This window comes from Clarias gariepinus, chromosome 11 (assembly GCF_024256425.1).
Source record: "Clarias gariepinus isolate MV-2021 ecotype Netherlands chromosome 11, CGAR_prim_01v2, whole genome shotgun sequence".
Taxonomy (NCBI): Eukaryota; Metazoa; Chordata; class Actinopteri; order Siluriformes; family Clariidae; genus Clarias; species Clarias gariepinus.
Window position 1 is genome coordinate 8,925,534 of NC_071110.1, and position 144,179 is coordinate 9,069,712.

The window sequence follows — 144,179 nt, forward strand, 5'->3', positions numbered from 1 at the left end:
TTGACTGCCTTTATAATCAAACCACTTTGCTGCTTAGACTGATTTTTTTTTTCTTCTGAGAACCAGCCCTTCTTTATGGAAAAGTGTCGAACTGTTTCAGCAAAATTATTGACAGCAATTTCAATATACTGGATTACAAACTAGAGGTTGATTACACTCCTTCAGATTTATTGACGCCTATTAAGTTCTATATTTTCCTGGTTTATCTAATTATGTCTCATGATCTAAATGGTCTACATTCTTTCAAGTCTCTGAAACTCATTTTGAAAGCCATGTTCAGCTAAGGTGGGCCATCAAGGAAGAGAAAGATGCATAGATGTACCGCATATACCCTGGTGATTCAGTACACGAAGGTCATCAGCTGAATTCATTTATTGCCAGATAATGCTAAGCTTAGACCTGACCAACTGTAGCAACCCCAGATCATAACACTGCTTCCAGAGACTTGTACAGTGGGCACTATGCATTAGGAATGCACTGCTTCATGCGCTCCCCTTCTTACCCGAATGGCCACACAAACACACAGTTGTTTAGTCCTATGAGTTCTTGTCTCTTTATTTTGTCTATTAAACATGGCTGTAATTTTTTACTCTCAGTTGTTTTGTTTGATCGCTCTCATTTTTTTTTCTTGTTTTCTAAACGCATTTCTCCTATTTAGTTAATGATACAGCACTATCCATCTATAGGAAGTGTGCTTGATGTAGGCCAAAAATCTGACACTTCCAGAACTCTTTCTTTTTTCGTTTTTTTTTTTTTTTGGCCAGGCGGTTTATTTTAAACAAATGGTATGAAAATGCTACATAAATAAAGAATTATTATTATTATTATTATTATTATTATTATTATTATATCCCAGAACCATATTCTCACTTGAAAAAAAAAAAAAATTCATTTTAGTTGTTCAACAATTTACCTTTAATCTACCTTATGTTTATAGTCATGGTTCATAAAATTTGAATATTACAAAAACAAAAACTAAACAAACAAACTAACACATCAAAAAAATATTGTGTTTATATATTAAATAATAAATAAGATCAAAGATCTCAAAGAATTCGTAACAAATTTGCATGTCCATTTCAATGAATCTCGTCTATAATGCTAAGTATTAAAATAAAGATAAAATATCCTAATTAATAAGACATTAGTTGCTAAGTAGTGACCACATGTGCTCAACTTTGATTGATGGGACTCTGAGGCTGGCTCATTCAGAAGTCAGAGTGTGTGTGGCTCTAGGTTTTCCAAGTAGTCCTACTTAGCCTCTGAAAGAATTTCTGATTAAAGAGCGCCGAGGTTCTGTCCAAGCCATCAATACTGCCCGAACCCCCATCTCTGCCGTCACTCTTGCCCTGAAGGCTGATTCTTCAGCCTGTGTGAGTTAGCACTGCTTCTTGGTTTTGGTCTTTGCCGCAGTTATTTATTTAGCTCTGAGTGAACAGCAGGGCCTCATGGTAGCTGAGTTTTTCTCCAGACGTGCTAAAGGTGGAGCAGTATCGCCATCCCAGACCCCCCACACATCCTGCTCCGGCCAGCTGTTCTTCATCAATTTTTCTCACCAGCGCAGCTGCAAATGTGAATAATCCATGATGTCTTCTGTTGAAAGGGTGTGCCTGGGCTCTGTCTCCTCAGCCTCGGGCGGAATTTCACCAGACTTCACTCAGTGTTTAACAAGCCGGCTTTTCTGTAGACGCAACACTCAGAGATCGTGTCCAGATGAGTGCATCACCATGACAGGGTCAACGTATGAGGAACAGGCCCTGCAGCAATCAGGCACGAGGAATCAAATGCAGGACCGGAGCTGCTACACACATCAAAGCACTTACCAAACAAGAGCACGGAACTTAGTGATCCGAAACAAAGCCATGAAAAACAAAATAAAGAAAGAAAAAGAAAAGCAATGTTGTCTTACTTTGCTGTCACAGTCGGAAAATCCATTAATGAGTTAAAGGAGAACTGACAGCTGAACTGGAGAGAAGGTGTGTGATGAATTTGAGCAGAACCTGAGACAAAGGTGTAAGATTGTGAGAAAGATTGAAGGAGAAAGAGAAGGTCCTAATAATGCCCAAGCCAGGGCTTGATGCAAGATGTAAAGTGACAGTGGACAAGTCATTCATTATTTATAACCCTCAAGCTAGAGGATTCTTTTTTTTTTTCCAGAGCAGGTGAGTGCTGAGGAATCGTGGCACAAAACAAGCAGCCAGTCACTGCCCATTCTCATGATTGTCAGCTAGCCCAGTTGCTAATGCTAACGTTAGCAAGACCCATGCAAGTGGGCGACAGCCGCTGTCTGTCTGTCTCCTCTCAATTATGACGCCTGGGGACAAAACCCCCGAAACCATGCCAAAAAATAACAAGACTAGCTGTTCATAAAAACACCTGGAGATAGAAGGAAACACAAGGAGGCTATTGCTGGCAGCTTGGTAGACACATCAGGCCTTGGGGATGCAAACAATAGAGAGTGCTTTTTCTTTAGACTCACTCTCCTGAAAGCTAGTGCAAGTATTTTCAGGAAGGCTTTTGAGAATGAACTTCAGAAAGCCTGGAAGAGTTTTTTTCCCCCCTTTATCAAAAGAGGAGGAAGATCTTAGCTATTTGCAGGCTGACAGTCCATCAGGGCAAGGAAGTAAACATGACATAGTAACAGGTAAAAGTGTAGGTTTTGTTGTTTTGTTGTTGTTCATTCCAGGAAAAAGAAGCAGCAAGATTTGACAGAGATGAATTTTTATGTTGTATACACTGTATATATCCCATGATGTCCAGAAGCAAGCGTAAATGCAGCGGCGAGGAAGTAGAGGTACTGTGATGGGGCTGGTACTGCTAAGGAGCGCAAAGCAACGATAATGGAGACATAAGTGAAAATAAATAAGAGGATGGACCAAGGTCAGAAGTTGGCAGGACAAGACAATGGACCATGTTTATACTGTGTATAGTTAATTGTGGATTTATGAACAAATTGGACTTACAAACAAGCTCTCGGAATGGAACACGTTTGTATGTTAAGGACTTACTGTAGTTGTAATGAAGTTGGGATCTCACCTATCCAAACACAACAATTGTACAATGATGTTTATTAATGTTAGCATGACATGAATAAAATGACATTGGGATAAAGCTGAATCACTGAGCTTAACATTAATACAACCTCGAAACAACAGAACATCAAACTTTATTTATAACTTATTTATATAGAAATATATTTAACATGAAATGTCTAGTACATTAGGTGGTACAGACCGATACAACCCTGTTATTCTCATCCTGCCAGTGCTTTATTATTATTTTTTTACCTGCTTCCTGATTTTAAGTTTAGCCAAATTGTAGTTGTAGTCTTGGACTTGGAGGAGTTATTTTGTGGAGCTCCACATTCAGGTTCTATCCTGAGCTTTGGTTACTCTTAGTATTAAGTCTGCATTTCCTCAGAATTCTTAGCTTTCCTTCCATCTTCCACCCATATACACTACCAGTAGGTGGATAGACAACCTTAAATTGCCCCTAGCTATGAAAGAGTGCATGAATATTTACCCTATAGTGGTACTGCATCCAATCCAGGATATATTCCTGCTTTACTTCCAGTGATCCAGGGATTAACTGTCCAACATAACACATACACACTGAAGATATAACAAAAATAATGAAGTCTAAAAGTCTTTTGGGAGGTAAGAAGAAGCCAGACATAACTGGCTTCTTCTTATTGTCCAGGTGCTGTGCCTGGACAATAGGTGCCTGGACAACACGGATCAAACTCTCAATTTTAGAACAATGTATATAATTTACCTTAAACAGTTTTTCAGGGCATGAGAAGGAACCACTTTAATAACACACTGTAACATACATTATGTTGTGGTGTTTCCATGATCAATACCATGATCAAACTCCCTGCTCTTCTTCTGAAATGCTGGCCTCCCAGGAACACCTTCAAGGTCTAAAACATTGACTGTACAGAGCATTCAAGTTCCTTTGATGTGCAAGTGGTTTGTGAGAGTACAGTTCCCGAGGACAGATGCGGCTCTTCCACAAGCTGGTGACAAGTTATTTCTTCAAGCGTTTTACTGTGGTCTCATTACCATACTGTGCTTTTACACCTTCATTCACCGGAAACTGCATAGCAAGTCTCAGTTTGATTTGACTGTGCCTCCCAACGCTGGACATCCCACGGGGTGGAGCGTCACAATTTCTGGTTCAGTTTCATCTGGATAATTAAGTAGCCATGCGATCGCCAGGGAATTCCCAGCTGTGGTTCCCTGCTGTTTTGGCCCACAGTAGCTTTAATTACTTAAGCAAACAATCTGCCGTTATCCCGAGTAACGCCTGATTTAAGCCACTCTCAACAGGACAGGTTGCTGAATGAACAGGTGTTACGGCAGCTCTTCAAAGAAAATGGGAGGCCAATTATTTTACTAGCATTAATGATTTGTAGAGACTTAATAGAATAGCGATTTAGAAGAGATGCTATTTGCGAAATACAAGGCAAGAAAAATTCAAAAAGTTATATAAGAAACTAAGTTGCAATCGTAGGTATAAGAGTTTGTGAAAGCTGTGAGGTGTATTCATGTTTTTATTTTAAAGCATAAACACTGTTGTTAATGACATTATCAGTGGATATTGTCTTTTTTAAAAAAAAAAAAAAAAAAAAAAGGTATGGCTGATCAGAATAAATTAAAAAGAAAGAAGGAAAGCCAATTTCACTGGATGCACCGAAAACTGAAACACACAAGGGTGAGTCAAAAATGATCTGCTTTCTGTCTGTAGAATTTATTTAATTTTACTTTTAGAAAAGACAAATACTATCTTTTTTGACATATTGTATTTACAAAAAAATACTTTTATAATATTTATATTTATTTATATTTATATTTATTTATAAATATTATTGTTACAAGCGCTATACAAATAAAATTAAAGTGAAGTAAATTGAATCTTTTTTCCGCATAATCTTCTCGCTTTTCAATAAACTTTATCCAGCTGTTAATAGGCTTTCGTATTCTCTCATTAAAAAATGTTTTTTTAAAGCCACGAATGCACCGCTGTCTTCACTTCTTCATCAGAAGTGAATCATTGTCTTCGACCAAACAGGTAAAAGTCCTCTTGGAGCAAGATCAGGACTATAGGGAGAATACTTTCACCTCCAAAAAACTTTTGCAGAGTGTAGACAGGGAGGGCAGAAATGTGCTAAGGTGCATTATCATGCAAGATCACGACGCCCTCGTATAGCAGTTCAACTGATTGTTGAACCATTTTTCTGATAATGATCCAATACTAGCCTTAGAGAATCACTAGGGGGGCACTCGTGTTTGCTTTCACTGCAGTTACAAATGAACTGATGTAACATGTTTACACTTGCACAGCAGTGACTGGGGAGATGGAAGCCTTGAACGGAAATCATAGCGGAGATCAATAAGACAAAAGTTAAAATATAACCGGAGTGCGGATCATTTTTGACTTGGTACAATTCAATAAAGGGCCCGAGGAGAATCAAGCAAGCCAAGCAAGCTGTCAGTGAATATACTGTAGCTTAAAAAAAAAACTCTGTATAATCTTCGCAGTAATGTTAATGCAAGGTTGTGACTTCCTGTGGTTTACGATTAAATCACAGTCATACAGATAAACATTCGGAATAACAACACTCTTGCTCAGCGATATTGTGAAGTACCCATCCATCATCTATACTTATCTTGCATCAGGTTATGGGGCCTGGATCCTATCCCAGGGAAATTAGGGCAGAAGACAGGGCACACCCTCACACCAAGTGAGAAGTTTGAAAATGCCTATCAACCTAGACACAATCGTGGGAGGAAACCCAAGAAGAATGAGGAGAACATGCAAACTACACGCACACAGAGCAGAAACCAACCAACCCTGGAGTCCCAATGTGACAGTGCTACCCACTCGATCATCGTGCCAACATTGCAAAAGTAGATTTGACACTATTCCTGTTTGCTATTCAACTTTTATTCGTCCAGCTAGAATGAAGTGGCTAATAAATCACTAACATAATACCTGTTTTGCTGTAATTATCTAAGAAGCATTAACAAGAGGGCTTGTAGGCTAGGAGGCATCCCTGAATTACATTACAAAGAGAAATAAAAAAAATCTACAATGTTTTATTATAACAGAGACAGCCCCAGGGTGCCAGATCAATCCTGAATTGGAGATACTCTCTGTAAAAAACAAAAAACAAAAAAAAAAAACAAGAAATACCTGGTTGTGTTTGCTCTGGGTACTCAGATTTCCTCCCACTGGCCAAAAAACATGGTAGTTCATCCCTGCATTAGACAATCCCATATTCCTGGGTTGATCCTCTTATCCCAAAGATTGCTTCAATTTTGACTGAAGCTGAGCAGATAAATAAATGATACATGCCAAAAAGCTAACGTCTAGATGATGTATGATCATGATGTCAGCACTATAATTATGATGTAATATATGACCTAAAATGTTCTTTTTAGAAGTACAGCATAAAAAAATATACAGTATATATACTAAACCTGATGCAGGTGGTTCACCACTGAACGAAATTCAGCATGCAGCATTCGGGCTCCCCTCTGCTTTTAAAACACACCATTAAATATGACTTCATCTCTATTTAGAAATAAAACATCTAACATTCAGTTCTTGTTAAAAAAAAAAAAGGATGCATTAGAACACAGTGAATGCGACATTCCCGAACAGCACATCAGTATATGATATTGGAATTGCATCTTAGTATAATATCTAAGTGCTTCCCTTATTTAAAAGGAAACAAACAAAAAAAAAAGATTTATTTATAAATGACAGCCTTGTTTCCCCCCCGGAAACATTCAGATCCTCTTGTTAAATTACAGGCACCTTAGGAAGAGAACATCACAGTGCTACATAAGTGCTATGAGATTACTGAACTGTTCAGGCAGCACCATGAGACTGATGCATCATCTTCCAAATCAGTTCAAACCTGTCATCTGGTGACAGTGACAATATGTCATGCCTCGAATATAACTTTAGTAGTGCAATCAATACAATTTGGTGGAGATCTGTGAGACTAGGAGGTCTACAGACGCTGACGAGCGAGTCTGAGCGGCTGATCTAAATCTGGCAGGCCATCTGGGAGAGCTCGCTCTGGGATTAGAGAAGGACACACCGCGCTGGACAGAGAGACCTGCTGTGTCTTCATGATGACGCCAGACCGGGACCAACAGCTGGTCTGTGATTCCATAGACAGTCACGATTTATATGAGGTGAAAACAAAAAGCATTGTTATGTGCCTGTACTCCATATGGACTCGACAAGACTCTTAAAATAAATTCATAACAGCATGCAAATGCTACCTCTGATTAATAGCGCCGTTCTGACATTTTCGAAATTGGCATCTACTTTCACTGTCAAATTTTCGAGCCGATGTTTCCAACTTATTTGGTTGCCGAGGCATCGCTCGTTGTGTATTTTCCAACAATGTGCATAAAGTCACATGGATTGAACAGGTCAAGGATTCCCAAATCTGCTCCTCGGGCAGTCCAGCAACCTTACTTTTGTTTATTATTCAGTTCCAACACCAAGAAGCCAAACCAGAGAAAGATGAATTTATACTGCTCTCAGGTGTCATAGAAGTTTGAGAAGAAGCTGGAGAGAAAAAAATGCAAGCGGTTGGACTGAGAAGAATCGGAATCTTTCATTGCTTATCTATATGCTGGGTAGGGTAGGGTGGGTTTGGAGCCCTATTCCAGATAACTTATGGCACAAGTTGGGGTGCACCCTGAATGAGCACACATTATGTCACGATCACACGTGCATGGCTTTGGACTGTAAGATAAAACCAAAGTACCTGGATTAAACCAACCAAGCACAGGGCGAACATGAAGACACCATGCACACACTACCAGAGGTGAGACTCGAACCATCAGTCCTGGAAGAACGTTAACCACTAAGCAACTCTGCCGTCGGAATCAGAATTTTTTTTACGGGAAGCATACAGAAAACCATTTTTAAACCACTTCTTCGGAAATAGCCCCTTAGAAGTCTATAAAATAAAATATTTACAATAAAAGTACACCAGTGACTGTTGCCGCTTCAGTGGAAATAAAATATAGGCTTTCGGTTTTGCTGGATGGCTCCAACGTGCAGAAGCATTATCAAAAAATGATGGCACACCAGTGTATTTTGCCACCGCAATGACATACTCCTTCAATAAAAAGACATTACAGTGGTGCTGTCCTCTGTATCATGATGATACAGAGGACAGCTTTGCAACTGTTTTCCACTTACTAACACAGTAACACGCCATGATATCCTGTTGATAAAAACATCATAGACTTTATAATCGGTTTATTAACTAAAAAATCTCTATGCAAATGTACTGCATATACATTCTATAGCCAAAAGTTTGTGGACACCTGAACCTAACTTTAATGCATAATCATAGGTGCTTGATGTGTTACATCAACATCATATCAAAGATTTAGTCCCCTTTTTTATTGTTATGTATGTTTATTGTATTTCTACTAGATCTGTAGGCATTTGTGATCATTCAGCTACAAAGTGCATTAGTGAGGTCAAGCAGTGATGCTTAGGTGAAAAGGCCTGAGGTGCAGTTAGTGTTCCGATTCATCTCAAAGGTGTTCATTGGGGTTGAGGCCAGATCAGGTCAGGTCAGGTCAGATCAGGTCAGGTCAGGTCAGGACACTTCTACATCAACCTCAGCAAACCATGTTTTCATTGCCTTACAGAGAGGCAAACAGGGTTGAGCCGCATAGCTCCACAGCACACAAGGACATCCTATAGATACGAGTGTGATGGTCAGGTGTCCATATAGCTTCATCCATACTGTGTACTGTGCAACCAGGATTTTAAATCTTTTTGAAGTTCAGTTAAGTGATCCGTTCAGTACAAACACATTAAGCAGTGTGAAATAATTGATTACGAATGACGTTTCTATTTAGTTTTAGTTTTAATATTCAAGTGCAATGAAGCACTGGAAATCTCCAACTCAGAAAGTGAATCATGTTTGAGATTCTTTTATTGGCATTTTATGGTATTGTGCAATGTTTTGTATTAATTAAATGATGTAGGTTAAATTGAAGAAATGTTTTACTGTGGCAGGTTGTAAACTGCCTAAAGATACCATAAATAAATTGGTTGTTTATGCAACAGCATCAGCAGCAACCTTATTTCCCCCCTCGTCTGTTCCAACCACTCGCCATTTAGTATCATTAGTATACTAATCACGGGCCTGAACATCTGTCATCACATTTTTCTCGCTGGTTCATGCTTTAATTTAAATGTTTTCTCATGCCTAAATGATTCATAGGTCACCATGTGGCCTAACGAATTAAAAATGTTCAATGTGCAAAATATAAAGAAATGAATGGGTGGTGCATGACTTTTACACGATACTGCACCTCCACCAATGGTTGCACACTGAAAGCCTGGAAATCTGTGGGTAGGTGGAAATGCCAGCACTGTCAGCATGGTGTGTGAATTCTGGCTCTGACAGTTATTCAGTCTCAGCTGCATCACTCAAATCTGAGCAAAATATGACTTTTGCACAGTACATGATTTCTGACTCAATGTGAGAATGATTCAGACTTTAAAACGATAGAGATCCCACCCTCTTCTGAGTGACTGTCTAATGAGTGCAGTTGTAAAACCCATCAGCAGCAACCATACTGAAGGCATGACCAGTGTATATGGCAGTTTAGTTACGGCGATACCGTTCAGTTAACTGATGTGCCTCATGCAAAAAAAAAATACTACTGAATATTTACCTGTTGAGTTACAGTAGGTGCACAATCTCAAATGCCAAGCTTGCAAGAAAAGCAGACTGGTGGCTTAGTGGTTAGTCCTGTGGCCTCCAACATCCAGGGTCGAGAGTTCGATTCCTGTTCCTCGGGTCTGTTTGCATGGAGTTTGCATGTTCTCCACGTGCTTAGTGGGTTTCATCCGGTCTCCTCCCACAGTCCAACGACATGCAGATTCGGCTAAGTGGCATTTGCCCAAAATGTGTGAGTGAGTGAATGAGTTTGTGTGTGTGCTTGCTCCTGGGTCCTGCTATAGATTGGCACCCTGTCCTATGTGGTAGGCTCCAGGGCTCCAGCAACCCTGTACAAGTATGAATAGAGAACGAATGAGTGCTTGAGTACTAAGCTTTGTTTACATGTGAATGATGTACGATATGTAAATATTTCACAAATGTCCATATGCGTATCTATTACACACTATATGAGAGATGTTTTACAAATGCTAATAAGATGTTTCTCCCCGTGTTTTTTTGCAACACTAAGCCAATCTTGTAGACTGAAATGAGAAACATCAGTATCTAATACACTGTAATGTGACAGGTGCTCAGCCATGCCACAGAAACTGCCTCCTATGCAAGAAGCGCTTTGGCTGTTTGTTTGCTCATGCTTCAGGTTGCCTTGCCCCTGCAATTAGGCAGCAATCTGGAGAAAACATACAGGCTTCACTTTAACTTTGCATCAGCCTTGCAAATTACACAGGAGAGGAAGCTCCCGTTTTAATTTGGGACCGGCGCCTTCGCCGCCGTTGACGTTTCTTTTTTAATTGACCCCGAGGTCAAACGGAGACTGAGATAATATTTTGCTAAAATATTCTCATTTCCTGGGGAGTCACATTTCCATAGCGCTTCGCCTCATGCTTAATTTATTACGTTTCTTACATTTACCTTGGAAGGGACATCCATACTGTCTGCCTCTTCTTTCACAGGTCAGTTTAGTAAATATCAAATCATATCTATTATTAATAAACCTCTACCAAAATCTTGCCTTTCTTTTTTTTTTAAGATCAATAATTCATGCATTTAAAAGACTTGAGATATTATAAATGCTGTTCAATCTGAAAAAATATGATTTTTAATTTTTTTACCTGTTGATATTAAAGAATCAGAATGAACATTGAAAACAAATCATAGAAATTATGTGATTTAAACAACAAATATTCATTTAACATAAGAGTTTAAACATTTTACCCCTAAAGTTAAAATAATGAAAAACGAAATCCAGTTTTTAGCCTTTTTTATGTAAATATAATAGGTAGTTATAACCAAATGTAAAACGGCAGTCCAGCGAGTGCATAATAAGATTTAAGGTTTGTGGACATCTTCATCATCACATCACACCAAAATGTAAGCCGTCTCCAAACTATTACAACATAGTTGGAAGCAATGAATTCTATAGAATTAGTTTGGACTTTACCCAGCATGGCAATGCCCCTGTGCACAAAGCAATAGCGGCAGTGGTAGCTCAGAGGGCTAGGGTACTGAGTTACTGATCAGAAGATCAGCTGTTCAAGCCCAAGCTGCAGAAGGTTGCCATTGTTGACCCCTTGAGCAAGGCCCTTAACCCTTTCTGCTCCAGCAGCGCTGTCTCATGGCTGACCCTGTAAAATATATATTGCATTGCACCGCAAAAAGGAATATTACCTTATATAACTTCTTATAGGTCATAAGCGATACTAATCAGATGCTTTATTTAGCTGGTTGTTTACAAATCTTCATTGTGAAATAATAATGTTAAGTAGGGATGTTAGATATTATCATGTTGTAACTAATACGCTGGTAACTCGGTCCATCCAACCAATAAAAAGACATTTTTTGTTTACTTTTCCAATACCACCTAAGTCCAATATTTACTGAGAAGGTTAGTGTGGAGCTCTGATATTTGTAGACCATTTTACACTGCATGAACCCTAACCTTCTATCAGGTCTTCTCTTTTTCCAATATAGATCTCCAATCATCCTGTTCTCCTCTTGCAATTTAGCGCTTAGTCACCTTCTTCTGTTGTCTTTCCCCTGTCTCCAACGTGTCCATCACATTATCCTTTTTCGACAGTTTTGGCCCCTTTACCCTCTTACCAAAAACATACCAATTGGTGGATTGTCTTTGCTAAATTATAAATTGTTGTAAATATGTGTGTTTGTGTGCCATGAGCTGGACCAGTTGGTTTTCCCCTATCCTCCATTGATCCCAGGATAGGCTTGAGATTTACTTTTTGTATTTTTTTTTTGAGTGATAGACCACATTTTTAAAATATTAATTGAAAAGGTTTAATTGTATCATGTTCTCCAAAAAGCCTCGAACAACCTATTAGTCAATTTCCAATTACAGCTTCCCCATTTCCCATAATCCTCCTCTCTACTTCTTGTCTTCTAATATATATGCTCCATCACTTACAGTATTTCTCTCCTCTTTTTCCAATATACAGTCTATTTTCATTCACCCAATCATCCAGTCCTCTCTTGTCTCTTCGAGTATCACCAAGTCCACCATCATCGTCTTTTCCCATCATCAGCTTTTCTCTACTCTTCTATTTCTACAGGTGTATTCACAAACTCATTCTTTTCTTCTCTTCTGTCTTCCTCATCCTCTTTAACACCTCTAGCTCTAGTACTCCATAATCCTCCTTTCTCTTCTTTTCCTCGACTACAGATGCCCCAACATTTTCATTTCCTTTTCCCCCAGCGTAGGGCTGATATCTTTTTCTCTTTCATTTACCTACATTAGTGGCATCCCATTGTCCTCCTGTCTTTTTCTCATCACATTATCCATCTTTTTTATTCCATTTTATCAAAGCAGGTATCCCATTTTCCTCCTCTTCTCACCCTTCTCTTCATTTACTAAAAAATAATATTTCTTCAAATCTAATGGTGGTAGTGATGCTAACAAGAAAGGTCTAGCATGCAGAGAAAGAAAAAAAAAAGAAACACAAAAATGGATTTTTTTTTTTTACACAGAAAAAATTATGGTAGTGGATGAACTAAGTATTTTTCTTTATCATTTTTTAAAATGTGAACCAAGCAAGGTTAAGAAAACTTTACAAGCAAAAGTCTGGTATAAATGCTATTTAATACATAGTTTTTTTTTTACTTACCAAAGAAACCACAGTCCCGCCCACTTAGTTTCTTTTGGCTCACAAGACCGCGGCTCATGAATCCGCAGGACAAAGTTCATTCAGATAAAGTTGGCATGAAGTAAAAGTAACCACTATCAGATGAAGTGGTGTGCCTTTTACTTTAAATTTTTGCATTTCTTTTTTTCCCATTTTGATGTTTTCTTTCCCCACTGGGTGAATTTTACCTTTAAAAGTAGAAATGCATAGCCTTTATACTGCATGTCTTCGATATCACTGCGCCAAACAATCAAAAATAGGTTTGAATAAACTGTAGTTGTCAATACCTCTGCACATCTCTTATCTTCTTTCCATGCTACTCTCTTTCTCCTGTGCTGGTCATATCCCCCTCCACCTCCCTCCAGAAGCAGGAAACCACCTGCCTCCAATAATAAATGATGGTTGTGTTGCCCTACTAGCCTTCTTCACATAATTTTTGATTCATTATCACGCTGAGACAACACCATGCTGAACAACTAGAGTCCCATCAATAATAAATTTCCAACCTCGACGATAAAGGAGAAATGGTCTTGGCGAAAATGACTTACCACTTTACTCTATAGAGACCCACAATATCTAAGATTGGCAGGTTGCTGCGAGCAAACAATTTGACAAGTGCTTGGATCAAGCCCAAATAGCCCCCTACTGGGGATATAGTGCACTTCATAGGGTGTACAAGCTGTTATTTCCTTACCTATGTAATGTAGAGAGTCATAATTCATTTGGGATTCAGTGCTTGTACCCAAAAGCTTCATCGTGTGTTTTAATATCCAAGCCACCTGCCACAGCGGTGATGTGTTTCACACCTGGGTGAACTTCATTGATCTTCTATCACACCACTGATTGCAATCAACAACAGACAGAGCAGATAAAGGGACATCACTGTTCAGGACCAAACAGTTAATGCAAGGCATTTAAATGTATTTAGTACACAATCACGCGTTTGATAATTTTAATCACCTAGTGGGTTTTAGAAACCAGCTAGACCGAGTAGTGATGGATTACATTTTTATCTCGATTACATAATCGGATTTCCGGATTATAGGTATTTACTTATTTATTTATGTATGTATTTTTTATTTACCTGTCTATCAAGTTTAAAAGAATTTCCACTTTATATAAAAATAAAAAAATCACAGTTAATTTTTTAAAATCGTACATGTTTCATATGAGAAATGACTACACTTTCCCGGTCAATGAATCATTGTCTATTGATCTGACAAAGATTTCAACAATGCCCATGTTTAAAGTGCAAAGGAATTCAATATGCATATCCTTAGGAATGTACAAAACAATTAAAAATGTCTTATCATAATTTTTTTTATGGAAAGACATAAATAATAGTTTTTCAGAATTGCATAATATGTAATACCATAAAACATATGCAATGCAACCTTTGTTTAGATATATTCCACAAATAAGTTAAGTCTATTTTAAGAAAAATAAAACCTTTCCTTTTTTACTTAAATCTGCTCTGTCTATTTTCTTCCCACAACATTTACGCTGACTCCAGGAAACTCCCTAGTGTTAAATAGCACTACAGTATTCATTTGTGTTCAGCTGGAGCACTGGAGGTGTTAATTCAACACTAGGGATTTCAGTGTTTAACCAAGCACCCCCTACTGTTCTAGCGTTAAAGCATCTTAGGCCTCACCCCAACCACCCGCCCTTTTCCTTTTCTTCTTCTTTAACTAATCACAGGTCCTTAGGGGCTGCAGCCCACTGGAGTGTGCATGAGTGGGTGTTCTAGTTCCCAAACAAGAAATATCATTTATTATTTATGCCTGGGAAGAAGGATAGAACCGAAGCCAAAACATACCCTATGACCGATTCATAGGCGAAACCAAAAAAAAAAACAAGTCTGAGAGCACAGAGTGGCATAAAAGCATCTACGAAAGTGTATCGAGCTTGATATTGCATAGTCCTCAGAGTGTAGAGGATCAGACAGATGTGTGTGGAGTCTAAAACATGCCCCATGCTGAGGAGTGTAAGGACAATTTGTAGAGTGAAGGAGCATATAGAGCTGTCTAAAAGAGAGCAAAAAAAAAGAGCAGAATGAGAGACCATAGTGATGAGACAAATGTGAGTATACAGTATGTAGCATGAGAGGCTCTAAAGGATGTGTGAAGGAGGCGAAAGAGCACAACATGGGTGTTCTTTGAGAGCTCATAGGAGGATGAAAGCTGAGATGCTTGAATGTTAAAACATGCACAGAGGAGCGAAGGAGCTTAAAAACTTAAGAAAATTTTAGAAAGTATGTATAAAGTGGGGGTTAAAACGTATGAGCGAGTGTGTTGTACAGAGACGGCTGAGATTGCTCCAAAAGCACACGCTCACAAACAGGATTGTGGCCTTGTGGTTGTTTTACATATTGATATTTTAATAAAACAAGGTTTTGGCATGTAAATATATTTAATTCGATTTAATTAGTTTGCACTAACTCTTCTTCATTACTAAATTCTGACTTGTCTATACTGTTTTATCCTGTACATGGTCGTAGGGGGCATGAAGCACATCGCAGGAGACATAGGGCATGGGGCGGGGTACACCTTGGACAGATTTATTCATTTCGAATGCCCATTAGCCTAATCTGCATGGATGAATGGGAGGAAACTGGAGCACCCGGAGGAAACCCACCAAGCACAGGGGGAACATGCAACCTCCAGACACAATAATTTATTGTCTTGTACTTATTTATACAATAAATTATCCGTCGCCTGCAAATATTGTCATTAATTGCTATTAAATATTGATAAATTATTATTTTTTTTCAGTCCATAGGAGCATCTCTTGGAGCTCTCTAAACAGTGGGGAAAGGATGAAAGAAAGCACCCACAAAAGATGATTGCTGGCTGTCCAAGCACATGGAAGGAGTGTGAAAGTGCGCACAGGAGTGTGAGAACATGTCCAGCTGTGTAAAGAGTGCACACGCGTGTGAAACATTTCAGCGAGTGAGAGGAGTCCAGAGCAAAACAGAGGTGTCTGTGAGCTCGTAGGGGAGTGTGAGAGAGGAGTGTGATGTCGCGCACAGGCGCGGGGGGAGCAGGAGGAGGAGGAGGAGGATACGGAGGGGGTGTGGATGGATACGAGTGGTGCTTTCAGCAGAGGCTGGTGCTGAAACGCGTTCAGCTGCGGAGGAGAAGAGAGCGGAGCTTCATTCAGCATCGGCACAGCCAAGAGACACACACGCACACACACACACACACACTCCTGAATGGACAATCCAGCGCATAGATGAACCGAGCTGACTCGGAATAAAAGAAAGAAATTTAAAAGAAACGGAGATTTTAGGAGATTTCGTGCGAAATTCAGACAAAGCGTCCGGGCAGAAAGTTGGACAGGAGACGGACAACACTGATCCGAACCCGGGATTCTGGGGGACATCTCTCGGACCATCGCAGAGACACTGAGGACGGTGTAAACGGCTGTTGGTTTTGAGTGAACTCTTTGGTGTTTGGTCCCCCTTTGGAGAGGTGGTGCAGGAAGATTTTAGCCATCGGCACCGGTGCGTCGAGAGCGCGCAGCTTTGAAACCAGCGCACGAAGACTGAAGCAAGATGCTGCAGTTCTGCATCGCTCTTATCCTTTTAGGAGCCGGTAAGAGCTCGGGGGTTTCTTTATTATTATTATTATTATTATTATTTTATTTTTATTTTTTTACTCTCCTCTCCCTACTGCTCACACTGTATCATGGATCATATGATTCACTCGCTTGCTTTTCCTCTCTCTGTCTCTCTGTCTTTCTCCCTGACTTCCCTGGACGCGCTGCGTCAAACCAGTAACACCAGCACTGGTTACAGCAATGTGTGTGTGTTTTTTTTTTCCCAGTTCTTGTACTGGACAGAGACCTTGCACCCTTTATTTTAGCTTTATATATCATCCTTGGTTTATTTCGAAGTATTTAAATCAGGAAAAAAACGACAGTGAAGATGCGAGCGAGTTGTGCGCGCATTTTCATGTCTGGTTATTGTAATGTGATGTGTGTGTGTGGTGTAGTGTAGTGTAGAGTGTGTGTAGTCCACGTTATTAATGGGTTCCGAGTGAATGAATGAATGGTGTGACTGAAAAAGGAAAAAAAAAAAACTTTGCTTAGTGCGTTGTTGGGTATTTTATTCATTTGGATTAGATGGTGAATAGGCGGCTTGTGTGTGTGTGTGTGTGTGTGGTGCGTGTGTTTTCAAACTGCTTATAAGATAGTGAAGCTTAGACATCACACGTGTGCCACTGCAGTGGAGGATTTATCTAGATAGATAGATAGATAGATAGATAGATAGATAGGTGTGTGTGTGTGTGTGTGTGTGCTTAACAAACGAGCTCTCACCGAGTTACAGTGCACAAACCGAACAGATCATTTAGGTCATGATAAACTTTAGAGCCCTCAGGCTGTTCATTTAACATCCTCGCATCTGTGTCCCAGTATTGCAGAGACTGACAGAGCGGGAACTCGGAGCAAAATGTAGATTATATATAAAATGTATCCACGGAGGAAATAAAGCGCGTTTAAACTTAACGCCGGAGGGTTTTTATTCGCGCACAGTGCCGCGTAAAGGACAGAGAGAGAGAGAGAGAGAGAGAGAGAGAGAGGCACGCGGGTCTTCATAATTTCATAAGCATTGCCAGGAATGGATAATACAGTATCTCTTTCAAACGGAATAATGCAGCGACATTAAATAAATATTGAGCAGTAAGTGCGGGAGTGGAGGTGGCACACTTCTCAGTGTATTCAGGGCGACATCCTAAGGGAGAGAAAAGGGAAATGACTTTTTTTTTTTTTTAATTCGGATTATTAAAGTGGAATATTGATTAATTCATTGTTTGAGTTAATAGATCTGGGGTAACAGGGCAGGGTGACTTCATCTGAAAAGACTTTCTTTAACTGTCGAAGAGTTTAACTCGTGCGCTTTACTCTTCGCCGACTTTTAACGACTTTATCAGCAGAAAGTACCTACATTGCAACGAACTGACAGACTTTTTGAGCAGATGTTAAGTACTTTTCTGTGCTTGTCTCAGCGCAATAGTTCCCCTTAACAGCTGCTGCTGCGTGTGTGGGTTCAGAGAGAGAGCGAGCGCAGGTTCCTGACCAGTGGGCAACAGGCAAGCGCGAGCCCAGTAACAACCAATCACTGATCAGCACTGGTTGAGCAACCACCAATCAATGATCAGCAGAGGTTAGCAACCAATCATTGATCGGAACTGCCCAGCAACTGCCAATCACTGATCAGCATTTCTTACCGACCAATCACTGATCACCACTTTTTAACGACGAATCACTGATCACCACTTCTTAACGACCAATCACTGATCACCAGAGGTTAGCAACCAATCATTGATCGAAACTGCCCAGCAACCACCAATCACTGATCACCACTTCTTAACGACCAATCACTGATCACCACTTCTAAACAACCAATCACTGATCACCACTTCTTAACGACCAATCACTGATCACCACTTCCTAACGACCAATCACTGTTCACCACTTCTTACCGACCAACCACTGATCACCACTGTCCAGCAACCACCAATCACTGATCAGCACTTCTTACCCACCAATCACTGATCACCACTTTTTAACGACCAATCACTGATCAGCACTGGTTGAGCAACCACCAATCAATGATCAGTAGAGGTTAGCAACCAATCATTGATCGAAACTGCCCAGCAACCACCAATCACTGATCACCACTTCTTAACGACCAATCACTGATCACCACTTCTAAACAACCAATCACTGATCACCACTTCTAAACAACCAATCACTGTTCACCACTTCTTACCGACCAACCACTGATCACCACTGTCCAGCAACCACCAATCACTGATCAGCACTTCTTACCCACCAATCACTGATCACCACTTTTTAATGACCAATCACTGATCACCACTTCTTAATGACCAATCACTGATCACCACGTTTTAGCGACTAATTACTTTTAACTGCTTCTTACCGACCAATCACTGATAACTGCTTCTTACCGACCAATCACTGATCACCACTGTCCAGCAACCACCAATCACTGATCAGCAAATCCTGACATCACCGCTTAAGAGCTAATCATTGAACACAATTATTTAGCAATCACCAATCACTGATTACCACAGATTAGTGGTTAATCACTGATTAGCGCGATCATTAACTTTTCAGCACTGCTTAGCGACCAATCTGTGATCAATATTGCCTAGCAACCACCAATCACTAATCAGCGCTACTTACCGACCAATCACTAATCACTGCTTGGCAACCACAGATCTTTACTGCTCACTAACCAATGACTGGTCAGCTTTCCCAATGCTTAGCACCCAATCACTGATAACCACTGCCTAGCAACCACTAGGCATTAATCAACGCTGCTTATAAACCAATCCCTAATCACTGCTTTGCAACCAATTATCACCAACATTTAATTACCACTGTGAGTGACCAATCATCACCACCACTTACTAATCAATCATTATTTACCACTGTAAAGCAACTACCAATCATTGCTTATTGAACAATCATCAACCCAAATGTGCACCACTAACAATGACCGATCCCCACCAACGCCTGTGCATCACCCACCAAGTCACGTTCCAGCAACAGGAAATTTCCTTTGTGCTTTCTTTTTAAATTAAAGTTTTAGATTGATTATAATAATAAAGCAACCAGTAGAAAGAGCACATGTTTTGTTTGTAACCCATTTTTTTATGCAAAGAACTAATGGTATGAATATTCAAATTAGCGTCTGGTGTCACTTAGTAAGGTTTTCCTTAGTTTTGTCTCATATGTCATATAGTGTTAATGTTGTTATCACTCATGTGCCTTGTACTGCAATTTCCCACCTGTTGGCGTCTAAGAGTTATGCCATCACTCTGGTTATTGATTTTTACTTTTTATGTACTAGGCTTTGTGAGCAGATTAGCAAAGCAAACTGGGTGTACTATGTACGTATGCTGTTCGAGGCCATTAGGCACTGCTGTGATTTGAATATAGCTAATTGTCCGATGCATCGAACACCACAGATGCAAACTGGGAGTAAACTTTCAGAGCACTTGTTACTGTGGATGTAAAGAACAATAAACTATCAAAGAGCATTTATAACATTTATAAAAAGGTTTTGACATTTGCATCACACATGAATATATGATAATAATAACATGATAATGATGATGATGCAATACAACTGCACAAAGTTTGAAAGAAATTAAGTTCGTAAAGTGAAGGCTACAATTGTGTTGAGAATTCTGTTTCACACATGCTCACCCTGAGTCCCTTTGTGCCACCAAAAAAAACTCGACAAGAGTGTGTTGAAAACCCCCTGAGGAAACCGCCTTTGACCATGCGCTCGCTACTTTCCCTTTGAAAATATTTGGCGAGTATGAGGTATGAGGAATTACGGCAGAAAGCTCACGAGCAGGTTTAATCAGGTGTCTGAGCAGGACGTCACCGGTCTGTATGCTGTTTTTACTTGTTTAGACTGTAAATTAAGTGAATCAATCACACCCGATTCTTCTGGAACCATAAGATTGAATACCGGCTGATGTTCACACCCCTAAGAATAAGATGGTTTAGGACACATCAATCTTTGCAGAGCTTTATTTTTTTGTTCCTGCCTCATGCGTTTGTTTCCCTACCTTTCCAAACCAAATGTTTTATTCATCGGCCGTATTATTAACGGCGGCATTGATTCGACTCGAGATAAAGGCTTCAAATCCCCTCAATCACTCCCAAAAGTGCAACCAATTAAAATGCTTTCGGCCAACGCTCTGGTAAATGAATATGAAAAAAGAAAAGGGAAAAACACAGAAAAAAACAAATGTTTACTGGCTGTTAAGCTGCACTTTCTCTCCATCTCTCAGTGTCTTTTTGATAAATGAGAGCAGAGTATTGACACGGATGGAGGCTGTAATTAAATTTAAATGTGAAATCAGGATGTGCGCCGACAGACTGCGAGGCAACACAAAAAAAATATTAGCGGGGAATGTTAATAAAAAGCCTGCCTGACCAAACTGACAAATAGAATTTAGATGAAGCAAAGTACCAGTGATGAAGATGTTTACAAGCAGTACCTGCTCATTCGCTTTCTGTAAAAACCCAGCGTGACAAAGTGCATAAAAGAAAGAAAGAAAAAAAAAACAATGAACAAAAGTGCACTTGCATCTCACATGTGGTTTTCCAGGCAAATGACACCATGTGTGTGTGTGTGTGCGCGCAAGCTGGTAGCAGACCGACAGTGTTCGCTGACAGACTGGCAGCAGCTGCTCTAGGAGGAGCGCTGAGGTTCTCACACGCTCCCAGATGGCCACTACTCATCTCACCTGACATCTACACAGTGCCGCGTTCCTTACTGTGCGTAGGTGACAGCTATCACGCTGTTGACTCACCACGCCGCGCAATCCCCGCTAATGGACACACACCAAGGCGTACACTAATGCCTGGAGTTCTTAGTTTCTCACACTTACATACAAACACAAAGCCGAGCTCCTACACTCCACTTTCTTCTTTCTACTTGCATATGCAAGCGCGGCACACACACACACACACACACACACACACACATGCACACACACTTGGGGGAGTAAGTGACAGCGCTGGAGCTTAGAACTCGAACTAGCAGGGAGTGAGGCAGAACATGACAGAGGCTTGGAGAAAAACAAGCTGTTCACACACACTGCCTCCATGGCAAAAATTCATATGTATGCCCCCACCAAAGCATCAAGAAGTTTCTTTCTCGGAATGTCCCTCTCCAATCCTGGTGGAATTCTACCCAGTATTCCGAGTTATCTTGGACATTTTTTTTTTTTTTTTGGAACCTTAAGTTAGAAATGTGTCTCAGAGGGGTTAAGTTCAAAGGAAGTGCATGGAGATCACACAGATCTTTCCTCTTCCTGCCCATCCCTGTCACCACCCACTTAAGAACCGTGGAACTGTAAAGAGAGATCTCATCCAGCACTTCTACTCCCTTTTCCTGCTCTCTGCTCAGATTTGGTCTACGTGCTCTTATTAGCTGTACGAGAACATCATATTGGCATTAGGTTATGACAGATGAAAAAATGTCCACTCAAACATGCTCGAATAAACATACAGTGTGGCTCATAAGCAAACGAACAAACAAACGCTGTAGGATCTTATGATCTCCATGTTGTCCTGTGTACGTGAGAAAAAAAAAGAAAAAGTTCTATTTCATCTCCTGTGGTTAGTTCCAAAGACATCCTGAATCTCAAACCTAAAGAATTGAAGAGAATGCAGGCTTTTGAGCCACAATGTATATTTTGTCAGGCTGAGTGAAGGTTTAATCCCACTCATTCCTCCTCCTTTTTCTCCTGATGAAGACAACACCCCCATGGCTTCGTGGCAGCTTGGCTAGGGAGCCACATGCATGTTTTTAGTCTCTATGAAGGGATTTAGGTGTGGGTGTGTGCATGTGTGTGGTGCTTATTGTGATGGACAATAGCATGTGTAATGAAAGACACCGTGGAATCTGTCACTTTCTCTATGCTCTATGTTTCCTGTACTTCGCTCCCAATCACCTGAGAGAGCCAGACGAATTAAGGGGAGGAAATCGAAGGACGATTATGTGTGTGTGAGTTATCATGACATGCAGGTCCTACGATAGCGCCGATGTAGCAGAATTCTTAATGCATTATTTAGGAGATCCGTACATGCCCGAGACATGGATGCGCTTTGGCCTACATTGATTGGCTCACCATCCACCAGACATGATGGACACATATACCCTGCTTACAGATCTAAACCCTTTACTGATTTGCCTCCACACTATATAGGGTGTATATATATATTTCATGCATTCGATTCTGCGCTCTCTGTTCTACTCCAGATATGAAGAGATCAGCTCCGTTCTTATTTTGGCATGTTGGAAATAAAGCCCTCTTATCTCCTTCCAACAACAGTGACGATAAACGGAGAGGAAAGGATCTAATTTGGGGCAAGCGGACGTGTTGAAGCCCGCAGTCAAACCTACTTCATGTTATGTCTCATTTAGCATACGCGGACATGCACAGGAGATGAGATTCCCAGTGTCAGGAAACAGCTCTCCTCTGAGTATTTCCTAACCCCCTGTGGAGCAGATGCTCCAGAATCATTTATCCACTCCCCTACTGTTATTCCAGGCTCTTGTTAGCCTGACTTAACGTTTAGATAACGGTGCTAGCACATACAGTACAGCGGACATTACAACAAAAGCGCACGATAGGAAGGACAAACTGCATTCCATTGTTGTATTACTCGTCAAAGTAAGATAATGAACTCAGAGAGTCCATGTTTGTCGACTCCACCACCACCACCACCTCCACTACCACCAGCACTATGCATACAGGGGGTCACTGCTGGAAATAAATGGAGAGCAAGACAATTAGACAGGAAGCTAATCAGTTGACCCAAGCAGAGCCTCAGAGATAAAGAGCCTGGCATTGTTTGCAGAGGCTCTTGGGTTAATAGCTACTGGTGACTGTAGGACACGTGGCTAACGGCTAAGTCCAGTTGAACCACAGGAACTTGGATTTCCTGTCTTCCATCCTTTTTTTTTTCAAATCCTCTGGTCTTGTCTCCATTCTCGTACATCCTCCCTTCCTGGCGCTCAGGCAGAGAGACAAAGCCGAATTGTGCTCAGTTCCTTATTCAAGTCCAGGGCAATTATGTCATTCTGGCTCAGTATTCAGCTTGATAAAAATGGAGAGTTTGTTCCTCCATGATGTCCTGGTGGTTCATAAAAAGCAGACTTCTTAGAATCTTGATCCTTCTGTTCCCAAAGCCAAGACACTCAGAAGAAAGATTAGTTTAGTGTGTTCTGGGTTAGACTGAGATTAGAGGTTTGCTCCACCGGTAATTAGAGATATTCTGATTTAAATGTGAACAGAAGTCATGGCTAAGCTTGCCCGGATTGTTCCTCGATTTGGTTAAATATTTTAGAGTTTGGAGAAATACTAAACATTTCTGCACTAATAAAAATATATATTTTTTGTAAATAGTGTAAAAGTAATAGTAAAGCTCTGCAAAATATTTTCTATAATATCTCTAAGAGTAATTGCAACATCCTTGTACAGTCCTGACCTCGCTTAAAGCCATTTTCACATATTTTGGCCATTAACGGAGTTCCTGGGGGGCCAGCATTTCAGACGTAAAAAGAGCAGCGCGATCTTGGCTGTGGTGTACTGAGAATACTTTTTACCTTGATGGTATTCAAGCTAGTGAAATGCTAGAATAAGTGCATTAGTGTAGCAAGGGATTATATAGAGAAATGAATTCTTATTCCTATAACTGCTTCTTCAACTGGGCACAATCAAAAGTCTTGACTTAATCACCCTTTGTTTAACAGGTAAAGAGATAAGATGGAGAGTAAAATACGCAAGCATAAGAGTTTGGACAAAGTTATCTCCCAAAATTTGCATCCAATGCAGAGAGTGTTTGCTTTTTGATTTACACCCCAGCCCACAGGGGGGGGGGGGGGGTGCATTTTATTTCATTACAGTGTAAATATGGCAGGGCTATATACCGGTTTTCTGTTTCACAATCAAGACAAGACAAGAGTTTCATATCTGTTGTGGGGACACAGAAAATTTGTCTTCTGTGTGTGTATATAATTTTTCGGTCGCAGCCTTTGAACCCGGTATTAAAGATAAAACCATGTGAGTAGGATATTCAACTCTTAAAGAAAACCACTGTTTATATAGCCATAACTTAACTATTAAATAAAGCTACTCCATCAGCGGAGGCTGTCATGTTTCCATAGAACCGAAACACCATTGGTTTATTACCGGCTGAAACTGTAGTCATCGATGAATATTCATACGTGAATCATGCACAGATGACTGGCTCTGAGTGATTGTTTTGGCTTCAATGCGATGCAAGCACACGGGGCTAAGCTAAGACGCATGTTTCCCATGGCTACGGCAATGTGCCCTTTACAGAGTGATTAGTCAAAGCTTGGCTGCCTCGTTAACAATTGCAGAGTGTCGCAAGCCTTCATACGACTCAGACAAACAAAGGAAACACAAAATATTAAGTTTGACGTGTTGATTGTGCTCAAATATTGCAGCTTCGAACTTTTTAGCACCCTCTCAGATCAGCTCGTACAATTCGGCCTTGTCCTTGACTGTTGAGTATCTTTTTCGGCCGACAGTGAAAACATCCTAGACCTTTTTTCACGAGTCACCAAGGCGCTGAATGACTCTTAGACTGAGAGGAGAAGAACCTCATTATCATCGTCTCAAGTCCCTCTCTCTTTACAAAGCAAGAGCTCTACACCCTGAAGGCTTGGGTGGAATGTGAGCGCAAATATTATTGCAGTGATTTAACCGTTAAGCATAACACATGGAACTGGAGACAAACGCTGGATGAGGCCGCTTTGTTGGGCAGAGGTTAACAGGTCCTCTTTTTTGTTGTCACACAGCTGGATTTCAGGCCAGGGAAAGGGTCCATAATGTCTAGTTTCTTTCTGCTCTTTTCTTTTTCTTTATTTCTCTGAGCCAGATTTGGAAGGCTGGAAGGAAAGGTGTGTCAGTCAAAGCTCATCGATCAAGCCCAGCTGACTCTTAGTCCAAACATGGTAATCATATTGAACACTGCGGAGATATGAAAAATGGTGAAAGGATAATGTCTGTGTATGTGTGTGGTGGAGTATCAAATTTTCTACCAGCCAAGCCATTTCAACAAAACTGAGAAAGAAGTCAACAAAGGAAAGACAGCAAAGGCAGGAAGAAAGAGAACAAAAACAAAATGCACTTAGCAAAAAGATACAGGAGGCTTTGGAGCCTGAAAGAGTAGTGTGCCATCGCAGACTAAAAAGGAGGCTCAAAGAGATTAACTTCCAGCGGCTTAGCGCAGAAGGTAATGGATACCCTTGTACCAAAGTGAAGCAACCCCAGCATTTGTGTTCTCTTTTGGTGAAAGGGGAAGAACAGTGTCTGAGCCTTTGTGGTAGACACCAGTTGAAATAGGAGAGGGACAACAGGGTGGAACGTTTCAGCACCTTGCGGTGAACGCAGTAAGGGAAACATGGCGAAAAATTGAGTAACCATGGACAGGCAGGTTCTTCTGGGGTGCCAGCTGTGTGGAAAGGCGAGAAGGAATGAGTGGGTGCCCGAATTTGATCTAGGGACTCTGAGATGTTGTCTGAATGCATGCCAGAAACTCTACTGAGATTTCCCAGAAGTCTCCTTTCAGCAGGATACCGAGAACTTTCAGTGTGGATCTTATGGCAACTGAAGCATCCACCCCTGCTGATCCTTAGGAAGGAAATGGAAGCAAGCATGCACATACACACACAAACACACACACACTCAGCTACCTCAGCCCTGCTACACAGGATGTCAGATGTTTACTCTCGATGTTCTGTCCTCGAGCTCAGTCTTGCAGTGGGTGCTACCATGGAGTACCTGTCACTCAGACGTAATGACAGAGATTAGAGAGTGGAAAGAAGTGGGAAGGCAGAGCAAGAGGGATGGAAATAAAGCGGAGAGAAAGAGCAAGAGAAGTTGCTTGATTAGCACGATGACAAGAAGGCACGCACAAAAAACAGACACAATCAGGCGATGCGTGGAGTTTGGATAAAAGCGCTTTTGAAGATCACGCGATTGAGCACTCTAGAAGTTTCTTTATCCGCGCAAGAAGTTGCTGACAGCGGGGGGGAGAAGGGATGAGAGCTCGACCCTCTGTGAGCGCCCATCACTTATCCGTCTTCCGGTTTGATGCAGTAGCCCATTTGCAGCCATTGTTCTTCTAATTTGTTATGTGGAAGCAAGAGAGGCGGAGGAGGAAAGGGTCTCCAGCAGAAAACCATTTATCCAGGCGCAAATTACATAAGACAGACAGCATAATTAGACATATGTATGTATATATAAACAGACGGTCACAGATTGGGAACGCGAACATGCGGAAGAAGCGACTGAAAGAAACCAAAGTAAAACATCTGCTTTCTGAGGCAGTGGGGAAAAGATAGGAAAGCACAAGTAAGATGTGACTACTTCACTCACATCTCACCTTAGGAGACTCGCTTTGCTCTTTGACCACCAACAGACACAGCGCAGTGTAGAAACCTGCCGCAGCAAACTGGCGAGGTTGGGGAGAAATGGTGGAATTGTACTATCTCAGCGGTAGCCAGATAGACAGAAAAACCGACAGAAAAACAGACAGACACCCTGCTATCTCTGCATTAGTCCTGAAGTGGCACTAACAGCGGCAGAGAGATGCTCCCCTCCGTCACACTAGCCCGAAGCTAGCAGCCTCGGCTTTCGCATGACTTCAGTTAGCATGCTGAGAGGATACAAAGAACTGATTTATGAGCAACCCCTAAAAAAAACAAGGGCAGAAATAAATAGAAAAAACATTTTGTTTAGCTTGTATGAAAGCGACGCCTTAAGGAGTGGCGTGCATGTTCGCTGTGGATCTCGGTCTATCGTACAATCAATCCTTGAAGATTACATCACTGGAAAAAAAAAAGATTACTGTCTATAGGCTTGAGTGTACACAATAAAACTGCTGGCGTAATGTACTCCAGTGTAAATCTAACGTAATTGAACTACGCCAGTGTTAATTTAATATCGCTTTTATGTGCTTGTGGGGGGTCCTCTCGGGTGTGTCACGTGTCCATTTTCTTTCCCTTATGCTAGCTTAGAGTAGTGATAGATGATCCCTTAACAGTTCTACTCAATCACAGGCTACTTAGGAAGGCTTCAGTTTGCAATCGAGAAGCCCTGGAGCCCCTTTCATCCAAGCCAGAGGGAGGGTCACGAATCCAATGCAATTGCTGATTAGCTCTTCATACTCTTCTAATTTCAGCATGAAATGAATGCGAAAGAGATGCATTGTGCACTTGGTTTTCTAAGAGTTCGGGTAAAAATCGGCTCTTCTGTGGGACTCCGATGTGGCAGCCTGGCGCAAAGCCGCCTTTGTTTTGCTAATGTTATTAACGAGTTCACTTAAGTGTAAAAGAGGAGCAGATTTGACTCAGGAGGGGGATTGCGAGAGGAGGGAATTTTTTTCATAATTATACGCGCTCCTCATGCCGCGTGTTTAAAAAAAAAAAACACACCGGTCAAATGCAATGTCCTGTGGGGTCAAAGTTTGTTCCTGTAACTGTGGACATTAATGCGTCTCCTCTGGCTTTGATGATGGCATTGCCGCCAGTTTTACACAGCAGTGGGAGAGGAAAGGTCCATTAACTGTTCCTCGGAGCTAGGCAGGGGACAAAGTAACGCTAGTGCTGAACTGAGTCTATCCTCGCCAAACAAGACCTCTTTCTCTCTCTATATTCTCTCACACACACCATTTTCCTCATTCCTTCTGTCCCTGTCTTCTTCACCTCACCATGATCTACTGTATTGTGTTAACAAGATCCAGCCTCCTCAAATGCCCATTACACAAGTCGGTGTGTGTTTTCACACCAATTAACGACTTGCTTTTCTTGCCTGTAGAGGTGACGATGACCTGTCTCTGACCAGGCGCTTGGTATTCCAGTATATGTGTCAGTGTGTGTTTTTTTTTTTTTTTTTTTTTGGGGGGGGTATTTTATTTTTTTTGGCTCTCCCCGTTATGCTAACACTCTCGAATGCTTGCTGCTTATTAGCTTTCACCATTAACACTGTTAGCTACATCTAGCTGCGCGTGTGGGTAAAGACACAAAACAAGAATGGACCAATAAGAGCAAGACTTAAACAACCCAGCCCACTAAGAGTTTACAGATCTAGCAATCTTTCCAGCAAATTACTCACTCGCTCCAGTATTCCAGAAAAATAGACGGCTTTAGAGGCAATTAAATTAACGCTAGTCTTTTCCTCTCCACGTTGGCACAAGGCGCCTCTTTGCTGGCAGAGTTGCTGACAAATAGTTATTTCTCCCTCTCTCATCCGTTCTTTCATCCCAAGACTGCGTTCGAAATTGAGATAATTCAGTTTGTCTGGTATCACATAATCACGCACCCATTTTTTAGTCAATTTTAACCTTATCGTTCTTGCTCGTTGGCGCCTTGTAACTTGTAACGGACGAAGAGAGTGAGAAAGTAATAACCCAAGAAAGAAAAAAAGAGGAAGGGGGTTGACAGATAACTCTCTGAGGAGCTGGGAGAGAAGTCTCTGTTTGCCATTCTCACCAGGCACATGTGAAAGAGTGGACAGGCACACAGTTTTTTTTTTTTCTTTCTTTTTTTTACTTCTTGTTTGAGGCTCTGAGAAATAAAGGCGAGGGAAGAGTGTGAAAGGATAAGAAAAGCACACAGAAATTGAAAAGAAAGAGGAGGGAAATGGCAAAGAGCTGCACTGGATGGTCAAGTGCTAGAAGAACTAGGGCTCCTCCGGGTCCCACGGCCTTTTTCAACATGGATCCAACGTGTTCTCTAGACTCTTAATTAAAATCCAATATGCTTCACGCCTGACAGCCATTGTTCACCCGCCATGTTTTCTCACTCGAGAAGCTTTGTTGGCTGCTTAATCTTGCAAGAAGCTCCAGGTCAAGAGGTCAAGCCGAGCCTCTGACCACCATTCTTTAGAAGTAGATGCAAAGTCCTGTGTGTTTTCCTTCTTTCTTCTTGTTGCTGTTAGTTTTCTCTTTCTCTTTCTCCCTCCTCTTTTCTCGTCTGTCTCCGTCCCATTGATTGTTCTAAGCTGATTTCAGGACTTACCCCCTGGAAAGAGAAAGGCTTATGGAGTTGGTTTTAATTAAGGTTTAATTCCTTCGAAGAAGATTGGAGGATTTTAAGATGGAGACGGCAAGACTGCTTTTGGGATTCAGCAGACAACTGGGACAAGTGCAGGCAGAACAGATTGCATCACAGAAGAAAGACAGGAAAGCACATTTTCTCCTGTTCGGTCTCTCCTGTGCCACTTCGCCCTCTTCTATCTCCCTCCTTCTGTGTTTTGGAGATACCCCCTAACCCTATCTATTCCTTCTCTTCCACACAGCGAAGTAGAGTAGATAAGCAAAGAGGGACTTTTTTCATTACCAATCTATACAGATTGATCTGGACTTCCTCAGATTCAAACCCCATATCCTGTGAAACCAGTATTGGATCGGCATTGAGCCGTAGGCAGGCAATCTCCAAGTTGTCCAGCCGCTCTGTCTAATGATCAATAGTGGCATCTGATGGTATAAGAGACCTTCCCGTGTCACCTGTTTATCAGCGTAAGAAACCAAGCGAGATGTGAAAATTAAGTTGTTTTTTTTCTCATCTGAAAAACCGGAGATGTCGAGTTAGTTCTTATTTTTCTCTTTTTCATACAAAATAACCAAGGGAGTATTAAAGACACTCTCTTGTCTCCCGCTCTCTCTCGCTCTCTCTGAAACCTTCCTTCCCTCTAGTTAATGGGTTCATACACGGCCGACCGTGTCCCCTCGACGGATACCCCTAGACGTCCTTGTTAGACACTTAATTAAAAGGCTTATCACAGCGAGACATGCTGAGACACTCCAGCAGGAGCCTGGGCATCAGAGATACAGGCTTCACTGCCCAGCATCCATCTATTACCGCTGCCTAAGCCTCTGTCCGACTAAACAGCGTGGGTGTGTGAGACAATGCTAAAAAAGATGCATCAATAAGGACGAGATGGAGGAGAGAACATGTATGTTGTACAGAAAATATGTTGTTGTTTTTTTTTGATAAAGAAGGAGATAAAGAGAGATGGGAGGGCCATGGGTGTGGAAGAGAGATTGTATCAGGAAATCATATTTCATAATGGATATTAATGTGTGGGTTGTGTTAGAAAAACATCTTAGCATTTTTCTATAACACACACACACCCACACCCGGAGTGTCCATTATCTACATTATGGTCCGTTAACTGTCAAAGCTGGTGGCGAAAGAGAGTCACTAAAAAGACTCCCAACGAAGTGTTTAACTTCATCAAAAGCACAAGCAGGCCGAGGTGTTAAATAGGGAGTTTGGAATGGTGGGAGTCAGACGTCCCTCCCACAGCATTCTTGCGCAGGGACGGGCTGAAACCGACACACAGGAACCATATGTCCAAGAAAAGCAGTCAATGGGCCAAGCCAACTGGAAGGACAAAGGTCTTTTCACCCCATGTGCACTGAAAAACTGTGCAATTCCACGCTGCCAACACACAACACAGAACCAGTCAACAGGAAGATAGAGAAAAGAGGACGGGATGGCAGGGGGGGGGGGGGTTGAGGGGCTATGCACAAGAGAGAGACTGACAAAGAGAATCCTTTCCATCACATTAGCCGAAAACAATCCTGCCTCACAGCCTCAAGGCTCCTTCTCCATCCATTTTTCCCCCCTAGTCTCTCCTTCTTCATCTTCCTCTTCTCTGGCTTTTCCGAAAGCCCCTGGAGATTTTCTCCAAAGCTCTCCGGCTCTTCTCGTTGGTCACAGACTCTGCTAATAATGTCACAGCCAAACCACTGAGATATATAACGGTGGATATCACGGAGCAGCTTCTCCTAAGCTCGAGTCGGGGGGTTTCTCCAGGGATGCAGCATCGCATTTTTTTTTGTAAAGGCGGCCATAAACTCCAGCACGGATCATAAAATAACTGTGGGCGAAGATGAATCCCAGAGCGGAAGTGTGCATGGGGGGAGAGGGAAGGCGACAAAAGGCAGGAACAGAGTTGTTGTGCAGGAGAATGCCGAAGGAAAGACAAAAAAAAAAAACATTGCTACAGTAAGTAAAGATGTAGTGAGGATGCAGCAGTGCCTGAAAGTTCATGGAGATCCTGAGGGAGAAATAGATCATGCGTGTTTTCTGGCACTGCAACGATTAATATCAGGAGAGGGAAAAAAAGGTCAAACTCTACTGCAAAAAAAAAAAAAAAATGCAACAGTACATCATAGTTTCTGGCACGAGCCATGTTTCATACGTCAGAAGGGGCTGGGTAGCACGCCACACGCGGGCCTTATCACGTGCTAGCAAAGAGTAACAAGTGTCATGCTTCGACATGAAGTGTGAAGGGAGGATGTTGAGTGACAGAGAGTGGGTGAAGATTGAGTGCGTGCATTAAAGATTTGCATCAGCGCCACAAATTTTTCAGCTTGCGCTTAGCATAAGGATCGACTTGTTTTTCTTCGGACACCTGCGAGCCATATGGTAGTCAAAGCAGAGTTCACAACCTGACATTTACGCGGTGTATCGCCTCCACCTGACAACCCGATGACAAAAAAAGAAACAAACAGAACATGATCATATTCGGACCTTAATGCTTTCCCCGACAATGCTGCTTCCACTTTCTTTTATCCTTTATTTCCTCTTCTCTGGACCGCATGCTTAATAATTAATCGATTAATTAGTTCTTTCATTAATCATTTGTTCATTAATCAAAGAGGAAATGTTCATTCTGGAGAAAAAAAACCCCTCTGATTCTACGTTTCAGTGTAATTACACACCTTTTCTAATCAACACTAACTTAATAGCATTTCAGGGAGAACACAAATCAGACTGTGTGTGTAATTTTTCCATTATTATTTTTTTTTCTTTTTTTCAACAGATCATTTAAAGTACATTTTACATAAAAAAATAGACATAAATAAGTAAACTTAATAATAATAATAATAATAATAATAATAATATTACTACAGTGGAACCTTGGATTAGGAGCATAATTCGTTCCGGAAGCGGGCTTGTATTCCAAAACACTCGTAAATCAAAGCAAAATTTTCCAAATATAAAGGCGAGAGAGAGAGTGTTTGTGTGAAGGGGCACAGTGTCAAATTATGCGTACGCACACACAAAACGACAAAGCGGAAGAAAATGGATTTTTAACCTCTCTAACGAGACTTGCTCTTGCTTTACATGCGCGCTGTACACACATATACAAACACAAAATAAAATATGTTTTATGCACACACACGTGGTCACAATGTTATAGTTAAACAGTACACGCGTGCACGGATGTTGATTATACCAGTGACAGACGGGCACTAAGACCCAGCAGGGGAGACGATTATCCACAATTCCACAGTGCAAGAGAGAGAAAAACCATTGGCTCAGTTGTGATCACGTGACGCTCAGCGTCAAAACAAGAAGCGCATGCGTGATACATGATACTCGGTACTCGTAAACCAAGACTTGTTCGTTTTCCAAGTCAGATTTATTACAAATATTTGCTCGTCTTGCGGAACACTTGCAATCAGAGGTTCCACTGTATTATTATTATTTTAATTAAAACACTTATCCCCGTACTCATCGCACACAAACCCACTTTGAGGGAAGAGAAAAAAAAGCAGACATTGTGGTAGACAAAGAAAACCACAAGCATTGATTAATCTGGGTCTGCTTAAACGATGCCCAGACTCGCGCGTCAGCCTTTTAGCAGCCGACGGAGACCGCTCACCATCTGAGACGGTCTTTCGTTGATTTGATTTGATGCGGCTCGATTGGGATTCAAGGTGCCTCCAAAAGAGGTGGTCTGAAGGACGTTGTTAAAAGGACAAAAAAAAAAGGGACCAACAAGGATACTTTCTGGATTGTTTTACTGTCGGCTGTCTGTATGCTGAATGCTTTGTTTTCTAATGAGGGACAAATAAAAGTTCTCTTTTAGTTTTTTATTTCACTTATTTTACATTTTACGGCATAGAGGAAAATATGAAATACATTTAAAACAAGAAGAGAAAAAAGTCCACATTAACTGTAAAACCTGCTGGAAACACACTTTAAGCATCTTTATGTCTCATTGAACTTGTACTTCTTTATTCTCAAAGACGCTACGTGGCACACACACACACACACACACACGATCAAACTCACAACTAGAGTCTTACTCTTTAAAAAACAACAGCAGATGCATATCATGTCTTGAATGGAGTAATGAGATGTGTACATTTACAACAATTACTTAAATATTATTATTATTATTATTATTATTATATATAACTGTGGCCTGATATAATAATAACAATAATAACAAATAGTATTATTATTATTATCATTATTATTATTATAATTAACCAAGGCAAAAAAGTAAATGATTAATTGTAAAAAACACTTTTTTTCAGTTGAGGAGACCCACTGGGGTTTCTACTGGGCTCAATTAGAAAGCATAGGCCACAAATCCCTAGACTAAATTAATTGACACCTCAGGGTATTGAACCTGAAGTTCCAGTGCCTTTGTGTAAGCTGCATATTCTCATATCGTGTTTATTCGCTATGCCTTTAAGTAGAAGCAAGATCGAGTCGGGCGCAGTAGAGAACTCCGCTATACCGCGCTCATTCTATTGTCTTTATGGATTTTTAATCGCCTTGTCTTATTTATCGTGCTGCGTATTTTTCCTCGCCCGTTGTTTACCCTGATGTCTCCACCCGAGGAACGGATCGGGTACAGACACGAAGCCTCGAGCTTATTCATTTATTTATATTTTTCCCCTTCATTTCCTTTATTCATTTGTTTTGTTTTTTTTTCACTCCGCAGCGCGCGGCATCCGTCTCACGGCGGAAAAGTAGACGCTGCTCCGGGTTTTGGATCATAGGGCAGGCACGTTTACGCAAACAGCGCACCGAGCTAATGATCTAAAAGCGCTGTAAATCATACTGAGAGACTCTCACCATGTAGAGAAAGAGAGAACGATAGAGAGAGAGAGAGAGAGAGAGAGAGGGGGGGGGCACAGAATGACAAGATGGACTCAATCAACATCATGTCAAGACAGCTTGCTGATGTGTACAGACAGTCTTTTCCTCCCGTTCCCCCCCAGCCCCCTCACATGTCTCATATATTTTTTTATTTATTGCGCTGGGATTCCTTGAGCTGCAAGAGAAACTGCTCCGGTACAAAAGTAGATGAGAGGATAGACGTGAGCCTCAGAGGAATATCATCGAACTGTTGGCGTGACTCATGGGGAATTACACACTAACATGGCGCATGAGCACGACACAAACAAGAGCAGTTATTTAATGAAAGAACACACTCTGTGTCATGCTGTGATAGGAAAATAATAAATGATGGGGTGGTATGATGTGGTGGAGGGGGGCGGATAGGTTACTGTAATCCTTTTATAGTTGGTCATTTTTCAATAACAGCAAGCGTTTTATTGCTCTTACATCACAGCAAGTGTAAACACTAATGATGTCAATTAATTAAAGAGTAACACATCATTAGTGTCCATTTACAGTAATGTTTAATGTTGCTGAGTTGACTGCTCTGTCTCATAAACATCAACACGTGAGACGTGTACAGCGTGCGCTCGTGTCCTCAGGGCCTGACGATGATGCGGTCAGCCTGACTGACGGCGTGACGACATAATTGGAACAGTGTTGCGACAGGAGAGCGAGAGCGGACAGACACAAACCCGAGGGTGACATTCCTGCTGAGGGCCGGTGATTAGAGCTCCATCAAAGTGTCTTCGTTTGAGTCCTCAATCTGTCAGGCTCTTGTCCTACGCCTTTAAACCTCCAGCGGTGACGTGGGCGTGTCCACATGTCCGTTAGTCCATGTGATCCCTTCCTTCCCCCTTCCTTTTTCTCCCCCCTCTCTCTATCTGTCTCCATGTCCCTCTTCTTAGACTGCCAGTCCCAGTCCGTCCCCTGTAATTTTCAAGGCCGTAGATAGACAAACTGGGAAAAGAGATAAAAAAGAACGAAAAGAGGGGAGGGTTGAAAAACAGAAGACGAGTGCAGAAAAGTAACAGCGTGGAGAAGGCAAATCGGTCACACTGTAGATAAGTCTGTAAAAGGAGCCCTGGGAGATATTTAGGGGGAGAAAACTGACCGTGGAAGTGCACTATAGGGGGCTAGGATGAAAAAAAAAATGGATGGAAGGGTGCAGAAGGAATTGCAAGATTGTGAAAAGGTTCCCGATTAGTGCCAGGAAACCAACAAAGACGAGGAGGGAGAAAGAGTGGCTAGGAGGTTTAAACTCCTGTGTGTTTACGGTTCACAGAAAAAAACTGTTAGTTTGCAATTTAGCCATAAAATAACAGAGGAAAAGAATGATAAAAAAAAAAAGTCACCGGAAAAATAAAACTCGAGAGATGGGGACAGAAAGCGGCGGGGAGAAGAGGAAGTCCTGATGCGCGTCAGGTTGGGAAAGGGCAGAACTAGACACAGGTGGCTTGTTTAGACGGCTGGAGAAAACAGAAGACTCTTGCTTATGAGATCCAGCACACTCTTCACCAAAGACTCTAACAAATGCTTTTTTATATCGCAGCTTAACACACACTCCACCTGGCCGCCCACACGCACACGCACACACTCCCACAATGAGAGTGAGACAAAAGGGCCTTCCACGGCGAAACAAAAGGATAATAATTCCCCAGTGCGAAATTGAGCTCGCTCTCTCTCCAGTCTCGGCTTTAGCGGCCTTATCTAAAGGAGACACAATTCATCGCTTTTAGGCAGCGCAGCCTGCTTATTTTCCAGCGAGCTATTTTTTTAATTTTCTCTCCCTCCCCTCTGCACATCCATCCATCTCACTCTCTATCTATCTGTCCACTGAAATGAGACCAGAGGCAGAAAGACGGAGCGGGTCAGCTGAAAGCGAGGGTCTGCAGGGCAGCATTTGCTGCTTTTTTAACACGTTGTTGAATTATCAGTATGAGGAGTGGGCAGCGCCTAGGCGCGTTCTCCTGAGAGCATGGCGGCTAAGCGTAATGGATATAAGGTTGGGTCAGCCTCTCTGGCTAACCACACCATTAGAGCTCACAGCACTCAGGGTGGCCATGTGGTATATGTGTGTGTGTGTGTGTGTGTTGCTGCTTACTGGCTTAAAATCTTTTTGCAAACAGCATTCATGGTTTTTAAAAGGCAGAGAAGCGGGAGTGGGTGTTAAGGTATTTGAACCAGCCATTAATTGCCAGTAGTGGCATATAAACAGGGCTTGGATAACATCAAGGTAGAAAGTTTTCTGGAGCCTCGTCCGGACTGCCTGCTTCACGTCTGAAACGCTGGCCTCCCAGGAACTCCTTTTATGGCTTAAACATGTGGAAATCGAATTGAATGCCCCTCGTATGTTACGTTATCTTTTCTTTTTTTTTACTTTATCCTCGGAGTTGATGATATTTTTATATACAGATCGACTGCACTTTAACCGACTACAGCTGATAAAAAGTTATTATGCATATGCAATAAAACAAGACAGACAATGCCGTGATAGAAAAAGAATCAAATAAGACAAGACACACACAAAGACATTGTGGTGTGATGCAGCCTAACACAAGGTGGCGTAACTATAACTAATAACGTCATTATGGCAATTATTTAACTTTCCTTTAATGCAAATTAAAATGTACATTTGAATTTGTGTCCATTATATGCGATAAGCCCCTCTACTTTTTATGGTGCATTATGGAAGAGGTTGGTTTAAACACTGACTGTTGAACCACGCATCAATTATTTGATCTGTGCAGTTACTGTTATGGAAAAATCACTGGTGTTTTATTGTTTTTCAATGATAACAAGGTATCAGAGGGCATGACATCTGACGGTCATTTCCTGGATGCATCGCCAATGCCTTTTAGAAACACTGCAAAATATTGTTTTTGTATCCGTCGAGCTAGTCATGTAGATTGAACTTTATTTTTTAAAAGGGTGACGTGTTTAAAACAGCTCACGCCTGGCAGTGATCGCATGGTTTGAAGACGTGCGGTGACGAAGAACACTCCTGCTCTTTAGCACCGTCATGGCGTGATAAACACAGGGCACGACACAGCACCGAATAAGGTCAGAGCTAAGATGAATATTCTGATTTACAGCAGACTGAAAGGAGTAAGTACCAGCCAACAGTTTACATTACTACCACACACACAGTCACACGCACCATCGAGTCTGTCTTTCTGGGCAGTCTCTGGTGATAGTAGTCGGAGAGGGATCATTGCGAACATCTGTCCATCCGTTTTGCTCTCAACGAGTCCTCATATGGACATCTCGCGTCCACTGCTGCACATAGCTCGGCCCATGTGTGACACAAAAAAAAGCAAAGTCACAAGTCAAAGTAGCTGGTAAATGCACCCTGCAATCCCCACAGCATGCCTGCCCTATTTACGACATTACACAACCCCCTACCGCATGCACAACACACATACACACACACACACACACTCTGCCCTGCTGGCATCCAGGCCTGTGAAACGATCTCCCTTTTTTGAAAAATCCGGATTAAAGTCTGACAGGCCAAGTGTGTTTTGACCTTGTTACTAGGGGGAGGGGAACACACACACACACACACACACACAAGAGACAGTTCTATACAAGCTATGACTCTTTGTCCTTTTGAAATGTCCTCATTTGACACACGCCATATTGTAAGAAATATAGCATTCTCAACAATTCGAGCACTGGTACTAGGAAAGTTCAAGATTGTTACACCGAGTGGGAAAAAGAAAAACTACAACAACAAAAGATAATCCATATAAGTGGTAGTATTAATCATTTTAATTGTGGAGAAAATAAGCAAAGAGCTGGAATATCTCACAGCCGAAAGAAACATCGGAACCGACAACAACCAGCACGAAAACATTAAGCTTGTTCCGAATTATGGTAATAAAAAAAGTTACACATTTTAGTGTTAAAGTGAAACAAAACATGCAATACAACTGCAATTTGAAATATTCACCAAAACAAAAACGAATTAAATAGGACCTACAATACCCAGCCAATTCACCCACATGCTCTCCAGCAGCACCATGTAGGACAGCAGGGTCATAGAACACAATTCTGCGCCCTGTACATCAGCATCAGCCCTGTACATCACCTTCCTTTCTTCATCCACATCTCTCATATTTCATTCCAGAATTACAAGGGCCCGTTATGTCACCGGGTCCCTAGGCACTTAATCCCGCTCCATACCACTATGACTACTACCACTACAAGAGCACAGAAAATTACAATGTTTGCATTGTGTTTAATCATACACAAAACAATGTATCACTATTAATATCCATAAGAACACTCAGGGGCTAAGAAAAATGATTACAAGAAAATACAACGCAACATTATGTGAAGTGCATCCGTCGTGCAGGAGCCATGGAACAGAGAGAATATATGAGGGCAGCGAGGAAACTTTGGCCATGCAGAAACTGCTAAAAAAAAAAAATCAAAATATTATAGATTGTAGGATCGAAAAATCCACGAAAGTCTATCTGAGGGGAATTCCCCCAGACCACATGTGCATGAGAGAGAGAGAGAGAGAGAGAGAGAATCACAGATTCAAAAGCTTCTTTATTCATATGACAAATATGGACGGTCGTATTTCCGAAGCTCAAACTCAAGTCATAAAATCACAACAGAAATTAATTAAATAATAAAAACAAATGTATACACATTGAACTGGTAAACAATATGATGAAAACTACTGAAAAAGAAGGAACACACAAAGCAAAGCTAATAATAATAATAATAATAATAATAATAATGAACAGAGAAAGTACAGTGAAAGAATCATTGTTGAAAGAAAAAGGAAGGCAGGAAAGAAACGAAAGAGGCAGATATACAGTGTCTCGATCGTGCGTGACTCTCTCTTAATCAGCTTTGTTAGTCCTTGTGAGTTTTTTCATGACTATAAAAGTGCTACACCATTAAACTCAATGTAAATATTTTAATGTCACTGTAAATATTGACATGTATTTCACTCTTTGGATGATGTCGCTGCCCTAACTCATTCTTTTAATGCTCCAGTTGGTGTGTAACTTCGCTGCAGCCTCGAAATGCATTTGTCGATTTATTTTATTAGACGGTTGATCTGCTCAGCACGGTTATGACCGTTCCAATTATTATCCCTTCGTTCGCATTTGATTGATGCATTCACACAGCTGTAAATGTTCCGGTGCGCTTCGGCCGCACTACACCTGCATGTATACAGTATGAGGGCACGTGGGAATGATGTAACAGTTTAACTTCAAAATAAAAGCCGTGTATAGCTGACTTATCAGAATGAGGATGGAGCGCTGTGATTTTTTTAAACAAATGTTTTTGTGTGTGAGAGTGTGAGAAGATGAACAATTGTGTGAGTTTCTCGCTCAATGCATGTGAGATGGAAGTTCAGAGCTAAGTACTAAACAATAATACTGTTTAGCTAACTGCTAAGCAAGTATATGGTTTAGCTAACTACAAAACAATAATATGGTTTAGCTAACTACAAAGTGATTACACAGTTTAGCTAAGTACTAAACAATAATACAGTTTAGCTAACTGCAAAACAATAATATGACTTAGCAATCTGCTAAGTGAAATCCTTTAAACCATGGTTTAGCTAACAGTAAAAGAGGTTAAAAAATGTTTCAAATCTACAAACTAATAATGTGGTATAGCTAACTGCTATGTGAAAATGTTGCAAATGGTTTAGCTAAATGCTAAGCTAACTGTGTAAAAATATGCAGCCATTTGACTAACTGCCAAATGAAAGATGTTAGAATATAGCGAACAGTTTAGCCAAATATGTAAAAATGACTAGTTAAAAAGCAATTATACAGTTTAGTGAACTCCTTGGCGAACTCCTGAGCAAAAAGTACAAAATCTAAGCTAAAAGTCAGGCAAAATGTAAAATAAGTTTAAGTTAATTGCTAAGCAAAATAGGACAAATTTAGGGAAAAAATAAATATGGTTTAGCTAACTGCTAAATATAAAGATGTAGTGTGTGGTTTAGCTAACTGCTAAGAAAAAAAAAATTTAGAGGATGGTTTACAGCTAATTGCTAAGCTAAATAAATGAATAAATAAATCTGGTTACCTAACTGCTAAATATAAAGTGTACCTGTGTGAGAATATGGTTGATTTATTTACATTATGGCTTTTGGTGGATGCCTTTATTTAGAGTGACTTACATTTTTATCTCATTGTACATCTGAGCAGTTGAGGGGTAAAGGGCCTTACTCAAGGGCCCAACAGTGGCAACCTGATGGGGTTTGAACCTGGGACTTTCCAATCACTAGTTCGATGCCTTTACCACTGAACTCCCTTATCACTGCCCCTTATTAACTGCTAAATATAAATCCTGAGTTTAAGATTAGCTCGCAGAGAAACCTCAACATGTTAGGATAATTCTGAAGTGGTAGTTTTCACTTGAATGCAAAGGTGTTGATTTCACCTAACGTATGTGACTTCTTCACATCTCAGTAGACGTCATTAGCCTCACATAGCTCTGAGACCTGTGGGTTATCAAAACTTCACACCGTGCCTGTCTAACCTCGGCCGTCTCTCGCTCTTTTATCACACTCTTCCCCATAAGGAGCGCTCTCGTGTAATTAAGCTGCTAAACCAGCGTCTAAGAATTGGGTAATTCAGCAAAGAGGAATTATTCCAATTTGAAATGAGTCATTAACCAGCAGTGATGTGTTGTCGGGCTTTTTCCAGAAAATAGATTTGGATTGCAGTGAATCACTCCTACGGCGCGAGCTTATTCGTGTTGTGATATATGTGCATATTACAGGATTTACATTTTTGGAGCGGTGTCACGGTGGATCAGTTGACATGTCTGTGTCTCGTGTTTATATTTTGAGCTTGGCATGTGCATCATCCTGGCTTGGATAAGAAGTGAGCATATTGGAGGGCTCAGTGTGAGAGATAATATGTATCCGTACTTATTAATGGGATCTGGTGATTACTCAAAAGGAAGCGTTTGCAATGTGTGAATTCCTCTTAAAGCCCGGGCTGCTGTGATGAATTATCACAAGCCGTAAACGTTTAGACGGAGCAACGTGCTTTAAATTGCAATCGATGCTTAGACGGTGCCGGATTCAACGTGCAGAATCCCAAAAGCACAGTACAATTAGAGAGTCCATGAGAAGACTCGATACTTTTTTTTTTTGTTGTTGTTGTTGTTAAGGGAAAGGTGAGAGAGGAGAGGAAACAACGTGTCTTTCTTTTCCTAAAAGAAGCTTCAAACATCCATGAGCACGACTGGCTTAGTTCAGAATGGGAGCACCAATTGGTAATCTTCAAATATTCTGTTCAGCACACACACACAGACATGTTTACACACCTTCACGTCGGATAAAAAATATCTTTCACCACTGAATTGCTCAACTCTCTCTCTCTCTCTCTCTCTTTCTTCAAAATCAGAAGCTCTATTGAATAACGTGCACCAGCTCGAACCAGAGAGCGCGATAGATGAGAAATACAAAGAAAGCATAAAAGACAGATAGTGTGCGCCCGAGAACAGAAAGACAAAGAAAAGAAAGAGAAAGACAGAGTTGGAAGTATAGCGGTATGCATGTGGCAGTGGTAGTGTGTGTGTATATGTGTGTGTGTGTGCTGGGGGGGGGGGTTCTTTCCAGCAACCTTCGATGGAGTGGATAATTGAGTGCGGCCCAAACACTGTCAGCTAAGCTCGGAAGCCCCTTTTCAGCGGTGAGAAAAAGAAGTCGCTGGAATGATTGAGTGAAAGAGAGCGAGTGAAAAAAGAAAAACAGAGAGAGAATGGGGAGAAAATCCCGTTCTCCCTAGAGGGGCGGGGGAAGCCGCTATTGAAAAGCTATTAAACTTGCATTTAGCAGGATTGATTGGAAATGAAGAGGCCTATTAAAAGCGAGGGACAGGAGAACAATGGCTGAGCTCTGGACGCCGTATGTTGCCCTGATTTCACCCTCTTTTCGCCCCTCATCCCCTCTGTTTAAACACCCTAGCCCTGGAGCTAGGAGTTTGAGTGGGCTTAGGGCAGAATGAATGGGCCTGGCTTTATCCTCCAGTCTACTATTTAACCACACAGTAAAAAAAAAAGAAGGAGGGAGAGGAATAACAAAACCAAGGGAAGGCCATTTTCTTTCAAGAGTGCCAATATCACCCCCCTCGAACCCTCCCTCCCCATCTCACCACCTCTTTAAAACTTCTAAAGCCTAAACTCTCTGTGTCTCTGAATGGATTTGTTACCTCCGGCTGGTTGCCATCTTTCTGGATCCGGTAGGGGTTTGGGAGCTCCAGCGATGTGAATCTCACAGCAAGGGAACAGCCATATTGACACTCTGTGTGGGTTTGCTGCGTGTCAGGGATAGAAAGAATGAGGAAGCAAATAAAAGAGGCTTACGATGAAAAAAAAAAAACGACTAACATGGAACTAACATGTTGGTTGAATCGGAGTTCTGAGACAGAATAAACCTTTTGAGGCGTTTTATCTCCTGTCAAAGTGACCAAGCTCTGAAACCCTCTCAAGCATAAAGGAAATATGGCATAAAAAGCTTTAAGGACAGTGCTATGAAACTTTAAAATCCATTTACTTAGTCGTTAGCATAACAGGTCAGATGACATAAAATCCCTTGCTTACAAAAAGGTACGCATAAGCACCTAACATCACTGAATATCAAAAAACAAATTTTCAACCTTTTAATCCTTACTGCCTAAGCATTCTTAACTGTTTCATGGCTGCATATAAGAAAATCCAACGCAGTTACTGTTGCTTTGAAGTTAGGCTCCATGTTAGCACTTTTGACCAGCGCCATAGATGTACATGTCTCTTCTTTTCATTTAAAAAAGATCCAGTTTTGATGGTTGACCTTTTAAAACACACCATGTCATCACTTTGCTAACGAGGCAATGAAAGGCTCGAAATAGTAAGTGAAAACTTTCCCCTTTCCGACCTAAAGTCTTTAACCCTTATATCCAGTCTTTGGACTGATAACCCACCTTTAGCGAAATCATTTATAGGAATAAACACGACCGGATAAAGCACAATATTGGATCTGCAACAGAAGCTGAGATGGTCCATCTTTAGAGTCTAGCCAGGCCTTATTTATTATTATTTATTTAAACATTTATCAGCTTAAAGTACTCGGTTTGGTCTGCTGAAATACTTTTCCTAGTCTGTGCCAGGTCACGATCCCTGGGATAATTTGTTTAGTTTGCCGTTGGGCGAATAAAATGTGTTACAAAAGGATTTTTAGACGGTTAATGGTTTTATCTTTCTGAAATCTGAAATCTACTTCAGGAAGGGAAACCTGTTACTGAGTTTTGTATAGAATATTTTCCCCAGAGGGAAAACCCAAAAAAATAAAAAAAAACTTTTAGCATCCTTGTGTTAAGCAATATTGCTTTAATGCAAATAAGGATTAGTTTAGAAAATGTATTATAATGTGATTTCACTGGAGGATTAAGAACATCTATAATTTACAAGTAGAATAGACAAAATACTGATGAAGATCAAGAACATTGCGAGCAGTGCACCCAGGACTAAAAGCAGGTGCTACTCCCTCCCACCCTCTTTCTTTCCTTCACCCTATTCTCTTTCTCTCTCTCTCTCTCTCTCTTGCTGGGTCTTTCTGTTTTTTTGTGCACAACTGATGGCCCTCATGGGATGCCAAATACTGCTTTGATTGTTTAACACCCTTCCGTACAAAAGGTGCGACACCCCCTCGTACAAACCGAACTCCGGACAGGGTGACAGATTCCACGGCTCAGTAGGTCATTGCTCTTGCCGTCAGTGCGCCATATGGACAGAGGAAAGGGTTAAACAAGTCATGAACAGCTGACAGCCAGCCTCCTCATTCAGCGCGGGAAATCGAACCATGTCTGAGGCAGGAGAGAATGATGCAAGATTAGCCCATGCTAGCATCAACCAGATAGCCCCCTGTAGAGCGTGCCGTTTCGCAAAATGATATACGACAGGCTTTTGCGGCTTCGCTTATATCCCCCAGGCAGCCATTCCCACAAGGCAAACTGATGCTAGCTAGATGTAAAAAGCCAAGTCCCTCCTGCAGTGCAGACCTTGAGTAATGGTAGTGTTTTGGCTCACGTGTTTCATTGATGCTAATGCTAGCACAGTACTGGTGACAGAGGACTGCGAATACAGATGGGCCCGGACTGGGTTTTTGCTGATTCTGCTCAAACATGGTAACGCGCTCTGTGCCTGGCTGTCCCTCTCCTCCTGTAAAATCACTGACCTCAAAGTGCCGGTGCAACTAGCATGACAGATAGTCCATCATACTGAAGCTGGAGTATCGGCATGGCTTTCCCACGGCGCAGCCATCGCCAAGCAAGCTCATCTAAAAGACAGAATCAGTGAAGCAGGCAGGACATAAAAAAAAAAAAAAAAAAAAAAAAAACTCAGAGCAATAGCATTATGATGTTATTGAACCTTTTGTGCAATAGTAGTTTGGCTGATTCAGAAATTGGAGTTTAAATTAGTTTAAATAGAACGTCTGCTAAAACTGACATTGTACTTTGAAATATCATTTCTTAATTGGGTGCCTTGTGTCATTTCTAAGTTTTGCAAACTCTTTTTGGAAAGTTTAGATCTTTTCAATTACTAATCATCACTCTTTGTTGCTCTAACAGCTACTGAAGGAGCCTACTTTTCCCAGCAGCCCAAAGACCAAGTAGTGGTGGCTGGGCAATCGGTGACGCTTCCATGTGTCATCGTGGGGTATCGAGGCATGGTGCAGTGGACCAAAGATGGCCTAGCGCTTGGTGGAGAACGTGATTTACCTGGTAAGAGCTTTATAACGACCATTACTAGCAGGAATATTGCGTCATTCCGACATACAGTGCTAATGTATATTACAGTGTTATTAAATCCCCAATTCTTCTATAAGAGGTCGTCTACTGTATATGAAAACACCTAGTGTTCTCTGTAATTCACATGTATGTCCTTGTTCCAATGTGGTGCTAGTTTTTTTTTTTCTCCATATTCTGACTTTTCTTTGTATGATGGGTGTTCAAGTCAAACCAGGACTGTTGATCATGTCCACCTCCAGAAAACAGTTTTAAGCTACTTTTATTTCTCTATATAATCCCCTGATACACTAATGCACTTATCCTAGGGTTTCATGGTCCTGAGAAATAGTAAATGAAAACTTTCCCCTTTCCGACCTAAAGTCTTTAACCCTTATATCCAGTCTTTGGACTGATAACCCGCCTTTAACCAAATCATTTATAGGAATAAACACGACCGGATAAAGCACAATATTGGATCTGCAACAGAAGCTGAGATGGTCCATCTTTAGAGTCTAGCCAGGCCTTATTTATTATTATTTATTTAAACATTTATCAGCTTTGCTAAAGTACTCGGTTTGGTCTGCTGAAATACTTTTCTTAGTCTGTGCCAGGTCACGATCCCTGGGATAATTCGTTTAGTTTGCCGTTGGGCGAATAAAATGTGTTACAAAAGGATTTTTAGACGGTTAATGGTTTTATCTATCTGAAATCTGAAATCTACTTCAGGAAGGGAAAGCTGTTACGTTACCTGTAAGGGTGAAGGTTTTCCGGAGCCAAGATCGCACTGCCTGCTTCATGTCTAAAATGCTGGCCTCCCAGGAACTCCTTTAATGAGTTCCTGGAAGGTTTTAATGAGGAAATGGCTTGGGACATTTTACAGACAGCTGAATCTCTTCCACAAATCAGCAACACGTCTATTTTCAAGTATCAGTGGTTGAATGTCAACGGGAATGACTGCATTGGGTGGTCCTTCTTTAAAAAGTTTGCACCCTTTAAATGTTTTACTGTGGTTAAGAGTCTCATCACCGTACTGTGTCTTAAAGTCTTCTGTAAATGTCAATCTCTTTTACGGCTTCATTTATAAAACATTTTATCACAAGTCCTGGTTTCTCTCGTCATGTAGTTATTGCAAAGAAATCAATTAAAATCAGATAAATAATAATAATCACATTATGGCATTTAGTAATAATTCTTTCTGATACAAGTAAGCGGAGTCGAGAAGCTGCCAGATGATAAACCAAAAAACTGATATTTAAGATAAAGTGGTATAGTCATATGGTTCAAGGCCACGCAAAGCTATAGAGAGATCCATCTAGTGCTGTACAATAGCTGTACAATAGCCGTGTGTCTGTATAAACTCTGCGTGCTATACACACTATAGGAATCCATTTATAAAAGTCAGGCCTGTTCCATCATTGTCACGATTCTTCCAATTATAGACCAGGACACAAGCCTCATTGGAGACGTGGCAGGTAAAGGGCATCGGGTTGTAACAGAGCGTATGAGCGTGTATCACAAAGAGAAATGCCATTGGCTTGCTTCGGTCGGTGCGGCGCCGCGTTATCGAGTGGAGGAGCAGAAAAGGCAAACAAACCACACGTAGCACAAACAAGCGTTTAATTTGTCTAATCATCTCAGCTGTCTGGTCTCAGCGAGGTGGAGAATCAATTGCCGAGCGCTGACATTTAAAGACGTCACCGTGTGTAGAGTTGATAGCGTCTCTGCGGAGATGAAACCCTGGCTGCTACACCGCTTTCCTCTCTGTGCGTTTATATGTATGTGTGTCTGTGTTTTGTGGCCATCCCCTTATCTCTGACGGTGTCCTGTGGTTTGTTTGTGTGTGTGTGTGTGTGTGCCAGGTTGGGCACGTTACTCCCTTATGGGAGATCCGCTATCAGGGGAGCACAGCTTGGTGATCGAATCAGCGGAGCTGGCCGACGATGCCGTGTACGAATGCCAGGCCACGCAAGCAGCACTGCGCTCACACCGAGCCAAACTCACCGTCCTGGGTAAGAACCGAGTGTGTCTGTGTCGCTGTGTGTGTGTGTGTGTGTGTGTGTGACAGAGAGAAGCCTTCTATAGTACACTTCTCCAGCAACTGATTATTAACTGTAAGAGGAATTACAGCTTCCCTCATACTGGCCAATTTCATTAGCAGCGTTTTAAATACTGCCTGAAATGTGGAACGCTGCAACTTTGCGTTTCTCCTGAATAAACACTTCCTTATGTCGAGACTATAAGTCACGGCTTCATAATTTATTTGCAATTTTAAATCATGCCCTGGCAGTATTTTATTATTTTTTCAAAACCGAGCAAAACTGAGTTGATGTTGCTGCGAAGGAAAAACTCTCTCTCTCTCTCTCGTCTCATTTCTTTAATCTCTTTCTCTCTCTCTCACATACACACACATTCTCTCCCTCCATCCGTCCCTCTCTCTCTCTCTCTCTCTCTCTCTCTATCCCTTTCTCACTCTTCTAACAGTAATCAGCACTGTGAAAGGCTAAGATAATGTGATTGCTGCAGTCACCGATGATTCGCGTGCACAGTTAAGAGTCGCAGTCTGCACAGTTAGCACTTTTCACAGCGACTCACAAAATTTGTCAACCCGCAGGGCGCCTTTTACGCTAACGCGATGTGAATGATCTACATATTCACCGTAGATCATTTAGTGCTGGGGGTGTGCAGTAGGGGGTGCGGAGGGGCCTCGCTAGGGAGTTCGACACTGCACCAGCGGTGACACCTGGTGGGTGACAGCGGAACATCAACAAGGCCACCTCGGGTATTCTTTTTTTTTTTTTTTCCCCCAAACCATCTGTACAACAGTCTAACAACAATGTGGTTAGCGAAATCAGTCCAGATGCACAACTTGCGATGTGAACTTGCATGGGGGAAAAAAAAAAACAGTTTTGAGCAAAAACAAACAAAAAAAATGGCACACCTAATTGAACAGGTTTGTTTACCGCACGCTTCAATCTTCCGCGTTTAATAAAAGTTCAGATGGGCATCTCATTCTGCTTACTATGCAAAAACAAACCAAACAAATAAACAAGGCGGAGAAAAGCAGATCTTCATCACCGCCACAACAACAGGCTTTGTGCACAGAAACACAAACACACACACACACATTTTAGCAAGGTTCTCGCTCACAAGAGGAGGAAATGAATCCCAGGGAATGGTGTGAGCGCATGTGCTTGCATGTGTGTGCAAATCAATGCAGGCCAGATAAGACCAAAGCAATCCAACTCAGTCAAAAGAGTCAGTGGCGAGAGCGCAGTCAAGGGAATCCACATGGAAATTAAAATCACCTAGCACACGGATCCCATTAGCGCACCGCCACGAGCCAGGGAGAGACCTCCGACAAGTGTGATGCAGCTGTAGAAAGCGGCTTTGTTCAAAGACTAGAACGCGGGGCGGTGCGTACGCCCGATGGCACGCTCTGCCCGCTTTGCTTTGGAACGCGCAGATAAATGAACTAATGACTGATCCGGACGCAACAGAGCCACACGGGAGGAGCCGTAATAACAAAGCAGGGCTCCGTTAAAAGGCCAGAAACACAGACTTAGCCTTCCTCCGCACCGAACTCAATCTCGCGGCCCATTTAGCGAGCCGGCCCGTTCTATATAGGTCAAATATCTGCCACCGGTGATGAATGTTTCGGCAGCGTAGCTGGGAAAAGGCCTCGGTGCGTGAGCCCTGATATTACACTATCACAACACGACACTTTTTTTTAAATAGATGCAGATAAAATCGAATGCCTGGCATTTGCGGCGGCATCTGTAATAAAGAATCCCTATTGATTGTCTGTACGTTGAAAAATTGAAGAGATTCTTGTCATGTTCAGTATAACTGCAAAGTGATGGTTTATCGTTATAACAGGTATATTAGGCGTTAAAGTACCGATATCACAGTGTGAGCTACGAACACTGTTGTATGTCGATGTATCTCATTTTATATTATAAGTATTATAATTTTATTATTACAGGATGTCGGGTGTATCATAGCCTGGAAGCATAGGTACAAGTCTGTGTGAGTCAATAGCAATCTCAGTATAATAACTGTAACATGGATTAATCCTTTATATAATCTTCTATGATTCCAAGGGTTGTTCTTTAATGCCTGAAGTCAAAATCCCTTCCCTCTTTCAAAATATAGACAGAGTAATGGTTAAGCTCCAAACAAGGCAGTGTTTTGAAGATGATGTCATTTTGGCTATCCTGTTCATTTAACATTGTCTTAATGATGATGATGATGATGATGATGGTGGTGTTTTCTTGCAGTGCCACCTTCGGACCCTGTCGTGGAGGGAGGGCCCGTGGTGCGGCTGAAAGCTCACTCTCCCCATAACCTGACCTGCCGGGCATCTGGAGCCAAGCCTGCAGCTGAGATCACCTGGTACAGAGATGGAGAGGTCATGCACACTGCTATTTACTCGAAGGTGAGCGCGCACACTATCACGCTAAGCCATTTCATCCATTCTGCTTTTCTCACCTCCACCTCAAAAGTGAGAAGCACAAATTTTCTCTTCTCCCCCCCCCCTTCCCTGCTGCTTTAATGCATTTCCGTCACCGAGGTGTTAGTCTTTTTGCGTCTTGGTCTCACTAAGTCCTCACACCATCGTGACAGCCCCGCCCCCACTCTTGTATCTTTCTTTTTTATTCTTTATAAATATATCCTGCATGCACACACACCCTTCGATGTTCTGGCACTCCAGCCTAAATGGAGCATGCTGAAGTGCAGACAGGCATAAGCGTCCGATACAGCAGAGTTTCTGCACTGAGAAAGACAGAGTGCAAGAGAGGGGGAGGGAAGGAGGGAGAGGGGGAGAGAAGGAAAGCAAAGAGACAGAGAGAAAGAGCAAGCGAGCGGGAGAGGGAGAATTCGGCGTCGACAATGCCGAAACACAATGGAGAACTCGGCGGAGCGTGAACGGGCATGAAAGTGTCACATTTGTCATGCTCTCTGACCACGCTAAACGACACTAAACTGCACGCTTAAGAGGGCGGGAGCTGCAGGGAAGCGGGAGCAAAAGAAAGAGAGAGGGAGAAAGATGGATAAAAAAAGATAAGAGACAGATGGAACACCAGGAGAAGTGCTAGAAGGTGAAAGAAGGCAGAAAATGCCTGTTTAAGAGTGCTACAGAGTGAGGCATGAGTGACAAGAGGGAAGCAAAAACGGACTGGTGGACGAACAGAGACAAGAAAGAGCAAAAAAGTGAAAGAGCATTTTTTTTTAAAGGAGTAAACAGGATGCAAGATGTGAAGGAGGAAAAAACGCATAAGGGATTGTTTAAAAAAAAGGAAAAAAGAAGAGGGGAGTGGAGGAGAAGCGAAAGGGTGTTGACAACGAGCTTTGTGATTCAATCTAGTGTAAAAACGCTCTAAGTGAGCCGGAGGTGTGTCTGCCAGAGAGTGGGCTCATGCATCGATTTGCCGCCCCTCAGCTTCCCATAATGCACCCCCCTCCGCGCCACCCCCCCTCTCCCCTGCCTCCTGATTTCCCAGAATACCCCTGCACCATCCTAACACCGCACCCAGAAAGCTGCCCCCCTGCCAAAACTCGTGCTCCTCTCCCCACTTAGCCGAATCGATCGGCCCAAGCGCAATAAGCAGATTTAAGAGATGATGAGGAGCAGGAAGAGCTGATCGAGGGCTCGCCGGGAAAAAATGTGCACGCAGCAAAATGGCATCATTAAACACGCGCGCTCACCTGCCACGCCGAGGGAAAACCAGCTCGACGCCGCATACTGTAGGGTACACACAGATTCATGGCGATGGCATTAAAGCCGAGATAGACGAAGGCTCGGGAAGTCGGAAATGATAAACGTGGTTATTAGATGTTCTTCACATTTGAAAGATGATGTAATGACAGTGGGGTGTGTAAGCCATGGTATATGTGGTATAGAGAACACACTCACAGCAGTTAGTGTTATGCATTATGCATAGAGGCTTCAGTTTTGATTGAAAAATGTGGCAGATGTACTCAAACTCATAGGCAAAGACCACGCCTTCATCACACAACTGCCTGACACAGACTACGCCTCCTTTAGTGGAACTGACAAGCATAGAGAGCACATGTTCTGTACTGGGACTGGCAGAGGAACTCACTGACTTTGCTGACCATTTTTGTCCCCTCGGCTTTCCTTTAGACATTGATGGAGGATGGGAAGAGGGAGACAGCGGTCAGCCTATTACCTCTAGTACCCGATGACCGTGACTCAGGACGGACCTACACCTGCAGGGTCCTAAACCCTGCAGCCCCAGCCGGACGCCAGACCTCCATCACCATCAACGTTCAACGTAAGTACGCTCATAAATATTTAAGTCAAGTTAAAACCACGAAAAAGGCATAACGTAAGACAGTGTCTAACTTGGTGCTGTCATGTTGCAGATCCTCCGTCTGTCACTCTGTCCGTTCAGCCTCAGACTGTAATGGAGGGAGCCAAGGTGTTGTTCATCTGCTCAGCTTCTGCCAGCCCGGAGATCACAGGCTACAGGTAAAAGAGGAATATTCGACACGGTGTGTAATCCCAGATTAGACTCATGTCAGAACAGGACTGGAATAAAATCACAGAGGATTTGGATTACTGTCAATATGCCTTGTTCACCACTGAAGGTCAAAATAATACAGCCAGACGCATGTTTCAGAAATCTACAACGTATACCATAAGATGAAACAGACTGAACAAAACAATCTCAGTGGGACTTCAAGTCATCCTCTGTCTGTCTCCACTCCAATAGGTGGTCCAAAGGTGGCGTCCCCATCCCTGACGCCAAAGGGGACAATCTGGAGGTGACGGTGGACTACTCGTATTTCACAGACCCCGTGTCCTGCGAGGTGTCCAACTCTGTGGGAAGCACCAATGTCAGCACGCTGGTGGACGTGCAGTGTATGTACACACAAACACAGACACACACACACATACAATACAAACAGTAAACACGTCTTCATGAAAAAAACCCACAAAAAATCATATTTGTGTAATTATATCCCTTTTCGAGTTTGCTGATAGATCTTCTGTCGATTTGAAAGGGAATGTTCATAGCTGCTGGCACCAGTGATGTATCAAGGCTGTGCAATGAAGTTTAAATATAACAGACTTTGGCTTTAATGATGCACAGGCATCACTAATTGCACAAGTGCGTCCAGGCAGATTGCATCAAAAGCTGGGTTCTTAGGAGGCGTTGTCATTAGGGGCTCATGCTTTGTGCTATAATTGCATGTTTTTTTTTCTTTTCTTTTCTCTGTAGTTGGTCCCAGGTTGCTATCAGAGCCCAAACCACAGACGGTGGACACGGGCATGGACGCGGCATTTACTTGCGCCTGGACTGGCAACCCTCCGCTCACCCTGGCATGGACCAAACTGGGATCCAGCGTGGTAATACCTCTTTATTTGAGTTTTTTTTTGACAACATTTGGTTCATGTTTTAACACTGAAATGACGTACATCTGTTCGATGACTAATAACAGGGTTGCGATGACAGTCTGCATCGATTCGTGATGTGTAAGAAAGCATTACGCTAATGACAGCTGATCCCCCTCAGAATGGGGTGATGAGTTTCCTAAGACAGCGTGGAGCAAATCGCTGCTATCTTGGGCATTATCCTTAGCTCACGAGTGCGATGTCTTTAGATCGCTAGCCAGCTCTGGTATTTTGAGCTCTGCTGTAGAGACTGCGCATCACACATCAGCCAGATATCTCCCGGGAACAACACTTATGCCGGCTAATAAGATTCCGCAAAGAGCTCGAGAAAGCAACCAAGGAACAAAAGCGAAAAAAAGGGCGGTGGGGTGGTGTGGGAGGGGGGGCAAAGAGGCTGCCGCGGAGCACTTGGCTAATTTCGGTGCTACACCTCCTCCATCTGTTTGTCCTGTATGAGTGCAAGGATCATCTTATCCTCGGGTGTGTTTGGTTCATCGCCACTAGATCCGGATTAATTGGCTAATTCGATGAGTGTCTGTGAGTGAAAAATCAAGGGGAGTTCTAAACGGATTAATCAGAGTGCAGCAGGGTTGGGCAGGGATGAGAAGAAGGGGGTGGTGGTTAACGACCGTTGGGGTTTAATGAGGTACCGTGGCAGGCGATGCTCACACACCGGAGGCCAGAACAGCTAGTAAGACAGGGTGCCCGCTAGCAGCCGAGCCCGCTCCGGAGAAATGCAGCTAGTTTTAATTAGAAGTGTGCTGGCTCTAAGGACTGAGGCCGGCACGCTTTAGACTGTAATTAAGACGGCGGCAGGCGAAATTACAGCTCCAGTCACAGCTCTCCCCTCGGTATTAGCAGCTCCAGAGTGAGGAGACGATTATGGCGACGATTGCCTCGCAGGGCCGCGTCGCTGACTGAAATAAACAGCAGGCTATTTGTTTTCCGAATTGGATCGTGCACATCCGACGGAAATAATGATGTTGGGATAAAAATGTTCATGCAACGAGTGTCCAAACGGAGGGATTTTTGCATGTAGATAATTATAACAATATTAGACAATAGCCTTGAGAGCTATTTTAGATTCATAGCCGCAGATTTGGCCCAGATTTGCGCGGAATAAATAATTTCCCGGGAGACGTGCATGAAAAACTGTCAAGTTTACATAAAGTCTGCGTATCCTCTGCACCTGTCAGTCACATAAAAGAGGCGTGGCTGGATCCTGCCTGGCTTTCTCAAAGAATCAGACTATATCCTGTTAAAACAGCTCCAAATCTAGGATTAACAGCGCTCAGGATGAGTATGCTAACAATGGCTTTTCTGTAAACGGCAGGTCCTCAGCAACAGCAACACGCTGCACCTAAAAGCAGTGACTCAGGAAGATGCCGGGACGTACACCTGTAAAGCCATCGTACCAAGGATCGGTGTGGCAGAAAGAGACGTCACGCTTACTGTAAACGGTAAAGACTCCCTCTCTCCTTCTCCGCCTATCCTTCCATCAACTCTCGAACCTCTTATTAGAGTTATTTCGAGGGCGCAAATTAACGTGGACGTCAGAAGCGGCTATTTCCTGTGCCAGCTATTCTAGTCTGGTAAACTCTTTCATCTGCCTCCTCAGACACACTTCTGCCTGCTTCCAGCCCCCTTTTCACCCCTTGTAAAACCCGCCCCCCACGCCACGCCCACCCCACACACATCATTCCGAGTAAACATAAAAACAAGCAGCTTATAATTGCTTTCAAGGAGACTTTTTTAGACATCCTATCAGATAAGCTTAGAGATAAACTACGAGACAGCAGATACAGAACAAAGGAACTTGAAAACAATACTTTTCACATTTTAGAGCTCAGACCAAGTAGTAATAAAATTCACCCAGTAGGCCAGTTAACCAAAAGGGGCAAGGAGTGTGGAAGATGTTTGCTTCTGCTAGCATTTAATTTGGCTTCGCAACAACTTCTAGGGGAATCTTTGACCTGCGAACTAACAAAATTCCGTTTTGTGAACCAACACAAAGCAGGAGAGCAACAGGATGTACACTGGGATTTTCTTGTTATCATTGTTGGCACCTTTGTGTTTGTAGAACCTTTAAAAAAAAAATCACACCGGTTAAATCAAATTAGGATTAAGATTCAATAATTTGTCATATGTACCTTACAGTACCAGTGAAATCTTTTTTTTTTTTTTGCATATCCCAGCTAAGAAGCTGGGTTCAGAGCCCAGGGTCAGCCAGGATACAGTGTTAAGGGCCTTGCTCAAGGGCTTAGCAGTGCTGGGGCTCGAACCCCTGACCTTCCAAACAGAAACCCAGTTCCCTATAGCCTTACTTCCCTAACGGTGGCTTTTCCCACCCAACATTGATTATTGATTTCTAGCTTATAGATAAGTCGCACCTTTAGGGTCGAGGATCGAGTCCCGCTTTCAGGTCTGTGTTTAGGGTTCAGTCAGGTTCAAAATCTAAATCAGGTTCAAATGTTTTTTGCTCACATTACATGATGGGTGCCAATAATACTCAAGCTAACTGGTTTTTGGCATCTTAAGTCATATGTTGGCTTCTTAAATCAGAAATGTCGTAGCTACGACACCGACACATAAGACAGCACCAATGGTGCCTTAGACACGCCCACTTTTGTACATTGAGACTTCAAGCACATTTATTTAGACATGTTTGTATTTTCATAGATTTACACACAGACACCTTCGCCGTGGTTGTCCGTTATCTCTCACACTGATACAAACTTTTGCTCTCTCTCTCTCCCTCTCTCTCTATCCTTCTCCCTCTGCAGGTCCACCCATCATCACGGCTGAGGCTACGCAGCAGGCTGTCAAACACGCCAAAGGAAAGCTGGAGTGTCTGGTGGGCAGCAGCCCTCCTCCTGACAAAATAGTGAGTTCTCCTTTCAGTGTGTGTGTGTGTGTGTGTGTGTGTGTGTGCGCGCGTGTTTGTATATGTGTGTGTATATGCACACTGTCTGCGTGCTTGTTAAGGATCTTACACTCGCACAGTCTTGACAAGCTTTTCCTCTATGCAGCAGCCTATTAAATACTTCTCCCCGTATGTGTGAGCGTAGGTGTGAAGTGTGTGAGGTGTATGAGGGATGTGTGTGTGTGCGCCCATGTGTATATCACGTGGAAGGATCGAACCTCCTGGCAAGATCTAAAGTGTAACTCTTGTGTGTTCTTTCTTTCTCGCTGTCTGATTTAGTTTTGTGCATCTCCCTCTCACTCACACTCACACACACACACACACACCGAGCTCAGTTGGATGCTGCTGGACGATGGGGTCATTCCGTAGTTCACCTCCTGCCATTGCAGGATAATTAGAGTTGGTGATGGAGGGAGATAGACAAAGAGAGAGAGAGAGGAAGAGAAAACATGACCAGAAAGAGGATAAGCGATGGATGTGTAAACAGATTCACAACAAGGAAAAGAACAAAAACAAGAACAAAGAGGAACGTGGATAGGGTGGGGTGAGGTGGGGTGAATTCAGGCCAACCGAGATGGACAGAACATGTAAGTGAAAAATAGAAAGGGAGAGAAGAGTTTTCTGTCTCTTTGGTAAAAAAAAATAAATTTAAAATTACAAAATATCCCCTTTGCCTCGAATGAAATCAATCAGCCAGCACATGTCTAAAGTGAGCCTATTTTTTAGGTTTGTACATAAATTGTAACAAAAATAACCAGACTCACATTAATAAATCTTCACACACTCAACCTGTTCAGTAAGGTGAACTTCATTGTGAGGCTTTTGACATTGTATGACACCGTTATCTATGAAAAATGAAACACAGAAAACGGTGTCGCACTAAAACAGTAGTGAAGTCCATTATTAGAATAGTTCTATACTTTGCCCAAACTGGACTGAATATTAATCGAAAGCTATAACTTTGCCTAATTAGCTCTGATTAAGTAATTAACCTCGATTTTCTAATATAAATGAAAGTCTGACTCGCTGTGCTGTGCTTTGCTGTTCTGTCTGTCCTCAGGTGTGGACATTCGGGGACATGAGCTTGTCGTCCGGTTCGTCGGGCCGTTTCTCCGTTCAGACGGTGAACAGCGACCGCGGCGTCCTGTCCTCCCTCGTCCTGTCCGAGACGCTGGCTCAAGATTTCCAGCTGAGATACAACTGCACGGCGTGGAACCGCTTCGGAACCGGCACGATGCTCGTCATGCTCAAAGAACAAGGTGAGGGACGGAACGCAGGACTCGGTGAGAGAAGAACAGAACGAAGACAGGATCTGTGTCAATCTTTTTTAATGAGGGTTCACTTTTATTATTATTATTATTATTATTATTATTTAATCTGCTTAATAGGGAAGAGGACCAGGAAGGTGGTTTGAGCAGGATGGGCAAGTGGGAGCGCTTGAGGACGTGGGACATTCGTTTTCATTTGCATGCTCATGCATATTCATATAGCCCAGATTTAATTATAATAAAAAACACATAGACAGTCCTAAACCATTTTTTTTTTTTTAGATGTTGAAAAGTACTAAATGGCTCATTTAAATGTAAAACATGTGCAGGGTTACTTTAAAACAGGCCCCCTTTTTTGATCTTTATTTCACATTCTGTTCTCGTAAAAGAAGGAAGAAATGAAGATGAAAAGACGCAATAGCTCTAAGACTCGCTTTTATTTTAAACCGCAGCCCGGCTTTGCCCAGTTGTTTTAAAAACGATGTCAAAAAGAGCAAAGCAACTAAGATAAGAAAAAAACACTCTGAAAGCATAGGTGGTAATATTCTGACATACTGTTCCTTGTTCCAGACTGGATTTAGTTTAATCTTTGGCTTAAAAAGAAAAGAACGTGGTGGGATTTCAGACACATTATTATTATATATATATATTTTTTTTTTTGTAAAACAAAGCCTTATTTAATCATAACGGGAGGAGGGGGAAGCGGTCGGGGCGATGCAGTCTTTTTAAGAATTTGAACACTCATGCATATTCATCGATCCTCGCATGAATTCTAGAAGCGAAGACGCTGAGATGGTCTTTAACCATTTGTAGGGGATTTTTTTTTTCATTCAAAAAAAATATTAAAAGTCTTATTAAAACCTGTTCTGGGAAACTTTAATACAGGCCGTTTTTTATCTTTATTTAACTTTCTGTTCTGCTAAATGGGGAACGAAACGAGGATGAAAAACGGCAAAGTTTTAAGACGCGATTTTACTGAAACTCAGCTTTGCCCATTTGGAATAAAAGCAGCCAAGAAACTGGAAAGCTACTAAGGAGAAGAAAACTACAGGTGGTAAAATTCTAACAGCTGGATGTTTTTGATCAGGGTTTAGATTTTTTAAATTGTGGTAAAATGAAAAGGAAAATGTGACACTTAAATATACAGCAATCAGGCCTAACATTAAAATTTAATCATTTCTGCTGATGCGGCACTTCGTGCCCCTTCATAAGACCTCTGGGGGGTGTGTTGTGTGGTGTCTGGCACCAAGACACTAGCAGCGGATCCTTTTGGAGACAGACTGCTCAATCGGATTGAGATCTGGGGAATTTGAAGGCCAGATCAACAACCTTGAACTCTTTGCTTGCTAATCCCCATACACAGCAGGCTGTGATGCACTGGCTGTTCTGATGCTTTTCCATCATTGACTTTTCATTTGGCTTTTCTGTGGAATCAGACCAGACAGACTGGCCTTTGGTCCCCACAGATGAGCCTCGTCTGTCCATGATCCTGTCACCAGTGTACTGGTATATAATTAATAATCAATGTTATTCAGTTCACCAGACGGTAGGGTTAGTGTTGTGGCTGAGCGGTTGTAGCTTTGCTTTGTGTAACCAGTGTGGTGTGTGGAGAGGGGTGCAGTCGGGGCCACAGAAGGACATTGGCCTCTTTTGTTTTATAATTTGCATACTCATGCATATTCATAAATGCTTAACTAATTACAAGCATAAAGATGCTTACACATGCTCCTAAACCATTATAATACTGGGTGTGTTAAAAGTCTCCATACTTAAAGGGAAATTTACACTTTTTTTTTTTCATCAAAATGTATCTTTATTTAGGTCTCTCTCTCCTTTGATGAACTTGTGTTTCAACATCTGGTGTTATGCATGAAGTGGTTTCATTCTGTTAATTTCCCCCAGGTACGGAGACTTTTGGGACACCTTGTGGGTTCTGGGAAAAATGACAAAAAAAAAAAAAAAAGCCTTTTTTTTAAGCTTAAGTTCAGGTTTTTGTAATAAAGGCACTGAAGAAACTAAACAGCAGCTAGAAGAAACATAGAAGGTATAGGTGGTATTATTCTTACATGCTGCTTAGTACTCGAAACAGGATTTAGTTTGATCTCACACTAAAGCAGAGCACAGATGATAAGAGAAATGAGAGAGATCTGTAACGCAGCACATTTGTTAAAAGAGTTTGAATTGACTGGAGCGCCTCAGAAACTTGAATAGTGTAGGACAAAGACAGCTTCGAGTGTTAACATTAACATAGTCGCTGTGGATGTTGCGTCCATGTGGAACCAACAGAAAATGAACATTTGTGTAGTGTTTTAAATAACTGATGCTGTTACAAAGGAACAAGAAAAGAATCACAGAGGATGCAGGAGGTTGGGTTTACAAAAGGTTTAGTTCAGATTTCTTTTTCTGCCTTAAATCAAAATTAAGGTGCATTTAGGTACTTTACAATAGGTCTTGGTCGTTCAAAATTTCATTTAAGTAATCTAAGCCAAATTCCGCAACCATCGTTCTGTGCAAAAATGCACTCCAACAGACTCGTATGAAGCTTCTGTAAACCCACTGAGCTAATTCAACGTAGTATCTTTTAAATTTAGCTATTTTCCCCCCCATAATGCTAATTCTGGTTAGACATACAGCTAGTTCCAAGAAAAGTATAAAATTTTTACTAATTACTGAGGATGGGAATCATCAGGGACCAGCCGATACGATATTATCACGATAATTAGGTGTTGATTAAATTTCCATTAAGAGTATCACAATTTTATAAATATCCCGATTCGATATTACCTTTTTTTCTCTCTCTCTTTCAGATTTTGTTATAATACTAAACAAACAGGAAATAATTGACTTGTACTACACAGGATGCTGTGCCAAGGTATAAATAGTTTAGAATGTGCCACCTGTAGGATTATTGAGGAACTGCAACATTTTAGCACCTCAAATCTTCAAAATAACAAAAATAGTTTTGAGTCAATGTGGCGAGACATGAATTGGCCCCAAAAAAAGATTATTGTTATGATTTTTTCCACATCTCTACAAAATACCCCATAGTTTTAAAGGACATTTTTGAAGGAGTCTCAGCTGAAGGTTGGAATGTATTATTGCGCGGAGAGAGGTTTGTGGAATTGGTCCCTAATTACTTGCATTGTTCCAAGTTACAAACTTCACAGTCGGTGTGCAGAACAGGAACATTTCTAATGACCAAGACCTACTCTAATGTACTTACTGTATATGCACCTCAAAAACCCAAATTATCCCTTTAAGGAGATTCAGTGTAATAATACTAAGGTCCTCCCATTGATAGTAAGGTAAGTGTGTGTGTGTGTGTGTGTGTGTGTGTGTGTAAATGATTTGGCCTCTTATTATTCCGACATTTAGTACAATAGTGAGAGAAGAGCCAAAAATGTCTGATCAGATGGCTACACAAAGTGCATTGGGATAATGTAATGGTTTCATTTATTATGTCCATCTGCATGAATCTCCTTTCCTCTGCCTTTTATTCTGGCTGATTCGTGACAGGCCCTTCTCCAGAGTCAGCACCACACCAAAAGAACCTCCCAGAAAAAAGAAAAAAAAAAAGGCCCTCCAGTAGTGCGCTTATCTTAATTATACTCCGGCAAATCAATAACATTTAATCAGGAGATGGAGTGCTTAATGAATACATCTGCCCCATAACACAGATATAGATTTTGGAGCCTAGATTAATTTGATCCGTGGGCCGCTGGGTGTCCCTGTGTACCGCGCGGCTGGGCCTCGGCTCGTCGCTCCTCCTGCACCGGGGGGCCCGAGTTTGTTTAAATAAGGCTGAGCGTCGTAGTAGTCAGTCGTGGGAGACAGTGGAAACGAGGTCCTCGTCTGCAATTTACATCACGGCAGAAGAAGTGTGTCTCTGGAGAAATACAGCGAGCGGCGCTATATCTCCTGCAATCTCTAATTAGATTAGCGTCAGGCGGCTTGGTACGTGTCAGGCCTGGTTAGCCCCCCTCCAATTGAGATTAAAGAAAATTCTCCAGGCTTGGAAACGCCACGCCGGATGAATTTCTATACGCAGAGCTATGAGCAATGACAGCAAGAGCGACTGGGTTTGAAGCATACTGGCCAGTAACGTAGTCCGCTCCAAATCCTCCGGGGAATCCGGCAAGCCTCGGTTAAGGTCGCAGCCACACATCTGTCATGAAACTCAGAAACAAAGTCATTCTTAGTGTAACATCTCAAGGCTGATTTGGCATTAGAGAAACGTGACCCCGTGTGAATCAATTAAGATAAATTTCTCTGAGAGCGTGTTTACGATTGACGCCGCGTTTCTCGTTGTGTTACAGAAGCACTGCCGTTGCTCATCATCATCGGGTCGTCAGTTGGAGGCGGCTGCGTTTTCATCGTCTGTGTCATCACCCTGGCGTCCATCTGCTGCCGCCACGCCGCTAAAGGTGAGGTCATGGGTCAGGAGTTGGAACTCGTTTTATAGATTTGTGTCCGATACCAAAAACAAAACAGCAAACTGAGTGAAACAAAACCGATTTTAGGAAATGCTTAGTAAAGATGTTCCCATCATAAAACTCTTTTTCTCTCTTTTTCTGTCGCTCTTTTTTCTGGTCTGTTTGTAGGTAAAAAGGGGACACGCCTATCCAAAAGTGACATCCGTGTGCAGATCGTACACAGCGACCACAACGCAGCTCGTGGCAACGATGACGAGGAGGACGTGAAGGAGCCGATGGTGAGCATCTCTAACAGCTTTGCATTAAAGGCCTTATATATACAGAGTAAGTATATACAGCACTGTGCAAAAGTCTTGAGCCACCCCTCATTTCTTAATACTTTCTTCCAAAGAGCCAGACTTTGTTGTATTCTTGATGTACAGTCTTGAGGAACAATTATCCAGGTTTCTTGAAGAACGTTTTGGCTCCCAATCCAGATCAGTTTCAGAAGAAAGTCTTTTGTTTGTTGAGCCACACAGTGACTTAGGAATTATTCAAATATCTAATGTAAGGCCTGAACCAGAGAGAAACAGGTGCAGATGCTGACAGATGTTCAGGCCGGTGATTAGTACACTGGTGATGCTGAATGCCGAGTGGTTGGAACAGACGAGAGGAGAAATGAGGCTGCTGCTGAGGTTGTTACATAAACAAACAATTTCTCAAATTGTCTCACTTTGGAGCCTTTCGCAGTAAAGCATTTGTACTCATTTCTTTAATTTAATCTACATCATTGAATTTCATTGAATGTGAAGAAATAAGGGGTGGCTCAAGACTTTTTCCACAGTACTGTATTATTTAAAAAAAACTGTTATTCTGGTTGTTTTGGAATGTGTAGGAGAAATTTCGACGTATAATGTCAAAGATATTCCCCAGTGTCTGTCTGTGTTGCAAAGAAAATATTCCGAGCTTATAAAAGTATTACACAAACTTGAACCTAATATGTTTTTTTAGCAATCGAGCCGTTTGAAGACTTTATGCTTGGGCACACTCACAGTATGAGCATCCTAATGAGAGCTCAGCTGGCATGCAGCAGGGTGTGAGTGAATGTGAGTGTATGTGTGAATAGCAGAGTGTACGCAACCTGAATGTGTGTGTATGTGTGTGTGTGTGTGTTTCATTTCTGTTAGGCTCCCAACAGCAGTGAGTCTCCCGGGACGTCACGCACCGAGCACAGCGATCTGCTGGAGGAGGAAGATGATGAAAGATCAGATATTAAGGTAAGGTTCTTATAAATGCTTTAATTAGTAACATGGCTGACTATTCGGGAGCCAAATCTGTGTTGCGTTCGCGTTAATGGAACTTTTATGATGCAGATCGGAAGTAAAGTTACGCAAACAAAAGGTGCGTTTGAATTTGGATGGCACTGTCATGTTCGGTAATGCGAGTCCTGCCTCACTCAGACAAATCACACCTACGCATAAAATTCTGGGATGATACACAGTCTAATTCGGGATTGTACACTTTTCTTTAGAAACAGGACACCACGCGAAAGAGCAAAAGTGCTTCTGAAGCTGTAGGAGGTGAAACCAGAAGATATTTTATTATTTTATTATCCGGAGATCTTTCAGAATCTAATATATCCGCTCTGTGGGGTTCCACAATTGCAAGAGTATAGTTGTTAACAGTCATACGATTGAGGATCATTGCCGCCGAAATGTGCACTACTCCAGGATATGACGTATACGGAATTGGACTGTCCATCAACGAACGGCAAAATAACCACAGGGCCACCGCTGAGCCGATAATACAGTATATGAGAGACGGATCGGTCCTAGCGCAAATTAAATAAATGATCAGGACATGTTAATCATTTATGTGACTTTATTAACAGGCCGGTTTTTCTCTCCACACTCCTGCATATGCGGTTCATCTACACACTTGTTCTGAACAATCAGGATGTGCTGATTAATGTTTCAGTTACAGTACCTCTGACCTGCATGTTGAAATAATTAGGACGGGGACAGTGCTCGTTCTTTGTTCATTATTTTTCTATTCCAGCAAGCCTCTGAGAGTTTTACGTTTTTACTTTGGGGTCAGAGTTTGTTTATCAATATCTCACCTTCTGCAGCTTTACTAGAAGTCCTTGTATCTTTCGTTTTCATGCAAGAATTATGCATCTGGTAATAAAATACCAAAAGATGTATAAATCCAGGTTCTATTCATAACTCCAGAGTTTCTCCAGAGAACTGTAGGACATTTTGATAAGAAGTACCTCTTTTAGGAATAATGAACTACATTATAGAAATGTATTTATTTTTCCAACAGGAATAAAGATTGTTCAGTGTGGTTACTTACTGCATGGTTCTTCATCATGGATCATGTCATCTCTTCTTCCTTTCCAGGACCCCACGAACGGCTACTACAACGTCCGAGGTCATGATGACCGCCATGTTGCCCGGACTGGCTTTTCCGAGTTTGTCCCAACCTCGCGTCCCGTCTACACACCTTGTCAGCTTCCATCTCCAGGTCCCCTGTACAGCCAAACCACCACTCAGGCACGTGTTTACGACTTCTCCAACCGCTACGCCACCACACCGGCCAACCGCACCACCTACGAGCAACAACCACAGCAACAACAGCAGCAGCAGCAGCAGCAGCAGCAGCAACAACAACAGCAGCAACAACAACAACCGCAGCCACAACAGCAAACAACTCCCACAATGTACCCACAGGACCCGCTGTACCTGCCCAATACCTACGGCCGCGCCTTCACCAGCTACGTCAAACCCGCCTCCTATGACAAAGTGGATACTTTTGAGCAATCAGATCAGGCCAGTAAGGTGTCCGGGTCGTCCCGCTTCTCCTACGCGTCCTCGCAGCAGTCCGACTACGGACGGCCATCCCAGCAGCGCATGCAGACTCACGTGTGAGTGCCGGACTTGTAAAGTGTAATCAACAAGGGACAACAAAGCGTGCATTTGGAGACAGATTCGGAAGGGCCTTCTTGAGCTCTCGGGAGAAAAGCTCAAGTCACCTTTGGATCCTCTAAGCTAATTTAATTATGTTTAGCTTTGTCTAATAGCTGAACTTCTGGTGAATGAATGCCATCCTTTTGTAATCCCACTTATTATGGAGATTGGCACACGAGGACGCTTCGGCATCTCCGAGCGGTCTGTGATAGCAGTCAGAGACGGATCAAATGGACTAACTTTTGTAAATGAGATGCTAATTATCTTACGCTGGACCACAATCAGAAAAAAAAAAAAAAAAAAAAAAAAGTCTTGTGCTGGCATGCTGAAGGAATCGTAAGCACATTTTGTGTGTCGTTGACATGAGGACTGAACTACAACAGGAAATCACAGATAAATTGAGACAAACTGGTGGAAATTAGGGCTCTTTTATGAAAGCTTCATCTGCTGTTAGGGTATTTCTGAAGACTTTTCGAAAATAAAAGGATGTAATGAAGAGAGAGATGCGCTTTAGTCGAATTTGTCTCTGATTAGCAGAACAAAGAGGGAGACGAAAGCCCTAATGAAGATGCAGCCCAGACACAAGAGGCGTATTTTGCATCCCAAAATGGCATGTTATTGGTTTTGGGGTGCAAATGAAAGGTGCCTTGCTTGTATTAAGAAGCTGGTGGCAATCTGAAACTGCGAAATTTAAACGCAGTAATAGTTTAGCGACTGTGATTTTTACTTATAAAAAAAAAAAAAAAGGAAATACAAAAAAGTGGGCCGAGTCGTTCTGTCTGAAGTGACACAATCAAACATTTCTGCCATGTTTACACACAATAAAAAAGGTTGGACACAATGCTCCTGATAAACGAGTGTACAAATCCCGGGGGTATAAAGCCCTCTCCTCTTGTCTGTTGCATGCAGATGACGTGTCTATGTGAACGTATCGAACGTTTCTTTCCATGTCCATTGCTTTACTGCACCTAACGCCATTGGATCGTGGTAATCCCGGTAACCGGGTCCCCCTGTACTGCCATTTTTTTCCCCTTTCTTTCTTCGGGCCTAAGTGATTTCAATTTTGGGGAGGGGTGGGGGGTTAAATTCACAATTCAAGTGAACTGTGCTGAAAAACACATTGCTTGTCTTTATTTTTATACTTTGTATAAGCCTTAATGTACAGTGTGTACGCTGCTCAACTGTAAAATACATTTATATTATGAATGCGTATAAATATATATATCTAATTTGATTTTTATTGGTTTTATTTTAACACGATTTTAGTTCCGTTTCCCCCCCCCGCGTGAGCTTGAGTTTCTCATCATTCTTGGGGTTGTGTTTCCTTTTTGACACCTTTTTTTTTGTTGCTTTTTTAAGATTATGCATTGAAATTTTACTTGCTAAAATGAGCTATTGTTGCTTGTAACTTTGTACACATATTTATATTTAAATAAAACCATTTCAAATAAAAAGCAGGTGTGACTGGAGCATTGTGCTCAATGTTGTATACAATAAACAATGCTGGATAAATTAGCGGCCCTTGCTGGATGAATACTACATGCTTAAATAAATTTAACCAAAAGTCTTCCTCTATGCAAAGATACTTCTCAACATTGCTCAACAACGTCTCTATCGCAAGTGATGATTGCAAACTGGATATCATCACTATGGCCGTCCATATTCGGATGAATTGGATAGGAAATTTTGCTGAATATTACTAACTATTACTGCCTAACACCGACACACTAATAGGTTGCGTTACCACATCACCAGTTTGCCAATTTGCCAATGCAAAGACGAAGATCCTAGCTTTAACTAACTTACGGTTACGGTAAATGTTTTGGAATGTCCGCAGCACGCGCCAGATATCACTTACATTATAGCAGCTCTAACCACACTGCGTTTCCCTATCCTTGTTTTCCTCTCTCTCTCTCTCGTAAAGTCCCTGTTCAATTTTTATTGTAGCATCAATAACATATTTTAACAAGTACATTCATATAATCATGTGACTGAGCTATAGTTGCTACTTCTTTCAGAGCTGCTGTTCATCACCACCAATCAGAATAGACAATCAGCAAGATTTTTAAAGTATGAGATGTAATATAATGCACCGAAACATTTATCATCATATACACTACTTTGCAGTTAGCTATACAATAATACTTTCAAATTATTGCTACAGTGAAACCTCGGATTGCGAGTAACGCGGTTTGCGAGTGTTCCGCAAGACGTGCAAAGATTTTTTATAAATTTTACCTTGGAAAACGAACAAGTTTTGGAGTATCATGTAACACGCATGCGCTTCTTGTTTTGATGCCGAGCGTCACGTAACCACAACTGAGCCAATGGTTTTTCTCTCTTTTGTGCTGCAGAATTGTGGGTAATCGTCTCCCCTGCTGGGTCTTAGTGTCTCTTACTGACATAATGAACATCCGTGCACGCGTGTACAATTTACTATAATACTGTGACCACGTGTGTGTGCGTAAAACATATTTTATTTCTTGTCTGTATGCGTGTGTGTACAGAGCGCATGTAAAGCAAAAGCAAGTCTCATTAGAGAGGTTAAAGATCCATTTTCTCTCTGCTTAAGCCTCAGCATGCTCTTTGTGTTCTTCACACACACAGAGACCCCTCGTACTTTTGCCTCTACAGACACACACACACATACACACTCTTTCTCTCTGCTCTACACAGAAACTGCTCTGTCGCAATCCTTACCTCCACAAAGGTAAAGTGCAGGTTATTTATTTATTTTTTTACTCTACAGCAGTGATTCCATTAGTGTGTCACTCAATCGAGTGTTATTAGGGAGATTTCTTATTTATTTTTCCGAAAAAACTGTTTCCGTTGTGTGCGCATGTGTGTGTAAAAAGAGTGGAGGATGGATAACTGTGTAAGACAAGAAGAAGAAGAGGGAAGCTTACTTTAAATTCACACACACACACACACACACACACAGCGCCTGTGCGCACAAACTGAAACACTTATCTGCTGGGATTTATTTTTACTTTTTTTAAAAGGTGAAGTGCAGGTTAATTTGTTTTATTTTTACTTTATATTTTGTGTTAATTATTTGTATTTTTTTGGACTAGGGAACAAATAATTTGAGTTTCTATTATTTCTTATGGGAAAATGAAATTTGGTTTACGAGTTTTTTGAAATACGAGCCTGCTTCCGGAACGAATTATGCTCGTAATCCAAGGTTCCACTGTAAAAATGTTAGTTGAATTGACCTAGATTGACTAAAGTCACTATTAATATACTAAATACAATATACACTGATCATTAAATCATTAAAACAACCCATCTAATATTGTATAGATGCTCTTTGTCCTGGCAAAACAAAGATTTGGACTCTGAAGCTCTTTGAAGCCGTGCTGTGGTACTTGGAATCAAGACATTAGCATAAAGTGGGGGTGGGGGGTCATTGAATAACTTGTTTATTCAGCATTTCCACAGATGCCCACTGCATCTGGAGATCAGCCAACTCAACACCTTAAACTCTTAGTAATGTTCCTCAAACAACAACAGTGTTTGCAGTGTGGCTGGGCACACTGTCCTGCTGAAAAATGCACATGCTATTAATGCTGTACTGTTGTGTGAAGGGTGTTTGACCATGTGTAGGTACAATAAGTGGTACATGTTTTAGAGCCGAACATTGCCTAAAGCATCACACTGCCTCCACTGGCATCTTGGTGCACATGGCTGTCTTTATTTCATAGTTGAATGGTGCAGCCTGAATGCCCATTGGAAAAGGGTCAGCATTGACACTTCGACCAGACTGCTGATCCTGTCGCCGGTTTGGCTTGGACGGTCCTTTCTTGGACCAATTTTGGTAGGAACAACGCACAAGACTTGGCATTTTAACCATGACCCAGTCATTCCAGTTTGGTCATTTACAACCTTGCGCATTTTTCCTGCTTCCAAAACAGCAACTTCGAGAACAGAACTGCCTGTTGACTTCCTGCATAATGCAGCAAGATATTGTGAAAGATGTAACTGTAAAGAGATAATCAGTGTTGTTCATTGATTCCCATACGCTCTTTCTGAACATCCTTCTTCGAAATATGGCATTCCAATTAAGGAAAATTAGCACACAACAACATGCATCGACACTTGCCTTATAAAGTCTGTTACTCAGCTTGGAGGACCTTTATGACCCTATAGGGTAGTTTTCATTAAATTCCTATTCAGTTTCGGAGATTTAGTGATGTTGACGGTTAAACATGCGTACATCTTTAAAAAAAGAAAAAAGAAAAAAGGAAACCATACATATAGAAAACGTCGTCTTTGATGCTAGCTTTGGTTTACACACTTGCTAAATGTGGAGTTGGAAGACCAAAGATTGGAGCGCAGCCATTATTTAATAACGTCTCCCTTCTCGCTCATGCTTTTAGATCTAATTAATCCTACAACTCCGAGCTTTCCAGTGGAGACCGAGATTGACACCAAGCAACAGTCAGCATTTAGCAAGTGAAAAATGATGCCAGTGCGCACACTTGCATCTGATTCATATTTCATTCTGAACTGCATTAACCGAGGCAATCCAGAAACACAGCACGGAATGGATGTGTAATAGTATAATATATAATAATATATAGAACGCTTGTGATAAGTGATGGATGATGTTCTATGCCGTGCAGGTCAACAGCATCAAATTCACAACGCAAACACTGACATTAGATCCACAAGTGAACGGTTTAAGTCTACAAGTAAAGCATACCCAAGTGGCTCAAGGGCAGCAACACAGGCAGAGGTATGACATAAATATTTATACCCTGGCAGCGGTTACAGGAACCATGTTTTACACTAATAAGCAGGTGTTTATAAAAGGTGTACATGGGTCAACAATAGAGATGCCCGGATCATCCATCAAGAAGACTAAACCTTCCCTTCTATGGTGGCTAAGCTTGTGCAGCCCTGCTGTGTTGCAGGAAGCTTTAAAATTGCATGAGATGTAAACACAATCTGCTAGAATTGCTGATAATATGTGGAAGGCTATTACTGTAAGGCTTACTGGGAAATATAGAAACACTCCAAACATTTACAAGCATGCCGTACCAGGCAAAAGTTTGGATTTATTTTCCACATTCTAGATTTTTTTTTTTTTCAAAACGATGCATTGGATAATTACTGTACGTAGCAACAACAACAATAGTGGTCAGTTGATACTTAATTATATTGCTACTTATTACTGTATATTGTACAGTGTCTCAATGTGTTAATGATTGGAAGTTTGGCGGTTCGAGTCCCAGCTCCGTCCAGTTGCCGCTGTTGGGCCCTTAAGCAAGGCCCTTAACCCTGTCTACTCTGATTTACACTCGGATTGGCGTCGTTATGAGGGCTTTACAGAGCATAAGCAGCAGACGATATGTATCTCATATACCAACTGTTCAAATTAGATGGTTGGGCGGGATTTGAACACCTTAAGCATTGTTCGACAGTGTGGATAGGGAAGACCATGGAGTTAGAAGTCGTGTACAAACTTTTGACCGGTGTTATACTTTTGGGGGTATAGTCTCAAAATATCCATCAACATTTAATTGGGCTGTAATGGCTAAAATTCCTAAAATAATATCAGTTCATAAGTGCAGTAGTTTTCTTAATTTTACCGCCTCGCCCCAGTTCACATGGTCACACGGCTGCTTAAGGTCAATCCATTTTAAAAGACGTTCACTCTCGAAGCTTAAAACTACAACGCACCGTTCTATCTCCACACCGTGTAACAGTTAATAGATATTGATCCTTTTTCTTTTTTTTTCTTTAAATTGGAACATTTTTCTAATTATAATTTTAATTAAACATCTGAACGGAGATCGTTACGTCTTTTCCTACTAGTCACCCTAACTTTCAAAAGCAAAAGAACCGTGAAGATTTATTTCTTGGCCTCGCTCTCAGGTTAGGAGTTTAAAGCTGCAGTATATAACATTTCTTAATGGTTTAAAGTTGGAAGTTTAAAGACTGAAAAAGCCACTGGCTCTCACCCAGGGCCGGAAAAATCAGATAAGTCAGGTTCGGGTTTGATTTGGTGTTTAGTGACATGGTTATTGATTCAACGAGAATATCTTTTATTTAAAGAAAAAAAGAAGGGAAAAAAACCCTGTCACACTCAAAGAGCTGGCATGTGACAAGAAAGTGCGATGAAAAAAAAAAGTGATAAACACTGGATTAGCTTTCTAGGAGTGATCACAACTGCAGAACTTAATGGGATTAAAAAATAATGTGGCTTTTTTTTCCTTGCTAATCTTCTAAGATATTTAAGCACTTTGCATCAGATAATTATTTCCTCAGCAGGCATTTTATTCAGCATGTCTTAAATTGTCTTAAGTGTATATTGACTTGCCTTTTGAATTCTCATCAATTTTATTTGCACAACATTCTTCCATTGGAAAGTGCTTGCAAAGACTTTTCTGCAAGAGAGCTCTCAAAGTTATGTACCGCTGCTTGGCCTCGTGTATAAAATACAGATCAAATTCATAGATCAGCTTCTCTAGCTACTCAGATACTTTGCAGGTGACTTATTACTTAAGCTTGGCCGGAGCAAACTTCACCCAAACCCCAGTTAATCCATGGACTGTCAAATGGGTGGCACAAAATGAGCCTGGCTTTTGGATGGAACCCGCCTACCTAATTCAATTACCACCCACAATCATGCAAGCTTAGCTTTAGCTTGGCTAAAGTGCTATGGTGGCTAACGTAAATGTATACAGTAATGCGTTTGATTGAGGCGGCATGGTGTCTTAGTGGTTAGCACTGTCGCCATGTACCTCCAGGGGCCAGGTTTGAGTCCCAACCAGGTTCTTTCCGCACTTGGTGGGTTTAAGTGGGGTTAATTTGCATCCCCGAATTCCCTACTTTGTGTGAATGAGGGTGTGTATGCTCTGCAATGGATTGACATCCTATCAACACTTACATTACTTGTAAGTTAACTTATGACGATTCCAGTAGGCAGCTAGTGGTTTGGTGCCTGTACTGCAGTAGTCACTCACAATTGGCCCCGCTGCTAATTTGGCATAGCTTTATGGCTTATGTATAGTTGTCATGAATAATAATGTTTTTTTCATACCAGGCTAAAAACATGTTTATAAATTTTTAACATGGAGATCTCATGGAGAAGGTTTCTCTCCTGTGATCCGGAAGACCTGGGTTCAATTCCCACCTAATGGCCAAACCCCAGCCACTAGATTAGAAAAAAAGTCTTGTGTCAGTAAGTTCGAATTCAAATTTCAAATTCAAATTTTATTTGTCACATACACAGTCATAAACAGTACGATATGCAGTGAAATGATTATGCTTAAGTGCACCGGTGTAAAACCTGTGCCAAGTTGCGTGCAGATTGGATGGGCCACTGTGGCAAACCCTCGATGTAAGCAACCGGAAGATTAACAACAACCTGGGGATTGACTCATTTTTGGAGCCCGATCCCTGTGGACACTCGAGGAACTGCACATTTTGGCACTTCCAATTTTGCTTCATTTTACAGAGTTTGTCCCTTGAGTTACACCTGTCCCACCTTAAAAACAAAAACGAATTAGGGTTAGAATTAGGAGGCATTCTGTGTCGTTTTAGTGGCATGCATGTAGAGTGAAACCTTGGATTATGAGCATAATTCGTTCCAGAAACAGGCTCGCATTTCAAAACTCTCGTAAACCAAATCAAATGTCCCCATAAGAAATAATAGAAACTTAAATTATTTGTTTTACAGCCCCATAAAAATAATTAACACAAAATATAAAGTAAAAATAAAAAAATTAACCTGCACTTTACCTTTTAAAAAAATATATATCCTGACAGGTAAGTGTTTCCGATTGTGCACGCAGGCACTGTGTCTCTCCCCCCTTCTCGTCTTACAGTTACCCTTCCTTCACTCTTTTCACACACACACACACACACACACAACGGAAACACTGTTTTATCGAAAAAAATCAACAAGAAATCTTTATTGAGCGACACACTAATAGTTGCATCAAAACAAGAAGCGCATGCATGATACATGATTCTCTAAGACTTGTTCATTTTCCAGGTCAAAATTCATTAAAAATTTTTGCTCATTTTGCGGAACACTTGCAAATCGCGTTACTCGCAATCCAAGGTTTCACTGTATAAACAGGCAATACACTGAAACTCACTCAAAATTAGTTGACCATTTAATAGTCAAATTAAATGTAAATCGGGTTGGGCTGTGATCATTTAACACCTGGGTGTAAATAGGATGGTTGGCTACGAATACATGGTGTGAATCGTCACATGGGTTGTTCCACTCTAGGTGCAAATAGCATTGCTGCCTATGGACACCTGGGTGTAAACAGCATCTGCTTTTTATGTTACCTTATGTTGTGCTATTTTGGAACTTGTTTCCTTTTTTTGTGTGCAAGTTAGCAAAGACAGTTTAAAGGTTTTCTGTCTGGTCAGATTAAGGTGAATCGATGGAATTAACAAGTTGCAACACAACATGAACATGAGGAACATTTATTCACTTTATTTTCATATGAATCTTTTGTGCTTTTGGTACAACCCAAGGTAAGTAGTTAAAAGATACCCAACCGGGGCTCTTTAGGAGTCCTGCAGCTTTAAATCAGAATGTTCAGGTCAATAATGCAGGACATTCCTGACCTCCCACTACATGCATCGTGCTTCATCTTTAACCAGCACTTCCACATTTTATTTTTCGACGAAATAACACAAAGTCTGACAACTTCTCCAGCACTCTGAAACAGAAATTTGTTTCAACAGGGAAGAAAAAAAACTTTATCAGATCTAATTTCACTACATTTATCATCATTCAGCGAAGATTTCTGAGTAAGACAGATCGCTATGAAATGTTGGTATAAACAGTAATATCTGAAAAAGCTTTTCTAAACAGGAAAAAATGAAGAAATATCCTGATGAATTGGAAGACTTGCCACAACAGAAGAACAATTCAGCAGTGAGTACAAACTGAACAGGAAAGACCTTCTCTGCTCCGGATGATGACTTTTATCGTGTAAATGTTAGACGGTGAATCGATACTGTACGATTGGATGGAGTGATAAGAAAATGTATTAATATTATACCAAGCTTAAGCAGGTAATCATTTCAAAATTCGAAAGAAAAAGATTATTTTTTTTTTTTTAATTACACTTAAACTCAAAGAGCCTGACAGTCACCAGACTGAACTTCCAATTTATTTGACGTTGAATATTATTTCATTAACAACGGCAAGTGTGTGTGATGCGAGTTTTAGTGGAATCAGTTGCTGTGAAATTAATGCAGGAAACAGTTTTTCGTTTGGTTAATGTTGGTGCACACTGATTAAAAGTAGGCGGGGCTAATCCTGGTCAATTGAATAACCTTATACAAAAGTTTTGAAAATTACACAAATATTATTTTTCACAAAGTCTGCTGCTTCAGTGTTTTTAGATCTTTTTCGGTCAGATGTTACTATGGTTTACTGAAGTATAATTACAAGCATTTCTGAAGTGTCAAAGGCTTTTAGTTTGTGCAAAGAGTCAATATTTGCAGTGTTGAACCGTCTTTTTGCCACATCCTTACTTGCATAATCAATGCTTGGAGTTTGTCAAAATTTGTAGGTTTTTGTTTGTCTATCCACCTCGTGATGATGAACCACAAGTTCTCAATAGGAAAAAAAATTGGGGAGTATTGGGGAGTTGAGTACCGAAAACCATATAACCGGTATGTATTGGACCGAAACAGAACGCGAATTTCGGTGCCTCATTTCGGTGCCACTTAAATGCCTGAACTGTAGATTGAAATATTTGTTCTCTGGGGCTATAATGACAGAGTTGTAATAAGCATCAGATTCATTAACACACATGATCGCAAGTGAAATTTAAATGCTGCATTAATGGGGTGTCAGAAATGATCGGGAGAAATTAATTATTTCCTTTATTATAAAAATCTTGAGAACTTCGGAAAGCTTTGATAATATAAATCCAAAACATTGTTGCAGGAATGTTACTGTCCATTTTATTTTTGTAGATTAAAAGTTTATTAGATTAGTTAAACTAATAATTTTTAAATCACAAATCATTAGGAAATGAGACCATCCGAGATGCGCGTGACTGCAGCAACTAACGTTACACTCGCTCTGATGGTAGCAGGTGGTCTACCGCTAGCTTAGCTTGCTAATTTAAACAACTTTCGTTAAAATGCCTAAAACTAAACGGTCGAAAGTGTGGCTATATTTTATAAGGAAGGATTCTGACACCAGCGGTTCCGTGTAAAGGGAGAAACACGGCAAATCTAATGAAACATTTGTGGGCACACGGAATAAAGTTAAAAGCAGAGGGAGGCACCGTGTTTGACAGCTTGCGGACAACAGGTGGCACTATCGGTGTGGACGACCCCAGCCTCAGTCATACCAACCGTAGCAAAAAGGGGTCCACCGATTATGATGACGACAGCAGCCTTTCCGCAGGTTGGTAGTAGGATAATGTAATGTTAATTACAAAATGCTAATCTTGCATTCATGCTAACAAATGGTCAAACGATTTGTAAAATACTAATGTTTATAATTATGGCTTTCCATCTACTATATTCATATATACTTTAAACTTTTAATATATTGTTAAATTTTAAGCATTAAATTTTTTGTTCAAGAAAAATGTATTCCTGAGTCATCCACCATCATTTTGTGGCTTTTGTAAAGTATCAATTTGGCACCGATATCGAAAAAAACAAAAAAAACAATACCCAACCCTAATCATGGCAAGGTGTTCCATCATGCTGGAAAAGGCATTGGTTATCACCAAACTGTTCTTGGATGGTTGGGAGAAGTTGGTCTCAGATGATGTTTTTGTACCATTCTTTATTCATTGCTGTGTTCTCAGGCAAAATTGTGAGTGAGCCCAGTGGATTGGCTGAGAAGCGACCCCACAAATGAATAGTCCCGGGATTCTTTACTGTTGGCATGACACAGGACTGATGTAGCGCTCATCTCCATACATATCAAGAAGAGCAGCAAAGAAAAAGCACCACTTTAAAAAAAAAAAACATGCACAGGAAGGTACAGGGATTGGACTGCTAAGGACTGGGGTAAAGTTTTTCCCTCAGATATTTTAGATTGTTTGGGGCATCCGGAAAAAAAAAAGCTTGTCTGGAGAAGAAAACCATCAGTCCTGTGTCATGCCAACAGTAAAGCAGCCTGAGACCATTCATGTGTGGGGTTGCTTCTTAGCAAAGTCTATTAAGCTGATTTTCCCAAAAATGTCTGAGATATATTTCAATCAAGTGTGTAATTAGAACATTTGGCCATGTCCACTTCTTAGACATTTCTCAGATTAGTCTGATCAGCATCACATTCCTGTTTTTTTTTACCACATTTTAACTGAATTCTCAAATCTAATTTATGTAGCAAAATTAACATATTGGTTAATCTTCTAAAACAGCAGTACTGATAGCGGGACCGGCTGCAAGGCAAGGCTAAAAGGTTACCGTTTCCATAGCAACTCGTACACAGAGACTTGCATGGTGGATGCTCCAAATAAATATTAATTTATGTTTAGAGAAACAATCATTAAATTGTTGAAATAATACAGATCCCCAGTGGTCACTTTTTTTTGTTGTTCTCTTACTTCATTGAATTTTTTTCACATTGACATTTTGCAAAATTATGCACAACATTTAATAAAATGCATGAACTAGAAAACTTGCACATCAATACTAAAACAGCGCACAGAATGTCATCAAAACATAGAAATAAGTAAGTAAGAAGTAAGGAAATCATGCTCTCTCTTGATGTCTGGTTCAATATTACTAATAAAACTATTATGAGAAGAATCATGCATCTATCCATTGTCTACACCACTTACTGTATCCTGAGTAGAGTTGCAGGTTGCCTGGAGCCTATTCCAGCAACCCGCAACCTGGGGGGGATGTTTGGGAATCCATCATAGGGCACAAGCACATACTGTAAGGACACACATTTATACAGCCAATCACGCATATTACAGGGAATTTGGAAATGCCAATTGACCTACACTGCATGTCTTTGACTATAGGAGGTGAACCAACAACCATGAGAACATGCACAGAAGGATGTGAGATGCAACAGTGCAATAGTGCAAACCACTAAGCCATAGTGTTACCTGAAAAGATCACAAACCAATGTGTACCTTGTGCACAGGCATTACTAATACAAATGCAGGAACAAAAGATGCAATAGCATTTAAAACTCTGATGTAGGAAAATATCGATATCCTAGCAAGCTCTGTGAAATAGTGAGGTTTTCTGTAAAAAAAAAAAAATGCTGATTTAGCATTTCTGGAAGGAGTCTCCAGTGTCATTTTCAAGTACATTTAATGAACAGTCTTAACAAGCAACAGCTTAGCTGTTTCTCAGTAACATAGCTGCATTTTTAAAACTAATAACTTCAAGAAAGAAAATCGCAATCACTGGGAAATATTGCAGTATAAAAGGAAAAGCTCACTTCAGTATATGCTGTTATGAAAAAGAAAAAGCATTATGACTAACTATTTGCATATATTAACAGCACTCCCACAAGTGTTTAACCTCTGCTTTGTGTATATGCATGGATTTTTAATTCGAACCTTGCTGTACATTTAACAAGATTCATAATAACAATTAACAATTCACTGTGATCCCTCCAGATGAAAGGTTCTGCATGAACAACAGATTACGGAAGTACAGGATAGTGTAAATCGACACAGGAAGTATATTGTAATAATTCTATTATATCATTATCAGTAGTAGTAATTTACAACAAATAAAGGGGAAAATAACTGTATGAAACTGAAACAGTTCATATATAAAATGGCAACGCATCAGCTTGTACTACGAGGGGTGTTCAAGTCAAACTGGAGGTCACTGTAGTCGTTCCTGTGGACATTACTTAAATAACTTGTTGCCAATTTGTGGGAGAGGCACATATGTATGTGGGAACTATTAACACAACCATTTATAACCACCATTTGGACATTACAGGAATTCGGCTGGGAGTTATTGCCACATCCCCTGTACAATCCTGACCTCCCTCCATGTTTGAGCCATTAAAGGAGTTCCTGGGAGGCCAGTTAGCAGACAGTCTGATCATTTCCCCGGTGACCTAAGAAAACTTTCTACCTCAATGCTATCCAAGCACTAGTGAAAAGCATTAGTGTAGCAGGGAATTATATAGAGAAATAAAGGTCGTTTTTACTCTCATATCTGTGTTCTGTTATTCTGCTCAATCAAAATTCCTGGTTTGACATGAACGCACCTCGTAAAACAGTTGGTCTGGAGATTCGGGGATTTTAAAAGTCTTGTAATATTCATTAGATATAAAAGTGCTTGACTGATATTGGACGAGTCAACTTTATATAACACGTACAAGCAGACATAAAAGAAAATCAGCACAGCACATACTTTAATAAGGTTCATAACTGACTTGAATAAAAAAGTCCATCCATCACCACAATGGAAAATATAAAGGAGCTTCAAATATGAACAGTAATATTATCTTGCTCGAAAAAGATACGCATTTAAAAACTTTTCCAAGATGTTAACCAGTGTCTTGTGAAGCATTCTTGATCGTGCAGATTTATCCATCAGTTGGCTTTGCTTAGAGAACAACCCTGGCTGAGCTAGGCAGGGGGTCAGCATGTGGAGCGCCAGATGACCCAACCTTGCCTTGAAGGGTTTGGGACAGAAGGAGTGAAACGGTCCGTTGTGGTTAAACCTGCATTCTACCGGCCGAGCGTCCTGACAGTGACAGTTTTAAAGTGATCCAAAACAAAACAAAACAATACCAGCTTTACAGGAGAGCTGTAGAAGGTTTCGGATGCATTGGTGTACTAAAATAGAAGGTGTTCAGGAACGTATTTGGAAACTTAAATGCTCAAATGTAACGTTTTTGATGCTAGAAGGCAATTTGCTGAAAATACAGTGATAAAATACAATTTCTTTATTAAAAAATGCATATACTTACAGTATAAGTTTTTTTTTCATGTAAAACAATTTCAAAATAATTCATTTTGTCAGGAAATCATAAATGCTTTCAGTCGAATTAACTAAAACCCGCTGGCATCCATACTTAATTATGTAACTTTATATTATTTATAACTATATCTAAAAGTTCCTCATGATAATAGAGCCTGGAGAACTGGAACATGCTTGAGGCTCAACGATATAAAATAATAATAATAATAATAATTTGGCAACTATTTGACACACACACACACACACACACACACACACACTCATCCTGGATCTCGTCAGGTTGCTACACTCCAGCGTGTTGCTGTATCCAGTCGCGGAACTTTGTGAGTCGTGTGTAGACGCCAGGTTTGTTGCGGCGTGCGCAGCCTTCTCCCCAACTCACTATCCCACACTGGAACCAGATATTTGCCTCGGAGACACAAACTAGAGGACCGCCCGAGTCACCCTGCACAACACACACACACACACAATAAAATAAGAGAATAAAGTCAAAAAGTAAACAAAAAATTTAATAGAAAAGGGTAAATAAAAAAGCTGACTGGAACGATTAATAGAAGGCAGTAGGAGGTGAGAGAAAGAACAAATAATATGGATAAATATCAATGAATGAGATAAAAGCAAGATTAGATAAAATGTATGAAGAAAAAAAGAAGCAGTAAACAAGTACATAGGGAAAAAGATTTATAGGGGAAAAGGGAGAGGAGGTAGATTGGAGAATTAGCATGAAATAAGAGAGATAGAGAAAAAGGGGCACAAAAAAGATGAAATAAAAAACTGAAAAAGAAGATAAACAACAATATTAATTGGAGAGATAAAGGGGAAGGGATGTGGATGTGCTTAAAGGAGGAGCAGTTTTTGGGGAAAAACAAAGAACCTGTTCTTTTGACCTTAAATGTAGCTCCTACTTTAATCTGGTGCTAAAGTTACAGTAAAAATACTTGTTGGTAGTCTACATCACATACGACCTGTTACGTAATAATACCTCAGTGTTTGCAAGAGACTTCATAATCTCATTTACTTTCTAAAACAGCAGCTCTGACATTATGTTCACAGTACATTAACTCACTTGTTTTTTTTAATTACATAATTTCTATAGTAACACCTTCCATATGATTTAAGAGGCAACTCTACAGTTCATGCACTGAAAAAATAATCCCAAAAAAGTATAAGCGTTAAGTTGGTAACTTTTTGTCTTTTACAGGACATTCATCCAACTTTTGCGTAAGGAGTCTCCAGTCTCAGTCCACAAGACATGGCAGTGTGCACTTAGTTATTCTCAGGAACAGGCTCATTGCTGTTATAATACAATTGTTAATAAGGAATAATGTGTTTCACGGGCACTTCAGTGTAACTATAACTGGAGAAGAGCACCATGTTGTGCTGTAAGAAATTAAAAGTTCTTGCTGTGGTACGAGCAGAATAAAACACTTAAGTAAAAAACAAATACCCATACTTACATACTTTTATTTTACTCATCAAATAAAAAAAAGTCTTATGCTGAAGTGTTGTATCCCTTTATGTATTTTAGAAGAATAAGAAAATTAATTCAGAATTTTCGGTTAACAGTGACTGAGCTACACCGATGAGCCGGTAGGTTCTGGCCCCTCTGGGTGCGGCTCCTTAGGACCTCTGGGGAGGTGGCACCAAGACACTCTCTTGATGTGAGTTGCAAAGTGAGGCTTCCATAAATCAAACATTTATGATTGTGATGGAGGGTAGCAAAGGCTGCCTTTAAATTGTGGTCAGATTTTATTATTATTTTTATTTGTGCTGCATTGCCTTTTCTGTGTGATCAGACAGGACAGACTTGCCTTCAGTCCCCATTGGCAGGGTGAGATTTGGGTACCCATGATTCTGTCATCAGTTTGCTGATCAATGTTGCTCAGTTCACCTGGTGATGGTGTTAATGGTATGCTGATTGGTCACGTCTAGTAATAAGCCATGGACGCTTTTACTGCACCATCCTGTATTTAGAGTAAAAGGACAATCTGCATGATTGCAGACTGCAGATCGATTTCAATGGATCAGGGTGTCCACCAGGACAGATCACAGATAGTACCAGGTTATCCCTATTGCGCCGATATTTTTAATAGAGCATGCCAAACTGTTCCAGATTAGAATTCTTGATCGCTCAACCCTGTGACACCTTAAATCATCTATTAATTGACCTCAAATTAGCTGTGAAATGTTAAGATGTACTTGAGTTCAGACCAGTTTGAAACAGAACTCAGGAATGCCGGAAATGGCCAAAGTACTGTTACACTTGTGTCACATCATGTCCAGTCTGGGTGAAAGCACTAAACAAATGGTTGCATTTTGAGGCAAATGTTTATGGAAAAAAAAACAGAAACTTAGCACTTTATATTAACCTCGCAGCTCCACGGCACTCAAAGGTGTACTAGCTGATAAATTAAATTTATGATAAGGGGGGAAATTTGGACATTTGATTTATTTTTATTTTTTTGCTGAGATGTTCCTTTAAATGAAATAAAAAACCGAGAAGGAGAAAGACAAATGAGTAAGAAAGGAAATGAGACAGATAAAAAAAAAAAAACGAACTGAAAATGAGAGAAAAGACAAAATGAGAGATAGATGATAATGGAGAGCTGTAGGTGGGTGAGGCACAGATAGAGAATTTAATTATTATTATGATGATCACTTGTCATCCATCATATCGTCCTTCTAATTTAGCCGTATTATTTATTGTTCCATTTCATTTCGTCGCCATTACGCTGGAATGATTTGTTTTAGGCATAATACAATTTTGCCGTTAATTACTTCGCCAATATCGCTGCGTAAACAACGCAGGCAATAAAGCCCGTTCGAATTGGAAACTGAAATGAGAGAACGTGAGAGGACGAGCCAGCGCATGAGAGTGAATTAGAGGAAAAGAGAGACGGGGGAGATAGAGGAAGACTGAAAGAGACGGAGGAAGGCAGGAAGGGCCTGTGTGAGGGAAGCAGAGTAAAATAAGGAGATTAGGGGTGGAAAGAGCAGACGAGTGTGCGGAAAAACGGATGAATAACAACACGGAGCGGAGAAGAAAATTATGGAAATCAAACCCATTTTCACATAAGGGTGCAGAGGACAAAACACACACACACACAAAAAAAAATGAGGAAGTGAAAAAAAATCCAGGTCGTATTTACCTATAAAGATTTCCAAAAAAACAAAAAACAACAAACACAACTGATTAGCTGCTTGCATTAAAGGCCAGGATAATACTTCGCACTTTAAAGGAGCCATCAATCACAGTGGAGAAGGCGTGGCCTCTGTGTCCGTCAATCACAGCGGAGAAGGCGTGGCCTCTGTATCCATCAGTCAGAATGGATAGGGGTGTGGCCTCTGTATCCATCAGTCAGAATGGATAAGGGTGTGGCCTCTGTGTCCGACAGTCACAGTGGAGAAGGCGTGGCCTCTGTGTCCGTCAGTCACAGTGGAGAAGGCGTGGCCTCTGTATCCATCAGTCAGAATGGATAAGGGTGTGGCCTTTGTGTCCGTCAGTCACAGTGGAGAAGGCATGGCCTCTGTGTCAATCAGTCAGAATGGATAAGGGTGTGGCCTCTGTGTCCGTCAGTCACAGTGGATAAGGGTGTGGCCTCTGTGTCCGTCAGTCACAGTGGAGAAGGCGTGACCTCTGTATCCATCAGTCAGAATGGATAAGGGTGTGGCCTCTGTGTCCGACAGTCACAGTGGAGAAGGCATGGCCTCTGTGTCAATCAGTCAGAATGGATAAGGGTGTGGCCTCTGTGTCCGTCAGTCACAGTAGAGAAGGCGTGGCCTCTGTGTCCATCAGTCAGAATGGATAAGGGTGTGGCCTCTGTGTCCGTCAGTCACAGTAGAGAAGGCGTGGCCTCTGTGTTAATCAGTCAGAATGGATAAGGGTGTGGCCTCTGTGTCCGTCAGTCAGAATGGAGAAGGGTGTGGCCTCTGTGTCCGTCAGTCAGAATGGAGAACGGTGTGGCCTCTGTGTCCGTCAGTCAGAATGGAGAAGGGTGTGGCCTCTGTGTCCGTCAGTCAGAATGGAGAAGGGTGTGGCCTCTGTGTCCGTCAGTCACAGTAGAGAAGGCGTGGCCTCTGTGTCCGTCAGTCACAGTGGAGAAGGCGTGGCCTCTGTGTCCGTCAGTCATGGGTGGAGAACCCATGGCCTTACAAGCAATCACAGTAGTGGCATCTGTCTATCAGCCAAAAAGGTGTGATTCCTGTAACTGTCAATCTCAGCACTGGGGGCGAGGGCTTTTTGAATGTCAGTCACATGGATTAAGTGATATCTTTATAAAACGCTTGCTTAATCAGTCATTTCAGTTAAAACAGCTCAAGATCAGATCAGAGCAAGATTTCAAGAACTTTTTTATACTTTTTAATTTAGCACTAATCTTTTTTTATTTTTATTTTTAGATGACCATGATGCGCAAAATGTCAGAAATAGAGATGTGCGACAAAGATCTATAAAACTCATACAATTTTATAATGGATTGTACTGCCTTTATTCTGGCAGGATTTAAATAATGATGTCTTACTGAATTATGCCTTTGTATCAAAAACCATCTGATTAAATTATCATTTAAGCTCCGCACCAGATAGTGTGTGTAGGAGAAATGAGCATGTACAGCCATTCAAATGTATAGAAATGTCTATTTAGTTTAATAAGGAGAAGAGGAAGAAAGGAAGGAAAAAAAGTAGAAAGATATGTTTTTTGTTAGAGAGATAATGAGAGAAGAGACTGTGTCAGCAGTGCAGCGGAGATAGATGTTCTTTGATGGACAAAAGATGTAATTTCTTATAAAACTTAACAGTTCTTGTCATTTTTGTCATTCTTTAAATACTGTAAATTAAATATGATCATGCCAATAATGCTTGAAGCTGAAGTGAAGAGAACCAAGAGAAAAGAAGGAAAATGTGTACATACAGTGGGTACGGAAAGTATTCAGACCCTCTTAAATTTTTCACGCTTTGTTATATTGCAGCCATTTGCTAAAATCATTTTACGTTCATTTTTTTACATTAATGTACACACAGCACCCCGTATTGACAGAAAAACAGAGAATTGTTGACATTTTTTCAGATTTATTAAAAAAGAAAACCTGAAATATCACATGGGCCTAAGTATTCAGACCCTTTGCTCAGTATTTTGTAGAAGCACCCTTTTGATCTAATACAGCCATGAGTTTTTTTGGGGGGGAAAGATGCAACAAGTTTTTCACACCTGAATTTGGGGATCCTCTGACATTCCTCCTTTCAGTTCCTCTCCAGTTCTGTCAGGTTGGATGGTAAACGTTGGTGGACAGCCATTTTTAGGTCTTTCCAGAGTTGCATAATTGGGTTTAAGTCAGGGCTCTGGCTGGGCCATTTAAAAACAGTCACAGAGTTTTTGTGAAGCCACTTCTTCGTTATGTTAGCTGTGTGCTTAGGGTCATTGTCTTGTTATAAGGTAAACCTTCGGCCCATTCTGAGATCCTGAGCACTCTGGAGAAGGTTTGCGTCCAGGATATCCCTGTACTTGGCCGCATTCATCTTTCCCATCTTTTGCAACCAGTCGTCCTGTCCCTGCAGCTAAAAAACACCCTCACAGCATGATGCTGCCACCACCATGCTTTACTGTTGGGACTGTATTGGACAGGTGATGAGCAGCGCCTGGTTATCTCCACACATACTGCTAAGAATTAAGGCTTAAAAATTCTATCTTGGTCTCATCAGACCAGAGAATCTTATTTCTCACCATCTTAGCAAACTCCATGCGGGCTTTCATGTGTCTTGCACTGAGGAAAGGTTTCCGTTGGGCCACTCGGCCATAAAGCCCCGACTGCAGTGACTTTCTACAACTTTCTCCCATCTCCCAACTGCATCTCTGGAACTCAGCCTTAGTGATCTTTGGGATCTTCTTTACCTCGCTCACCAAGGCTCTTCTCCCCCGATAGCTCAGTTTGGCTCTAGGAAGGGTTCTGGGCTTCCCAGACGTCTTCCATTTAAGGATTATGGAAGCCACTGTGCTTTTAGAAACCTTAAGTGCAGCAGAATTTTTTTTTGTAACTTTGGCCAGATGTGTGCCTTGCCACAATTCTGTCTCTGAGTGCTTCAGGCAGTTCCTTTGACCTCATGATTCTTATTTGCTCTGACATGCATTGTGAGCTGTAAGGTCTTATATAGACAGGTGTGTGGCTTTCCTAATCAAGTCCAATCAGTATATTTAAACACAGCTGGAGACAAATGAAGGTGTAGAACCATCTCAAGGATGATCAGAAGAAATGGACATCACCTGAGTTAAATATATGAGTGTCACAGCAAAGGGTCTGAATACTTAGACCGATGTGATATTTTAGTTTTACTTTTTTAATAAATTTGCAAAAATGTCAATTGTGTGTTTTTCTGTCAATATTCGGTGCTGTGTGTACATTAATAAAGAATAAAAATGAACTTAAATGACTTTAGCAAATGGCTGCAATATAACAAAGAGTACAGTATATGCATATATACTGCTTTTGTATGTGTGTGTGTGTGTGTGTGTGTGTGTGTGTGTGTCTTTACCTGACAAGCGTCCACTCCTCCAGTAAGGAAACCGCTGCACAGCATGCGTGAGGTCACCTGACCCTCTGTTACTGAATCACATATTGTGTCATTAATGATTTTAACTTGTGCTTTCTGCAGAATAACCGAGACCCCTCCTGGAATTACATCCACAAGTACACACACACACACACACACACACACACACACATACAGAAAGCTTTGATTTTTTGATTCCAATATACATGTGACTAATCTTGAACTCGAGCTAGAAGTAAACCAAGACTAAACGCAAAAAAAAGATCAAGAGAGAGAGAGAATGAAAAAATATAGTAAGTAGACAATTCCCTCCATGTACATCTCCCTTTACTCACCTTTAATCACTAATCTTCATCCCTCTTCGCACCTCCCTTAACTCAACCTTACTCCCGATCACCTTTACCTACTCACTTCCTCTCCCGATCACTTCCTTACTCACCTCCCTCTCTGACTGCCCCCCAGCCCGTCACCCAGCAAGGCATTCCGGGTGGGAAGACGTGCGAGCTGGCTGGCAGACACACTGGATGAACAGTGCTGGAGAACTGCAGTGATTGCTTCAGTTCCAGTAAGGCGACGTCATTATCGTATGTCATCTGGTTGTAGTCTGCATGTGTGATGATGGTCTTCACCTCACGCATCTGTACATTGGTGTCATCCTTCTGCTGATCATGCATACCGCTGTATGTCATCCAATTTGACGGGTCACGGTATCTGCGGATGGAGCGGAGAAGGTAAGTTTCTGGACAATTGTTGAAAATGAAAGAAAAAAAAAGGAAAGGAAATGAGATTCGACTCAAATGGATGACTTTTTCTTTTTTTGGATTTCTTTGATTTTGAACAAATCCAAATTGAAATGTTTTCTCCAGCTCATTTTAAATCTCTCTTGCTGAAATCCCACGAGACCTTTTTTTTTTTTCAGAAGCCTGTAGCATGGCGTATTTTTCTCCAAGGCCCGTTGCGGGAACAAAGCGAAACACTTTCACACTTTAGCACACCGCTTCACGCTGTCACACTTTAGTGCGTAGTTTTCCCCCCCGTCCTGGTTTTTTCGAGTCCCCCTACACTGTATTTTTCTGTATTTCTCTGCTCTAAACCTCTTGTGATATTACATAGTAATAAACTGAGGAAGTAGAACTGAGAGCAGGTAAATAACAGTGAGGGAAGTCTGAAGGCCTGGGGAAAAAACAGCTTTAGTGCTCCACCTGCTGGAGAGCACTAGGAAATACAAGCTTTTGGATAATTTGCAGCATTATGGTCAAGATTACAAAATGATGGAAGGTGTTTAGTTTAGCAGCTGTATGATAGATTATTTGTCATATTACTGTCATATTATAACCTCTATGGACACTTATCATTCCATTTTAACATTCTTTAGTGTATGCAGAAATTAAGGTAGAATGAAACGTGTTGTACTTACGAAGCTTCACCGGTCATAAAGCAATGAGAGGCAGTGAGCAGCCATTTGTCCGAGATGATCGAGGCGCCGCAGACGTGCCCGCTAGTTTGGTAGTGTAGGCTGACCTGCCATGGCCATTCACCCACGTCAGCATTCACCCCGCCAACAATACGGTTGTGTTTGTATGGACGCTCACCACAGTCTGAAACTCACAATGTACATTTAAAGAATTTACTGGGTTTCTAGAAAAGAAATACGACCTCATACTTTGCCCCACTGTTTCAGTACCGTTATCGCTGTTGCTCTATTTTCTTTAAACTTGAATGTAGTTGCTCATTAGCCGGTGCAACTAGTCATCTTGTTTACAACAAATAATGTTAATTAGCTATCAGAATAATGCAATGTAGACAAAACAAAACATGCAACTGCTGTTAAATCTATTGAATAAGCTGTTATAACTCTAATATCAATACTAAAAGACCGGAATGTACCTAAAGCGACTCATCAACAGGTTAATGTTCTCTTCCCAAAGTCAGTGTGTATAAAAGAGCAGAAAATCTCATTAAGAAGTGATGGGAAGGTTAACAGGAAAGCAGTGATGGACAGTGACTCACCACAGCCCAGCTCATCAGAACCGTCGGAGCAGTCGTTGACTTTATCGCACTCGGCATTGAGTTTGTTGACACACTGTCTATTTTTACAGGTGAAGGTGAAGTCTGTGCACATTCCCTCAGCTGGAAGAGAAAGGGATGTTAGGAGAACCAGGTAGATACAGTAGCTCAGTGGGTTAAAGGAGCCAATGTTGGGCTCTTGAGCAGGGCCCCTAGCCGTGACCCTCTGCTTGACCCCAGACCCCAAACTGGGAGATGCGAAGAAAGAATTTCACTTTGCCGTAATGTACAACTGGCTTCTAAAGTCTAGCACCAGGATATTGCAGTTCCTTTGTTTGCCCTTTTTCATTTCTTTCCGTTCTTCAGTCCTTGCTTCTCTTCCCTGAATTTTTATTGCTTCTTTTCTACATTTTCATTCCTTCACTTCTGCCTTTCTTTTTACCTTATCAAACTTCCTTCCTCCTGCCTTATTGTTCACACTTCCTTCCTCCCACACCCTTTCCCTCCCACTCTTCTATCCTTCCTTCTTTTCATTCAGTCCCTTCTTCACCCCCTTAATTTTTCTTTGTGTACTTTCTGTATTTTCATTCCTTCACTGCAGTCTTTTTATTTCCTACCTTCCTCGCACCTTCCTTCTTTCATCCCTCCCTAGTTTTTTCCCTATCTTTTTTTTTTTTTAGATTTTTCTCTCATGTATTCCCTTCCGTCTTCATTCCCTTCCCCTTCCAACCCTTCTTTCATTCATTAATTGACTCCTTAATCAATTAATTCATTTATTGCAAGACATCCTTAATTCTTTCTTCATTTTTTCTCCATTCTTTCCTCCATCCGTTCTGCCTATTTTCTTTTTATTTTATCCAAATTTATTTTATCTAAAATTTTCCCCTTTTTTTCTTTCTTCTTCCACTTCCTTCCCTTATTCCTCCCTTCATTTCCTCCCTATTAAAAAAAAATCCTCAGTTCTCTCTTCCTTTTAAAACATTTATTCTTTCATTTATATAACCTAGTCATGCATTATTAGCTATGCGTTATAACAGAAACGAGGCAAACCATATTTTTTACTCAATAATTGAATACTTCATAAACTATTCTTAATTATAAAAGCAGCGGTGACATAATGTCTTGTTTGCAGGTGCTGACTTTAGTAACCTGAGCCACATTTGTCCTACAGGACACCCGTTCATATAAAGTATGGGTTTGAACAAAAAGCTGAAGGCTGGATCTTTCTCTCTAACGGTGCAGCCAGAGATACTTAATCAATCAGAACTATTGATCAATAGGGGGCGAGGCAACTTATCAGCTTTAAATTATGCACATGCACCAAACAAGCTGAGGAATGGAGTGAGGGTGTGAGACTGACACGAACTGAAGGATGGCGATGAGTCAGTCCAGTAAGCAGCAAGCAAGTTTGAAACTTTTACCACCTGTCTGTTTGTGCTGTACATAGCTGAGTCAGTATTCAGAAGAACGCAAAACTGGCAGCAGGTGTACGCCTACCAGCAGAAACAGCTTGTGAGAGCGTTCCGAAATGAGCAACATACAGCCATCTGGATAGTACTTTAAAATGAATAGCAGCCAGTAAAAAAAAAAAAGAATCAGATTCCAGAAAAGTAAAGTATATATATATATTTCTACTCCTGAAAATGGTTAAATAATTCATAAATCCTTACTAACTCATTAGGAATAGCAAATAAATGGCGTTCAGACAGAGAAGTGTGCTTTTTAAAGACAGTTTAGTAACACCGAGTGACATGGAGCTCATAAAAGATAATTCAGACATAAATGACTGTTTCTTGGGAATTTTGCCGGTTAGTTTCAGTGTTAGCATGGCTTAATGTCAATGAATATGATGTCAATCATCTGATTTGGCCTTCGTAGTCATCACATCTCAACCCTGCCTGCATAATGTGTTCTGAACACACCCACAGTGAGTGAAATATTCTGACAGTCATGTTGAATCATCGCACAGCATCACAGTGATGTTAAACAGACAGATGGCTGCCAGGAAGTTACACTCTTTGCTCTTTTCTTTCCCTACTCTTTACACTTACACTCCTTACAGGAGGCCTCATCGCTGCCATCTGCACAGTCTTTCTTCCCGTTACACTTTACGGTGTCGGGCATGCAGGTGCCGTCACCGCAACGGAACTGATTCTTCACACAGGCTGCAGAAAGGGAGAGAGAACGAGAGAGAGAAAGAGAGAAATTGTTCATATTAAATCATTCATCACTGGTAACTGACACCGATCCTGAGCCTTATCTCAATAGCACCAGGCATGAAGTGGGTGAACTTTTCCTGAGATGGGATGCCAGTCCATTGCAAAGCACCATGAAACACACACACATCGCATCAAAGCTTTTTGTTTGTTTGTTTTTCTTTGTTTTAATTTATTTCAAGAAGTAAAACTCAAATTTATTTTAGATTTATTACATGTCAGTTGAAATATTTTAAGCACTTTTTTTTATTTTGATGATTACAGCTTCCAGCTGATGAAAATAAAAACTAATTAGAATCAGCATCCCAAGATTTTAGAATTTAATTTCTAGTTTGAGTAAATTAATATTCACACAGTATATACTGTAAACACTGTGTATCTCTTGGTCTAGTTCAGTACACACATGGGGAAGACAGAAGACTGACTAGGCAGTAGTCCAGATGATGATGATCAACACCCTACTCTAGGAATCAACCACATAAGGTCATGGCTGAAAGGGATGTATGTACACAGAGTGAAAGGTGCGGCATGTAAATGCACAAGGAACAGGGAAGAACTTAAGCAAAATCGATTTAAGAACTTGGGAGAGCTCGATGAGGCTGAAGTCAGTGCATCAAGGGCCACCACGCACATGCTACAACTGTTACATTCCCACTATCAAGCCACTCCTGAGTCAGAGACAATGTCAGAAATGTCTTACCTGTTCCAAACAAAAAGACAAAAAGAACATTGCTGGCAAGGTCCTCTTTTCAGATGAACGCCAGTAAAAGTCCACTATGAAGTTTCCACATGCTGTGATAATTTGGGGTGCCATGTCCTCGGCCAGTGTTGGTCCACTGTGTTTTATCAAGTCCGAAGTCAATTCATCCAACTCAGAGGTGATTTTTAGTACTGCACTTCTGTCTGCTGATACAAATTTCCTTTTCCAGCAAAACATAGCACCTTCCTACAGTGTCAAAATGACTACTAACTGGTTTGCTGACCATGATATCACTGATCTTGATTGGCCAACCAACTCTCCTGACCTCCACCTCATAGAGAATCTATGGAGTATTGTCAAAAGGAAGATGAGAAACGCAAGACCCAACAATACAGATGAGCTAAAGAGCTCCAATCAAAGCAACCTGAACTGACAGACTGAGCGCCTCCATGCCATGTTGTGTATGCAGTAATTCATGCTACGACTATGTACTGTGCGTATAAATGAATATACTTTTCAACTGTAAATTGATGTAAATTTATATAATATGTAATAATAAGCTGTAATCATCTAAATTAAAACAAAAAGATGCTTGAAATATTACACTTTCTGTATATTGAATACAGAATATTTGAGAGATTCACCTTTTGAATCATGATTATCCAACTTTTTTAACATGTACTGTCTATCACAGACCAAAAAGTATACAGTAAAATAAGTAGGAATTTAGCTCAATCGTTCTGTATTGTATTTAAACATGGCTTTCCAGCAAGTCATTATACAGAATGTAAAGGCCACAGATTTTAGAATTCAGAATGTGTCTATCTCAAAGAAACCAAATCCATAATTCTTGTACTTTTGGTACAAATATGTACTTTTATACTTTTATGTATCCAAATCATGAATATGTATCCAAAGCATGAATAATTACACCCCTAATTAATATTATTCAATGGCCTCTAGGTGAGTAAAAATTGGGGCAAGATATGAAAAATATAAAATTTCCCATAGGTTCTCTTCATGGATGAAGCAGTATATACCAGTTACTGTAGCAGAGTTAAAACTGCTACCACTGAAAAGTAAGGAGGATATAAGTAACTAATGCTGTACAATTAAATGCATAAAAGTCAAAACCACAACATGGACCTGTGCAATTAATTAATTGCAAAAAAATAATAATTTATTATTTCTAAATACTTCTGAGATTTTGAATAAATATTGGCAAACATCATCTTAATGAGATCATCTGTGCCTTTATTTTCTTTTAGCCTCAATAAATATAGAGATGGTGCATTTAATAGTTAACATATTACAGCTTAAATCACAATGTGTCTAAATGATCACAATGTGATTTAATTAAATAATGCAGCCCAAATAAAAACTGTTGTGTCTCACTGTTTAAGTGATCAAAAGGTCAGAGAGTTGGGCCCTTCAGCAAATAAAAAGGGCCCACCTTTCTAAGCGAATGGCTTTCTAAGCTATAAAGTAATAAAGAAATAATTTTCACTGTTTTGTAATGTATGGCATTGATTGTAGGGCAGTTATCAATGTAAATAATGATCATGTTAGTTATATGACAATATTTCCATCATTTTCCAAAATGAATTTAAATATATCTTGCGCCTTTAAACTGAGGGGAAAAAAAACAACAACTCACTGCAGCCTTTTTCATCACTGTTGTCTCCACAGTCGTTCACTTGGTCACAAAGCCAGTACTTTGGTTTGCATATGCCGTTGTCACATACAAAGTGGTCCTCCTCACATTCTGGGGGCGAAGGACACGTGCATAAATTCACGTTCTTAATATATAAATACATTCAGAGAACATGTCATCCTGAAATCATCTGTGTCAAAGATGAATGTGTCAAAGTGTCCTAGTTCTCAACCCAGAGACATGAATGTAAATATGTTTGCACTCAGTATGTTAAAATACAGTATCTTTCTTCTATTATTTATCATACATACTGTACTGTATGACACACCTTGTCATTTGCATACAGTATATCAATAAATATTTTTATACCTCTACAAAAGTTACCCAAGCTAGCAGAATTTTAGGGCTTTTTTTATTTTTATTTTTTTTATGTCAGTCTATTGCAGGTGGACGGCAGTTTAATGCCAGCTTTCTATTTTTTTGTTATTTTGTTTCTTAAAAAGGACAATGCGATAACTCTGCTTACAGAATGAGATTTTAAATACCGCAGGAAAAATACAGTATTTAACTTTGAGCTCTGAATTTCAGGTTGAAAAAACACTAAAAACAAAATGCACTTTTAATATATATAAATTTAAAATTATTTGACAGTGTACAAATTGTACCACACAATATATATTTTTTTCTGTTATAAGCAGCACGTCACTTCATTAACACGGCGTACCCCTATTTTTCACACTCCTCAGGCAAACTAACAGGTGGCATTGATGCTTTAACAACTTGCCATCCACTTACTTTTTTTCTTTAGAGATAAAAGTAGGGCAGGAATTTTTTTTTCCTTTTAATCACTACTTTTTACTACGTCTTCTGATAGCAAAACACTCTTATCCTCTCTCCTGCTCGGCTTTCATTTCGATGTCATTTTGACATTCGTTCATCAGAACGACTGCAGTGGGCTCTGAGCCACCTCGGGCCGGGATCATCAATCAAGGTTTTAAACCTTCATTCACAAGGAAATTTAGTACAAGTCCTAGTTTGACTTTGTAATTTGAAATAAAAAATATATATTTTAATAACAAACAAACAGAACTGCTGTAGTGTACTTCTGAGAACAGAGAGTGATTGTTACGGCACTTACGGCACTTTTTCTCATCGCTCATGTCTCCACAGTCATTCCAGCCGTCACACTGAAGCTCTTTGGAAATGCAGAGTCCTGAAGTACAGGCAAACTGACCCGGACAAGCTTTACACAGAAAGACAGACGGACGGAATCCACATAAAGAGTCATGAATGATCATTTAAACAGAAGTGTTCAGGATTTTTGAGACACACGCAGCACTAAGATCTAATAATCGACAACAGTTTACTTCGAAGAGATTCGTATCACTGAATGTGATATGAAAATAATACTAATACTATGGTATTAATAACAGAATGAGATCATCAAAGAATCTAGAGTGTCTTACGGTTCTGTGGGTCGTATGCCCTGTACTGGGCATTGAAGCCTTTATCCGAATATGAGCCATCTGAATAGAAGCTTATCACCAAGGTGTTATTATCGCTGCTCAGAGTCAGACCGGGCCTTTCGCCGCAGTACCTTTCACAAAAGTAGAGACAAAAAAACATTACTTAATTAAGAATTTGCCGTGCGCGAATTTCTTATCTGTTTGGACACTCATAACACAAAGCTGATCACTGCTTTTTAAAAAAGAAAACAAAAGTTAACCCATTGCACCAAAGCCATCACACATTACGCCTTTTGAGTGACTAACAACTAACCCTGACTCCATCTCTTAAATGTTTGATTATTGATGTAGTGGTTAGCACTGTGGTCTTATCATAGTAACGTCCTTAACCTAGATCAGTGTGTAGTGCACACATAGTGCCTAATTTAAGCTGGATAATGCTTGGAATGACATACCGTACCTAAAGCCCCGTTCATACATACAGAAGGCAGATGAGAAATCTCGTCGAGAGCGATTTTGGTGGAACACCTGGCATACTCCAGGGGATTTATGGAAACTCCTGGGCTCTCACAGGGCTCTTTTCAAACTCGCCAACCGGACATGTAAATTCTTTCTGTAGACCTTCCATAAGAAAAACTATATGTATACATTGCTGTCTTACTGGCACTTATAGACTCACTCTTGAGGAACTCATGGACACTCTCCAAAATCACGGGGCTCTACTTGTTCTTGCTGATCTCGTGGACACAACAACGATGGTGAGTTGGAGGAATGACTGAGGTGATGAAGGAGAAATCCTAATAGTTCAGTGAGAACAAGTTTTTTACTTGGCAGGAGTTCTGGCGTTGGGAAGTGATCTATGTAATCCAGGACACGTGAGGCACATGCGGTGCTCGTGACGCTCTCACCAAGCTCTTCTCGTAGTCATAGGCCTCCAGTCAAATACTCCTTGCCTCTCCTTGTTCCCGTATAAGTGCTCCTCATTCTCGATCCACGCACAAAACCATGTGATCAGCGGGTATTACTTGTCCGCGCTGTACCCTCGCAAAGAACGCCTCGTTCTTGCAAAAGCTCTCCTCAAATCTGTATACTCGCAATGCAACATTTCTATGTCACGGAAAGACCATTTTCTCAATAAAAAAATAGCTTTCTACAAAATTTCTCCATGGACTTCTATGTGAAAGGAAGGGGCCTAAGATGTCTGTAAAATAGATCAATTATTTTCCTACAAAAGACAATTAAAGGATAAAAATTAACAAGAACTTTCACACTTAAGTATAAAATATTCCCAAAACTCAGCTTAACTACAGAGACCTACAAAGATCTAGACAATTACAGTGCTGTTGGTTTTGGACTAAAGATTGGGATGGACTGATAAATAATCCACTTATGCTGGAATAAAATGCGTCAAAATGTGTAAAAAATCTCAGGTGTCACTGTTGCTGAAAAAAAATCAAGTTAGGAAAAAATGAGAATTGTCTGCTTCTAATATACTGTACACTGGCACCTTTACTACAAGAAATAAAACATACAGTATATTTAACGTACTGTATTTGACATGCCTAATACTGTAAATCAAAGGTTTTGTATATTAAGTACACAAAATTAAAAAGTAAATCTTACTTTGAGCCGTTGATCTTCACATAGTCTTTTTTGCAAGTTTGAGTGTTGGTGCCTGGTTCCTTTAGACGGAACATGCTGAACCTCACTCGGATTTTCATGCCTTTAGGCACCTAAGCACATCATAGGCACAATGTCAGCAATGAAGATTTATTAAAAAAAAAGAACAAATTTGTGCTAGAGCCTCGGTAAAGAAATTAGGCAAAAATCTGAACACCGAATTTCCTTATACTGCAAATGCACTGAAGTTAATTCGGGCAACAAGAAAGGTGAGCTTATAGCTGCTTCAGTAGTTCAGTTTTTTTTCTAATAACAAAAATCTGGCTCAGTAAAAATCCAACTCAGTAACCTCATTTGTAGAAAACCATATTTTACATCATAGGAAAAGACAAAGAATCTGTGTGTAGTTACAGTGATAGTCCAGGCGCAGTTCACCATGGGAGGGTAGAAACTTGGGTAGTGCGGGGTGGTGAAGTTTCCAGAAAGGTCGGTCAGAAGGGCTCCGCATGTCTCAGCTACAGAAAGACAAAAACACAACCGATCAGACAAAACAAATAATTCCATGTAAACCAAACACTACAGTAGTGCAGTGTTGCAACAAACAAAAAATAGCTTGAAATGTTTATACAGTAAGTAAGCAATATTACACCAGCAAGAGTGTTTATAGTGAAAATCACAATAGATATCCTGATCAAATAGGCATGCATGCCAGTAGAGGGTCCTGAAGGCGGAAAAACTTGACGCATGTCATTCCATTTATCAGTCCATCAAAATCTTATTTATTATTTGTAATAATAGTGATAAATGCTGGTTGCAGACATCTTGTGCAAATTGTTGGGGCCACAACAGACTCTAGAATCGCTCCTGAGCAGCACTACTGCACATGTTATATTGCTTTTATACAATGGTTTTATCAATTAAAATATCATTAAGTATCTGACTTTCAAGACAAAATATGGCCAAATAACTAGTTTTATTTGGTTCCACGAATAGAAATGGAGCCCAAAGAAGCCACGTTTCAATAGTAGTACACAAGGTAGCAGGTTAGCTGGCTCACAGTGATTTGTACATCCCTGTTTAAGGTGCGTCCTGCATATTTGGCCTCCCTTTCTCCTTTTTATCTGGCACTTTATCCAACGTTATATTAATGAGAAAACATATTTATACACCGAGTAGAAAGTGCCAGGACAAATACTGTAGCACAGGGCATTGCCACCTTTATGGATGTACCATGTGACCTTGTATTATTTTGCCAAGCATTTCCAAACACTTGTAACAAATATTACATAGTTAAGTCCATCCGAGTAATCTGATTGGATTGGATTGGATTGGCTGTCTATGAGCTGTGATAATAGCTGGCAACAACACTAGGACATTTATTAATTTATAAATACACTGGAAGTCTCCAGCATGGGTGAGAGGAGGTCAATACACTCTTCCATAATAAGAAGAGAGCAGCTGCCTGCCGAAACTAACATTCGAAACCAGGCACGCTGAATGCTATGGCGCTGTCATAAGGCAAACTATAAACCTAACTAGCTTCGAACAAAAGGCTGAATCTTAAGTCATCCTCGTTTGGGTGAAACAGAGAGCAGGAATTGATCTGCATTGATTCTGTGTGTTAGGTGGCAGCTAGTTTAGCTATAACAGTTGATGTTAATTGATGTTAATATGGAGTCCAGGTAGTTATTGGAGGCTCAGGTAGACTTGTAGATAATTCTAGTCCTGAACTACAGCCAAGTCGAGTCCTCAGAGATACAGCTGTCAACATCAGTCGAGGCCAGAACCGTCTTCATTGTAAAGTGAAACCATCCCCAGACACCGGACGCATCCCAAAGAGACACACGGGGCATCCATGCGACGAGATCTCCAACCAGAAGCGGGGCACCAGGATGAGTCAGACAGGATCAGAAGGCAGAGGGAGTCTGGATCACTGGCAGCTCAGGAACGACATGATTTAACGATTTAACCCCCGGGACCCGGAAGTGGAAATCTAAAGAGAAACGTCTGAGATTTATAGGACTGTCCACCACCATCATGGTTTATTCTTCTCATTTTAGCCACATAGTACTGGTAAGAATTAAACTACTTTAGTTTAACCCCTGTCAATTACAATAACTGTCGGTTGCTAACCGGATATGTCTTAAAGGAGCAAAATATCTGGCTAGATAAACAACCAAATCCTAATCTATTGACATTAAATTATGTTTGTGAAACTGTTGTACTGTATAAAAGCAACATCGCACTCAAAGTCATGCTGCTGAGCTGGATAACAGCATTGATTGATGTTTAGCACATCATCACGTGCTCTTGTGTGATGTATCAGAGTGAGTGATACATATCCAACAACAACTCTCTTGTAGGTATAAAAATATTGAAATATTATGAATCACCCCAATCCTAAAATATGATATAACATGTGAGAACAAACGTGATGCAAAAAAAAAAAACATAACATGCACACTAAAATAGTAGCTGTATAAATAGGAATAAAAGACAGAAAACAAGACAGTCCAAGTAAAGCAGTTGTAAACTGGCCTTTAACACACAGCTAAATCTGAACAGTCTGAGTCACCTCACACTCCATGCTTACAATGCAGGCATTCTAATACTGTACTGAGGTTTTTATTCCAATGTTTTCCAATATTCTTCACTTTACAATAGAAATGCTAAAGACGGAGTATAATGTGGTGGTGTACTAATGATACCTGTAATTCTGGAGATGGCGCTGTATTGTGCTTCAAATCCTGGCTTCTGGATTGTATCAGTGACGAGGTTGATGAGCATAACATTGCTAGAGGAGATGACTTCCAGGGGGTTAGTTGGGGGACGTTGACCACAATTCCTGTCAGAGTAGACATCATAAGATTAAAAAAAAAAAAAAGTCACTTGTAAGACAATTTCATTCCATAATTGCAATCATATGAGAATCATGTAAAGATGTTTCTAAGAATTACAACCTGGAAAAATGATGACCTTCTATGTGTAATGATATTTCTGGGCCTGCGTTTATGCAGTTTGATTTTTGAACCGGAACTTTAATATCCATAATGTAAGTAAGTACATTATAAAGAAGTAATGGTCTATTTATAAATATTGATGATTAGTCCACCAAAACGTTTGGAACAGTACTGTAATTTAAATTAGTATTTCTTTACTGTTTGCTTTAAATTTCCTCAGGATTTACTTAAAGCAGAGTCAGAAAACTAACTGGAACCGATTTCAAACCCACATCTATTTTTAATAAAAAAAATAACATTAAATCCAAAATCTCATCATAAATCCTAACAGGCTTTATGCATTATAGGAGACAAAACCTTTCATACGATTTGATGAGTACAGCCTTTGCGCATAGTGTAATCAATGAACATGTGTGTGCATGTTAAAGATAAAACAACAGATAAACTTTTAACTGATGAAATCCTTCGTACAAAAAAAAAATGTTGTCTGATAAATTATTGCACAAACTTAAAACCTGGAACGTTACAGGAACACAACCAAGATTTTTTTAAATTTAAGTACAACTAAACAGAAATGTACATCCCATGAGAAAGGTTATACTATTTCTTTCTGTACTAAACACTCCTTCGAAAGGGAGAGTTGCAGGAATGCGCAAGTACCAGTTTGCAAGCCGGCTCACTCTCGAGAACTTGCCTTCATCCATCTTCCACCACGCCAATAACCATTTAAAATAGTTAGATAGACAGATCTTTTTGAACTGGCTGCATGCCACAGTCTTAAACTGCTGGGACACACCTTGTTTAAAAAAAGAAGAAAAGATTTTCATTGACATTGGTTGCTAGTTTAGTGTAGAGAGCACTGCAGGAGCACTTTCTTCTAATTCTCTCCTACTGTATCTTCTCACCTCAGACTGCAAAAATTGAGTTTAAAACGCCTTTCCCTCTCGCCAGCATTTCAGTGGCTCCATGCGTTTTCATATCTTCTGTCATGCCTGTGTCTTCAAGCATGGTTTAACCAATGTAGCAGCACAGAGGTTCTCATGAGTTGTATGTACTGTACAATACATGCTGCATATTTTTCATTAAGAAATCCCATCAGTGTAGTTTTAAAGCCTTTAGTAATTTGTGCATCATTCCCTGAGATTGTTCAGAAAAGAAGGAGCACTGGCTTTAGCTAGGACAAACTTACAAACATTATGATTCACCCAAGAGTGAATCAGTAAAGTCAGGCAGGGGAGTCAAGGCATTATTCATGGACTTGAGTACACTGAGATCCTGCCAGATCGCCACTAAGTGTCTGGTCTTCTCGTCAGTACTTGTGAGAACTTGTGAGATGGCCCTCTGTTGCTTCAGCACCCATCTAATCATCTTCTAACAAGAGCCCAACCTGTCAGCAGTTTGTGTGGGGGCAGATGATGTTTCTCCTGAGCAGCAGCCAGCTTGTTTTTACATAAGTAGGTGGAGGCAACTACAACTTTCTTACGAATACTAACAACTCAATGAAAAAAAAAAAAAAATTTTTTTTAAAACTTTGAAAATTATAAAAAAAAAAATGAAAAAAAATATACCAGTAATTTGAATCAAATATAAAGTTATTATGAGGGATGTTAAAGTCATACCAGGACTTTTGTTTGTGCAGAATAACAACATATTTATGAGACGAATACTAACTTTATTTCTTTATATAATCCTCTGATGCACTACACTAATGCACATATCCCAGAGATTCACTTGTGCTTGAATACCATCAAGGTAGAAGTTTTCTCAGTACGCCAAAGCCATGATCAGACTGCCTGCTTTACGTCTGAAACACTGGCCTCCCAGGAACTCTTTTAAATGTCCGACGCTGGTGGTAGGTGGAGGCAGTGGTAGCTCAAAGGGTTAAGGCACTGAGTTACTGATCAGAAGATCGGCGGTTCGATCCCCAGCTCCACCAAGTTGCCACTGTTGGGCCCTTGAGCAAGGTCCTTAACCCTAACTGCTCCAGGGGTGCCGTATCATGGCTGACCCTGCGCTCTGACCCCAGTTACGCTGGGATATGCGAAGAAGCAATTTCCCTCTGGGGTTAATAAAGTTCTAATTATTTTTATTATTATTATTATTATTATTATTAATAAATGGCTTGGAGTAAGGTCAAGAGTGTATGGGAGAGTTCCGAGTTCCTGTAACGTTATTTGTGAACGATTGTGCGTACGATGCATTTCTTAACTATATTTGTACCACTGTTGGTTGTGTCACACACTTTACTTTCTCGTTTCAGTCCCTCTAGTCCTTGCCAGTAAGGCTCATGTATGGTCTGAGGGAATGTGCAACTTGACCACAGATCAGAAGTGAGGCCAAATCAGTCTTCATCTTTCATTATTTCCCTGCTAAAGTTTGGGAAACATTTGCGTCATACCTTGTATCCCTCACTTTGGACTGTCTGTACTATAGGAACCGTGTTTTTTGCTTTGTAGAAAGAAACAGCACATGCGATGTCTCTGTCCCTCTTCATTTTTTAGAAGTAGAGAGTAACACTAGAAAATGACAACAGTATGGCTGTTGAGATTTGTCTCCAATTTGCTCACTGTTCGTTACAGGTGATGGATTTGACATATGTTGCTGCGTGTTCTACTGGATGGCAATGCTTCAGGTGGTGAAACAAGTTCGTAGTATTTCCGTATTAGTTTTAGTTGATACAAGTTTTGTAAGTCCGCAATACACAGCAACCGGTCTCTTGTGCATGGGACTTTACATTGCAGTAGCAGTTCCATATCTATTCCACAGCCCTTATTTATTCACAATATCTCTCTTTTTTTTTGCCATGATTGCTGACCTGTCACTTAGGACACATTCCTCTTCATGACTTGTGTAATTCGACAGCAGTAGCATGTGATACGGGCTCCACTATCTTACCCAAACGTGCCTTGTGTACTGTAGGTTGTTGTCTACATATATGCTGCCACATAATTAATTACAATCTCCTTCTTATATGTAATATGATGGGCTGTCCAGCCATGTCAATGTTTAGTTCACTGTCTTGTAGTTTAAATCTAAAAAACATCACGAGTGTATATATGGTTTACATGGTCCAGCTGTTTCACCGTAACAAAAAGCCAGATATTGGAGACTCCTTCCAAAAGTTTCAATAAATATCATCTTACTGTAAAAAATAATAAATCAACACCTTTTGACCAATGAGAATCAATACTTTAAAGGGTGTGGGGTTACATTTGTAAAAAACACTTTCAGGATTATAAAGCAACTCTACTGTTTCCCTATAAATATAAATCCCAATTAACAGCACCTCAGATTAGGGCTGTTATGAAGGCTTTATAAAACATAAGTAGTAGACCAAAAATTACCAAAAATATTTTGGACGCCTTCATAAAATGTACAAAGAAATCAAAATCAGGAAAGATGATGGAATTACAAAGTTTTGACAAACTTTTGACTAGTAGTCTAAGTCAATTAAACCAATAAAATTACTCTGAATTGTCTGTATGGACATTAAGTTTAATAATGCTACAAAAAAAATCAGGTCCATCCTGTTTTCATACTTGGCTGAAAACTCATTTTAAGGAACATCTACTCACTGTGTGATGGCACGAGCTTCATCGGGGCTGAGAGAGTCGAAGATAAAAACATAGTCACTGGAGCATGAGTCCTGAATGTAGAAAAAAGGGAACTTGACCAGGATGGCTTTATCAGCAGGAGCGCGGATTTGCCACTGGCATCGCGTCTGGGCTGGATACCCAGCTGGGTAACCAGGTGACTGGAACTTCTGGATGTTGGAAGTTGCCTCCAGATTAATGACACATTCCGCTGCTGGAAGGAAAAACATTTCTCACTCTGAATGAGCGCATGCTAAGAAAATACTCTACAGTGTAGTTAACAGAAAACACTAACCCAGGATAGAAAAGTACACTTTGGTAGAGTTTAAGTGCAGAAGTATTAAACATGAAAGAGATAAGAGGTATCGCATTAGAAGATGTAAAAGCCAATCAGCATTCAACATGCATTCTACAGTCAAACGAGTTACTATTTGCATAATTATATTTTTTTTGACGAGACTGCATGTGCTTCTGTGCATATTCCTTGCTTATTTCCTTCCTTCCCTTTATTCTTTTCTTTCTTTATTCCCCTTTCTTCATTTATTCTCTCCCTCCCTTCTTCCCTTCACTTTTTCCTTCCTTTGCTTATTCTTTCCTTTTCCTTACTTTCTTCCTCTATTAGTTTTTTTTACCTATTACCTTTTTTTCATGGCTTCTTCTTCCCTTGCTTCCCTTTTCTTTTCATTCCTTCCTTCTTTCAATCCCCATCCTTCCTTTTTACCTTTCATTCACTAATTCATTCATTCTTTTTACCTTTACTTCTTTATTTTCTTACTTTATCCTTTCTTCCCTTTTTACTTCCTTTCTTCAATCCTTCTATTTACTTCCTTCTTTCATTGTTTTTTTCCTTATTCGCTCCCTTTTTCTCTTTCCATCCTTCATTCCTGTATCCATGTTTCCTTCTTTTCTTGCTTCCCATTGTCTTTTGTTCTTTCCTTTCTTTTGTCTTTCATTCCTATCCCTCTTTCTTTACTTACTTCCTTTCTTCTTTCATGCTTTTCATGCTTCCTTCTATTCTTTTTTCTTTTTCTTTTCCTTTTCTCCTTGCTCACTTTTTTTTTACGTTATTCCTTCTTTCAATCTCCAATCTTCCTTCTTTCCTTTTTTTTCATTCATTCTTTGTTTTCACCTTCACTTTTTTCTTTCCTTAGTTTATTCTTTCATCCTTTTTTACTTGCTTTTTTCAATCCTTCTATTTACTTCCTCCTTTATTTTTTTTCTTACTCCCTTTTTCTTCCTTTCTATTCTTTCTACCTGTATCCATGTTTTCTTTTTTTCCTTGCTTCGCTTTTCCTTTTCTTTCCTTACTTTTTTTCTTTTTTCATTCCTTCTTTCCTTTCTGCTTCACACTACTGTATTAATTTTGGTTAATTCAGCTTTAAATGGCTAGCACTGCAACCTAACCACTCTAAGCTTTGACTGATTCCAAAAGTTACGCAGATTATCACAGGCCAGGTATTTTAGTCTGCACCAGAGTGTGACTGCTTTGCATGAATGAAAAAAAAAACAATGATAAAAATGCATCCCTTTCAAGTTTTACATTATATACCCTTATCAGCCATAACATTAAAACAACTTGTCTAATATTGTGTAGGTCCACTTTGGGCCTTTAACATATGTCCAACCCACTGAGGCATTGCCTCCAAAAGATCTCTAAAGCTGTGCTGTGGTATCTGGCACCAAGACAACCGCAGCAGATCCAGTCCCTAAGGTTGAGAGGTGGCGACTTACTGGATTGCACTTTAAAGAAATTGGAAGCCAAGGCAACACAATTTGAACTATATGTTTTTCAAACCATTCTGGACCATTTCTACAGTGTGGCAGTATGCATCCTGCTAAAAGAGACCATTACCATTAGAAGCACAGTTGCCAGAAATGGGTTTACTTAGTCTGCAACAATGTTTAGCTACAGTAGGTGGTATGTGTCAATGTAACATCCACATGCTAGGATGCCAACAGGCTTCAGTGTCAGAATATTGACCTCCTTCCCATAGCCATCTCTTTTCCAGCTACCTGGAAACCTGGATGTTCATATGATGTGAAAGAAAATGTAATTTGTCAGACCAGCCTACTCTTTTCCATCGCTCCATGGTTCAGTTTTGATGCTTATGTGATCATCGTAGGTGGTTTTAGCAGTTGACTTGGGTCAGCAGGGGCACCCTGACCAGTCTTCATCTACACAGATCCATACACTATGTAGCAAGGTGCAACTATGTTATGCTACGTTGACGGACTATGTGTGCGCCACAAGACCTGCTATTGTGAAAATGATCTACTATCACAATTTGTCCCTAGTCAAAGATAATCTGACTCTTAGGCTTGCCCATATTTTCAACTTTAAAAACTGACTGCTTATTTGCCTGCTAATATCCCCCATTCTTTGACAGGTGCCACTGTAATGAAATAATCAATGCTATCAGTGTTTTAATGTCATAGCTGATCAGTGTATGTGAAAGCACTTTTAAACTGCACAGAATTATCTACAGAATCAAAAATGAAGACTTAAAGGAATCCTGTGTTGAAGACTGTAGTTGTGTCTGAAACTTTGGTCATCTACAGTATGTCCATGGTGCAGGTTTAAGGTAATGCATGCAGGAATAAGCTCTGGGGCTGAACCTGTGCGTTGCGTTTTACATGTTCATGCGGGAAAGCAGTAGACGGATGGAAAAGGGCAGCCATTTTTCAGTGACTGGCAGGAGAGAAGCTGCCAAGCCAGGTGGAAAATTGCAGAGCAGCAGTGACTGAAATAGGACACGCTTTACTCACGGGCTCTTGGGTTCCTGGCCATCCTGTCGTCTGTAACTGCAGAGTGAGAGGGTTGAGAGAGTGAGAGAGAGAGAGAGAGAGAGAGAGAGAGAATGTAATGCATAAATGAAGATAGGCACTGATTCTGTCCAATTTCTGAACATTTCCTAATCCAAAATACTGCAGATTCTTTAACACCTCATCTCACCTTGGTGTGTGCACACATACATACACAAACAAATCCTGGTTGGCAGCAACAGTAACAAATATCTCCCACAAAAAAATATTATGTAAGCAGGTCAGGACCCTGAGACACACTGCAATGGGGCAAAATATTTCTCAAAATGGAGACATACTAAATATATACCAAAACCTTGTTTAAGACAAACAGGAAACACAATGTTAAGAGAATGGTTCACAATATAACATGTAATTATAGAACAATATATAATAAAGCACTTTGGGATTTACTGTTTTTATAAAATAAAATAATCTAATTCTAGGTAGCGACTCCTGTTTACTTCCCATCACCTCATGGCTGTTTTCTAATCACAGCATTCCTCATCCTCCTATATGCTGTAATTTTTATGCAATGTTTGCCCAATGTTTAATTCAGTGTCCTATTAGTTGCTAACAAATCCGGTGTTAAGCAGGTTTCCATGCCTTTACAACCGGTACTTAATTGTTGTCCAATGTGGGAGACGAGAAAAGAGAAAATAATAAACCGATCCTGCTTGTTAGTGCATTAAAAAAACCTCATTAACACTCATAAATATAAGTATCACCACATTCTCATTAAACACCCACTTCGCACACTCGCCCCACAAGAATAAACATTCAGCGGTACAGTTCTAGTGTATGTAATTATGTGCTGATGAAACATTTTTTCACTTCACCTCACTTGAGGGAGGAAAAAAAATAATAATAAAAAAATACAGGCACAGGAAAATGAAAAGACACTCTGACCTTTTCATTACCCAGATTTATAGTCGTTTGTAAATTGCAGAAGTCGACAGCTCAATCATGCGGTCATCATCTTCTCATTATATGAGCTGTATTGTATTTACACTGGTGTGCATGTCCCTGCACTTTTAAAGGCCAACGTCTGACCTCGGAGTCTATTTTCATTCCATTTAATAACAATAGTATTAAACATGAACTTTACTTTGATACATATTTGAATTTCATTTTCTTGTTAAATACAAGGATTTTGACCTAATTTTACACTCGATCCAGATGCTTAAGGATGAAATTCCAGGAATGTTGGTTTAATTAATACGGTTGTTTAATTAATGCGGACACGAAATTAACAGTCCTGTAGTTTCCCGTTAGCCTGAATTACACTTGGATTTTCTGCTTTACAAATCATTTTAAAATTCAGTCCATGGTAGAAGCTGACAATTCATCATTGCAGCTCTTATGTAGAAAAAAATAAAATGTGAATAAAATATGCTTCCTGTATAGCAATTATTTAGAAAAAAAAATTTTTTGAAAAGAAAAAAAAGAATATAAAAGAAATGATTTTAAGGAATCTTTCGAGTTGATCCTATAGTAGCCATTCAGAACCTCGCCTTGAATAATTCTTTAAACTGTACAAAGCAACAATAAATGAAAAATATTCCTTTTTTTTAATTCGCCCTTGAGTCTTTCGCAAGACTTTCTACAAGTCATTTATAAATAATGATAGAAGGGAAATAGGACAAGGTTGTGCTGTTATACAGTACTGTGCAAAAGTCTTGAGCCAGCAGACTTTCTTATATTTGTTTTTTATTATAGTCGTGAGAAATAGTTCTCAAACGTTCCAGTAGGACTTTTTTGGTTCTCATTTTTAGTCCGGTCCCTGTACAGTATCTGACCAGTTTCAGGTAATTTACTTTTTTTTTTTTTTTGAGCAGCACAGTGACCTATGAATCACACAAGCATAAAATAAATCTCACTTTAGGCATGAACCAGTGAGAAACAGGTGCAGATGATTACCGATGATCAGGTCCTGTATTTAGGATACAGTACTGATGATGCTGAACGCTAAATGGTCAGAGCAAACAAAAGGGGGAATTATTTCCATTTATTTCTTTCATTTAATCTATATCATTTAATTTAATTAAATTCATTTTAAACAGAATTCAATTTAATATAAATAAATGAAATATATTTCATAAAAATATATAAAAAAACTTTTGCACGGTACTGTTGGAAAATAATCGGTGATGCAAATAGCTGTGTTGTTGAATTGCTAAGTTACTCAGAGAGGCATATGATAATATTCATATTAAAGTTTATAATAAAATGTTTGTGGTTAATGTGAGTTTTTTTTATACTTTTTATATAATAACAAAGGATAGTTACATATTCCAGCAAAACATTAGCAAAATTAAATATATATCGCATAGTTTAAAAATGCACTCCTCTATTGTAATAAAATATTACGGCACTGCTAGTAGGCACATGGTTTGCTGCAAAAGCATCTCTGCACCAAATGATGGAGGTCACAAAATAAAAAAAAAAATAAAATAAATAAATAAATATGTCCTTATTAATTTCATCAATATTTTAAGCACTCCCTCAAAAAAGGACTGCTCACATACCAAATTATAATCATCTGCACCTTGTATAAAGCCTGATAAAAGATGAAAAAATATTATTCAAACCAAGACATGCAATAAAAACCTTTTTAAATAATAAAAATTATAATAATACAAAAAGAAAAACACACTTAAGATGATAAAAGCCTTAGCCCCCAAACCAGGGTAAATCCAGTTTTAATTTGTATTTAAAAATAGAAAGTGTGTATAGGTCTGTACACACTGTTGCGAGTAAAAAAGTTGTGTGAGAGATATAAAAAAAAAGAAAGAAAAAAAATTTAACGGGATTGATACTTAATGGTAGTCATGCATGTGTGTGCGTGTGTGTGTGTGTTACGTGAGGCGGTGATGCCGGTAATGGTGAAGGGCTGCATGCTGCGTGTGCCCTCCTGACGGACTCCTCGGCGGAGCGTGTCTAGCACGCGATCTGCTGTCAGCTTGTTCAGGATGGTCATGGACTCTGGAGGAACATCGAAACGTATCCAGTGGTATGCGATCACACCATCGCTGCACACATGAGGAGAGACTTTTAATCATGACTACACACTGATTCATTCATGCCATGCTTTTGACAGGTTACTAGTCAAACACAGACTCTCTGGCCAAAATCACCTTTTGGTTTTAAATAAGCAAATCAATCCTTTCAAGGAGCCTTGGGTTGGATAATTACTGAAGTGATTAAAAAGTTTTCTCGCCTGAATCAAGCAAAGAAAACTACTAAAAAGATTGCTGAAATTACTGGAAATTGGGTTAAGAACTGTCCCTGGGTTAATGCAACACTGGATGGCATTAAATGTTTTGATGTTGCATAAGTTTGTCAAAACATTGTCACAGCAAACGCGTACTTCAATTAGCTAAAAGTGGCAAAAAAATTTTTTTTTATATATATATATATATATATATATATATATATATATATTATTATTAAAAATATATATTATATTTAACTCTCAACCACAACAAAAGTTTATTAAAATTGCTTGTTTGTGTTTGGATGTGCCTTTTTTTTTAGTTATTTAATAGATCCTGTACAGGCCACCAAAGAACCTAAGAAAATGCTTAGTGAATGTAGACAAGCATCATTTCCACTTTTGAACCCGGCTATTCGTTAGACTCCTTATCAATTAGCTATAAAGGAAACATTTTTTTATTATTTTTATTTATAGACATACATTTAATTTCTGAAAAGCTGTTTTGTAACAACGACAAGAGTTACAAAGCAATACAAATAACATTGAATTAACTGCTGCATACAGTAGATAAAAACACATCAGTATTATGAACTATGAAAGGAATCAGTGTCTCTCGGAAAGCTCTGCTCACACACTCCAGTCTTACCTGAAGGCAGAGATGACAGACTGATTGTAGTACTTGCGAAGAAATTCGTCGTTGGAGATTGTCTTATTAAGCTGAAAACAGAGGGAAAAGACATTATCGATTTGTGAGTGATATGAATAATTGTATCAAACATGCTCATGGCAGTGGCGGTGGTTAAAATTCATAAACCTTGATATGAACCGTTTTATTCACAATTTCCATTTCAGCGTAGGATGCAAGTAAAACTCAGGCCTAAATGACATGAGGGAAAAACATGCACACAAACAAACACACACACACACACACACACACACACACACATACACATACACATACACACACACACACACACACACACATACACATACACATACACACACACACACATACACATACACATACACATACACATACACACACATACACATACACATACACACACACACACATACACATACACACACACACACACACACACACAGAGCAATGAAATCAATGGTTTTGCTGACATGGGCAGTTTTCCCCGGCTCTATAATACGATCTGAGCGTGGGTTTGAAGTGATAGCTAGCTTAAAGCGATAAAAATCCTGAACTATAAGTCTCAGACCGGGTTTATATGGAAATGCATTATATGGTCAGATGTGACCTATAGAACGCTCGGTATGATTGCACTGAGATTGCACATGTTTCATGAAACCTGTCTCAAGAGAACAGAGGACATACTGTGGATGGAGTCTAAAACACAAAGACACAAACACTGACAGTAACAAGTGTGGATGTCTTGGCTACAGTAAGTGTCAACAAAAAGAAAAACGTTCTAATCGGGAGAATTTGTCCTAACCTTTACACTATAATTAATTCGTTTTTTTGCTAATATGATACTAATATTGTTTTAAAAGTCACAGCTGACTTTTCAAGCTTGTCTGCTTAGATATCTTATCATCTGGATTATAAGATCCCTCGTATTATTCGACTTGGCCTGAATATTGGGATCAATACTGAAGATTAAACCAGTGTTCTGTCACGTGTGGGTGTCAATTTTATTAATTAAATTATTCTATCATTTTAGTTATGTTTCTTTATTTTTACTTAACTATTCAGGTTCAATTCTATTAGTCTGCTTGCTTCCATGTTTTTTTTTTTTAATTAAGTATAAGAATTAGGCAATAGATTTATTATTATTATTATTATTGTTATTTGTAGTTACAGTTGAATAACACCCATTTTACTCTATAAATCCAAGCGCATTCGATCTCTTTCCCTAAATCATTCTCAGTCTCATTTCCTTCCCTGCCACTGTGAAATCTTATATTATAATTCGTAAAAAAAAAAATAATAATTCATGATAACATTCATGCTCTCTTGAGATGCAGCCTAAATCGCAGACCATCATTTGGCCAGAGAGCAAAAGGAAAGAAAAGAAAAATATTACACGTATACTGTACATAAATACATACATGAATAAAAACATGCATAAATAAATGCACACATTCTATGTTGTAAAGAAAGAATGCTATAGAAGTCTTAATAGCTCATTTTTATCAATTACCAAAGAAGAAATCCAAATCAAGTCAGTATTTGGTGCAACACCCTTTACCTGAAAAACAGCATCAATTCTCCTAGGTTCACTTGCACACTTTTTTTTTTTTAAGAAACTAGGTAGGTTGCTTCAATCATCTTGGAGAGCCAACCACAGATATTCTGTGGACGTATGCTGCCTCAAATCCTTCTGTCTCTTCATGTAATCCCAGACAGACTCATTGGATGTTGCGATCAGGGCTCTGTGGGAGGCCAAATCATCACTTCCGGGGTTCCTTGCTCTTCTCTATGCTAAAAATGTCCTTAAATGACATTGGCTGTATGTTTGGGGTCCTTGTCCTGCTGCAGAATAGATTTGGGGCCAATAATGATGGTACTCCCTGATGGTACTTCATGATGCATAAGCATCTGTCTGTATTTCTCAGCATTGAGGACACCATTAATCCTGGCCAAGTCTCCAACTCCATTTGAAATCTCCACCATGCTTTACTGTTGCTTGCAGACACTCATTAATGTACAGTTTTCCAGTCCTTTGGCAAACATCCTGCCTCCTGCTACATCCAAATATTTAAAGTCCAGAGCAGTCTAGCTGCCATTTTTCTGCATCCCAGTTCTTACTGAATGTTTTTGTGCAGAATTGAGTCACTTAGCCTTGTTCCCACATGGGAGGTATGGCTTTTGGGCTGAAGTTCTTGCATTAAGACCACTTTTGGGGAGAACCTCTGGTTGCTGCCAGTTTTTTTGCTGATGGCACTGCTGGACATCTTTAGATGTTGAAGTTAAGTAAGCATGAAATGTTTGCATCTGCTGTATTAGGTTTCCTTGGCCAACCACTGCGTCTACGGTCCGCAACAGAGTCCATTTCTTTGTGCTTCTTTATGACAGCTTGAACAGCACATCTTGAAACCTCAGCCTCCCTTGAAATCGTTGCCTGGGAGAGACCTTGCTGATGCAGTATAACTACCTTGCTTCTTGTTGCTGTGCTCAGTCTTGCCATGGTATATGACCTGTGACATAAAACTGTCTTCCATAACTTCACCCAAGTACTGTAGCAGTTTGGCTGTTTCTAACCCGGTTTTAAGCCTCCTGCACAGCAGTGTCTGTTTGAGATAATGACTGCATTTCAACCTACACATGAAACTAATGATTATTAGAACATGTTTGACATAGTTGGTTAATCATACACCTGAATCTGGTTCTTTAAAATCTCTGACTTTTATGCAAGTGTAAGAACTGATGCTGGTTTGAAGGCAAAGAGTAGTCACAGCTAATATTTATTTGATTTAGATTCTTCTTATATATTCTCTATATAACTCTTCGTGAACATGAATCTCATGGTGATATTGGTCTTTCAGTACTTTCCTTAAGCTGTTTTTTTCTGGGGTAGAATAACTGTAAAACATATATCTTTAACAGATGAAAACCTGAAGAATTTGGAGCATAATTTTATTTTTCATCAGCACTTAAGGATCAAATTTATACATATAGCGTCGCAAATATGCGTACACCTACTTAGGTTGATAATATAATACTGCTGAATGTCCAGAAACATCTTTTAATTTGCCGAGCCCAAAGCCCTCAACTTCTTGTTAGTGACCATGACTGGCTACAGCTGGTAGTGTGTTTGTGCTAACATAAAAGGGTTTGCTTGACAAACTCATTGGGTTGACTTACACCAAGTACAACTGGAAGTCCAAGGAGCTCAGTAAATACATCAGGTAGAGGACGGTGGATTTACTCAAGTCAGGAACATGTCATGTATCATGTCAGGAACGTGTTATTTCTAAACTACTGATGGTTCCAACAACAGTTCCATCAACTCTATGCAAGCAATGCATGTATTGTGTTACATTTAATGTTAAGGTCAAGAGGAATAAAAATATAAAAGGTGAACATCTCATTAGTGAACTGATTACATGCACAGTAATTTATAAATTCTAAGACCACTAGATAATTTAACAAGTTGTTGATTTTATTTATTATTAAATATAATTTTTATATATTAATATAATTTATCATTTAATTTATAAGGGGGCAGTAGTGGCTAAATGTGGTAAGGCTCTTAGTTAATTGATCAGAAGGTCACTGGTTCAAGTCCCAGCCCCAGGTTGCTGTTGGGCTCTTGGGCAAGGCCTTTAACCCTGTCTGCTCTGGGGCGCTTTACAATGACTGAATCTGCACTTTGGCCCCAGCCTACTACCAAAGCTGGGATAAGCAAGGAATAAAGAATTTCACTGTGCAGGGACGTCTTCATCTATCCATCTAGGAACCTCTGTACTCCAACTAGGGATCAAGAAGATCAACGGTGACCATTGTTTTTATTCATATTTTTTACGACCATGTTAGGACCTCAAGTCAACTTCGTCACATGAAGTAGTAATGTAAAATGTGATGAATAAAAGCTAAACTTAATTAATTAAGCTATATTATCAGCAGTGACCTGAATTTATTACTGTTTGTTTTTCCCCAGTTTTGCAATAATGGCAGCAACACTGTTTAATCAAACCTGATGATTAGTGTTATATCAAAGGCATCAAAGTATCAATTAAACATGTGCTTTAATAGAAAGGATTAGACTCCAGGAAAATTCGACCTTTGGTGCAAAGCAGTTAACACCTCAATGTCACATATTACAAACATATTCGAGACCTGGAAGTAGTTCAGAATCTTGAGTATTAAATATTACTATTGAACATTTACTTTTTGTCCTTTTTTTTTTTTTTTACTTTTCCTTTAAATTGACAAACAAAAAGCATGTTGTCTCTGACTTTTTGACCTCACCATATGTCTAATTTGCTATAACATGTACAGTACATATCTTTCCAGCATCTTAATAAAAGTTTGATACTTAGCGTGAGGAAATCAGCAATGAGTTCCTGTATTTACATAAAAAAACATTTTCCAAACAACAATTGAGACTATTTTGAGCTCCAGATAAGGCTAAATATAGAAATACATCATGCTGCAGACTTGTCTGCTTAGCATTACTCATCTATAATTCATGATATTTACCATGTTGATTCTGTAAGCTCTAAAAGTCAAAGCTCAGCTCAAGGAAATATAGATGTGCCCCACGCCTCACCCATTCGTCCACTTATACCCCAACGCTGCACCACTCTACTGCCCTCGTCTTATTTAAAATCAGAAAAGGGGGGGGAAATGATGCTGAGGGATTTCAAGGCCCAATTTAAATTTTACATAAGCCATCAGATCTTCACTGACAGGTTTAATGCAATCCTACTTATAGTTCCCCCGAATACATGTCAGAGCACATCAGATTACAGCGCAGTCTGTTTGAAGCTGGGCTTTTTCGAGATGAAAGAGTCCATGTTAAAGAAGGCTAACTGAACCCGCACAAAAAAAATGCATGCAATGAGAGCAGGACCATCTAGTCATCAAAGTTTAACCGGAACTTTGGGCATGTTATTGGAAAGGCACGCAATCATGATATGTCGAGTGATGTGTATCAAAAAAAGACATTAGTTAAGACACTGATATGAATATATTAGCCACACTATTACTGTCCGTGACCACAATGATGACAAACGCACATGATGATGATGATGCGCTCAGAATCAAGGGATCCTCACAAAAGACCTGTCCCGATGAATCAACTACTACTACGTAGTGTTTAGTGTTTAAAGAATAAAAGACTTGGGGTCATTCTGCTATGGGATAATAATGAATGATTTTTAATTTAACCAACCTCAAGTTCATTATTTTCTAATTGCAGCATATGTTGATGCGTCTTTCTCTTATATCGCAGAAATTTGCAAACAATTCCATCATCACTGAACTTGATACTGTGTTTTTAATCCATTTACAGTTGTGTTATGTCCCTGAACAAGCTAGACTTACTTTATAACAAATATGAATGATCTTCACTCTATGAGAAAGTATAAATTTTTGCACTGACGCTGGAGACTCCTTCCAAATATCCTAAATAAACATCATCTCATAGAAACTTTACTATATAAGGTACACATGCTTAAACTAATACTGTATTTCCATCGTCTGCCACACAAATCCCTAGGTTACGTTGTTAATGTGTAATATTAGACTGAGCACACATTAGATTAAAATTCAGATTATGATTCGATTATTTTAACTTTACAGCACAGGGAATTTTTTCTTCATTCTCAGTCAGAGCTTTCTTTAGAGTATGCTTTCTGACCAATTAGAATTAACCATTTAAAAGCACTGGTTTCAAAGAGGGATGGCTGTACACACTTTAAATGAGCACAAACTATTTTCAGTTTGAGAGCTGATTACATAGGTTGCCCTTTTATTTTCCCTGCACTTTTTGTGCTCTAGGAACTAAGGAGAGTAATTAGGTGTTTTATTTTTGTAAAGTGTGCTTACTGGCTACGCTGGATGGAACATTTATTTATATTTTTTTTTTATATTCATGACAAATTAGTAACTCTAGCTAGCTGAGTAATGTTAGTTAATCTAAACTATATCATAAAACAGTTTGTTCCGTCCAAGCAACCTGATTGGATGAGAGGTTTTCTGCAAGTGGTGATAAAAGATGGTAACATCACCACTTTTAACTATATCACTTCACATCCCGTATGTGTTCTACATTTGTTAATTACACTAACTGTCGGTTGCCAGCAGGGGCGCCATACTAAGAAGAAAGCAGCAGCAAAAACCCATTTCAAAACCCAGTCACGGACGCACATTTAGCAAGAAAAGGCATTTAATAACGTCATGCCATTTTAAATAACACTCACCTTGTCTATTTAAGATTTTTGTCTAGGTCATACCGAATACCCTTTGTGATGTTTTATTTTACAGTCACAAAGCAAACTAGCTTCTAACCCAAGGCTGAAACTGAAAACTTTTTGGAAACTGAACCCCTAATACTTGGGGTGTGGTACATACTACTGTACATAGCGCACTAGCTTTCCATTTAATTTGAGATTCAATCCCGGAATCAAGAAGTTAACGGAGCTGATCATCTAAAGTGGAATAAATGGACGTATAAAGCCAAACTTACGAGATTTACTTGGCTGTCCACCACCTCAACTATTTGGCCACACTGTACCGGGAACAATTTTAAACTACTTTCATCCCTGTTAATTACATTAGCTACAGTATCAGTCACTAACTGTTGGTCTCCATGTCCGTCAGTCAACTGGCTAAATAAAGAAATAAGTCATGATCTGTTTATTATAAATTGTATTTGTGGAACTGTTGCATAAAACAATATCACACTCAAGGTTATGCTGTATTGCTGAATATAGCACTGCCAGTCATGCTACGATGTCATCACTGCCATGTTGCTATTTATTTCAACAGCACTTGCTCTCATAATAGAGGTTGATAATTTCCACAGCTAAACTGTTGGTTATTATTATTGGTTGCAAACAATACTGGAAATTTCTAGCTAGATGGAAAACATTATCTAATCTGAAAGGATTTCTGAAAAGCATTATAGTTACTGTATACGATAGCGAACATGCACTGACGGGAATTAATCTCCACTACTTAATGTTTATCATTTTAATTGCTATCATTAGCTATCTGGCTAACGTGGACCTGATAGGAGTTTTGCGAGGATTTGTATTTAGAACCGTTCAGAATCTTCATTGCTTTTACAAACATAAGGCTAACCTGACGGGATACCTGACATTTCCATCTGTTGCTCTCAAACAGATGCACAGCAGTCTGCACTCAATAACAGCGAGATATACTGAGGATAAAACAAAATGGTTGTTATCACAGCATGAAGGTTTATATCAGCACATGCCTATGTGAAAACCAGGTGAACCGGACAAGTCATCTTATAGTAATCATTTTGTAACATTCAATTTGCGATTCAAGTACCCAAATGATAGCAACCTCTCTACACGAGGTCGTTAAATCCTGTGCTGAAGGACTGGAGTCCGGTGCAGTTTGATCATTTATTTCCCTGCTCAAAGGCACAGCAGCTAATTACAGGGTTTAGTGAGTGTGTTAGAGCAGTAGAGAGTGTGTTAGAGGATTGGGACCATGATGTCATCGTATACGGGAAAGAAAGAAAGGAAAAAAAAAAAAAAAAACATCATCCACAACTCAACTTCTGAAGCTTTTTAAAGATTAACCGCTACAAACCCGTTATATTTTAAATAGGGAAAGGCCTCGTATATTCCTAACAACGCCCTGCATTCTAATGAGAATTCACTTCAAAAGCACTTCAAGATTTTTAGCAATCACAGATGGCTGTGAAAATGGAACATCAGCATAATGGAGTCCATTATTGAACCTGTTCGCGTTGCACATCCATCTGTGTGCATGTCAGCTAGCAGATCACCAAGCAAAATAGAGACTTGTTGCATACACACCTTCCGCCCAATACCGTGTTGTGGGAAACAGGAGGGGGTGGGTGTCGAATTACACTTAAGTCAGCATGGGCTGCTAACCTCAAGTGCACTTCGTTGAAACTTGGGTAGAAATAGAGTTGTAGAAACCACAGTGTCCCATTCGTGTTAGAGAAAATATTAACACAGAGGAAATAATTACTAAGAGACGTGCTAATTACTGCTATTTTAGCCATCATTTATGCTGGCATGGGGGGCTAATTTAGGTGATCGGCTAACAATGCACATAGAGTTTTAGTGCTGTCAGAATTAATTTCAGGTGCCGTTTAAAAATTATTAGGGGTCAGTATAGGTCTGTCACTCAGTCAGTGTTTCTCCTACGGTTCCTTCGGTCCAGCTTCCCACACGCCTGTACCAAGTTGTCAGTTTTATCAGCTGAGAACTGGTTTGGGGAACATTGCACTAAGCTGCACCTACACATTGTATTACCATGATTTTTCTCTTCTTTTTTTTTTTAGCTTCATGGCCCTTACTAAATCTCTAGAAAGTGGTTTATATTCTAAACTTCCATTTTCTTCCATTTTAATAAATGTTGCTGTTTTGTTTTGCAAATTTATGCACATTTAATGAGCGGCAATTTCATAATTTTCTATGGTGATTCAGAGCGTTCCAAGTAATTACAGACGTCAGAAATAAGGTTCTATATATACATAATAATTCTGTCATTTTAAGTTCTTCAGTTTGGACTCTAAATGAAATGTGGAGTACTAACATTTAAAAAAAAATCCTTGTACTTCCAGGCTCTTAGAATATCAGCAGCAAGAGAACATTGCTGTTGTGGAAATTATTTTCAACAATTAAGCTACTGCCTTTGCTCAATTAGGTTAGGAAAATGTAAATTTTCACCTTATACAATATGAACGCACAGTGTAGCTTTACATATTAAACCCTAAGCTTTAAATGGTTCCTCAGTTGTAAAAGTCAGCAAAGTTTCCTTAAATAGGATCAACCCTTTGATCTAGCAAATACGGTGGCCCTGAAGTGCAAAACAAAATAACAAAACCCAAAACAAAATAACAAATTCAAAACCAAATTAACAAAACGGAAAACAAAATAACTAATATCTGACTGGCCGAGAAGTGCAATACAAATTAACAAAACGGAAAACAAATTAAAATCCAATTAACAAAACCCAAACTATTTATTTTTTGGAGGGGGGGTTGTTGTTTAGTTTTTGTTATTTTGTTTTCGGATTTGTTAATTTGGTTTTGAATTTGTTAATTTGTTTTCCGTTTTGTTAATTTGTATTGCACTTTTCGGCCAGTCCGATATTAGTTTTTTTGTTTTCCGTTTTGTTAATTTGGTTATGAATTTTTATTTTGTTTTGGGTTTTATTATTTTGTTTTCAGTTTTGTTAATTTGTTTTGCACTTCAGGGCCACCGTAAGCAAACCATACAACTACACATGGAGTGGTGGTCAAAATTATTAAGACAAAAGCAAAATTTCAATGTTTTAATGACGTACTCATTATTTATTAATGTTACATTTTTTCCATAGGCCACTCCCACCCATCATCAGGGCTTCAACTACCAACCAGGAAGGGCAAAGCCTATCACATGGTTCCTCCAAGCCAAGTGACGCCACCAACGCGCAGCACACTCAGAGGACAGTCTTATCTGCAATCCTTCCGCTTGCATGAGCTCCCAGATGCCTCTGATTGGCTGTAGAGCCATGATTTATGTGAAAGTGTTAAGTCCCTCCTCTCTGAGAGAGCTCTCTCTCGGCTCCCGGCTGCAAGAGGCTACACCATCACCTGAGATTCAAACTCAAGATGATATGGCGAGCAGTTTACCGCAGCGCCACTCAGGGGCCCACAATATAAGTCATTTGTATTGTTTGCTATTAAGTTGCTATACATCAATCGATTTTTATTCAGAAGTCCTTTATTCTTCAAAACGTTCTGGATCCGGCTGGGTATAGAGTCAAAAAAGAAAAATCTGCGGTACTCTAGTGTCACTCGCTCAATCCATGCCTGCAGAGGTTCACAGTGCATTTGCTGTAAGCCCTTTTTTTGCGGAGGTGTACACCTGCTTTGGGCACAAGGAGAACTATAACACATGGCATATGTTGTCTTCATACTATTGGCCAGCACTGCACACAGAAAATCATGAAAAACCTTTTTTCTAAGACTAAGGTTCTCTACACCAGTAAAAACTTTGGATGATCCATCCAGTGCAATATTACCATTATTAACCGTCTTGCTGTCGGAACTACAAAGCATGAATCACTCACGATGAATTTTAAAGCAGTGTGTGATCTTTCTGCTACAAAATATTACTTTCAGCCTCTTTTACCTGAATAGGAGCTGTGAAAGGTTCATCAGTTCAATTTCATCACAATTATCTTTGCATGACTTGTGTGACTGAGAGATTATACGGTCCTGAATCCAACACCGGAGTGACTTAAGAACTAAACACACTAACAGATATTCCAACTAAACTGAGGTTATAGTATTTTAAAAATAAACCTGATGTAAAAGGTACCGAAAGCAGGATCGCATGACCCGTTGGAGAAGTTTTTCATTCCTTCAAATAACCGCATCATAATGAGACTTGTGTACGTGTTCAGAAAATGATTTCCTCAGGCTCTGAACAAAGAAAAAAAAAAACGTATGAAAACTCTCCTTTTTGAACCACTTTGCCGCTGTAACCATGATTGATTTTGCAGTCACTAAAAATAATACCAGCTTTACACGGGTGTTAAATAGAGCATAGTGCAACGGAGGCAGTTATTACCATCAGCCTTGGAAAATCAGAACAGGTCGGCCATTAAAATAATCTTTGCCCAGTAGATAGACTCGTTTCCCTTTAAAAGTGAAACCATTTAAAAGTTCCAAAAGAGAAGCAAAAGAAAGGAAGTCTAGTGACTTCACCCCCAATCTAATTAAAAGACAGGTTTTCTCTGAAGTGAAACATTACTGCGTAGTCTAAAACGCCATGGCAGACAGTTAACGTGACTTTCTCTCAATTAAAACATATTTTCTTTTGGGATTTTTCTTAGGTAATGCAACCATTTTATTAAACCAGTAATGATTAATTAGTATTGTATTACTAGGAGTATTTTAGTAGTACAATTAATATCCTACCCATACTTGTGCATATGGGTCAAAGATGTTCTTTTTTTTTTCTTTAACTTTCAAAGGCAGTTCATATTATGAAAATGTATTAATATGCATAAATATATTACCCTGTTCGTCTTTGACCCATATGTCTTGTGATCCAGAATAAAAGATATGTCATAAAAAAAGGGATGCCAGGTATCCTAAATAGTATCTGTAGCACCCTCTGCTGGAGTTAAATAGATGGTTATAATTCTGCCCTGCAAATTTATCTTGTATAAATAAAACCACAGCCAGGTGAATTTCAAAGGTACTGTAAGCATCATCGTTACATCAATCGCTCAGGATTACAATAGAAAAACAGCACTGTAGGATCTCAATTAACATTATTAGTCACATTTGGCCACCTCATCTGTATATTTAATTATTTTTCTGTATACTCTGTGTTTGAGTTTGAGGCATGAATACTCTTCAGCGTGTGCCTGAGGTTTCATCACAGTCAAGAAAAGGTGTGATAATACAGAAACTCACAATGTCCTGCAGTGTATCAGCTGTCTCTCTGAACTCTGTACTTTTGGGGTCCGCGTATTGAGGCTTGTACGTGGCATCTATCAGCTTCATCTCGCCGCTAAAGACTCGCGTTCCCAAATTCCGCTGGGCTTCCATTTTAGACGCTGTGCCCGCCTGGAGCTTTGAGTTGGGCCTGACTGAAAAAATAAAAAATAAAAAAAAAAAAAGAGAGATGTGTTATGGTGTGTGACTACAGTCACTAAATTGTATAGAACTGAAAATCCCAAAAACTGTTTGGTACCCGAGTCTCCAGCAAGAAAAATGAACTTTTATGATCATAAACTAAACAAAAATTTAAACACTTCCTTAAATTTTATGTTTATGTTTTTTTTATTCTGTAAATCCGCCTCCTCAGAATGACCAATGTTAAAACCATTAAATAAATAAAATTAGTTAAAACTGAATCGAGGTTCCTCTTGATGGCGGGAAATTTCGCACTGTCCATCTGAACATGAAAGAATAAATTATGCTGTTAGAGCAGTAAAGAATATGATTTGGCCTGACCTGCTGTCAAATAGCAAGACATTTCTCAATTTGTGTATAACAGTATAACACATATCAGGATATTTGTTCTATATGCATGTTAGTTTTAATAAAGGAATTGTGGACTATACTTCCTGTCACTCTTAGTCCCGTCAGTCCTTATAAAGGAGTTGTGGACTATGTGTCTCACTTTTTGTGACTGGTACCCAGACGTTGTGCCTGTTACTCTTTTTGCCTCTATTTTTTTTTTCTCAAATTCTCTCCCCAGATTCAGTCCCACTCCTTATTAGGATCATCAAGGGTGTTGCAATGCAGCCACTGCCTTTGTTCCAATGACCATCAGATACTGGGCCATGGCTTATAAATATCATTAATTATCATTCTTAAAGAACGAAGCAAATAGTGGTTTATACAGTAATATACAGAATTATTGGATGCCTTAAAATTTTCCTTTAATCAACCCCATATATTAAAAGGGTCCTTATTTTTTTAATACAGTTTTTTTTTCTAATACATAGACCCATTTTTGAACACTAAACATATTATTTGGGGTCAGAGTGTCATAGGAACGAATTAAATTGAAAAACTTTCATACTAGCAAACCACCATATGAGAAATCCAGCCACAGCCGCCAGGACCAGCAGCAGCAGCAGTACACTTGCCACCACCAGCCCTGTCTTCTTCTTCTTCTGTGAGGGCCTCTTCTGTTCCCGTGTTATGAAGGTGAGTTCTTCATTTTGACCCTGATAAAGAGAGAGAGGGGGGGGGGGGGTAAGAGAAAGGGAAAGAGAGAGACGGGTACATGTTTAAAAGTTTGATTGACATGTGACCAAAGGTTTAGGAATATCAGAAAATGTAACAAAGTCTACTTTTATTCCATTATGAAATATTGCACTCTGAGATGAATAACAAGCATCTGATCATAATACGTTACTTTCCTGTCAGTTTCCGTGCTGAAAACAAGCTCAAACATGGTTTAGTGGTTAACTGTTCAACCTGTTTTTCTTGCATCATAAAAACACCTGATCAGCTGTGGGTATCAGAGTGGAATTTCTTGCATTCCAGGTTTTCGAGAGTTTGGTTAGGTCTGTCTCTGTCTGCCGACACATGGACAATATTTCTTCAATGCGAAGGAGATTAATCATCCAACTGTGAACACGAATGCTGTTCAAATAAGATGCCGTTTACATGCACAAAGCATTTAATTGATATGAGACTTTGTTGACAAGCACAGAGTGATTCCACCCACTGTGAGAAATTAAATTTGCCAAATATAACAAAAAAGAAGGAGCGATCGGATCAAGTGTTTACATGGCTAATATTTACATACTGAACGATTTAGCACATTCTGATTAAAAAATTATTCTGATCAGGCCAGATCAGACTAGTCAGTTATGACTGAAGTCCTCCCATGATGCTGTTTTATTCTGATTGGAATAAACTTACTTTTGGCTTCTACCGCCAAGGGGTCGCCACAGCGGACCATTTGATCCGCACATAACTTGGCACAGGTTTTACAGTGAAGACCCTTTTTTTCTAACCAAGTTTGGAACCCGCACTGCATGCAATGAGTGGGTAGGATGGGGTGTGGCAACCCAGCGACAGTGGGGCTCGAACCTGGATCCTTAGATCCCCAAATCAACAACCTAGAGCCCTTATTCCGATTAAAATATAATTTCAATTATTGGTAGAACATTGGTAAAAACTGAGGGAAAAGCTAAAACTGTACTTTATAACATATAACTTATAACGTTTTCTTTAAAAAATAATTATAAAAATGAATAAGCAATAACTACGAACCCAATTAAACCTTCTCTCTTTCTCACACAAATACAATCAACAGGCAACTCTTAAAAAAAATCAATTAATTAATAAAAAAATATATATATACACCTGCGAAGGCGAAAAGTTTTATTAGTTTTGATTGCGTGCATGTTATTATATTATATTATATTATATTACTATATTATAAGCTAGCACACTAGGGTGTACAATCTCTTGTTCCACACACCAAGTAGTGCCCTTAAAAGAGCGATTTGGGAATTCTGCCTGACACATGGACAATATTTACAGCGTTTTAGCTTGCTTTAAGCATAAATAAAACAACATTGAGGCAATTTAAAACTTAGAATTTAGAAATGTTATTAGAACACCTGTGATGCAGAGTAATGCATATAGGTAAACGTCTCAATGTCTTTATCGTATATTATTACAGACTGCCTCTGGTCCAATCAGATTGCTCGGTCGGAACTACAGTCACTCTTGTATATTATGCACAAACATATCCTGATGCTTATTGACACACAAGGACAGTATATGTGTTTTGTAATGATTAATTAAATTATTGTTATAGCAAAATAAGCATTATCTTTAGTTTTTAATATTTTTTACTTTCATAAATGCATTTCATGGCAATGTTATTAATATAGAAGGATTCTGTAATGGCAGATTGTGCCTTCGGTGATTACATAACTTTGTCTCATCACTGCTCCTACAACCTATCATATTTAGACCTGGGTGTGACTTACTCAGCTCAACTCAGATTCATGATGAACAGATTCAGTTGAGCCAGTCGCGGTAGAAACCAAATTATATAGCTTACTGTATATAATATACAGTGGGTTATGATGAGTTAGTGCTTAGCAATTCCAGCATAGTGGAGTTGTAATCTTAACTTTACATACACAAATCGGAGGCTTCATGCGCTCCTTGTGCAATTAAGGCTATGTGGCATTTCCAAATTGTATACAGTATAGTATAGATATGGGTGCGTCTGCCTCTGCCTTGTTTTATGCGTGCTCCCTGTGCTCACCTTGTTGCCTGGCTTCTCTGAGATGAGCTCAAGCTCAAAATATAGGACAAATGATTGCTAGGTTTTTCAACAACACTTCTTTCTATAAGAAGGTTTGTGCAGACAGGAAAACTACAGTTACTCAAATAACCATGCTGAAAATCCTTTAAACAGGTCATGCAAGGGTAATTAAAATTGCACACCAGTCATCCTAGATTTGCCATTCTGCCACATCCCTATTGGTGTTTGTTTTGAATTCCAACCTGGTGACTGAAAAGATAATTGAAGTAAGTTGAACATACCGTCATGTTCATGGACCACTTTGAGACAGCTTGTGTTGTTAAGTTGATCCAGAAATGGATGCACAACGTTTCCAACACCATTTATCAACCATGTCAAATGTCAAATTCAAATTCTACCCTCTGCATCTCAATGCACAAGTTAAGATTTATCTGGCCAGGTGATGTTTTCACCAAACTCTGACTGTACCTTTTCATAGATCCAAATAGTACCAAATAGTGTCATAGAATAATTATCTGGTTTATTCATCAGGTTGTTGATCTCATAGAGTTGCACATTATCAAGTCAACAACTTTTACATTTAATGAACATTCCTATTTAGAGCAACTTTCAAAAGTATTTTATAATCATAATATTTCTGTTTAATAAGCCATAATCCATAGCATCTCCTTGTGAAAAGAAGATCTAGCCTACAGAAGAAGGAAAAAAAAACAGCACTAAGAGATGACGGTCACAACATTGTTACTGTCTAAACTTAAGAACTGGCAGTAAATCAGCTCAGAGGGAGTGGCTGTCAGATAATGTGCTTGGCACACATGAAATTAAACCAAGCGAAAAAAAAATCTTGTTCAACAGGCTTTAGAAAAACACCGTCAGAAGGAAATTGACCAAGAGTGAATAAGCAGATTGCATTGCACTTGCATTGTGTGGTGCCTTAGAAGCTGATATTAGAGACGCACAGGAGTCAATTGAGCAACTGAAGTTGAAAAATGATTCGCTGTTTTAACATTAAACTTAATCTCACAACAATAAACACCAACCCTAGATTTTAGGTTCCTCGTATGCTCCGGTGTGGCTTCATGGGATGTGCTGTGGTGTCCGGCACTAGGACATTGGTGGAGGATCCTTTGAGTGCTGTGGGTTGTGAGGTGGGGCCACTATGGATTAGACTTGTTTGTCTGCTGCATACTATGGGTGCTGGATTTAATTAGGAACGAGAGAATTTGAGGCTGGGTCATCAGGGTTGGGCCCTTTGACTGCTGGGCTCAGGCATGGCGGACTGTGGTGCATTGGGCGATTTGGTTCATGGCCAGCATTGACTTGTTTTTGTTTATTTTTGCTGCATTGGCCTTTCTGTGGAATTGAATCGGCCAGGCTGGCCTTTGGTCCCGATGAGCATGGGTGAGCCTAGAGGGACCCATCATCCTGTTACTAGTTTGCTGGTGTATAATTGGTGATAAAGTTCGTTCAGTTCACCTCTCAGTGGTCAAAATGTCAAAGCTAACCGGTGTACTTTTTTTTTTAAATAATACAAAATTATTCAGTAGACAGTTCTCTAAACAGAATGCCTGAATAGCACTGCATAAAAGAAATCTCTGCTTTTGATCGAGTGGGAGTCAGATAAAATGAAAATGAACAGTTTATTATTGATTTATTGGAATTACAGATCAAGTCAGCAGAGAGTTTGAAAAGTTTTATACCTCCATTCATAGAATATAAACATTGAAATAATCTCCTGGGTTACAGGGACTGTTTTTAGCCCCGTTACTGTACCTTGGAGGTACCAGAGCTTAGAATCTTGCAGCTAAACTCATGCATGGAGTTTGCATGTTCTCATGTCTGGTAGGTTTCCTCCGAGTATTCCAGTTTTCCCCAGAGTCCAAAGACATTGCAGTGTAGGCTGATTGGCGTTTCAACTTTGTGTGTAGAAGATGAAAGATGTGCTTTTTTCCCCCTGCAGTGGTTTGGCAGTTGTGTTCCTGCCTTGTGCTTCAAGCTCCTTAGTATAATTTCTAGGCCCCTGGGACCCTTTACAGAATAGGTGATGTGGACTATACATGAATGAATACATTTACTAAATACATATATTAAATATTGATGTGTAACCTAAGTATATTTGCTAACCCTTATCAAAATTCTGTCTGGGAGAACGATGCTATCCGCGATTGATTCATTAGTTGCGGAAGGTAAAATAAACGGGTACATGAGCGGAAGCGTGAGAGTGGTGTAACGTCCACTACTAAAATAAAAAAAATTGATCGCGAATGGTAAAAAGAATAAAAAGGGTGTACTGACGGCCGCGCATGCTCTGCAAAGAAACACAGTTTCACACCGTGCACAGCTCTTCTTCATAAAACCCAGAAAGATCAATAAAACTCATGCAGCACGGATACGAGCTGCGACACAGCATCGGTCATTGACCTATTAAAAAAAAAAAAAAAACACTTGTATGGAAGTCCGGCCGGTGTGTGTAGACGGAGACGGCTTTAGACATCACACTGTGCATTTTGGGTTTTCTGATGTCATATCCAAACAAAGTCATTACTTGTACAACGTGTAGATTTTACTGCTGCCAGAATGAAGTTGCAAATATGCAAAAAATTATCATCATTATTAGTATTACTCTTATTTTGTCACAGAAACAACCTTAGCATTAAATGCAGTTCATCAAATCCTTAGAAAAGGATATGTCTAAGGAAAACTATAAGATATAGGATAAATATTGTACAATCCTGGCCCCATACTGTATATACGTTAGTACTTAATTAAAACATAGTAATGCAAAAAAATGCTAAACTGCTCTGACAAACAGTGCCATATTTGTGTCTCAAAAAGTGTTTGGTTCTTTATGTTTTCACTTTATCTTATGCTACACATATTGGTAAATGGAGAGGTTTTGTAGGTTGGATATCTGAAATGTGAAATGAACAAAAAAACTAAATAAATCTAAATATAGAGTTAAAGGTCATGTGTATTGTTTGTTGCATGTAAAGTAGTAGATGATTTTTTGGCAAGTAATGCCCCCTCCTGATCCGCTGGCTACCTCCGCAAGTCCTGTGGGAAACCCTGGAATATATTTTATTTATCTACACCTTAAACCGGTATATTAATAACATAGGCTTGGAGTGAGGCCTGTTTTATGGTTACTGTAATGCTTTCCCTCGGCTTGTACCGTTTCTTGTTTCTGATGCATCGATTTCTGCATCGATTCTGTTATTCATTCTTTTTTTTCTTGCTTTTTGTTTTGTCACTTCTTCATTCTGTCCCTTAATCATTGATTCCTTCCTTCCTGCTTATTTGTCATTGATTAATTTATCTATTTTTTCATTGACTCATTACTTTCACCATTCATTAATATATTCTTTCTTCCCTTCATTACGTTCTTTCTTCCTCTCTTCGGTGGTTCATTCTTTTCTCCCTTAACTGACTAAATCCTTGCTGCCTTCACTGATTTCTGGTTCCTTTCTTCTTTTACTCGATTCTTTCCTTTTCCTCCACTTTTTCTTCACCCTGTCTATCCTTCCTTCCTTCCTTCCTTCCTTCCTTCCTTCCTTCCTTCACAGACACCTTGCTTGATTCAATTTTTTTGTCATTTCTTTCCTTACTAAATTGTTCTTTTCTTTACCGAGTGGTTCATTCCTTCATGAGTCCACCCTCCACCTCATTAGTTCTTCTTTCTTCAATTCTCTTCTTCCTCTAATCATTCCTTCTTCCATCAAGTCACTTATTCATCTCATTGACTAAGTATTTCCTTCCTTCACTGAGTCCTTACTTTCTCTCATCCTTCATTCCTTCCTTCATTGAATCCTTCCTAAAATCCATCCATTTATCCGTCCTTAATGTTTTCTTTTTACTCTGTCTAGACCACTACAGCTATCATTTCAGGACAAAGTTATCTTGGGAGTTGCTCTCTTTTTTCTTTAAACCACAAACATTTTAGAAAGTAAGATACTTTGGTGTTTGGTACTAAGTGACAATGTGAGAGTGCTCTGACTGTGGTTCAATCTTCTTAACCTTACACCTGATATTTCAGTCATTACCCTTTTGAACACAGTAGACGTCTGGGTGAGGTCTCTGAATGCCAGGAGCAGTAACAAAATGCGTCAGGATTGGGTCGGACAGATGTGAAAGAGAGAGAAGTGTCTTTTTAGGAAATATGAAACAAATCAGGATCACAAATCGGATGCACTTTTATTGCACCAACATTCTCAGTTTCCCAGTCTGACATCTTATTTGTGTGTTGTAGAACATTAACTACTGAAATAAGGCCTATCCGTCAATCTGACGAATCAACAAAAGGAAAAGCGTGTAGTTAGTGATGACTGGCAGAATTTGCTATTTGGTCATCAATCCTCAACCTAGGTTTATCAAAACCATTTTGGTTTAAAACCACAACTTACAGCCAACCGATGATTTACATCAAATCCACATCTTGTACGGCCTTGTATCAAATCTGCACAAAGCACCATCAGATATCAAAATAAACACTACCACACCAAGCTCTGGAGATCGGCCCACTTGTATTTAAACAACAAACTACCATACTGGTCTCACTGTACAAATAATATATGGCAAGCGTTTGTGGACCCCTGATATGTGCAATGTCGCAAATGTACTATATAACATGGTTTGTCAAGGCTGGAGAAGAGATCTGACTCTCTCAATAGCGTGTTACATAATCTATTTACGTCCCTCTACCTCATCTATCACCGGAAAGTGACCTCTAAACACTATAAGAGAGAGAGAGGGAGAGAGAGAGAGAGAGAGAAGGTCACCGGCTTACTCCATTACTGTACCGACAGTGGGCAGCTCAGGCTGGAGTACAGTAATCGTTGACTGTGCCAGTCATTTGGAAAAGTACCATGACACGACACGACAGATCATTTTTCATTGGTCGTCACAAGCTCAGTGACTGCAAACTTAAACAAGTTTTCGGTCTATTTAATATACAGCAGATCCGTGTCTACATAAAGGGTTTCGCTGCAAAATAGAGTAAATCCATTTTGGCATATTAGAGGAAAGCATGTTTTTAGCAAAAGGTGCAAAAATGTATACAAGCTGTTAGAAAAAAACTCTGTTAAAAAGTACAAATGACAAATCATTTTGCAGGACAAATCTCTGCAAAATGGATAAATCAGCCTGCAGTTGTGTTATATACAGTACTTTCCCTAGAATTTCGGTAGAAGATGATGATAGAGGCTTTGCGCACTGGTTCTTTATTTCTCATAAAACATAATACTGGTCATTTCCATCAGTATACTGTACTACAGAGTAGAGCTGATTTGGAGAGGCCAAGTCCTTTGTTATTTAAGCAGCACATTATCTATTATGTGACCACAGTTTAAAATATGTCCATTAGGGTATTCTATTTATTTTCTCAATCACATGGGAGGTTTCATAGCAGTAATAAGGGTAACATGCATTGTTCTATGAGTGTTCTACGGAGTGGTGCTGATGTGGAAAGGCCAAGCCCTTTGTTATTTTAGAAGCACCTTGTCTATTGCATGAATGGTTGAAAATATGTTCATTTGTGTGGCCTATTGATTTTCACACGTACATACAGTAGGAGGTTTTAGAACTGTAATAGGGGCCAATATGTATTGTTCTACGAGTGTACCACAGAGTAGTGTTGATTCGGAGAGGCCAAGCACTTTATATAATAATTGGATTTTCTTCAGCACTGCTAAAATTTTATGACAGTACACATTTTCCATGTTCTAAGCTTAGACAAATCTTCTTCTTTGTTTTTCGGCTGTTCCCTTTCAGGGGTCGCCACAGCAAATCATCTAACTCCACCTAACCCTATGCTTCCTTTTCTCACCCCAACTAACTTCATGTCCTCTGTCAATGCATCCATAAATCTCCTCTTTGGTCTTTCTTTAGACCTCCTGCATGGCAGGTCCAACCTCAGCATCCTTCTACCAATATATATTCACAATCTCTCCTCTGAACATGTCCAAACCACCTCAATCTGGCCTCTCTGACTTTATTTCCAAAACATCTAACATTGGTTGTCCCTCTGATGAATTCATTCTTGATCCCATCCATCCTTGTCACTCTCAAAGAGAACCTCAACATCTTCATCTCTGCTACCTCCAACTCTGCCTCCTGTCTTTTCTGTCTAAGCCGTAGAGCATCGCTGGTCTCACCACTCTCTTGTACACCTTTCCTTTCACTCTCGCTGATATTCTTTTGTCACATTACACACCTGACACTTTTTTTCCACCCATTTCAACCTGCCTGTACCCGCCTCTTCACCTCCTTTCCACACTCTCCATTCCTCTGGACCGTTGACCCTAAGTACTTAAAGTCCTGCACCCTCTTTACCTCTGCTCCCTGTAGCCTCACCATTCCACTTAGGTTCCTTTCATTCACACACATGTATTCTGTCTTGTTACGGCTAACCTAGTGGAACCGTATCTTCATCTCTTCAGATTTTCCTCCACCTGTTCCCTGCTCTCGCTACAAACCATAATGTCATCTGCAAACATCATAGTCCATGGAGACTTCTGTCTAACTTCATCTGGCATTCTATCCATCACCATAGCCAACAAGAAGGGGCTTAGAGCCGATCCTTGGTGCAGACCCAACTTCATCCTAAACTCTTCTGTCACACCTACAGCACATCTCACCACTGTCTTACAGCTCTCATACATGTCCTGCACCACTCTAACATACTTCTCTGCCACTCCAGACTTCCTCATACACCACCACAGTTCCTCTCTCGGCACTCTAGCTTTCACTACTCTTTCCCAGAGCTTCATTGTATGGCTTATCAACTTTATTCCTCTGCAGTTCCCACAGCTCTGCACATCCTAAGCACCATACCTCCATAGGTCCATAGGTTGTTTATAAAGAAACAAGAATTTATTTGACTAATCTACGATACATGAAACTACGCTACATAAACGCATGCACGCACGCACGCACACACCCACACACCCATACAAACAGGTTGGAAGGTGAAAGTTAATAAAGTTATTCTAGTACTGTTTACTGGATCAACAAAAGTCACAAGAGCAGAGTCTTTATGTTTAATCTTACAGTTCAGTTATGAAACGAGCACCAATTTCAGCAAGGTATGCAGCTTTGTTTGTTTACTTTCGTTACATTTTGTTCTCCTTCCCCCTTTTTATGCACACATTAGCCCAGTGTCACGTGGGGCCCATCTGTTTGGAGTTTTTAATACCTTTTATAAAGTAATTGTGCATAAGCTCTGTTCATGCTACCAATTTCCCGTGTTCACCAACGTTCTTTGAATAAAGCCAGCTATAGTTTGATATCAAACATTACATATCTAATAAAAGGGATTTGAAAATGCTTATTACAGCTTTAAAGTTATGCAGAATAATTAAACATACATACAGGACTAAAACATACTAAATAAATATATGTATATGTGTTTTGCCCTACTGGCACACTTTAAAGATGGTTTATAATAGTGTCCATGCCATATGCCTTTGTTCATTGAAAGGCATGTGCTCTGGAGAGTGTCAAAGTGTGACCTGGTGGTTCCTCCCTAACTCGGGGTGAAGCTGTAAAACTGTCCGCCTTGTTTACCGGATCGCCGATTTACACCCTTGGTTTTGGGGTTCATTTCGAGGCGCCTGGTCTAACGCCTTGTGAAGTTTCCTGCAGCTTCGTTTTACAAACCCTCCTTTATGATCGCGGATCAGATTATCGAGATGGTGACATGCAGGCTGGGAGAGGGGCTCTGGAATGTGATCAATTAACTGCTCTCTCTTTGGGAGCCCTATTCATCGCTACAGTCATCAGGACCAACTGCCTTCCCACATCCTCTTTAACACCCTCCTCACCTCACTTTTACTGATTTTTACTACTTCTTGCTCCACAACAGTCAAATCTTCTACTCTTCGTTCTTTCATTTTCCTCATTCATCAACTCTTCAAAGTACTCCTTCCATCTTCCCATCACCCTCATGTCACCTGTCAGTACATTTCCATCCCTATCTTTAATCACTCTAACATGCTGCACGTCCTTCCCATCTCTATTTAAGCTTAGACAAATAAAATAACCATTTTAAATTACTTCTGTAAAACTATTTTACCCTAACTGATGCCAGAAGACATACCCTGTGATCGTGGTAAATATGTTTCTTTTTTCAGAGGGGTCAAGAAATAAAACAACTATGGAAATTTTTTAAACTACCAAAACTGAGTTAGGAACTGTAAATTGCATTATTGAACTGTATATACATTATAAACCTGGAAGGATATGATTGAAGCATTATCTCTGGGGTAGAAAAACAACCTGAACAGCTACGTTAAATAGTAAAAGTAAGAGCATTTACACATGTACTGTACATGCACATCCGAAGAGAACCCAATGGATTGGGACTAATCCATTGGGTTGCCTTAAGAAGACCACTTATTAGCGAAACTAATGGCAAAAAATTCTTTAGTGAGCATAGAGAATGCACTGTAGAGCATTAGAAGAGGGCCATGTGCTCTAATGAGTTCCGAACTTAACCTGTTCCAGAGGAATGGCCGCATCGGGCTTACCATGCAAGCCTGTAGGGGCAGTGTTGTGATCTAGGGTTGCTTCTGTTGGACACGTCTAGAATGTCTAGGTTCTGACTACCTGCATATACTAAATGATAAGATTGTTTGATTACAGTGGCAGGTTTCAACATGCCCAAATTGTGAAATAGTGGTTCAGGAAGCATGAGACATCATTTACACACATGGTCTGACTCTCCCATCATCAATACAAGACCTTTGAGAGAAATAAATGCACTACTGAATAAAATTAAATGACATTTATCTCGACCAACATGTAATTTATCAAAACCATGCCATGGACGGCAACAAAGAAAAAGGCAGTCTAATGAAATATTAAAGTGTGTGACTTTTTTTTTTTGTCCAAATAAACACACACACTGAATTTTAGTTAAAATATTTAAGTTTCATTTAAACATTTAAAATCCTTTGTGTATTCCCAACTAAAATAATAATAATAATAATAATAATAATAATAATAAAGTACTGTAAATGATCATCAGTTAAAACAATGCCATAACAGTACAGCATGCGCAGAATGATGCACTTTTTTCCAAGTTCCACGGTTATATCTCCATGGTCCACGGTCCAGTACATTACCATATGGCATCCAATGCTCCAAGAATAGACCTCACATCTATAACCATGATAAAGTGACTACTAAGTAAAATAATGATATATAAAAAAACAGGGAATCCACATACTGCATCACGTCCCTCACATTCAGTCATTCAGGAATCGCTTGATCCTCAGTGGAACACCAGTCTATTCCACGACAGGTCTCCTATACATTCGCCTACATGCTAATTCCACTTGAAACTACTGTTACATTTCCCATCCAGACCATTTCCTGAAATGGCACTAAAATGAAATTGAAACTCAAGTAAGGGAAATTTATTTAAATTAAGCAGAGCTCAGAAAGAGCACTATGTGTCATGAATGACAAGCACTTGCATTTGGGTGCTGTAATAAAAGGCGTATAAATCGCATAATTGGACACTAATGTTGGTCTTGTGTGAACGCACAGTGATTTCTGCCTGCAAAACCATAGCTTGCTTTCTTCATTCATTCATATATGTCGAGACAAAAAGACTGCCACACTGCAGCATATCAAACTGCTCCATGCAATAAAAGAGCAACAACGTGCGTAAAAGATGCATTTTACAGGAACTCGGCTGGGAGTTACATTACAGGAACTTGGCTGGGAGTTATTGCCACTTCCCCCCGTACAGTCCTGACCTCATGCCTTTCCCACATGTTTAAGCCATTATAGGTGTTCCTGGGAGGCCAGAATTTCAGACGTAAGCCAGGCAGTCCGATTGCGTCTATGGTGAAACTGTCTAGCACTAGTGAAAAGCAGGAATAAGTGCATCAGTGTAGCAGGGGATTCTATAGAGAAATAAAGCTAGTTTTAAACTTTCAACAGAATTGTGTTCTGTTATTCTGCACAACCAAAAGTCTTGGTTTGACTTGTAGATGGCAATTTTTCTACTTCAAATAACATGCAGCTGTGGGTTCATTTTAAGTACCAGTTGTGATTAAGAGCAAAAATAGTGCAAGAGGCTAAGGGCAAGGAAGGAGGAAAGGAAGAAAGGAATGTGGTCAGAAAAATCATAAATTACAGTGATTAATTACTTAAAATGCTTGGTAAAGTTGCATCATTCAAAACTTACAGTAGAAATTAAAACTATGTTTATTGTGCAGTGATTCCTTACCAGGAAAACACTGGCTATGTTTATTCAAGATATCGTCTCTGATGACTAAGGCGTTAGGTTACATGGTAAAACTTTTATACTATATAATTTGTCACATGTACCTTATACACAGTGAAATGATTTTTCCGCATATCCCAGTTAAAAAGCTGCTGTCAGAGCACATGGTCAGCCAAACTACAGGACCCCTGGAGCAGACAGAATTAAGGGCCTCCTCGCTCAAGGGCTGAATAGTGGAAGCTTGAACCCAGGACCTTCCAATCAATAACCCAGAGCAGACACCACTGCCCTATACATGAAACGTACCGTCTCTCAGACGCCAAAATATATCTTTGTTTAATTCATTTTCAATTAATGCATGTTTGTGATTGAGATGGAAAAATGATTAAATTTTCCATTATAAACCTACACTGTTCACCTGTCAGCAGGCAGTACATCATTTTGTGAGGAAGTTGGTTTAGAAGTGGCACGATAAAAATGTCTTATTTTTGGTGTCAGGATTTGCCTTTATTGATCTTTTTTCTGAAATATTATTAAAGTACAATATTAAAAACTATGTGGTTCACCAAAATGTTGCACAAACCTACTTTTATTATCCCCCCCCTTTTAGGCAAAAGACCCATAGCATTCACATGCCAGTCAAGTGCACAGAACCACAGAGGTCAAGTTAGAACAAGCCCAATTTCAGCTTGTTGCACAACTATAAACGTTTCACATTTCACAGATGACGCTTAGGACTTAGATTGAAGTAGTACCGGTGTGTCTACCTGAGCAAGTTCAACATATCGCACTGAATGGAATCCAAGGAAAAATAAGATACAAGCTACAGTAGACAGAGAGATGGGTGTAGTCAGAGTGTTAAAGCTCATTTCAATCCATTAAAGTGCTTACTTAATTTGTTTGGACTATTTTTAGTAAACTGTTATGTTCTCTATAATTTGGAATGCACTATTAATTTCTTATACATTTATTAATGACTGATATGTCCTGTGTTGATTATTACATTTACAGGGAAAATAGTATCATTAAATATCAGAAATTAGATTATATCCATACAAACCTCTCTCTCTCTCTCTCTTTCTCTAATACAATGTAAATTATACAAGAAAATCTTTACTATCAATAGGAATGTAGGTTTGTAGTGAAACTGTAGCAACAGAGGCTTTTATTCTGGTCTTGGCTGTTATACAAATTATGTCCTCTAAGGTTTACGCCACACACATTTCATGTTGAAATGAATCCAGATATTTGGATTTGACACCCGCAGATCATGTCTTTCCATTAGACCCGTACAACCTGCTGAGCTGCAGAGATACATCATCAGGCTGAGCCGGCTTGAGCGTTATAGTACCTATATCTGCTCAGACTTGATCAGACTGTTTAAGCACAAGTGCTGAGGTGTAAGAAATGCTGTTGGAGAAAAACACCTACTTTAAACTGAGATCTACTGTATAAATTATGGTAACGAACAAGAAGACATCTGTGGTTCGTTGATTTTTCACACTAAAACAGAAGACTGAATAGAAAAACAGGGAGGGCTGGGGAATTTTACATACATAATACATAATACTGCCTGGCCAAAGAAGCAAGGAAGGAGGAGAAGGAAGAATGAAATGTGGTCAAAGAAATCACGAATTACAGTGATTGATTACTTAGAGCATTTCCTAGTCAGAAAAAAGGCTTTAATTTGGTAGAGATCATAACTATGGAGAAATGGAAAAAGGTTTATGTGGTCTGATGTTTCCAGACTGACCCTACAGTATTCCAAAGTGATAGGCACATCAGCGTAAGAAGGGAAGCGTATGAAGCGATGCATCCATCATGCATAGTGCCATATTGCACAGGCATATTCCATAACCTAAATTGTAAAAAATGTGGTTCTGGGAGCATCATTTTCACACATGAACTGGACAATGGGTACCCTAATCTGAACTAAATATTAGAATGTGCTACTTTCTTAAGGGACCAAGTAGTGTATTACAGACTGTAAGGCTCCAGATTTACATAATTCTTTTTCAGGCTTTGGCTCCTAAACCCCCAAATACTTATTATCGAGTCCCAGCTCTGCCAGGTTGCCACTGTGGGGCCCTTGAGCAAGGCCTGTATAATGACTGACTCAGCGCCTTGACCCAGATTGCTAACAAGAAGCTGGGATATGCAAAGAATAAAAAATTTTCCTGTGTAGTAATGGATATGAGACTGTGATTTAAACTGGAGCTGTGGATACAAAAAACTTAGCTGTGCTTTGCCTGCATTATCTAATAATGATCACCGAACACAGACTGAGAACTTTCACTGATCAGCTCAGTATTGGTTTCGAGGACAATATAAAATTGTTGACAACTGGTAAAAGTTTTCTTGTCAGTTGTCAATGTTTCTTACTTAGCTAAATTTGGAACGCTATCCAGGTTAGCTACATCATGCCCATTAGTTAGCAAGGCACTGGGTGAGAATCAAAAGCTAGCAAGAAAAAAAAAAAAACACAATTTTTAACCTCATTAAAAGAAATTTAACACCCTGTGAAAATTATTACCAAATTACGTGTTTTTTTCGGTTGTTTAGCAAGTCATTCACCTAATGCACATCAGCTTGTGCATCCATGTGGACAGAAAACGAGAGTACAGGAGCGACATCATAGTACAGAAGGGCTGCGTTCATTAACAAGAACAATTGCGAAACATTCACAAGTGTATGACAGTTAAACAGTGTTATGAACATTCGTGACTGCTCTGGTGACTCCTCCCGTGACCCCTTAGATGAGACAACTACTGTACTATTGCAGAGAATGGAATGATTGATGAAGCAATGGATAAGAGGCAGTGCTGACTTCACACGTATAAAAACCCGTAAATATCTTCGCATCTGCAGATCTGTTGCATCACCCTCGAGCTATTTCAGCACAGATCAGCCCGACCGGTTATTTGCAAAAAACGACTGCTTGCTTCCTCATCTGCAGACTAGAAAATCTGGATTTACAATGCGCACATCCTATTTACACATACAGTACACACACCAACATACAGTAAATACTCAAACACACACTCCTATACAGCAATTTATTAACAAACACATCGCAGTTTTCATCGCAGTCACAGGCTTCACTCATGATAACCAGTTCGCTTACGGTGTTACTTTCTTTACTCGCTACTTACCGTTTAAATAACTCATTAATCATGTCACTAGATGTGTCGCCTATTTACATGTCCCAATGCAATGCTGACTTTCCAGCATATAAGTGGTTTGTTTGCACCTAAACATGGGAGAGGCAGGCTGCAACATGTACAAAATGTTTAATATGCAGCCAAAGGAAGAAGCACACAGTTGGTTTAGCATCACTACACATCCAGCTGTTGACAACTACCTTTAAGATCCTTCATGTTTGTTTCCCAAATTGAGCTACAAAACGATCAAAACAGCACACCATGTTGCATATACTGTACATATTAATCTTCATTGATTTTATGACCCTTATTATTTGGAAATTACAGTTCATTAATAATTCACCTGTTGGTGATGTTAATGTTGTGAACGATCAGAGCATGCGTGTGCATTTTTTCCAAGCTTAGATGATAAAAGTGATCTATGACTAGCACTAGCAACCACTAAACTATTAAACACAGTACTAAATTTGTAGATCAATCTGATCTGAGAGCAATTCAGGATTACAACAATGATAATACTGCATGATACCAAATACAAACTAGATCTGGAGTTTTGTTGGTTTTTTCCCCACACGTCCATGTGGGTCTCCACCCAGTTCTCCCATTTTCTCTCACCTCCCAAATTCATGGCACTAGGTGGATATATGATAAATTTCCACAGGTGTTAACCAAGAGACAAGCTTCAGTTCTGAAAAAATTAAACGCCAAAATGTGCAGTTCCTCAAATGTGCACAGGGAGCTGGCTTCAAAAGTGTGTCAATGCCCATAGACCCCATGTTCAAATGGCATATGGGCTTACAATGGATAGATATTCTGATGGCTGGGTATACTGATATATTTTAAAATACGGCAGCTGTCAAGTGCATTTGCAAATTGCACTCTCATGAAGAGCATCCCTGAAAAGCGAGACCAAAACCTACCTCTGCTGCAGAGGAGAAGTTCATTTAGAGTGACCAGCCTCAGAAATCACCAATTAACAAACATCACCTCGGATTAGAGCCGTTATGAAGATTTACAGAGTATAAGTAGCAGACACATCTCCAGATCAACTCTACAGTATACATTATGCATACACACATCGATCAGCCATAACAATATAACCACCTGCCTAATATTGAGTAGGTTCCCCCTTTTGCCACCATAACAGTGTGTTCTGACATCTTCCTATCACAACCATGATTAACGTTTTCATCAATTTGATCTACACTAGCGCTTCTATTGGATCAGACTACACGGGCCAGCCTTCACTCCCCATGTGCATCAGTGAGCCTTGGTCACCCATGACCCTGTCAGTTCACTGGCTTTCGTCCTTGAATTACTTTTGTTAGATCCTGACCACTGCAGCCTGGGAAAATCCCACAAGAGCTGCAGTTTGAGTTGCTCTAACCCAAGTATCTAGACATTATAATTTGTCTCTTGTCAAAATCACTCAAATCCTTACGCTTGCCCATTTTATTCAGCTTCCAACACATTAACTTTGGGGGGAAAAAAAGTTCACTTGGAAGTGGGTTATCTTCCTAATATATTAGAAGATAACCCATTTCCAGCCGCCATTGTAACGAGAAAAAATTGTTATGGCTAGACAACAGGGTCAAAGCAACTCCAAAACTGCTGCTCTTGTGGGATGTTCCCAGGAGGCAGAGGTCAGGACCTAACAAAAGTGACCCAAGGTAGGAAAACCGGTCAACTGGCAAGGCGTACTGACTTACTGATTCACATGGGGAGGAAAGGCTGGCATGTAAAGACGGATTCAATACAAATAGAAAAGATAATTAGTAGTCATAATGATCACTCACTCAGTCATCATCTATAACACTTTATACTGTATACAGGGTCACAGAAGGTCTGGAGACTATCCAAGAAGACTTGAAGGGCACGAGGCACACATATGCTCATATGCTCATTCACACACTACTACACACAAAATCAGGTCAGACAGTGCTAACCACTAAGGCACAGTGTATAGCTGATCAATATGTGTGTATATATATATATATATATATATATATACACAGAGACAGCCAAAGAAAATGTATACACACTTCAACAGTTCGATGCCCTTTTTTTAAACATCAAATGGAATAAATTATGGCAGCAATGTGTAGTATTATGTTTCCTCTAAAGATGTCAGTAGTGGCACCTTAATTGATGCTGTCATGTGATGCGAATATATTTTTCATGTTGAAGTGTTGAAGATTTTTTTTTTGGCACAAACATAACCTGTTTTTTTTTCTCATTAAATTTTCACCTTTTAGTGTATTTTATTATTTTTAATTTATTTATTTATTAATTAAAAAAAAAATATTTGGGGGGGGGGAGGTTGATAAAAAAAATTATATGTACACACACTTTTTTTTATCACCCCCTCCCCCCCAAAAAAATAATTAATTAATTAATTAATTAATTAATAAAGTAAAAATAATAAAATGCACTGAAGAATGAAAAATTAATTAAGAAACTCAGGTGAATAAATAAGATGCCTAAATATAAAGATGATCTTTAAATTAGGAAATAAATAAATAAAAAAGTGGCACAACTGGAGCATCTTATTTATTCACCTGAGTTTCTTTAGTGCATCTTTTTTCTTTTTTTTTTTTTTACACTGTATCTTTTGCCTGAGGACACGCCCTCCACCCGCAATATACACACAGATCCAGGGATAAAAGTGGTTTTAAAACAACAACAACAACAAAGACAAATTAAAATCTCACCCAGCAGTAAATAAATAAATAAATAAACAAACAGGAGAGACTTACATTGTTATACTTTGCCGTACTCATCGCCCAGAGACTCCAGAAAGTCACTTAGGGGAAGTTTAGTCTCCGCGCAAAATCTCTCCTCGCGTTTATCCCGTCAATCAATAATCCAACCGGAAGTGATTGTAGTTATTTGTTTAAAATATAAAAATAAAAACACTTTCCTCAGGTTTGTACACTGCTAAGCAGGAAAGACACACCACACATGTAAAGGCAACGCCAAAAAACCCGCACACTAGCGCACTATCTAGTACGCGTGTATTCCCTTTAACCCTGTACACTCTGCCTTCTCTTTAGTACAGAAGTGCGCACTAGGAAAGGTGTTCACTCGCCCTACGTCATCATACCGGAAGTGAGCCGGACAGGTAACCCTGAGACTCCCATAGGTTAATATTGTCTATATAAAAGGGCAACTTTGGACACAAATTTGAGATATAACTATAAAACAAAAGTATTTATGTAGTTTAATTTGCTTCTACAGATTGTAGCTTGTTACTGTCACACTTCTTCTTTGATTATCTTAATAATTTCCTTACTTGAGTGTGTTAAGCAAGGCTTAGTGGAATGTGCATGTAAATGTCGACTACTGGTCCTATCACAAATTGAAATAAATACATAATATAGCATAATTAGCATTGGCCTCCACAGGCCGTAGTTGGACTACAAAGGTTTATGGATGGATGAAAGGATGGACTTGATCTGGATTAGGTGTGTACTTTTTATTCTTAAACAAATATCAATTCGCTTCTAAAAACAGATTAAATCATTACCTCATGTTTTTATTTATGATAATTATTATTTTTTTAAACCCTTGATATAAATTTTATATGAAGGCATATTTCCCAGCACGCAATAACTGGGGTTTATTTATTTGTTTATTTGTTTTTATTTTGATAATCAATGCATCATTTATGTCTAATGCAATCAATTTCTAATCCAAATGCATAGTTAAATATATATAGGGTGTATGACTTATTCATATCATTCTACCCTAATTCTTATACAGGTTAAGATATCATTAATTATATTTTGTAATTATATTAACTCTTTAACATGTTTTTAGGTAGTTGAGATTTGAGAACAATTACAATTTGTTTAATTATTTTTAAACATACTACATTTTTAAAAATGTATAAAGGTTAAATGCAAAACACGTTTAATAAGCATCAAATGTTTCCACCTAGCGGTTACTACCTGTTACTACAAGCTTTAGGTAGGCTCACAGTTAACATTAGCATATGGTTTGCAGTCAATTCATAATTTGTACACCTATCACCGTGAGACAAAAACAAGATATAATACAGAACAGAATCATTTACAGCACAGTGATTTGCTTTTAACAGTCACATATCTACAAATTTACATAGGAGTGTTATAGAGAGTAAAATTGTGCTTAAAAATGAACGTTCGGTACAGTAATATTCACATAACAGCTAGAAAAAAATCTGTATGACAAATGTTGGGGGTAGTGTGTTACAGGATCTCATGAACATGGCGATAGTTAACGACAAAATAACACAGACTAATATACAGTCTAATAAAAGCAGTGGTAATAAATGATCAGAGGTTGGTCTTAATAACGATTTTGTAATGCAATGTAATTTCATCACAGATTACAGTATGTAAATACATGATGTTTCATCTTTTAAATACACAAGCTAAAATTTTAGTCTGTGATTTTATATAATTTCACTTCATATTATTATTATTATTATTATTATTATTATTATTATTATTGCAATTTAAACCATGATATATTGTCACAACATGAGACAAAGGGTTATTATGATTATGATTATTATTATATTTTCAAATCCTGATATATCATTACAACATGTGTTGTGTTCATGTTTAATATTATTTTGTTTAGCTTTTTTTACAGAAGTAAAAACCAGTTTAAAAAGTATTAAAAGTGAGTAGTGTTTTTTTTTTTTTTCACTACTTCAAGATCCCTCAACTAGTGGTTGAGGCCCTTCTGGTTGGGGCAGAATGGGTCTCTATCTTTTACTGCATCTCTGTAATCTGGATCAACAACTTCTCATCCTCTTCTGAAGTGTTGCACTCTTTTGAAGACAGCTGATCTCTTCTTGTAGGATTAGGCACGGGGAGCTCTGTGCTGTGTGTCACTGAGACAAAGGATGATGGAATGTCTGTATATATGATAGCAGGCGCATTCGGTCCCTTTGTAGAAAACCAACCTGCAAAAGATCACATGATGTCACTCAATGTGGTGTCACACAGAAAGTTATTACCTGCGTTTCTGCACAAGTTCAAGGCATTATCACAGCTGACCCATTTGAGATATCAAATATTCCTTCGCAATGTCTTTTGTGTTCATTTTATTTCGATGTCTTTAGATGACATACTGTAGGCCTGGTGTGAAAAGGTGCAGATACTGTTTTTAGTTAATGTAATGTAACTCAATATAATGCCACACAGAAACTTAATAACCACTTTTCAGCATAGGTTTGTGGCATCGTCACGGCTGACCCATTTGAGGGGGGGGCGCTGGATCATCCCTCTGTCATAGTGCTTGGGCCCAAAAATCCTTAGAAAAGCAAGAGGGCCCTTCACACACTATGATGACATAGGCTTGGGTCCTAATAACACTCTTAGACCAAAGAAGTCAAAATTTTATTCCAAGGACAACCTAAAAAATACAAATTATTAGTCAAAAGAAGGACTAGACTTTTTAACAGTGGACATGTCCCTCTGTTGTTGTTTTTTTCCTTTTAAAATACTTTCCTGCATTTATGGATTTACAATTTTATTATTTTAACATCTGTAATCACAGAAGACTGTTGCTAGCAAACCTGGCTACAACATATAGTTATACAATAACAATAGTTAGCTTGAGACCACACCTTTTTCCTAGGTATCCTAGGATCATAATTATTTTATAGCTTTTTTAGTGATAGTCAGTGGTGTAGTGCAGGGTATATGTGGGAATACAGAGTTTACCGAATTAGATTTCAGTCTGCGTATACCCACTTCTACAACCATGCTAATATGCTGATACACAACCATGTGCTGCCTGCATGGCATTTTTCCCTACCATTTCAGTTGGTTTGGTTATGTTTAGGGAGGAATGATTATTAGCTAGGGCAAGAACATTAAGCCTATAACTGGGAAAAATACAGTTCGCCATGACCTGCCTGTCTGTCCACTGCAATAAACACCAAAATATGGTATCTTGCGAAAAATTTAAATAATCATGTTAACAGTGAAGATGAAGGGAACTATCCAAAAAACTGAACTTTTGGAAGATAACACATAACAGCATCTCCAACACCAGCAACAACACGCCATTTCCTCCTAAGGAGAAATCTAAGGTGAAAAACAACTATGTAATTCCACTTTTTCTCATGCTATTTAGCCTCAAGGACTTGAACTAAAATCAGGGGGATGCTCCTTTCAGATAGAAGCAATAGCCCCTCGAAATGTCTGTCTATAGCCCTGTCTATATGTGTGTGAAGCTCATACTGTACAATGGCACTTTTTATCCCCTGAAAGCAGTCTGACTGAGTTAAGGTCAGGTTCATGGACAGGTCACTGTATTTCATCTCTTCTGCAGTCTCTCCTGGAAGTGAAACCTTTAGGAACTGAAACCATAACAATGATCACAAAAGCTCATTTGTTTCTCTTGACTGCCCCCCTCTGGCTCTGGGGGTCATTCTTCTTCTCCTTCTTTTTTTTTTAAAGAGTTGAAATGAATTGAAAAGAATAGGAGATAGTGACTTTCAATATACTGTACCATTAACATACATACAGTATACTGTATATATAGAGACACAGGGTTACCTCGCAACCACTCCCATTGTTCAGGTACCACAGTTAGGGCACTGGGTTCGAGGGGGGTCGTGGAGTGTTCCATGTTCATCCTGCACTCCAAAACATGCTGGGTTGTTTATGCTGGGTCAAATTTCTGGGTTATTTCGGGTACTTTAAACCCATTGGGTTGGGTTGCTTATTCTGGGTCAAATGAAATGTAGTGGGTCATTTACAAATGAACACCAGGTTGGGTTGTTTTGACCCAACAACTGGTTTATTCTTTATTCTCTGGTTTCTCTGCCTCCGAAATGTTTCAAATATTACTGTTATTGTGTCACAAAGTGTAGTTCACAAAGAGTTGTTAAGGCGAGAATGTATGTGTGTACAGCTTAAAACATCAATCGATTATTAAAGATAATATTTTAAAAATTGCCCCAACGATTTTGGAGACATGAGCTCCAGGCAGGTAACCCTCGAGTGTGCACTTCCAAGTCAAGTCTGTTCTTTGGGTTCTTGGAATTGAGACACGGAATGACGAACTTTCTGAAGCGAGGGCACTCTCCACTTAAAGCTTTTATGGTAAGTTATAATGACTTTTTACCTAATTTTTAAATATTGTAGTTGTGGTAGGAGAAAGCTTATTTTCATGTTCACTCGGTTTTCCACATTTTAGGTCGCACTTTGATATGGGACTCTGTGGGGATGTTAAGAAAAAGTGCGTTTGTACTGTAGCACCTAAATTTACTAAATGTAATCTTAAATGTCATTTTAGGTTAATTACTAGTAATCTTCACTTAAACTGTGTGAAAAGTTTGTTGGCATATTTTATAATATTTTAAATTTGTCAGAAGTAGCAATTGTGGTATGTTTAATGACAGTCTTAATATGTCTTCTGTTACTGTGTGTTATTTTGACTCAGCAGTCTTTGTCGAACTTTCTCTATTCTTCACTTCTAACTGGATCATACCCTGAGCACTTAGTATTTTACGGTAAGTTAAAGTAAATTTTTACTTTTTGTTTTAGTAAGTTGTGATAGGAGCAATTTGATTTATTTTATGTATTTATTTTATTTAACATTTAATTTGAAAGCATATTTTATTCTTCAAATTTAATGCTTTGATATGGTGGTGTGGGGTTAATATATTTTTTTTATTCTGTTTTTTATACTTTAATAAATGAGAATGCGTCATAGTTTAAAACAAGCTTTTTCTTCACCCTTATGAAATATTTATTGTAGGTTGTAAATTCATCACTTAAATATCATATTCATCTAGGGTTTGTTGGGAATTTGAAAGGGGGTCAATGTTTCGTATTAAATCCAGATGGAGTATCCTGTTATCTCTCACATGTTAAATTGTGATGTAAATTAGTCAGAAATAGACACTAAATTCATGTTCACATTATTTATTTTTGTGTATTGACAAGAGAGAAAAAAACATTTTGCATTAAATATATACATAGCTGTACGTCCTTAACAAAAATGCCTGACGTAAATGTTAGTTATATTGCAACACTAAGTGATGGTGTGTAATCCACAGGTGGACCAACATTATGGGAATAATATCTGCAAAAATTGGAGATGACTGAAGCATTGTTCCATGTTTTGTGCCTTGGGAATGAGACAAGAGGAACCTGACAGACCTTTCCCGTTGTTGGTGGCAATGCTATTGATACAGACTTTTTGGTGGAGGCTGTTGATGTTTGTGTTAAAGTTATTTATTTATTTATTTATTTTATTTTATTTAACTTAACTACATGTTAACTACACAAAGCAGTGTCTTTTCACCTGCGAATTTTCTTCAGCATACTGTAGATCAGATTGATGGACACGAGTACTCATCTGTTAAATATTTGAGGAAAACATTTTTTTCACCTCACATTTAATTAATAATATTTTTTAAAGTTTTATCATTTTTGTTTTTAATGACATTTTGAAGGAAATTAAACATCAGAATAAAAAA

General features: G+C 39.7%; 2 protein-coding genes across 2 annotated transcripts; one reads left to right on the forward strand and one right to left on the reverse strand.

Moving 5' to 3' along the window:
* The first annotated feature begins 16,013 nt into the window (after positions 1 to 16,013).
* kirrel3l (kirre like nephrin family adhesion molecule 3, like) lies at positions 16,014 to 65,599 on the forward strand. Its single transcript, XM_053507684.1, has 15 exons — positions 16,014 to 16,469; positions 45,001 to 45,153; positions 47,019 to 47,168; positions 49,437 to 49,594; positions 51,305 to 51,455; positions 51,547 to 51,652; positions 51,897 to 52,045; positions 52,407 to 52,534; positions 53,913 to 54,039; positions 55,363 to 55,463; positions 56,563 to 56,761; positions 61,087 to 61,194; positions 61,372 to 61,481; positions 62,370 to 62,459; positions 63,585 to 65,599. The coding sequence occupies exons 1-15, from the start codon at positions 16,430 to 16,432 to the stop codon at positions 64,110 to 64,112; spliced, it is 2,298 nt and encodes a 765-aa protein (XP_053363659.1). The 5' UTR covers positions 16,014 to 16,429; the 3' UTR covers positions 64,113 to 65,599.
* Positions 65,600 to 78,305: 12,706 nt separating this feature from the next.
* st14 (ST14 transmembrane serine protease matriptase) lies at positions 78,306 to 122,586 on the reverse strand. Its single transcript, XM_053507533.1, has 19 exons — positions 122,581 to 122,586; positions 120,083 to 120,230; positions 118,966 to 119,141; positions 107,493 to 107,563; positions 106,492 to 106,661; positions 103,594 to 103,629; positions 100,810 to 101,038; positions 96,983 to 97,119; positions 94,686 to 94,789; positions 94,278 to 94,387; positions 92,655 to 92,785; positions 92,327 to 92,431; positions 91,192 to 91,299; positions 88,670 to 88,783; positions 86,622 to 86,741; positions 86,029 to 86,209; positions 85,051 to 85,322; positions 84,594 to 84,730; positions 78,306 to 78,513 (listed from the first exon to the last, which is right to left on the reverse strand). Exons 1-19 carry the CDS (start codon positions 122,584 to 122,586, stop codon positions 78,352 to 78,354), a joined length of 2,517 nt encoding a protein of 838 aa, XP_053363508.1. The 3' UTR covers positions 78,306 to 78,351.
* Between the last annotated feature and the right edge of the window lie 21,593 nt (positions 122,587 to 144,179).

Coding starts and splice junctions, on each gene's coding strand:
- kirrel3l (XM_053507684.1), top strand. CDS start 16,430: ATGCTGCAGTTCTGCATCGCTCTTATCCTTTTAGGAGCCG. Junction 55,464..56,562: donor GCCCTCCTCCTGACAAAATA/GTGAGTTCTCCT, acceptor GTCTGTCCTCAG/GTGTGGACATTCGGGGACAT. Junction 61,195..61,371: donor CTGCCGCCACGCCGCTAAAG/GTGAGGTCATGG, acceptor GTCTGTTTGTAG/GTAAAAAGGGGACACGCCTA.
- st14 (XM_053507533.1), bottom strand. Junction 92,432..92,654: donor GGCATACGACCCACAGAACC/GTAAGACACTCT, acceptor TTCTGTGTAAAG/CTTGTCCGGGTCAGTTTGCC. Junction 86,742..88,669: donor TGAGGCCTCCTGTAAGGAGT/GTAAGTGTAAAG, acceptor TTTCTCTTCCAG/CTGAGGGAATGTGCACAGAC.